The sequence below is a fragment of the Ammospiza nelsoni genome, chromosome 5 (genome assembly GCF_027579445.1).
Source record: "Ammospiza nelsoni isolate bAmmNel1 chromosome 5, bAmmNel1.pri, whole genome shotgun sequence".
Classification (NCBI taxonomy): Eukaryota; Metazoa; Chordata; class Aves; order Passeriformes; family Passerellidae; genus Ammospiza; species Ammospiza nelsoni.
The window spans coordinates 72,662,234-72,806,412 of NC_080637.1; the positions used below are offsets into that span (position 1 = coordinate 72,662,234).

The window sequence follows — 144,179 nt, forward strand, 5'->3', positions numbered from 1 at the left end:
CAGAGGTCATGACATTTTGATCATTTTTGCCTCATTAAAATCTTGTGCACCCCAAGGACCACAGCTGGGTCGTGTCTGTGAGAAGTGGGACTCTAAAGCCTTGCTTTGAGCCCTGCCTGTTTCACAGGAGTGCTTCCCATCCGTCCTCCCCAGGCTGGAGCACTGCAGTCATTTCACCTGCAGACAGGAATCCCTGACTCTCACAACATTTTCAGGCAATTAATCAGAGGCGGTGTGTGAATCCTAAGGTCTCTACAGCTCCAAACTCTGAAGGGGATGCCGGTGCTCGGGAGTGAATCCTCGTTCAAGCTTTAGCGCTGCAGACTCTCCAGCGATGAGAGAGTCTGAGTTTTGGATTCCCAAACTCTTGGGTGCTGTACCTGCACCTCTGAACGAAAAACCGGATTGCTGTGCGCTTTGCTTTTTTGTTCACAGGTAAATTACAAGTAACTGCAGCACAACAACTGCTGCAGGAGCTGTACATTTTCTGCTCTTTGTAGACGGTAGGTCCAGGCTGCCCAGCAGGCTGGGTTGGTGTTTTGGGAGGCGCTGCTGGCGATCAGTGTCCCTGCAGGAGGAGGCTTTCCCTCCCTGTCTCCTGCAGCTGGCCGAGGCTGCACAAACACCCTCGTTACCTGTTGGCCTGGGTGCAGGAGCTGCCGAGCTTCCTTGCAGTGCCCGCCCTGGGCACAGAGGCTGTGCTGGGAGGGGCAGCAGGGGATGAAGGGCACGGGTGTTTTCAGTGCAAGTTCAAGAGCTCGCCCAGAAGGAGCCCGGCAGAGCAAAGTTATCCCGGCTGCAGCTGCTGCTTCTTTCCCTCCCTTTCCCCCTCTGGCCGGCCCTTTGTGCTCTCGGCGTGGTTGCCATTGTGTGGGGGTTTCGGGGGATGAAAGCGAGCGCTCGCTGATGGGTGACATGATAGTGCTTTAAATGGGAATGCAGATTGCCCCGGTACCACGCGATGGAGCGGGGCGGACAAAGCCAGCGGCGGCGGCACAATGGGCTCGGGGTGATGGCCATGGCCACAAGTGACTGACAAAAGGAGCAAATACCGAGATGGGTTTAAAAAAAAAAAATCTCCAGGAGTGTCCGGAGATTTCTCAGCAACTCTGTAAGTGCAAGCTGCCCAGATGTGGCGGGCTGCAGCTGACCTGCCATCTCAGGAATATTTAGTGTCCCTCTTCCCATCTCAGGAATATTTAGTGTCCCTCTCCCTTCCTTCTGGGAATCTGGGTGCCGAGCACGCGCAGGAAATCGGGGATTACAAACTTGTCTGAACTTTTCACTGCCGGGCATTAACATGCGGATGCAGCAGCCCGTATGTAAATGATGTTATCTGAGCTGTTTTATGCATGTGTTTCCAGGATAAGAAAGGAGATTATTTCATTGTGTGAACTAATTACCTGTGAAGAAAAAAATTTAGAACCTTTTTAATGTTAATGCCAGGCTGTATTTTTATTAACCTTCCTACTCAATGATGCAGTGTTGTGTGTTTATTGTGCATTTTCAAATGTTAAGGACTTGATCCTTTAACCTAAATGAAAGAAGTTCTTGATAGGCCTTTGCATAAACAGGTTTCTTTGCAAGGTTGCAGCCACATCTCAGAGCCTTCCTTTACCCATAAAATGGGGTTGAGACAAAGTGACTTCTAAATACCGTGATGTTGCTGCTTAATGGTGCACGGCAACAATTAAAGATTAAAAAGGAACAATCGTATTACACTGAAATTGCAAGACAAATTACTGCAAAACAGAGAAAATGTGTTCTTGGCCTAAGCTGCAGTTGCACATAACCAGGGCAACAGAATTAGTGTTGATGCAGCAGATCTGGGCCCAGATGGGAACAGCCCTTTTGGTTTCAGGTGAACACATTGCATGATTTAAAGTTAAACATGCTCACACTGCAATCATTATGATACAGGAGAGAAATTGTGTGAGAATCTGATCTCTTGTGGTTCTTACATCCCAGATGAAATTCTGCATGTTGCTTATTAATAGAATAATTAGATCAGGGAGGAGGGGAGTAACTTTCAAATGCTTCATGTTTCAATATTTATATGGCATTTAAACCAGCATTTATTTTGTCATACTTTGTTAAGCGTGATATAAACTGAGTTGTTGAGGTTTTTCTGTAGAACATCAGCTGATGAGAATATGCTGCATGTAATGGAAAAGAATATGCATGCAGTGTGCCAAAAGGAGTAACCATAGTGCAGTGCAGGTGGTGGACTGAGATCACTTACTGCAATATAAGAAAGTCCCAAAATCTGACTGTATTCATATCCAAAAGACCTCCAAAATATTTACTGTTATAAAAAATCTGGTTCCTGGACATTGGTCCAGCACTTTATGTTTTATTAAGGATGGTAAGGAGAATGTTTGGGGTTTTTTTCTGTAAAGTCCCATTTTAAATTGGATGCTTTGCTTCCTCTCTACATGAAACTTGGCCTTGAGAAACTGGGATGTGAACGTGTCTGAGGCACTTTTGTGTAAGATCAGGTCCTCAAGATAGCAGGGAGAACAGAAACCATGGCCTGAAGTGGTGCCAAAGGATTTTCCTTGGAAGAAACAAGGCAGAAGTAGGTCATGGCTCTCTGCAGAGCTGATACCTTAATGCTTTCAGTGCCTGAGTTACACTTTAGAATACATCCCTCTTTGTTGTACCTCTTATGCACTAGCACAACCTAAATCAAATAGCTCCCTCAGTTTAAGAGAGCCCAGTTTTACGTAGGTATGGACTGTAAGATTCACCACATTTAAAATCAGCTCTTTTTCACCTTGCCCTGAAAAGTCTCCTTATTTTCCAGGCTCTAAATAGCCAAATCCACTTTTCACCAAGATGAAACAAATGCTTAGCACTGCCAAACCAGACAGAAATTCAACTGCAAAGATGATGGTTCTGATAAATTATCCAGTTCAATGCAATATAAAGCCAAGCTGCTGCTGACAGTATGCCTTTATAGCAACAGCTTGCCAAGAATATATAGTGCCCCCTTTCCTACTGTAACTTCAGTATCACCTGCCTAGAAAACAGGATAGTATTTGTTAGGATAGTATTTGTTTATTGAACACAGTTTGCATGTGTCATTGGGCAAAAATCATCAAGCACATAATGTTCACCTTGGCTCAAGGAGAAAAAAAAACAGTTTTAAAAGACTGACTAAACTCAAAAGCATTATGCCATTAAAAGTCACACCTGTTCCTGTTGAGACCATGTGTGGGTTTAACAGCAGCTTTAACTGGAGGGGTTCAAAAACAAACAACTGCACCTCAGAGCAGGGAAAGAGACTCTCTTAAGCATATCCTAACTATGCATAAATTTCTGCAGAACACCATGCTAAAATGCTTTGCCCACCCCTGTGCAGTCAGCTGTTTGGAGAATCTGGGAGCAGCTGAGCTGGGAATAGAGTTCAGGAGAGGGGAATCACTGCTTTGCCTATTAGAGGACATGCAGTGCATCCACAGGGCATTGAGCTAATTTAGGATCTACATCTCCCAGTTCTGCCACATATTCCAGGCTCTCCAAGAGAGTGGAATTCTGAACGATTGAAATTCTGAATACAGTGCAACTTAGGCTCTCCTGTGCAGTAGGGGCCAAGTTCCCAGCTCCTGGCAGCCATCAATAATATCAGGGTATCAGGATTTGCTGTGGGTTCCTCCAAACTCCTTAGCTGCCCAGCTCTCAGGCTGGGTTTGATAGTCTGGCCCCACTGAGGTCATTGTGAAATTTGCAATCAATACCAGAGATGCCAAAGTTTCAGACAAAGCCTGTAAAATTCCTCTGAGAGCACATCTATCTGAGCATTTTATTTGCAATAAAGGTGGCTGCTGCAAGATTGGGTGTAAAGCACTCAATCTCAGTTTTCATTCCATCAGTGATAACTAGTGGGGGCATAACACAATTTTCCAAATGTTCTCATTTCCCACTGCTTCAAATAAACAGCACCAGAACTCCATCAATATGTGCACAGCCAAAAAGACCTTACTTTCTCTTTCTTTGTCTAAATTATGAGGATCTTACCTGTGCAGCAACCATTTTTAGTCATTTCTGTGAAATAAAACTCCTCTGGGAATGGAATAGTCTCACGGTTCTCCCGAAACTGGTGCTAGTGGTGATTACAGTGAGCACAGCCAGCAGGCTGCCTAACTCTGTGTGGAAAGTGATATATCGACTTGGAGTGGCCAGAGCTGAGCAGGTAACATCCAGCCCTGCCAAGGGTATGACCCCAAGGAGCAGATCCTGCCACAGAAACCCTCAGCCCTGGCCCCAGAGCTGCCAGGTGAGCACACGGACACGCTGCCCCTCGCACTGAGGATGCAGGGGTGGCAGGCATTCCGTCGATGGAGCTGGACTGCAGAATGAGCTGCTGTTTGACTGGGTTTCTTACAGGCTACTGCTGCCTTCAGCATGGCATTTCTGTGGAGAAAGGGAGTGCAGGAAGGCTGGGTGCTGTCCTTGTTAAGGCAGAGAAACAGAAAGCGTGGGGAGTACTGAAGGGGAAGGAGGGGGGCAGGAGAGATCCATTCTTGCCAGATTGCAACTGCATTGCAGCCTCAGAGGCCAGGAGTGGGGAAGTTTGCAGAGTAGAGTCGGGGAGGTTTGACAAGCAGGCATTCCCCGGGCTCTGTTGTCAGCCTGCAGACAGGCAGCCCGGTTCCTTTGGCACAGCATTGCTGCAGTGAGCTGATGAAGATCTTTTCAGTCCCCGGGCTTCCCGGTGCTGTCATGACAACAGCTACTTTCTCGGTCCTGCTGAAACCCCTTTTCACATTCAGTGAATGCCACGCACAGAAAAGTAGGTTGTTCTCATCAGTCTCCCTCTCTCTCTCTCAGATTTGATTGATTGAGAATAGGGAGGGGTGCTGTACTTCTACAAGCTTGGCTTATTTTCCATGAACATGATGGATCCTTCTTCTTACAGGAAAGGTTTGAGGAGTTATGAATAGCAAACGGGGTTTTAATAGCTCAGAAGACAAATACACGATCTGTAATAAACATTTGTCATTAGTGGCAAACGACAATGAAGTCATCCTGCTGGTTTTGTAATTGTTAAATTAGTTTTGATTAATTTCAGTATGACTTCTCTGTTCAGTGAATGCCCAAATAATGGTAATTCACATCTTTGGATGCAACTCTGAACTTTTCTGAAATTCATGTGTTTGCTTGTGCTGAGGCCTACGAAATACTAAATTCTATTTAAATAAATTAATTCTGTATATATCTAGCTGTTTGACAAACTTCCCATGACATGAATTTTTCTTGTAGCATAAGCAGAGCAGTGGGGAGAGAAGATGAATTGTCCAGGTTGTTAAGGTTTTGGGAAATCTCCTCCAGGAGATTTTGGGAAATCTTCTCCAAGCAGTATCTTGGCCAAGGCTGGCCAGAGCGTGTGATAAATGCCTCTCTTAAGGATAACCTCTCTCCCTTAAGTCTCTAGCCTGCCAGGATCTGGCAATCATGGAAAACATGTAATCTCACTTGCTTGTCATTTCTTATCTCAGGGGATGTAGCAGGACCCTAAATTTGGCCAGCTTGGGAATTCTGAATGGAGCCATTCAGGCTGCATCCAGACCTGCCTGCAGGGACTCAGGGCTTGGTGCCAGTCACACAGCCCACCTCAGCTGTTGTGAATCCCACCAGGACTCCCTTCCCATCTTTACAAAGCACACTGCAAGGCAGGAGTGGTGTCAATTGTGATTTTCATCCCCACATGAGGCTGGGGCAAAGCCAGGGTATATGGTGATATTTGGGAACCCAGAAAAATACTGGCTTTGCATAAGTAGCAAAGCCTGTGTCTCTGTGTAACACAGGAATAATATCTCAACTTTACAGAATCACAGAAAAGGTAAGGTTGGAAGGCACCTCAGGAGATCACAGAGTCCAATCCCCCACTCCAAGCAGCAACAGCTGGAACAGGCTGCTCAGGACCATGTCCAGGTGTGGTTTGAATAACTTCACAAACAGCAATGCCACAACCTCTCCACTGCTTGAAAATGAAGAAGTTTCTTCTTACATTTAAATAGGATTAATGTTCTGCATCTCAGTTTGTGACCATTGACTCCTGCCCTTACCAGACACCACTAAGTCTGGCTCCATTTCTTTACTTCCCCTCTCAGATATTTATACCTCGATAAGATCCCCCAGAGCCTTCACTTTTTGGGGCTGGACAGTCCCAGCTCTCTCAGCTGCTCCTCATCTGACATGCTCCACTCCCTGCATTATCCTCAGGGCCCCTTGCAGGGCCCACAACAGCATGTTCTGGGAAGCTGAGAACTTTGTTTGGAAGGACATGTGTTCACAAGGGTTTGATCTTCGAAGGATAAGAGATTCTTTCAAAAAAGAAAAAGAAAAAGCACATAAACTTTATAACTAGATTTCTGCAAGGGGATTTTTGTTTAAATTTTATGAAACATTAATTTAAAGAAATCTAAAACCCTCCTATGGAAAACCCATATTCTGCTTACCACTACGAATTGAAGAAGGGGACTTACCACAAGCTGAAGAAGGGGAGTTTTAAAGTAATCCTAGAACAAGAAAAAGCTGTTGTAAACTTGTACTCCTTCCAAGCTGTGATTTGTATTTAATTAGCATCCAATTAATTATGCATTTCTGTTTGGTTGTAATGGTTACACACCGGTTTTGCAACATGCAAGATCTTGATTACTTTTATGGTTTTTGAAAAGAATTTCCATGTGTGCAAAAAAACCTCTGCTCCTGACTTCACACCCGTATTTTTAGGCAAAAAACCAGGATTTACTGTCTAAAGTGCTTGTGCAGAATTGTCCCTTCAGCTGGGATGGCCTGCCATGGTTTTACTGTGAGGATCTGCACCAAATTTATTTCTGCAGAAAATAAATGGACATCCTGGTGACAACCCTCTACATGTGCTCAGGCACACACCTTCATTTAAAGCTGGAATCCAGCTCTGTTTTGCATAAGAATGTTGAGAAAACCAATTCCCCAAATTAACAGCATGTAAAGACTCTGTAATCTGGAAGCAAATATTTTAATTATCTCTGGCTAAAATGAATCTAAATTACAGCATTTAAGGATGTTGATTCTTCTGAGACTTAAGAATTTTGGCTGCCTTTACTGAAAAAGAGCAAACTGTGCCAAAAAGAAAATGTACACAAGGAGGTTTAGCATACTTTGGGAGGAAAAGAAAGTATTTCTGATAATTTATGTAGATTTTTTAGTCATAAATAAAAATATTGACAATACTGATGACAGAGAAAAGATGGTTTATTTGCTTGTACAGTCCTGCATATATTACTGTTTTACTTGTTCATATGATATATTGCATCAGGTATTTAAATTTTCCACTTGAAAATCACTTTCCCAGTAGTTTCAAAGAAAAGCACAATGCACTTTTAGCATGTACTTATGCAAGTCCCTGGGAGTCACAAAAATTGAGAGACATGGGTGACAGGATTAATACTCAGCTACGACAGTGCAACTGTACTGAGAGTATCTTTTGTTTCTGAAGCAAATTCTGAGCTCATTCTCAGTGGTATCTATAATAACTAAGAGGATATCACAGCTGAATAGTACCTATTCAAAATTCTGTGCTTATATTTCAGGTTTTGCAGCAACCTGTAGAGCACATCAATGAACATATGACAAGGTCTCCTAATGCCTTGAACTCACTTTTTTATCTTTCACTTACAAGAAATTTTCAGGGTTTATTATTTTGCATTTTCTGTTTTCCTTCAATATGGAACAAATTGAGCATCAATTTGTGTGCATTTTAGAGGTTCATCTACTTGTAAGGTATCTGATTTCCTTCAAATTCATCGGAATATCTATGGAACGTGGCCTTCCTCTCACTGTTGGTGTTTATAGATGGCTTCAAGCAGAAATGCTCTCATCTCCACTGGGCCGGCTGGAGTTTACCACAAGTGCAAATAGAATGAATGTTAGGATGAGCTTTTGGATGAGCTCCAGAATGACAGAATGGGGTTTTCCATTCCTGAAGTAACCCGTGGTTCTTCATATCACCTTAGCAAGTTTTTAACGTTTTTGTTCCTCTTTTCCCCATCCCCAGAGAGTTACATTTGACTGAGTTGTCTGGAGCTTTCTGAAGCTTCATGAGCTAACAGGAACAGAATGCCATTTTATTTTTTTTCCTCCTAGTTACCACTAAAAGCAGTTCCCTGGTCTAGATCACGGCAGGAATTTCAGGGACAGCTGTGCTGGCACCAGAGAAGAGGCAGCAGATCAGCGTGACACAAAGCAGGGGCAGGGCAGAGCAGGAGGAAGGTCCCAAGCAGTATCAAGAATTCATTTTGCTGCAAAATGTTTTTCAAAGCCAGTTACAATCCCAGAGAGGGTTCAACACTCCTGGGGAGGGAAGGGGGACCCTTTCCCAACATGCATTCCCTGCAGCCTTCCTCTGGCTGGCCCAGCCTAAGCGTGGCTTGCAGTTTCTCAGAGTCATGGTTTCTAAGCAGACAGCGCAGACAAAGATTAAAGGCAGCTTTAAAAAAGACCAAAAGACCATGGAAGCTGAGTTTAAAGGGAGAATTAACTGGGTGCTGCAGGAGAGGGTGGGGTCAGAATTGCATCAGGAGGAGGCAATTTCAGCCCAGTCTGAAGGGAAGGGTGAGAACCCAGCGCTGCTCACTTGCAGCAATGACAGATGGCAGTCTCTTCCTCCAGCCCTCGAATTGGGATGGGGAAGGGAGGGTGGGGCAGAAAAAGGGAAGGTGCAGTTTCCAGAGGCTGCTGAGTCGGCAGAACGCTGAGCAAGGTGAGTCATGAGGTGCAGGCAGCAGGAATTTCCTGCACTGCTTGAGACGTGCACGGGGAGGCAGGGGTTGGAGAAGGGAGCAGATGCTGGGCTTTACAGAATCTCTCCTGGTATCCTAGCAAGTGTGAGACTGGATGTCACCTTTCCTGTACCTCAGGCCTGTTTAATTTTTTTTTCTCTCTTTATAGGCCTTTCTTGCTGTATTGAAGTGTTTTGTTTGTATACTGTATAACATAGTACTATAATGCTAATCAAAGTTAGGGAAAAAACCTCAAGAAACCTGCCTTACATACATCTTCTGGTGATCTCGCCTAAGTATCCTTCAAGAAAACCCCACAAAACAGCAAAATTGCTGTGAATCAAGAAAAGAAGAAACTACTTCTGTGGAGTGTGCTTGTTACTGCTCCTGCTGTCAGTGTGAATACCCTGCACCCTGGTGTTCTGAGGTAAGAGAATAAAATCTTCATTTCTTCTCCCTGCTCTGCTGTGTCTACAAGTTGTTTGTTCTTGAACTAATGGCCCTGCTTGGAATCTTTTGCCTGTGAACAGGCTTCTCCTGGTTTATCTACCGGCTTTTAAAAATGTATTTTATTATTTTATACTTTGTTGATTTCTCAACACAAATATCTGAGCTTTAAATCATCGTAGTTAGGTGATCATACCAAGCTAGACTGAGCACATCAGAAACTCTTTGTGTGAATAACAGAGTAACATCCACCCAAGTGAACGATGTGTTTTTTCTCCAAAGGATTTCCTAACAGGAGTCTCCTCCTTTGAGCTTTTACCACAGCATTCATATGTAAATGATTTAGGTGCTTTTGCAAGTTGTGGAATCACCTGTTCTCTGACAGATCTCTTTCAAGAGGTTTGAAAAGTCAAAAAACCTTGGAAAAAAAGGAAATCCAGCTTCGGTAAGCTGCGTGGGTTAGTACAGAGAAAGCTCAGTGAGCAATAATCACTGCTGCTTGCACTTGATTAGGACTTTATTACAGCACTCAAGGGCCGAGCCTGGACGCAGAATTTTGTGTGTTTGAAAACCCGAGAGCAGGACACCGAGAGATTACCACGGAGTTTCTCTTTGATGCCGGCCTGCCGCAGCAGTGACCCCGTTGGTACTGAGCGCTTGCTTAAACGCCAAGTGATTTCCATCGGGCCATAGAAAAGTCCCGAGGTTTCCTTCGCTGACCCTCTCTGAATACACAGATTACCTAACGAGCTGGCGTCTCTACCGCCCCGCTTAGGCGAGCGGAAAGTGGGAGGGCGCATCACCCTGCTCGCTTTCAGTGCCAAACACAAGGAAGGAGCCTTTGCGTGCACGCAGCACCTCGAGAAACACACAGAGACCTGGGGGAAAAATACATTTGAGCACACAGCGATCAGGACAACTGACATCGCGGTACAGAGCTCTTTGTGATGACTTTTCTCCCCTTTATCTCATGGCCATCGTTTGTGAACGGTGTTTTTTACCGAAGGTTTTCATGTATTTTTAGTTTCTCATGCCCCGATACCTCCCCGATTCTGTCCCTTGCTGCAGCACAGAAGGGCATCAGTGGGTAGTGGAGACCAGGAATAACAGGAATTATTTCAGCTACCGCCGTTTCTGGGCTGAATCAAAGCCTGGGGTGGTTTTGGAACGTCACACTTGGTGTTTGATTAGAGCAGTGACTGCAACACGCCCCCGGAGCCCCACGCCTTCCTCCGGGGAGCAAAGCACAGCGCACGCTGTTAGCATGAGGAGAGGCAGAACACGATACAGAAACTCAGGGTTTGGTGACTGTGTTGGTGGAGTTGGGAGACCTGCAATGCACATCTTGCACACAGGAGAAGCAGCATTGCAGCTGTTCTTGTCTTTTTTCCCCCCTCTGGATTTTTTTTAAAGCATTCTTAACATTTCTACTTTCTAGCCGAGGCTGGCTTCTAGAAGTCTGAGGAATTATCATCACTTTTTCATTGCTGTTGGTTTCCAAAATTTGCTTATGCTCCTCTGCAGGCTAAATGTGTTATTGGTTTGTTTTCAAAGGCTAATCCAGTGTTGAGTCCCCGACCCCCTGTTGCTGTTTCAGCGCTGTGGCTCTCTATTTTGGCTGCTACACCACAGCTTGTTCTTGTTGCTGCTCACAGCTACATCTGTTGATGGGCTGGGAGCCATCACCAGCCATGCAAATGCAGGTCTTCGGAGCACCTTCTCCAGATTTTAATCCTACGCAGTTAGCTTCCCCTGGAATCCAGGATCTCTGTGGACATGCCAGATCTGCCTGCTGAAACTTGAGTTTGTGAGGTTCTTCCTCATGCGCAGAAGGCACAAGGCTTTTCTGGACTGAGCTGTGGTTCTGTGTTTGTTTTTAAACTTCACTACTACGGCTTCATGATTTTTCTGCTAAATGTGGCAAGCCCTGTTAGCATTGGCTAAAGACTGACAGATGTAGGATATTTAAAATTCACAAAGAACAGCATTTTATTACGTCATTTTATTACCTTTGGTTTATTTACCTTTGATTGAATACCTTTCATTACCCTTCTCATCTCTCCAATAACTTGTCAAACTGATTATATCTCTGCATTCAGATTCTACCTTTCTGTTCTATTGCCAATCCCTATCCTATGTACTTTACTGTAAACTTTATCCCATTTTCCATGCTCATTAAATGACCTTAATTTTCAAACTCTGTTCTGAAGGCTTCTATGTGATTGACAGTCATGCTGCTGAGATTTCACTTTACCCCTTTTATACATCCATAGGTTTAGACTGGGTATTAGGGAGAAATTCTTCTCTGTGAGGGTGGTGATGCCCTGGCATGGGGTGCCCAGAGAAGCTGTGGCTGTCCCTGGATCCCTGGCAGTGTCCAAGGCCAGGTTGGATGGAGCTCTGAGCAACCTGGTCTGGTGGAAGGTGTCCGTGCCCAGGGCAGGGGTTTGGAATGAGATTATCTTTAAGGTTCCTTCCAATCCAAACCATCCTGTGATACTTCACAGTCCCCTTTGGTCACACAGCTTTTCCCAGGAGCCGGGAAGCCTCCTCCCTGCCTGGAGAGGTTTCGGGCCAGTTTGCTCTGGGGTTCATTCTCTCTCCTCCCTGCCCAGCGCGGCGTTTCTCACTCCTTTTCCAGCGGCCCTGGAGCCCTTTCCCCGTCTCCTTCCTGCCTCGGCCGAGCCGTGCTGCGGCACTTCTGCCCGGCTGGCTCCTCAGCGCCTGCAGCTCTCTCCGAGGAGCCTCGATTCTCCCGTTCCCTGCGCTTCTCCGTGTCCCCTTCCCCACCGCCATGCCCGTGAGGGAACGGCCCGCAATGCCCGTGAGGGGACCGGCCGTGCCCGCTGCCTCCGGAGCCCTGCCTGCCCCACCCTCCGCCGGGGCCACCCTGCTCCGGCTCTGCTCCATCTCAGCGCCAGCCGGGAATGTCCCTGCCCCGCTGTGGGACTCTGGTGCCATTCGGGATTTCTCCTGGAGCGAGGCGGGGCAACCGGGAGCGCTTCCTTCCCGGTTCGTCCCGCGGCACTCCCCGCTATCTATGGAGCCGGGGGCCGGGATCACGCCATTCCAGCGGCCCCGAACTGCGATTCCCGGGGGATTCCAGCTGGGGTCCCTGGGGGATTCACGCTGGGGTCCCCGGCAGACTCAGCCGCGATCCCGCCGCTCGCCCGCCACCGCCCTTCGCTCCGCCCTCCCCGCGTTGTTTGTCCCCCGGCGCGCTCCGTAGCGCGTGCGGCGGCGGCGGCACGAGCCGGGCCCCGCCCCTCCCCGGCGGTGCGGGTGCGCGAGGAGGGCGAAGGAAGAAGAGGGGGGCGCGCGCGGGCGGCGGCGGGAGCGCGCACCGGCCGCGCGGGCGCGCACGGGGCCGCGCGCGCACGCCCCCGCCGCGCGCACGCCCCCGCCGCGCGCACGCCCGCGGCCGGCCCCGCGCGCGCGGCAGCGACTCGCAGGCGCCATGGCGGCCGCTCGCTGCAGCGACATGGCGGAGCCCCAGCGGCGCCTTCCCGGGCAGGCGGCGCCCGCCGAGGAGGAGGAGGAGGCGGAGGTGGCGGCGGAGGTGGCGGCGGCCGCCGGTGGGGCCGGATCCTCCTCGTCGTCGTCGCCGCCGCCGCCGCCTTCGTCCTCGGCCGCGGCGGAGCCGGAGCCGCTGCTGCTGTTGAACGGCGAGGCGGAGAGCATGTCGGAGCCGAGCCCGGAGAGCGCCAGCCAGGCCGGGGACGGGGAGGACGAGGACGAGGAGGAGGAAGAGGAGGAGGAGGGCGGCGAGGAGGAGGAGAGCAGCCTGGTGGGCAGCAGCAGCAGCAGCACGAGCAGCGGCTGCTGCAGCGACGAGACCCGCTCGCCGAGCCCCGGCGGCGGCAGCGAGGCCGACGCCAAGGAGGAGCCCAAGGGCCCCCGGGGCAGCCAGGAGGACGGGCCGGGCCGCGGCGGCGGCGGGGGCGGCAGCAGCTCCAGCAGCGTGTCCAGCGGCGGCGACGAGGGATACGGCACCGGCCCCGGCACGGGCGGCGGCAGCAGCTGCGGCAGCGCCACGTCGGGCGGCCGGCGGGGCAGCCTGGAGATGTCCTCGGACGGGGAGCCCCTGAGCCGCATGGACTCGGAGGACAGGTCAGTGTCCGCCGCGCCCCGGGGTCCCCGCCTCGGCAGCCCCCGCCGCCCGGGCGCCGCCCCGCCACCGGCCGCGGGGCTGTCACGGCAGCCACAGGTTTCTGCGGCCAACTTGTGCCGGGCCCCCGCCCCGGCTGCTCGGGCCCCCGGCCGCCCGGCCCTGGCCGCGGAGGAGGGGGCGCTCCCCGAGCCGTGAGAGCCCCGAGCGGCCCCGCCGGGCGCTGCCGCCTCCTCCTCCTGCTCCTCCGGGGCCTCTTTCCTCGGAAGCTGCGGATTTTTCTCAGATGGTGCTTTCGGGGCTCTTCAGGGCTGTGTCTTGCGGCAAAGCGCAGGTGGGGTGTGCTGAAGCTTCGGGATGGGAAATGCATTTCTGGATGCGGTTTTACCTGCGCCCGCAACAGGGTCTCTGCTCTAGGGCGAGAAAACCGAGTGAAAGCCTCTTAAAACATGAGGGAGAAAAAAAATCGAGTTTGCTGAAATAAAAAGGAGACCAGCCCTTCCTGCGTTACGTGTGCACAAGTAATAATCGTGCACGGTGTGGAGTGAGGCTCAGAGTCATCTTTGAATGAGTTCTGTAATTGTGAATTTCAGAATCTGTAAGGATGAGTTAGTTCTTGAGCTTTTGTATGTTAAAGCTGCACATTTGATTTTACCAAGATTCGAGCTTGGTTCTGGTGAAAAGGCACAACCGAATTCTCACACATGGTTGAATTCGACCATTCAGGTTTTTTCAGCCTACTGACTCGAGCATTTCAAAGAACAACATCCAGCTCTCCTGGATGTTGTATGCAACAGTGTACTTGAAAAACTGAAAATACGGTGGAAAAAGGACGTAAAAACAGTGTGGAAGTGCTGTGTGTCCCTTGCTAATTAGTCCTTAAAAATAGTTTAAGAAACTCGTACGGTTTTTCTATACGTTTAGCAGAAAAAGTATCAGACTTCCCTGCTAGAGTTACAGTTAAGTAACAATTAGAATTTTATTTGTAGTTTCTTAAGATAGTTTCCCTGTTAAGTGTGGAGAATTACGTGGTTTGGTCCAGAAATGTTCTTTGAATATATGTTAGATCAAAAGCTTTGTAACTGTACAAGTACCCATATTTCAGAATGAAAAGGGGGCATGACTAGACCTAACCTCGAAGATTGAAACCAGCCCAGCAAACCCCTCGCGAGTCAGTTCCCCAAAACCATGTAATTGGCCTAAAAGTCTTAAGAAGACAGAAAAAAATTCAGGTCTTTGGTTTCCATCAGACTTTTGAGACTCCTAGAAATCACGTTTTCTTTCTTCTAAACTTATGCGAGTGCAGAGGGGGGGTGGATGTTGGGGTTTGTAGGTTTTGTTTGTTTTCTGTTTGTTTCAAAAGCTGAGATTTTACATGCAATTGACTAAGTATGGGAGTAGACTTCTGGAAAAACACCAGGTGCATGAAGGAGCTTTAAGATAACAGTTTCTTGTTTTCCACAGAGTGAAGGTCTAAATCTAATCCTGATCTTATCCAAGTGCGTGTCGGGGTTGAGGAAATAACAGAAATAACTTGCAGGGGTTTTCTGGAAGTAGCGTCATTGTGCCTTGCCCTGTGCCCTCCAGAGCTGGTTGCTACTTTCTTTCTCTGTCATTGTTCTTGTGGTCCTCTTGCTGTAAGTGGTTAAATCCACGTGTGTGGGTCCTTGCTCCTGCCCTTTACACCAGGAGTGGGACTCTTTGTGTTTAGTGGTTTAAATAAGGACTGTGCCTTGTTTTAAATCTTTGCGAAGTTTTGTCTTGACCTGCCAGGATGGAAACTTGGTGTGTTGAGAGTGTTTTGTGCTGTAATTCCAAGCATGCTGGTTGAGTTGGTGGGAGAAGAGCAATGCTACCCAGAGTGCCATTTGTTATTCCTGGGTTTGGAAAATTTCGTTTGGTGTGCACTCTTTGCTGCAGGGTGTTAGAATGCTTTATTATTTTTGTCACATGTAGTTCAGCAAGTTGCTGGCTTGACATTGTGATACAAATGATTGCTGCTGCTTGGAAGGCAGCCACAGCATAATCCTGTGCCTTTCAGATGATCACACAGACAAGCAGAGTGTTGCAAAAGGTAGGGATGTGCTGAAGAGTTAGAGTGTGTAAATTGGAATAGTGAAATACCAAGGAAGAGCTGGAAATAGTTTAGACTTAACGCAATGAAATCCTGAAAGAATAAATCATTCGTTGATTTGGTCTCCTCTGAATTAAAATGTAAGTTCTGTGGCTATTAGAGAACAATGTTTTGTCTGTTAAGTGTTGTTTTATATGGAGTAATTTCTTGTACAGTGCTTCATGACCTTTGCTGACTCCCCGTGTCTCCGAAGTCCTGAGGAACTCTGTGTCTGACTCTCAGTGTGCTGTAAAGTAAGATTCCCTGGGGAGGGAGAGGAGAGAAAAGGGAAGAGATGGAACTAACAGTTTTGACTTCTCAGACCCTGAGTTTAAGCCAGAGGAAGCTGGTAGGAGAGTGTACTGGGTAAAGACTCTCCTGCTGTCAGCAGGTTTGGTAACATTCAGATCATGCCCCTGGGCTTGGGATTTTTTTTCTTGCTTCCTCTTTAGAACATTTGAATGAATTAAAGGGTGTGGTAAGAGGGCCTGAATTCCGTGAGTGATCAAATTCCCATTTTCTTGTGCATGTTCTTTATCATTCTCCACGTTGTGTTATCTCTGATTTTTCCTGTAGTGATATCAAATACAAATGAAGCAGATGAAGAAGAAAATCTTGCATATGGTCAAAATAGAGCTACTGTTCAACAACTTCTATTTTTAACATTTTATTGTGTTTTGAGAGTATCTGCTGACAGAAAGAAATAACTTGTAGGAAATTGGTCAGTATTTATAATAACACAAGAAATAAATATAGAGGTGACTACTGATGCCCTGAAATTTAGGGTAAATTTTGATCCTCCATTTCCATGCCTGCAGTACAACGTGCTTATCTTCCCTCCCAGAAAACCCAGAAAGGAAAAAGCAAAGCCCAGACTGACACCTGGGATAAATAACCAAGGTGGCATTTTCAGCTCAGCCGGAGAGTTCAGAGCAGTAATGCTAGGACTGGCAGGTATCTCGTTGATCTGTAGCAGTTCCATTTCTTCCCTGGGAATTGTGCTAAGTTCCCACTGCTGTGCAGGAGTTGGTCTGTGACTTTTGTGAGCGAGCTCAGATCAGCTGGCTGAGTAATAATAGTCTGCATTCAAGCCTAGTGATCCTCTGGATTTACAGTTGGAACAAAGACCATTATCAGCACGTGAATGCTGCTCATTTTCTTGTGCCTTTCCCCAACTTGAGATCTGTGCTGAAAGGATGGATGTGTTCCTCCAGAGTCCTCTGGAGCTGCTAGTCTTGCTGCAATGCTGAGAAACATTGACAGGACTTGAAAAGAAAAAATAATGGTTCAGTTAACTATAAATACTGAAGCTGGACCTAAGCAAATGCATGGATTTGGGTATAAACCAGCTGAGCTGAGCGTGGTGGAGATGCATCTGCAGCTCCCTGCTGTTGTTACTGCTAAATTATGATATTTTCTTACAAACACTTAGTTTACTGAAATAATTTAAATATTGTTTACTGGAACACTTATTATGGAAATACATTTAAATCTGAAATAGTTTCATCATCAGATTTTGTTTGATTTAGAAAGCAGTGGTAGGTCTTGCAGTTTGAAGTTGTTGAGCAGAAATTCAAGTAGCAAATCTGGATGAAAAGCTTTTTTTTCTACTGTCACCTAGAAGTTACCCCTGGTTTACTATTCTTACATTATCTTTACCCCTCTTAGCAGTTTATCCTTTGCTCCCTCCTCGTCCTGGCTGGGCAAGGAGCATGCAAAAGGTGCATTTAAGCTGCAGGATCAGCTGTTCTGCTGCGTGAGCTGGGAGTGCTGACTGATGTGCTCCTAGGCCAAGTGTAACAGGTTGTCTTTGCACCTATGAAGCAATCTTTGCTTTAGGCTTAGCCCTAAATAATGTCCATCTCACAAGCAATTTTCATGGAACTTGTAAGGCTTCATTTTCTTCTTCTTTTTTCTTTTTGGGTTTGTTTTGGAACGAGGATAACCTTTCCATGTTTTTTGTTATTCACCATCGAGTCAGTTATTGTGAGGCCCTGACTCAAGGAGTATTCAGTAATACTCATTGACAATTTGTGTTCTTAACCACATAAGACTTGCAAAATACTTCTAGCAATGTTATTATTCTGTTCCTATTTAATAGATAAGCAGTTTGGAAAACACATTTCAGATAAGTTTTTCAGTAGTAAACTTTTCTGTGCTTCAGATTATGAAGTTTTTTCATTTTGCTGAGTGAAATGACAGTGTGGAACTAATGGGTTGAAAGATAAGAGGTTTACACATGAAAATTCCAGGCTCTAGTCTGAGTTTTTTAAATCTCGTGTAAAATGAAGGCTTTGTCAACTTTTAAGATGTTTGCTGATTTAAAAATGTTGGTTTTATTTCTAGTCTTTATTTTGTCTATCTTTTAAAATCTTGGAAGTGAAGAACTTTCAAGATTGACTTGGTAGTGGCACGCAAGTTGTATGAGTGACACTTATGAAGGCAGAACAGTAAATTTGAAATACAATCCTGAGGACATGTGGTACTAATAGGTGTGTTTCATGGATGCATGTGACCAGATTAAAAAGTGCTTCAGGCCTCTTTGCTGCATAGTCTCACTTGTTCCTATGCAGGAAGTGAAGAATCATTCATTAGCACTTAGGGCAAGGTGGTTAAGTCATTAAATTTTTTTTTAAATGTGTGTAATGTTGCCATGTCACAGTGAGCTATACAGAAGTTTACCCGAGTTTCAGAAATTCTGCTGAAAATTGTATTTGCAGTATTTCTAACTGCATTATTGTTGCTGTAGTTATTTGCTTTCAAATTGCAAAATAAACCCCTTGTTTCTGTAATGGTTATGTTCAGGCCTTTCTGGCACGGGAGAAAATAGCTTTTGATGGGTAGACAAAACAGCCCAGATATTTTGTATGGTGAGTATCTTTATTACTAAAGCTGTTGGTTGGTATAATTGAGTGGTTAACATGAGGTCTTTTTGTGAACTAGATGAAAGAGCTTGGTATAATGAGCTGTTATAGTTATTGTAGTAAGATGTAAATATACTTCATACAATTTGAGAAAAACATTTTCCTCTTCAGTGTAAGACAGAATTAGTTTTGCTTTTATGTAGGATTTGAACATCCATACCGGTCTGTGTGCATTTTGTGTTAACTTTGTGACATCATCAAGTCTGATAACTTCTAAATACAAGGTTTAATAGATGGGTTTTTTTAGGGAATTTCCTAGGCAGTAATGGAAAAAAACTGGTTTTTTGGGTTTTTTTTTCTTTTTTTTGCTTTCCCTGTTTCATTTCCAATGAAGTGAAGCAGAGTGTCACAGCCTGAACAGCCGTTTGGCAGCAATGTGACATCGCATTGCTGGAGCTGGTCACAGATAAAACCAACATGGAAATGTTCTACCATACCACTCGTGCTCAGATCTTTCCACAGCTTTCTAGTACCTTTCATATATTTACATATTTTTTAAAACGCCTGCCCAGTTGGAGAGGAACGGTGGGGGAATGAGCAGCACGGGGAGCTGGCATGGAAATGAGCAGTGTGGAAATCCACCTAGAACCAGAACCCCTTGCCTGGGGTGCTTGTAGAGCAGTCTGCTCTTGGCTGGGAAAGTGGTGCACGGCAGAGCAGGGAGATGAAAAGCAGATGGAGCTTTTGAGACAGGAATAGAGGTTTCTGGCAAGGGGATGATGTGAGATGCGCACAGAAAACTTCTGGGATGAGAGGGAATGAGATATGTCTAATAGCCTGAGGGGAAAAAGAGAACTTAACCCAAAGAAAGTGAAAAATTGGTCTCTGCTGTAAAGTAGCCAAGTAATTGCAGGGAGTCATTGAGACAGGTGGGAATGTAATCTCCAGTTAAGTTGAGCAAGAGAAAGGGCAGAAGAGGGTAAGGAACGTCTTTGTATATGAACAGTGAGTTTTATCCACTCTCCCTGTTGCTGTTAAACAACTACGATGTCATGACTTGCAGAAATACAAAGTGTCAATTTTGTAAGATTCCCTGAGGTAGAGATTTCTTTGGCTATCTATCTATGTAACTGATTCTTTTTTATAACTACAAAAAGCTTTCTGTCAGACAGCTTTCTGTCTGGGGTTGTTCGAAAAATATTTGTTTTAGAAAATGAAATATAAGTATTCCATGTTGTGCTTGCTGCTTATCATTGGTTTTGTGATACTCAGAGGTAATGATTACAGTGGTGGTTTTGCAGCATTCAAAACCAACAAAGAACTGGGGAAAATTTTTGAAGCCTTTTGAGATGCTGGAGTACTGTTTTCCCCCCTTAAGAATGGTAAAATGTAAAGCAAGAAAGACCTGGGATTTCTTTTCCCATATCTAATTTTCTTCTCTATACTAGAATTTACATTCTTAAATAAATTTCGCTGAACTTCTGTTGCTAATGTTTAATGAATACTTTCTTTATTTGATAGAGGTTACTTAAGGTATATGTCAAGATATTTGATAGAGAAAAGCAAAATATTTATGATTTTGAGAGTCCTGTTGTCATCCTGGTGCACCATAGAGAAGTGCTGTAATTCAAACAGCTTTTATAATGTCAGAGGGAGAAAACTGCACCTTGGTGGTTTGAGTTGAGACTTGTAAAAAACTTACTGTTGGCTCATACAGTGGTGTTATGATTTGTTAAATGTGCCTAAATAAGAACCGAGCATAAAGAATTTCCACTTACTATTAATATCATTCCATGTAACCTTTGTATAAATTACTAGCTCCCCTGTAAAATTGCAGTAAAGTCCTTATTTTGAGCATTTTAGTTTATTGTGCTGTAGTAATGATTAGGTTCCAAATGAAAAAAAAATCTTAAAAATGCAAAGAAAATATTTTCAATATGTGCAAACAAAGAAATGTAAATATTTGCTTTTCCTTTGAAACAAACTCCTTTTGGCATGTCTTTAAGTAGACTTCCTTAGGATGACTTGAATGTTAAGTTACAGCTTAGACAGTTGTACAAGTAGAAGTTAATTCAGTGTCCTGCAGAACAGGAGCCAAACCTTCATTTATGGCCTTTTTGTTATGCATTGAGCCAGTTAGTGGACTTGTACTTTGCTGGTTTCTTTGCTTTTGATATATGGTTAATACTTGAAGGAACAAGTATTCACTGAGATAGAAATAGACAAGGCTGCTACTTAGTACAACGCTATCCTATCTGTGTATTCTCTGTTTTAAGTTAATTTAACATGATGATAACTGAAACTTTTTAGATCTGCTCTGTGAGTTTGCATCTTTCTTTGGTCATTTTATGTTGCATTTGTTTCCTGTGTTTTGGGGTTGAGAGAATGGGAGGGTAATACCTACAGCAGATGAAATTGCCTTGACACCACACCTGAAGGCTGTTATCTTCCAGTGCTGATTACACAACTTCATAGTGATTATGGTTCTCAAAGTGGGAAGCACTGTTAAAAGAATAAATTGTTTCTGGTGGTTCTTTAGTGAGAGTTTTTCTTCTCTGCTTCTCCTAAGCTGTGCTACTAAACACACTCCTCTATCAGTAAAGACTGAAAATTGTGAGCCACTTGTTGCTGTTCTCTAACTTTTCAGGGAGATTATTGAGCTGAAGATAACATGGTTCCCAGAAATGGAAGGCAGTTTTATTTGTATCTTCAAGGCAGAATCGAGTACAGTTTCTTGATTTGTGTAATCCTTTTGCAGAATGTCATCTTTGTGCTGTCATATCACAAGGCCCATATGTTTAACCTGCTCTATTTTTGCACTGCTGCTCGGATATTTTGGCATTCCAAATTTCCTCCTTGTGTTTTCAGTTTCTCTGTATGCTACAAATCCTGTGATGCCCTGGTTTGTGTTATGCAAGTATTATGATCTCAAATATTCTAGGAATAACAATCTAAATAATCAAATTAAGTGATCCAGGAGAGTGGAAACAGCTCTAGATGTGGTGAATCATAACACACTTTCTCAGTCTTGTTTTGTTTCCTGTGCATGTTTTTTATTTTAAGTTCCTTAAATTTCTCTATCTCAAAGAGCTTTCCTGTCTTCCCTGGTTTTACATTATCAGGCTGAAGTGTTTGCAGTGTTCCCTTTTCTAGGTGTTTATGCCTTACCTAGATGCAGCTTTACTCTAAAATAAGCTGCTGCTTCAAAAAGAATTTAAAAACAAGTTTTTAATGTTGCCACTTGCCATGCCGTATAAATTTCTGTCCCTTGACTCTTTTATTTTCTGTAGCTTGCTTAGTAGTCATATAACAATACATATATTTAATACAGAATGTTGCAGTCTTGTTTTGAAGATTGATTTGTGAACACTTTTTGAGTCTGTTCATTTTGAGAAGGTTCTGTTAGAATAATCAGTGTAAAGCATAGATTTGATAGGTTTGATTTCCAGAAAAATGCTTATGTGATTCAGAAGCACAAGTGCTTCCAGGTGAGTGGGTGCTTTCTTCAGTCATGTAGCCCTGGAAGTGAAGGTCTTTTTTTCTTTATGTTGTCCTAATGTAGCTTTTACTTATTTTTGCCCATCCTGCTTTGCCTGCCTTGCCTGTGAAGGGCTGTGGAGTCAGTTCTGTCTGTCTGCCAGGGATCTTTGTGGGTGTCATGTGCCAAGAGAAGGTGCTGCCTTCAAAACTCAGTGGTGGACTTTCACTTCATGTAGTCCTGGCTTACTTTTTTGGTCCAGGTATTCTGATTTCTTGCTGCCACGTGAGTAATCTTTCTCTTTGGCAGCCATTTAGTGTTCTGCATTCTCTCTTTGCTCTGTTGGTTTTTTTTTACGTGGTGGTTTATCCACATACACTATATTTTTCTTACTGGTAGTAGGTTTTCCTGAACTCAGTTAATGATCAATATCAGTCATGAAATTATTTTGGATACGTTCTATTTAAAGATTTAAATTTAAATGGTTTTCTCAGCAAAATCAGCCAGAAAAACTCCTTAGATATGCAGGTAGCTGGAGCTGCTTTCTGTCTCCTTTGAAGATTCTCTCTGGGCTGGTTGCTGCTTCAATGAAAAGGAACTGTAAGAGCTCTAAAGCATAATGGTATTTTCATGCCACAATCAAACTACATCCATTAAAGTAAGACAAACTGTTTTGCTTGTGAAACATAAATATTTAGTTTAGGGAATTATATCGATAAATTACTGAAATTTAGTAGGAGGAGTTTATCTGTTACCAATCTAGATGCATCATAAAATATGAAATTTGCCAAAGATGGACAGAGGAACAAAAAAAGGTGAGATAAATCTCAAACTTTGCTGTCTCGTGCTGATTGCTCATGTTTTGGGAGCTCTGTTTTAATCTTACTTTTAAATTGGCATGATTATTTGGAGAACATACAGCCAAAAGATGAACTGAAATCTCCTTGGCCACCTGTGTGTAATTTCCTTGGGCATTTTATTGTGTACTGGTACCTCCATGCAGATGTTCTGACAGTAGCCTCATAAAGACATTGGCATTAAAGTTTGTTTGATACTCATTGAATGTCAGCAAAAATTAAATCTTACTACAGAAACGTAGGAATTTATTCTTCCTCTGCTTTTGTTTAGGAGACAAAAATCTAATGTTACTAATATAATCTGTTATTAATATTTGTATCTCTGGCTCCTCTGTTTGGAATTGATGGAAATATTTTAAAATGGGACAGGTGAAAGATCCTCCTCTCAATGATGGGAGCTGAGGGTTAATAATTAGATAATTTTGAGGTTCCGTGAGGATTTATCTTCACTGGATCTTTAATTGCATTAGGAAGTAGTGAGCACAAATTGCTTTGAATTTGGTGGTGTTGAAAAGCTGTTGTTTTTGTGGAACTTGTCCATTGGCCAGAGCTGTACACCACAATTTTCCACCTCTTATCTTGGAAAGTAATAGGAGTAGCAGGGAAAATTGTGAAGTTTTTGTTTTCACTCTCGAGTTTCCTTAGTGAAATAAAAATAATGAGCTGCTGGGGGATGTCACTAAGCATGTCATTATTATTTTCTTTCAATGTTTCTGTTTTGACTTGGTGTTTGTAATTGAATGATTGCAGTTGGTGCTGTTTGTTTTCTTTTGGGATTAGTACCTAGTTGTGATTTAGTCTTGCAGGTGGTAAAAGCTTTTCTGTTGATTTCTAGGTTTTAACCCTTGAAGTTGCTGTGAGATGTGACTGACTGTCATTCACACTATTCCCATTATTGTGAGGGTTTTTTTTACCTGACTGTAACAGGTCAGTTTTATTTCTTAAGCTTCCTTCATGGATTAAACCAATGTAGCTGCGGCTGTAAGGGGAAATGACAGAGTGTTTCTCTGACTAGTAAAAGAGAAAGAAACCAGCACGGTATTTATTTTTTTGGTTTGTTTGTTTTTTAATCCTTAACCTGTTTACTTATTTCCAGTAAGGTTTGTAGCATTTGGTTTCAGAGGCAATCCGCTGGTTTGATGTTTCATGGCCGGGTTATCAGTGTATTTCAGAAGAAACTGTTCTCAAAACTCGCAGTAGTGTGCAGTTCGATGTCTGCTCAGCAGCGTTGCTTTCAGCCGCCCTGCAGTGTGTGCTCGCTGCAATTGCTGTTCATTTTTAATTCGATGCTTTCCAAGGCGAGGTTTTTCCATAGAGGATCTGTCAGGATCGTTTGGTGTCAGCCGAATTCAGCTGGGTGCTTCGGTCACCTCGTGCACGGAGCGTGTGGGGCTGGGAGCAGGCTCGGGTGGAGGTGCTGTGCCCCAAATGAGCTCCTGTTGATCGGGCTGAAGCGCTGCTGCTTGACCCTCGGGGGCACGGTGTAAGGCCCATCTGTTAGGGCTGCATTTCGCCTCAGGGAAGCTTACTTCAGTTAAGGTCTACGGGGACTATGTTTAGCAGACATTAAAAGTATAATAGCAAATTGATTGGGCTTTTGTGCATGTGTTCGGTGCCTGGCTCTGCTCTCCCTTCAAGTGGATGGTTGCTAATGGGACTTGGTGCAAACTAAAAATGAAATTATTTTGCTGTTCTTTCAGGTTTTTTGATGTTAATCCTCCTCCTCTCTGTTTTTCTGGAAGATTAAGAAAATCAGGGAAAGAATAAATTTTGGACATTTCATTCGTTAAATTCAATAGGAGGAATTACTTGGAATAGTGAGGAAACTCTCCTTGGAGAGCCATATGTGTGTCAGCAGTGATGTGCAGTATACCATTTTATGTAATGCATTACATCATAGTCTCATTATATTTTTATTCACATTTAAATGTACACAAGAATTAGGGCCCAGGTGTAGAATATGTGGTTTAAAATCTGTACATTTTAAATTGGGAATAATTTGGATTTCGTTTTTTTCTCTATAGAAAATATCCACATTAAAAGAACTCGGTCAGTGGCTTGATTTTTTTCAGATCCTTAAAGGAACAGAATAATCCAGAATTTAAAGTGCTTGAAAAATGCTTTTTGTTTTCTGTGAAAATGACTAGCAGCATCTTACAAGTTTTTAGGTATTATTTTTCGTTTCAGGGTTGTTTTAAATAGAGTTTGAACTGAAGTAACCAGCTAGACGCATTTAATTGTGTAAGCACTAACCTTTTAACATGAAAGTGCTACTAAAAATACCTTAATGTTCTTGATAATGAAGACTGCATTATTTCTAGCCACAGGTAAAATAAGTACAGGTAAAAATAAGACCTGAAACGATGCCTTTGAGGTAATGATTCCTCTATTTAAGCTTGCATGGTTTTGCTTAATGAACACATTTTAAATGTCACTATTGTTTCTAAGCTGTTGATCTCTTGGTAGAGGGAAAATTTGTAGGAGGAGAGAAAAATGTCTGACCCCTCTGAGAAGACTTTGTTTTCAGTTCTACCTTGCTGCATTTGGCAGATGCTGCCAGTGTTTGCAGACTTGGTGAAATGAAGTGTGGGTTTAGTAAGGCATTTCAGAAAGGCATTCAGTTCTTGCCTCTAGACCTGTGATTTTTACATCAAGTCGATTCAGGTGCTCGATTAGGTTGAAAATAGGGACAACATAAGCTCCAAGATCATGTTGTGCTTGCTGTAACAGTGCTAAATTTTAGTAATTAGTCAGCCTTTTGAATGGAGCTTCTTAAAAACTGCTATTGTGTATGCAGGCTCTCTCCAGCAGTGACTGTTTTTGATGCTCTATTGTTTGGGATGACCCCTGAGCTGAACTCTGAAACTCAAATGTCTAATGTTCTTCATCAGGCCATGGTCTATAGATCCATTACAATGGAGCTGGAGCCTGCCTACAGCTTGGGAGCAAACCCAGACCTGTCTGTCACTGGCAGGAGGGGAATGCCACAAGCGCCTCTGTTCTGCTCGTGTCATTCTGCTTTGATAGTGGCAGGCAGGCTTCAAACAGATCCCCTGCCTGCGAGAAAGGGACTTAGCAATGGGCAGAGAGACTTGCTTGAACTTAGCTAAAATCTGTTTCAGTGTCTCTGTTCTATTACCAGGATGTCTGTGTTTTTCTTACTTTGTTTTCTCCTCTTATGCACATTATTATTTTCCCACTTGTAGGCTTTATGGATTTGGGGTGAGAAAGAAGGGTGTAATTTCCATTACTACCTTCCCTTTGTAAAGGAACCTTTCCCTCTGTTAGATCATCCCAAGCAGATACAAAGTTGTATTGGATTGAAAAGCCCCAGTCATGGACTGAAAGGTGCACACTCTTTTTCTGTAGTCCCAGCCCATCTTGGGCTGAGTATCTGTGCACACATCTTATTTTCTTGTGTCCTGCCCTCAGCCCCTTAGTGAAATTCTGAGAAACAAAAAAGTGGGTGAATTGGCAAGCTCTAACAGACACAGTGTTGCAGTTAAGTCTTCAGAGACTTAGTAGCAGCCACAGCTCTGACTGTAAAACTTATCTTTCTGCTTCATCTCGAAATGGGCAGGTCAAGAGACCGCCCAAGTCAGTGTCTTTGATGTTACATACACTGCAGACTATTCTCTGAAAAGCTTCCTGATATTTTCTCAGTGTAAGAAAGAGAAAACTACACACACTTGAGCTGTGCTGGGCACTGGTCTTTCACAGATTCTCTTTGCAGCCTTTGCCTCTTTAGTGAGGGACAGAACTTGCTTAGTGAGGCAGAATCTAATTCTAGATTTCTTAGTACTGGGAGGCACCTGATCACCTGAAATACACTGGTTCTGGAGGCACAGAAGAGGAAACAAAAACAATGTGTGCTGCATTTTTATTTAACAGGTACTAGAGAAGAAATGGCTAGGGCAGTGAGTTCCTGCAAGGAAGGAGGGCATTTTAAGCTGTTTTTGCTCAACTGGATTAGAGTTATATTTTTTCCCATTTTTAGACAGGATTTTGAAGAGCTTATAGAATCATAGTTCAGTGTAGCACTTCATTCTCAGTTTTCAAATTCTATATTCTTCTACTTGGTTTGAGTGCTGTGGGCAGCCTTTTTTATTCCAGTTCCTCTGATACAAAATTTTGATACCGTGTTAATCTGTTAGCCCTTAGCAAACACTTAGGCTATTAAACCTGAACCCAGCAAACATTTAAACAGTAATAACTAAATTAGCTTGTTACTGGTTTCTTATGTCATTAATAACCCCACTTGTCATGACAGCTTTTGCTGGGATCAGTTGATTTTTACATGTTTTTCTCCAGAAGAAGGTAGATAGCTTATAAAAAACCACAAAGCCTAAGCATTTGCATTCCTTAGGCTGTAAAATTGGAGACCTGTGATTTTGTGTCAAGGTATGTTTCACTGCACTGGCAATGTGAACTAAACTGTCATGGTTTTGGTTGATAATTTTCAGGGTTTTTTTATCTCCTCTTAGAGGAATTAAGTGGATTTCATGCCTGTGGAATGGGAAACCACACACCTGTGCGAGCGTGCAATTTTCCCCTGCCCCAAAATGCTTTCACAGAACTTGTTCAGGGTTATGTTTTCTCATTGCTTTCCCACTTGAGACCAGACTGTAAACCCAGGGAGCTGTTAAATACTCTCATACTCTGCCTGTGGTCAGCAGCACAACATATCCTCTCAGTCAGAAATCTGCTTGCAGTGTTTGTGGGGTGTGTGAGAGCAGCCCTAATGCTGGCTGTGGGTGTAGAAACTCTTACTGACTGGAAATAGCTTTGAAGCTCGAACTCCTCCTTGCAAGTGTTTGGAAGCAGTTTCCTTTGGTACCTTTCAGCTGTGGGAAAGGCAGGGTTATTTATGGAGCTGAGCTGGTGTGAGGCAGGTGTTGCACGAGTGCTGTGTGTGCAGTGCTTTGCCATCCTTGGCTGAGCAGCTTCCTGTCGGGACCCCTGATCCGTGTAACAGCTCTGTCTGTGGCAGAAGTGGTTGGGCTCTGTGCCATTCTGTGTGTCCAAACCTACTTCCAAGTGTGGTTTTGAGAAAGCTGCATTTGGATAGCTTAAACGGAGAGGGAGGTGAGGTGGTGGCACAATTAACTGTAATTAATTGTTCAGTTTTTCTGACATTATGGGTAAATTTTGCTTTCACAGTACAGTTTTACAGGCTTTATTTTTGGGATCATTTTTTGGCCTAGGCATCAGTTGAGGAAGGAGAAGATGTCAGTCTCATAATTGCATCTATTGTGAGCCTGGCACAGTGGAAAAATTAGGATTACTTGCAACAGGTTTTGCTGATAAAGCTTCTGACAATTTCCTCCAGGGATCCTAAAATGCTGTTACAGTGCCTGTAGTTAGTGGCTCTTAATGCTCATGGGGCTGGGAGCTTCAGCTTGGGGCCAGTGGAATACTTTTTTACTTGCTAGTGACAGATTGGAAGACTGATTGTATGTCATAAAAGGAATCAATATTACTGGGGAAGGAAGTGAGACATGGGGAGGGAGCATGGGAAGCTTTGTGTATTCAGGGTGTAGAAAGGGGAAGAAAGTAAAGATAGTGGACACATGGAAATTGGCTGTGTAGCAGCAAATAGCCTGTATGGATTCCATGGGTAGGAGCTATGCCTTCTAAATTATTACACCTTGTTTGAAATTGGGAGGGGGGTCGAAGAAAGGCATATGGTGTTGGTGTAGCATTTAGGAACTCTGTATTTGATATACCTTTGTTAAAGCAAAAAGGTGTTTAAAAGGTATCTTTCTTTTTAATTTGGAAGACAAAGGCCTGAAATAGTTGGTCAGTTTTAATAGCAGATGGAACTGGAGGATGATTTTTAAGGATTCTGTGGTTGGGATTTGTTATATTGCTGGTATCTCTTGAGATAAGTGTTGGTTCATGAAACCAAATTACCCACGGTAGTTAAAACTAAAACTTGTAACTGGGAGCATTGCTAAAGGGAATCTGTTGTTTAAACTAAGGCAAGTCACTTTTTATTGATAAAAGCACTGGAATCTACATGGTGGGTGAGAATGGGAAATCTAAACAAAGCAAATATCTGTGATTATTTTAAAATCTGTCACAGAAAAAAACCTGCTAGCATTGTAGTGATTCAGAAAGATACAGATAATGTGAGAAGTCAGTAGTAGAGACTCTTACAGCAGAGGAGCAAACATGTTAATGGTATCTTCAGATTTTGACTAATGGTGGTTTTTCTGTCATTTATCTCAGTGTGTTATAGAACAGTACTGGGCATGTAAACAGTGATGGTCAAAATAAGGAGCAGCACCTGTTCCTTAAAAAGCAGAATAGTTGAACACATCCCAGTTGTACTGGGAGGATGTGGTAGAGGCTCTCCAAAGTGGTTGGAGTGCTGAAGCAAATCCTGAGCATGGAGAGGCTGAGTGCATGTGTTCAGTTTTGGGAGGAGGAGGGCAGGGTTTTTCTGTCTTCTGTGATCTGATGGGGAGGGTTAAAATGGAGGAGGCAGAGTCATCTCAGCCCTGCAGCTGCCAAGGATGAGAGACAAGAGACAGAAGTTGCAGCACTGGAAATTCTGATGAGATGTTGGGAAACTTCCTCCCTCCCCCAGAACAAGGTTAGTCAACCATTGAGAAAATTGTTCAGAAATAGCAGAAATGCCAGCCTTTGAACACACCCGTTGACAACTCCACTGGACAACAACACAGGCAAGCTGATCTCATTCGTTCCTGTTTGAGCAAATTTCACTACCCGGTCTTGGAGGTTCTGTCAAAAATGAGCTGTTCTGTGATGCTGTGGCTTCGTGGACGAGAAAAACTTAAAGGCCCTCATGGCAACTGAGCAGGTTAACAAGATAAAAAAAGGTGTATCAGTAGGTATTTACTGAGGAGGAACATCCATCTCCATAGTTTATGCTTATACAGGGAAAGAGCATGATCTCTGCAAGTTTTTTCTGATCCATTTGATGCTTGTCTCTATCTACTGAGGTACAGAGCAGAAAGGCTGATGGAAGGGACCCCTGCTGGCCACAGATTTCCTCTGTCGATTCTGGCCTCTGGAAACGTTTTGCAAAACCAAAACAAACAGTTTAGACCATGCACACGAGGGAAACTATGCTGGGTCCATGTGGAAGTGCTTTAAACCCTGAGTAGAACTGAAGTGCTGTATTCTTCTTAAGGCTCTAGTGTTGGCAGGGGATGCTGGACTCAATATATGCAGGATTTTCCATTCCTCCCTTTTGTTCCCAGTGAGCAGAAGCAGTTACACTGTTGATAATAGTAGCTGTTTCCTAACTGTGCATTTATTAATGAAGCAATGAACCATATATATTATAAATAATAAATTTGAATTTGTGCAAGGTTTTCTTTCCAACCTGTCTAAATAGATCTGAAACAAAAGAGCTACAATTTGGATTTGCTCTGTTAACATGCAACAAATACAAACTTTGATTTCATTTTTGGTTTTTTTTGTCTTGCAGCATAAGCAGCACTATCATGGATGTAGGCAGCACAAAAGAGCTGCAGTTCGGATTTGTTCTGTTAACATCCAACAAACACAAACTTTGATTTTGTTTTTTGGGTTTTTTTGTTTTGCAGCATTAGCACCACTATCACTCTGTTAACATGCAACAAATACAAACTTTGATTTCATTTTTGTTTTTTTTTTTTTGTCTTGCAGCATTAGCAGCACTATCATGGACGTAGACAGCACAATTTCCAGCGGGCGTTCCACGCCGGTGATGATGAACGGGCAGGGAGTTGCTGCCTCCTCTGCCAAGAGCATTGCCTATACCTGCTGCTGGGATCACTGCCACGCCTGCTTCAGCTCCAGCCCGGACCTGGCCGACCACATTCGCTCCATACACGTGGATGGGCAGCGAGGAGGGGTTGGTGTTACCTTTGGGTTTCCCTTCTTGCATATTTGCCAATATTTTGCTCTTGAATGACAGCACCAACTTTTGTTTCAAAATTCCTTTTTTCTAGCTAGTGGCAGGAAAGTTAGTGGCCTAACTTTAAAAATATAGTCAGTTATTTTCAGTAAATTGAGATTTCCAGGGTTTTGATAGTGTGTTGATTTCAATATGCCTGAAGTGCTTACACTTGGAATTCATTTTCTTCAAACTCTTACTGTACGTGTTCCTGCATGTGAACTCAGGTGAAGTCACATCTTAATTACTGTTACCAAAGGAGTTTCACTACAGGTAAAATCCATCCCGAATGTCCAGAAGGGAAGATGTAAGACTGACTCAAGAGTACAAAGTCTTAACAAAACAGCTCTGTGTGTAATACTGATGGCAAGTTTGCCTTCTATATAATTGCATCTAATTTTTTTTTAAATTGAGTTGTGTATATAAACATGTAAATTCCAGTCTAATCCCTGGTCAGGTGATAATTGGTCTCAATTTTAATGTTTAAAAACATCTTCAAGTAGAGTAATTTCAACTTTGTACTTAACTACCTCCCATCTTCAAGCTCCCAAATTACCTCTGATGTCTGGAATATATCATGTAAACTACCTTTACATCCAGCACAAGCAATCTGCCTGCTTTAGGCACTGTGTGTTGCAGCTCTTCAATTTCTGGGAGAGATAATATCAGTTCTCAAAGTAGAATAGTTGTTATCTTTTGACTTTTTGCCCTGTCAGTTCTTCAGAAGGAAAATGTTAAGCTGTTGCACTTTATCTTCAGTGAATAAGAAACTTAAATAAAATGCTAATTTGCATTACTTTAAATAATTTATTATGTAAATATGTCACTGAGACAGCTGTGACTCTGACTGTATTTAGATAATATTTTTGGCATGATTGAACTTTTCAGTTTCATATTTGATGGCTTTTGTCAGTCCAGTATCTGAGCAGAATCATCCATCCAGTGTAGTGGCTTTTTAGCCACCCATGAGATGATTCCTGAGTTCTGTCCACAGGTGTATAAAGGTGTTACATGAAACCTGCATGAAACAGTGAAATGAATAAGGTGTGTTTGGATCTTCGTTATCCTATCCTTTACATTTCTTAAAAAGGGGCTGGAAGATTTTGCAGATTTTGGTTTGGGTTTTTTTGCCTGTATTTTTTTTCTTGTCACTTAACATTTCATGTGACATGATTTGTGGATATTTTTATTTAGAAAATATTGGACTATATTTGTATATTTGAAAGAGGAGGTTGTTGGAAGCACAAAGTGTCTAATAAGTGTTGCATTGAGTTCGCACTTTTGAATGCCCCTACTGGAGTTAATTTTTTGGCAAGTTCCAAGGCAGGGCTTTGGAAGGGAGATGTGTCCTGATGGGTTTGTTACAGGGATTTGTCTGCCACCTGCCGGTGAGGTGTTCAAGTGTGTTGGAAATTGTCTTCTGCTTTTCATGGGATTTCAGACCTTACTTAATTGCAATGGCTCTACATTTGAAGAAAAGTGGGGGTTAAGTAATTGCTTATTGAGAATGGAAAGGAATAGGATAAACATCTTTGCATGGTAAAATGTACTTTTTCCAGCTAATACCAGGGTCATGTCTTCAGTCCAAACCAGATACATCCACGATGAGCCTGGGAAGCTTTTTGACAAAACAGTTTTGCTTTTGAAAGATGTTATTTCAGAAATATTTTGGGATCAGCTTCTTGGGTTCCCAAGCTGCCTTGTGTAGACTTCTGGCCCGTGGTTGCAAAGCCAGGTCCTTGTGTTTCCCCCATCTGTAAGTTCCAGTAACACCTTTGCCAAGTGCCCTGCAGTCTGCAGTTGCTGCTGGAAATGCCAGCACACTTATGGAGCTGCTGCAGAGCCAGAAATCTCAGAAATCCCAGTTCTGTGGTTTTGAGGGGATCTCAAAACTGAGGAGTGACAGACCCCAGAGGTTCAGGGACTTGGGCCTTGTGTCAGTGGGTGTGGATCAGTCCCAGCCACTGAGGGGTTTCCAGCTTTGTCTGAGTAAAGCTGGTTATGGATCTATTGTACAGCAAGAACGCAGAACTCCTGTGGCTGTTTTTTCATTTGGAAAATAACATCTTTTGAAGGGTGAGGGGGTTTTATTCTTCAAAAGAGAACAAGAAACTGAAATCCAATTAGTTTCCTGCATTTCTGAAAACCTGTGTTATGAACAGTGCTGTTCCTGGGAACTTTCTTTTGCTGTGACAAATTAGGGCTTTACCTCCCTTCACCCACAGACCTGTTGAGGAAATTCTAATGAAAGGCAAGTTCATTGAGCTTTTTTATTCCCTCAGTTACAGATAAACACAATGAGAGAGAGAAAAGCAGCATGAGTGAGTTCTGCTCCCCTTAATGCACTATTGTGCACGTGATTGTTCTGTACACTGGAATCACAAAACAGCCATAGATTTTGAATCCTATGAGAATTGGTAGCTTCCTTCATCAGGAATTGAATGTAAGGCCCTAACTAGAAGTATCTGGTATTCCAGAATACAAAACTCCAGTAGATAGATGGCATTGCAATTAAGAGGTTTTACTTTTTCATGCTCAAGAAATAACTTAATTGCTTAGGAGAGCAAATAATTATATTTCTGTAACTACTACCATGAAAATGCAAATTTTTCATTTAAAAAATGTTCTGATTCCACATCTGGTGGATACAGATACTGAGTGCAAACACAAATACAGCAGACCCTGTTGCTCTTGATTGTGTTAATCTGCAGGAGCATCTGTCTGTTGGTATTTTCTTCCAGTGACCTGTTCTTACTGAATACTTGGGGTTGTAATTATTTTTTCCTGGGTGAGATATGAGAAGTGTGTTTGAAAATAAATGGTTATTGTTCAAAATTCTTTGAAGTGTTGTGAGATATTGTAAAAACAGCCTTCTTTGCTAATGTGCTTTTTATTTACTGTTCTCTCTGACTTGTGTAAACTTACCATGTTTTTGCTCTATTAGGTGTTTGTTTGCTTGTGGAAAGGTTGCAAAGTATATAATACACCTTCAACAAGTCAAAGTTGGTTGCAGAGGCATATGCTGACACACAGTGGGGACAAACCTTTCAAGGTAAGGTTCACTGTAACATACGTTCTCTCATTTTTAGAAAAATTCTCTTTATTTTTCCTAATACAGTATGTTAATTCAAAAATACTATCACTGGAGTGAGCTGAAGAAAAGTGAGCTGAGCTTTCTTCCTTGCAGTAATAGTACCCAAAAGTCCTGTTCTTCTACAAAAGCAGGTGAAAAACTCTTATTGCTTCTCTGTCCCTGTTTCTTTTAATCTATAAATGGCAGGGAGTGTAAGAGTAAATAGTGCTGAAGTTCAGGGGGTTTGTGCATTTTGAGGTTGAGCTGCTTGCACTGTAACAGTGAGGTATTTTCTCTCATAATTTACACTTGCACATTGAGTTTTGGATCGTGGCTGATGGTGACATTCCTGCTTGAGTAAGAGCTGCTTTTGTTAAATTCAGTGGAAACACTGGCAGTGACTATGGTTCATTCTGTGAACAGAATAAGGAAGTCAGAAATGCAGGACCAGTGACCTGAGTGTATTTCCTGCACAGTATTTTCTAACTTTCTCTTTCTTTCTCCCCTTAATCTGTACCTGCAATTCTAGGTATAGTAGTGTTTATCATTCCCATATCCACCAATCCGTTATTAATGAGCTGCTTCATCCTCTTATGGATACAGTTGGGGCAGTTCATAGCTGTCAGTCCTGGATCACTTGATGGTAAGTCCCACCCACACTACTTCAGACTGAAGTTCTGCCATGTAGGATATGAAAATGAAATAGGATTTGGGGTTTCTTTTGAGTTTAGGTAGCAATTTATGCCTCCTGTTCTCCCATGCCTAACCTCACCAAGTTTTGGTCCCTGTCTTCCCTCTCTTCTCTTTCTCCTCAGGTAAAATCTTCCACTTTGTAAAAAATACATTTTAAGGCAGCTTTATAACTAAAAGTACTTTTCTGTTACAGGAGTTTCTTTCTGTAGTTACATTTTCTATATAGGTTTTAATAATAGTTATGACAGAAAACAAAACTAAATTAAACTCAAAACCAAAAGAGTAAAAATAGTGCATTGCATGTGAAAAAGACTTTTTTACCAAACAGATTTTTTTCCCATACTGAACTGTGCAGTTTAGACTGAAAATCTCTGACTCAAAGTAACCACAGGAAAATGAGTTTTGAGGTTATCGTAGCCTGTGTTTGAAGGAATCAGTTTCTTGGAAGGATAGCATAAGGATCATATATCCCTGCAAGTTTGCAGATATGGTTGTGCCAGGAACTGATCTAATCTTAAATCCTAATCTCTGATTATTAATATTATAATTATTAATAATAGTGGTAATAGTAGCAGTAGTAGTAGTAAAGAAAGCAACCACGAGTTACCAGAGGAAACTTGTACCTTAGGTTTTCTCTATTTTGGAATTAAATATTTTGTCTAACTCAAAGTATAATGGCAAGCTTTGTTCTTGGATAAAAGTCCTTTAATAGCTCAATCTGTGTTCTTATTTGGTCTAGATGAAAGGAACTCAATTGTAGAGACACTGCGTTGAAGAGGTGGCCATAGCTCAGAAACCAGTACTATTTCTGAGTGTCGGCCTTACCTAGCAAAACTGAGTTTTTTGGCTAGGCTGGTTACAGCTAGAGCCCTAAAATTGTCCACTGATAATAATAATCTTGTGTTCAATATCTGTTGTTTCACCAGCTGATTTTCTGTCCTTTTTGGTGCTACTGAGGGAAAGAACAAAACATTGGAGGGTTGCAGTAGTTAATCATCCTGGCTCAATGTGTGTCACTGCAGCATTTTTTCATACTGTTGTCTGGAGTCCCTCTGTTTGTTTTTTATCCCTGTATTTCTCAATCTGTTCCTGGGAGCTTTGAATGGAGGATAATTGTGGTCTGAGTAGAATTTTGTAACATCTTTTGTTCCCCTGTCATTTATGCTGAAATAAGCTTCAGGGCTCACATGAGGTAGCCAAGTATGTGAGTGTCTGTGATGGCAATCTATTAATTAGCTGGCTCCTTTCCTTCATTTGCTGCTTCTTTTTTTTTAATGCTAACTTTAGAAATCTACTCTGAGACAAAAAACACTTGAAGTGTTGGATATTAGTCTTGACCAGTCCAAGAACAGACTTTTATTAATTGTTTTGTGGCAGCCAGTCAAAAATGGAGCCAATGTGTCCATTTTGTGCATTTAGCTTGTCTCATAAATCTTAATTGCTCACCTTTCAGGGAAAGCCAGATTTTTTAAAGTCAGAGTTGATTTAAAGACCTGTTCTTGATAATTACTGCAGACAAAATATCTCCCAAAACCTAAATTGCAAATAAAACTTCATGAGGGTATACTGAAATCCTAACATAAAAGGAAGGAATCTTTCATTTTGGAAAACTTGCAGGAAGTAATCATTCAGTGTTTCAGTTGAAAAATAATGTTGGGATTTTTGAGGAAAGCTGTAAGAAGTGGTAATGGAAATAGTACAGGTCTGTGCTGTTGTCTGAAGAACTGCTATTTAGAATGTTTTAAAGAAAAACAAAGAATCTTAGCTAGGAAAATGACAACTAGAAAATTGGAAATCTTACTTTTGGAAAGGTAAATTAAACAGTGACCAGAAGAGAGTAATAAGTATATCACAGATTGATATATTCTTACATTTCTAGTGAAAAGAAGAGAGAAATGTAGTTTCTTAAATTGAGAAGCATTGGAGACCATCTCAAACATAACTCCCTTTGGCACAGAAGGATATATCCCTGTCCAGCTCCCCTTTTGCTTGCAAATGGGCTCATTTTATGTAGTTGCACATTTTGGGTTTAATTATCTCTTTTTGTGATACACATGGAGTTGTCCTTTGACTAAAAGCTCCATTCAGCTCTAAATGAGCTGTTCTGCTTTCCTATTGGAAGGTCTTTGTGGGTTTTACCTGCCCTTTCCATTCATTCCTATCAGCCATGTGACTGTGCAGTTCATTTGTCACAGAAATGAAATTGCAAAGGCAAAATGGTTCATATCTTTATGAATTTTTCCTTTTTTCCCTGATTGTGTGGCTTAGTATGTCCCTCTCATCATGAATATTGCACAGAATATGCACTGAGAAGGTAAATTTCCTTATGGATACCTATTTTTGAGACTGTTGTCATGCTAGCTCCTTTTTTCTTTGGAGCAATATTTTGGTAGTGTACATCCAGCTCCTCTCTAAATAATTTCCTTCACAGTCTGATTTTAGCCAGTCTTTTTCATATTTTTTGTCATTGTAGACGTTCATTGAATATAGGTATTCTTTCCAAAGACATTTAGTATGCTCATATTGTACATGATTTTACTGAGAGTTGAGAGAGTAAACCCTCAACATTATTCTTTTTTAGATCTCTTACTGCACAATTTTGCAGCATTTTAGAAACCAGTGGAATACTGTGGATTATCATCAGCATACAGGGCTGGTCCTGTTGAGGGTTCAGGAACTCGGCTCTCAGACCTTATAGACAGGATGTAAAGGAATAATCTGCTGAGTCAGAAAACATCCTGGTTTCAACAAACTGCCCTTGGCAAGTTGAAAAGAAGTGAATATTAAGATATTCCATCTTTCTTGTCCTTAACTTGGCTGCTACAAGTATTGGAATAGTTAAGGGAGTTGTGACAACCTGTGTTTTCCAGCATGGTTTCTGGTGTAGGGGCAAAATTAAATTAATCAAGTATTACTTGGCACTGAAGGTTACTTGAAGACACATCAAATGAGCTCTTAGATGTTGAGCGCAATGAAAGGACAAATGGCAAATGAGCACAAAATAGTGGGAGATTTTATGCAGAATAATTGCATAAAATAAAAATAAAGTAAAAATTTAGGTAATAATACTTGCATGTAGCATTAGGATTGGGGTTGATGATCTCAAAGGTCTCTTCCAACCTAAATGAATCTATGAGGATGCACGTGGGAGTGCTAGCAGCTGCTTCCACCCATGGATTCCAGTGGATGTGCTCTTCAAGAGCAGTCATGCAAGGTTTGCTCCTGTGGGGTAAATGTTGCTAGTGATAACAAATGGTAGTGCACAGGTTCATTGCAGGCTTCTCCTTAAAATGGGGGAAGAAAGTAGTGTTAAAAATGAAGTTGGGTGCTCCCTGTAACTTCCAGAATTCATGAAGGGGTGACTGCATTTGATACAACCCTCAGTGTAATGCTTGGTGAAATGTAGAAAACACAGGCGAGCAGCTCCAGTCTTCATTGGCAATTCATGTCTGTTACTCTCTTGGCAGAATATTTTTCTGTCCGTCAGAGCATTGCAGATGTAAAATATAAAGGCACTCTGCCCAAACACTCAGATGTAGAGACAATAAGGAAGTTTATCCAGATGTCTAAACTATTTCTGCTAGATTTACTCGAAAAAATTACACATTGAATAACACAAATAGGAGATTTGGTTATTTTGAATTTAGAGCAAAAAGCTGCATTGCTAGATACTTTTGTATCCTGTTTGTTAAAGTCACCGGTCATTACTGCCCATTAATAATGGTGGGTATGGGTACACTGGAGAAATTAAACTTCTTACATGTTTACTTCCTTTCTCTTGAAGTAACATATCCACCAATCCGGACCCAATCTGTTGTATTTCAAATTCAATGCAAAATTTTGAGATTTAGGTTTTGGGGGAAAAATGACAAGATTGGTTCAAAGTTGTGCATAATAGTTGAGTTTGATTTATTAGAAGGCCTCTAGAGATATATAATTATCTGGTGGGAAGCTGATTTGGTGTGACTTACCGTCCAGAGATCCTGAAGTGACAGCCTGAACTGCTCCTTTATCTTTGGAGAGAAGAGACTTTACCCATTAGTAACGGATTGCTGGATATATTATTTTAGAGAAAAAAAAGAACAAACAGGTAAGATTTTTTCATTCTCCTCTTCTACTATTTCCTATCTACTGCAAAGGCATTCTCTGTCATCTTTGATCTATCAGCTGTTGATTATTTGAAGACATTATCAGGTAGTCTCAAAGTACACAGAATCTGAATGTAATAATTTCTGCAAATATTTTGTACTGTGGCTGTAGACTATTAATACACTTTCTGGAAAAAGACAATTTCTAGTTGCAAGTAACAGATATTGAGGATCTGAGGATGTTGGTTTAGGGATTTTGAAAGTAAAACTTGGGTAGAGCAAGAAAAGTTAGCAGTAGCTTCTGTAGGTAATCCATATAGAATATTTGGGATTGTTTGCTCTGTACATGACAAGAAAAAAGTTATGACATCATGAGCAAACCTGCAGTTTGTCATAAAACAGTGTTTCCCATCTGACAAGAAGTCCAGTTATGGTTTGAAAAGTTTTAGAAAAGTGCCTGACACATAGTTTATGCTTTTTTCCCAAAGATGTTCCCTTTTTGATACCATATTTAACTTGGAATATGATAATGCATGCACTGTACCAAGGCTTTAGGTTATTTTGGACCTATAGCAGGCATTGTTAAAACTAAAATTTTAATTTCTCAGTGTGACTGAATTTCAAGATCTAGGCTGGTTTCCAGCTATTTTTTTTCCTGATGGTGTTTGTGTGATCAAGAGCTGGAATCTGAAGTCAGGAGCACATTAGTGAAAGTTAATCCTAAATTTCGATTTTGTGGCTTACTTTCATGCAGCTGCCTTTATGGGCAAGACAGCTATTTCAAGGACAACAAAAAGGAGAGGAGAAAATGTTTAAACTGATGCACACATGCATTGTAGACTTATCTGTCGATTGGGAGTTGAACAATCTTTCATAAAAACAAGTGGTTTGGGTTCAAGGTCAGCTTGAGGGGTTTAGCAATCTAATTTAGTGGATGGTGGCCTTACCCACAGCAGGGTCTTGGAACTGAATGACTTTTAAAGGACCCTTCCCACCCAAACCACCCTGTGATTCTGCAAGTGCAGATTTTAAAGAAAGGAAAATAGTGTTTGTGTTAGTGTAGTGTAATGAGATCAGCATCCAGAGTGTGCTGGGACTCACAGGTGTGCTGGGATTTCTTCCACTCTAAGTCACTAGAATCTAAGTAGACAGTATTGCTGTTGTTTGAACATGGGAAATCTTAGGGCAAGGTAAAAAGGCATAGGGGGGGGATTTTGATAGAAATCTTCACATTTCTTAAGGTGCTTATTAGTGGGGGAGACAGGGAGGAACAAATACAGTGTGAGGGTTCCTCAAGCTTTTTGTCAGGGAATTCTACATTTGAGTTAGTTCATTACATAGAGAACTTTCTCTAACTCTCTCTAAGAATTTTTCCCTTTTAAAAAACACAACAAACACACCAAAAAAAAAGTGAAGAACTTTCATTTTTTGCCTGTTGTTTTCTTGAAATCTGTGTACACGTTTTTAGTCCTATAGCAAATATTAAGCACAGTTTTTCTCATTGTGGACACTGTATTTTACTACTGATCATGGAAAACCAATTGCTAAGTCTGAGGCAGAAATAGAATTCTCAGTTCTGCCAGCACTGTTAAAAAACAGCACAGTTGGGATTTAGGGGCCAAAAGTGGGACATGTGGAGTTCTAAAGCTGTTTTTTTGTCTTCCAATCAAGAAGAAAAATCAATCATATGCATACACAACTAATTGCAGCCAGTGATGAAATGCATGTTCTAAAATTACTTTTCTATTACCCATGTAAGCTCAGAGAACAATAGAAAAGGGTTGTGCTTCCCTCTCCAGTGGTATAATTTAAGTATTTCTTTTGCAAATAAAATAATTGCAAATATGAATCAGATACTTATAAAAGTACCAATAATTGTAGCCAGTACCAGCTTAGTTGCTGCTGTCATTGTATGTTTCTACTTGATTGTTGTTGGATCTTATTTTTCTGTTGAGAGAGGACATTTCCTTTAAATGAGAACTACCATAAATGCTCCTGAAGTAATAGCAGCATCCCAAAATGAATGTATAAATAATTGTTACTACAACTTGACTGAAGGTAGTTTTAGACAGAACTGTAAGGCAGCTGTGCATTGAATTTTATAGCGTTTACACAGAGCATTGAGCTGTTTCAAATTTCACGTGGGTAAGGATGTATTTGTTACTTCTTCCTTGTCACAAGAAAGGAGGATGTTAGAGGATGTTACTGTTACCAGATGGAGAGCATTGGAGAGGTGTTGAAACAGTAACAGTGTTTAGAAAGGCAAGGGAATGTTGGTCTATGAAGAGGGAAGTTTGCTAGTGCATTGTTTGAGATTATTTTTATGCTATACAATAAATATAGTATGGCATAAAAAATATTGTATAATGAAATAATTTTTGAGAGTTAAAAATTTCAAACATATTTCAGAATACTTTTTTTGTTTTTCTTTTTAAGAATTGCATGGTCATTAAGAATTTGGTTTTGCTTTAGTGTGTTGGAAGTTGAGGCAGAAAAGTCACAGCAGGCTGTCGAAGCTCCTGTGCCACACAGGCACTGATGCAGTTGTTGTGTTTTTTCTCACTAGTGTGTAGTTGGTGGGTGCAATGCCAGCTTTGCATCTCAGGGAGGACTTGCCCGTCATGTGCCCACACACTTCAGCCAGCAGAACTCTTCTAAAGTTGCCAGCCAGCCAAAGGCCAAAGAGGAATCTCCATCTAAAGCTGGAATGAATAAAAGAAGAAAATTGAAGAACAAGAGAAGACGATCACTACGTAAGTGTTCCGCAGAAGTTCTTGAAAGGTTTGTCTTGAAGTGAAAGTTCCTCTTCACCCTGGTGGTTTCTCTGCAGATTTGAATCTGGTAGGGTTGGCATTCCTTGTGATGGGAAGAAAACAATTCCAGATTCTCTTTGTGTTTCTATTCAGGGTAAATCTCTGTGTGTCAAGGAAAAAAGATCAGTTTTCTGTGAGCAACAATTGGAGTTGCCAATTGAAAGAAGCTTTTCATTTCAGAGTTGCTTTTTGTTTACTGACTGTATTACTGTTGGAAAGGGTTCTGTTTAGTGCTAATGAGATCTGAAGTTCAGACAGAGATTGCAGATTCATATAAATTAGAGATAAATGCATGTTATATAAGCTCTTTTTTGAGCACAACATTTTGTTATGTTAATGACAGTTTTATGAGCATAACCAAGATCTAATTTTGGGCAGAATTGACTTGCTATGTTTTTTTAATCTGTCTCCACATAGTTGCTGTTCATTAATTTTATATGAACCAGTGTGCTGAGAGGTGTGATTTGCCATTTAAATTGAGAACTGCTTCCTCTAGCAAGAAATCATCACTTACCCGGTACCTCGTCTAGTCCATTTGGACCTGTAGTTTGATTCCTGAGTTGTCCTAGAATTAGACTAATAAAACATCAAATTTCTATAGAGATTCTAATCTACAGAAATAGTTAGGAAAGATTAGGCAACTGTTGTAATATTTCACTTTGGGCTGTAATTGCTTTGGATGCAACTCTCCAGTACCAAACTGACCATTTGCTAATATTAAAGTATTATTCTGCCACCTGCATTTTAGAAGAGACATTAAAAAACCCTTTAGATTTTTTTTCTGCTGGTATGTCAACAGCTGAAGAAAAAAATACATGTATTTTTACTTGTGGTGCAAAATCCATTTTACAGTATTGGAAAGTAGACAAGATACCTTTTCATAAGTTTTATTCCACAGTTTTATCTCTCCAAAACTCTTCTGTAGCAGAACATATAACTTTATCCATCCTTCTCTCCCTGTGAGGAAATACAGTTTCCAGTTATTCAAGTAGTACTGCAATGATGGATTAACATACTAGTGGTCTTAGGTGATTACTCATTATCACACAATTGTGATTTATTCTTAATACCTCACTTGTGTTTTAAGGAAGTTTATGGAAATTTATGAAGCAGTGGTCATGTATCTGCCTTGCATGCAGACCAGCATGTCCTGCGAAGTTACATTATCTTTTGGAATTCTGAAAAGTTTCCTTAAAAATTCTTATTATTCTTAAAATATATATGAGCAAATTGTATTGTGAAACACATCTTAAAAGTAGAGATTTCAAGAATTCCTCTGGTTTTGGTTCAACATTTAAAGAAATCAGAAAACTGTTCCTGTCCTTTTCAGAATTTGATTTTCAAAGAGCTTTCCCTTTCGCTGTGGAAGTCTGGGTAAATGAGAAGGGAAGGCTGATCAGTGAAGGGTTATGGGCTCACTTTGCAGTATCTTTTTGCATCTTAGATGTAATGAGAGAGACATCTTGAGATAATTGCAGCTTCCTAAAGGATCATCATGATTTGTTGACTGTTACTCCAAATATAGAATTCTGAGGCTGGTCACTTGAAAATTCTCATTTTCAGGAGTTCCTGAGTTGCATGTTACCTTGCTTCTCCACATTGATTTTGTTAGGTGGCTGATTTGATGCATCTTAATTAATTTTCACCCCCCTATATGCAGAAGTAGTTTTTCAGGTTGGCATTTTATTAGCAATTGATAAACATCATATTATATTATTTGACTTACAAATTTCATAGCAGAGCTTCATAATTAAAACTTCAAATCACCTATTAATATGCTTTAGTTGTAATAAGAATTTGCTGCAGAAGTTATGAATGAGTTTATGGCCAAAAAATGGAAATAATAAATATTGTGTGAATGTTAAAGACCAGACTGCAGTATTTGAATGGTCTGCTGTCTTGATCAAGTGTTGCACAGGAGGAAAAATGACAGCTGCTTGAGCAATTTCTTATCTTCTTGCCTCTTGAGACAAATGCAATGCTGGCTGTAGACTTTTGCCTTGGGGCAGAAATCATCTCTAACTGAATTGGGAACTGACTACTGTAATCTATTTCTCCAGAGGGTATGTGACCCAGAAATGTATCCGAAGTTGATGGCATTTTCTGCAAATGCTGAGTATTGGCAGCTTTCCTTTCAAACTTTGGGTGGATTATTGTTGGTGAACTGAAGGTGACAAGGGGCTGATACAATCTTGCTTGTCTTTGTTTCTTAGCTTCGTTTTAGTTAAAGAGTGAAGTGTGCAAGTTTGTGTGTTTTGTCTTTACAAGAAGAATGGGGGCAGGCAAAACCTTTATCTAGGAAGCCAAAATAACACAATTTAACATCATTAAATATTTTCAGTTAAGAGTATATAAGGCTAAATACCTAAGAAAGATTTATATGTAGATATTTTAAGTGCCCAAAAGGAGAGATGTTTAACACATGTAACCAGGTTCTCTGCAAGTTCTCCTCTCTTACAAGGACTTAATGATATGGATGTAAACAAAATGCCATTTAATAGTGGACAATCTGTTTAAATCACTTGCAGATAATAATTTGACAAAAGCTGGCAGTTTTTCAGCACAAAACAATTTGTCTCTGAAACAAAAAAAATGTTGTATGTTCTTTCTGCCTCGTGGCTTTATTAGACCTTGGCTTTTTTTTAAAGGTGTAAAAGGATTACTAAATATTTATTGACAATTAATGGCTGATACATGCTGTTACTGAAGCACCCTCATGTATAAATTCTTAATAGTTTTAAGTACAGCAAATTTATACATTTGCTTCCTGTTTTATATCTGAAGGTAGCACCTTTTTTTAGAGAATGTATAACGGAAAATGAGACTTTACTGTGGCTGTACGTGATGAGACTGCAGTCTTCTAACTGATACTTTTTAAAGAAAATTTCTACTGTTACTTAATTGTTTTTTTTAAGATCTTGCCATTTTAAAGTGTTTTATTTTTCTTTTGTCCTGTCTTGTGTTTTTATGTGTTTCTAAGTTTGAAAATCAGCCTTTTATTATAAAAGCTTGTTTTACTGGTGGCACCCTTTTGACTGGTCACATTCATGGTGCTATAGAGATCTTATTTGTCTTAGAAATTTTGATGCAGAATAATTCAGGATTAGTGTCTGTGGCTTGCTTTCGTTTCTGGGTGGCCTTTTTTCATGTTCTCTCACTCATGCAGAGGGGTTTTTAGAACCAAATATATTGCAAGTGTGCACCTCTAAAATAGGTCACAGTATTGCTGTTCTGAAGCTGTCTTGATTGCAATATTGTCACTTGCTTTTTCATTGCAAAGATGACACTGTAGTTATTAGCATGCATGATAATCAAGTTCACAGGAGGAATATAAGAGAGGTAAGGAAGCTTTCTGTCCATGAAATGTTCAATGAGACTCTATTACTTATGTAGAGCTTGGTTTTCATTTGGTGGGTTACTGATGTGATGATGTAATTTATTTGACTTAAGGAACCGATGTGTACTTGGAACTTGCATTATTAAGCACGAAGTAAGATACTTACATCCATTTTCTCAAAATCATTTTGGGGTAAAGAAGTATAGAAAATACTAACACTTAAGAATAATGTAAATAATTCACACACTTTTGAAAAATTGTACCCTTTCTTCTCAGTCTGCTGAATGTTTTCCACTGCAAATCCTGGAGAAATTTGCTGCATAAACCTGAAAGCAAAAATTTGTTGGTTTTTCTCCCTTCTTTCCATCCTCCCTCCTTTCCTCCCTCAGAAATATTTATAAAATATTTATATGCTTGCATCACTGAGCACCTGCAGCACGAATTGGGGTCCTGCATTGGCACTTAGAGTGAGAGCTCATTGCAGTGAGATGATTGCCTAATTGGCAGTGTCCAGCTGAGATGGAGCAGGGACAGAACACAATGTACAGATGAATGCTTACCAACAATCAGCCCCAGGAGTGCAGCAAGTGCTAGCTCCAAGTGCAATTTGTAGTTCATTTGGAAGTCATGGATACAGGAATAGAGAATGCTGCTGCTTTAAATGAAGGCAGCAGAAGTTTGAATCAATGTTTGTGCAGATTTTGGAGTAATACATAGTTGATAACCAGTTTCTATTCTTAGTTTTAATTTCAGTGTGTTATTTAATAAATTGCTGCTCTCAAGTAAGGCTTAAAAATGTGAATATTTTAATTCTGACTTTTCAGCTAATGTAATGTATTTGCAGTTTTATATGGTATATTTTAAAACTTTTCTGTGAAATACTTCTAATACCATGCAAATATGTTCTTAATAGCAATTATTTTTTAGTGCAATTACTTTTAGTGTAGAATTGATGGACTTTATTTTACACCTTAAATCACAATTCAAAAATTTTTTTATTGTTCAAGAAACACTTCACTATAAAAATCCTTTTCTAATAGGAAAAGGCCTTTATAATGCCTGCTGGTTTTATACTGGTTGTAAAATCTCAGATGGGTGTTAGCTGTGCTTTACTCATTATAAATTGAAGGTTAATATGTGCTGCATGAAGCTTGTGCTTCTTGGGTAGAAAATGTTTACTAATAGTCCAAGAACATGGAATGGCAACTTTTACATGGAAAGGAATTTGTAATGGCGTGCAGTTTTTCAACTGTCCAGCATTATTGAAACTGAAATGAGTGGATGTGGTTGCAGTTTTGGAAATAGCTGTTTAATTCACAGGGAGTGTGTTTTGAGCAACCTTGAATTGTGCTTCTCTAGGAATAATTTCTCCCTCTCAGTAAAAATGATGTTTGCAGTTCTCTGACAAGGTAGTGCTGCTGACAGAAGGATAAATGTTTTACTAATGACACTTCAGACCTATTTACATGCTTGAATGTGTTTGAATGCTTTCACTGTGTTGAACACTAAGGATCTCTTTTCCTTTTTTCCAGCAAGACCTCATGACTTCTTTGATGCACAAACACTGGACGCTATAAGACATCGAGCCATCTGCTTTAACCTCTCAGCACATATAGAAAGTTTAGGAAAAGGCCACAGTGTTGTATTTCATAGTACTGTAAGTATTTATATGATGAATTCTGTTTGTTTACCTTTGTGTCTAAAAAATCCAATCTTTCAGAAAGATTTCTGTTTTCTTCTTACTGCTGTAGACATTTAATCAGAAATAAGCAATAGTGGCTCTTTGGTATTGTTGAGCTGTCCACTGCGGTTAGTAAATGAACTTTTAAGAGGTATTGGTGGTAGTTGTTCTAGCTCACAGATTGAGTGGATTGCAACATTTCCTGATCCATTTGGGGAATGTCTAACAGCAGCTTTGTGTTGCAGAAGAAAATTGGTTCTATCTTCTAAATATGAACACAGTTCAGATGGCATTTCCATGGTCATGAGTGGCAGTGGTCATTTATCACAAGAAATGTTTTTGGTGTATAATTGAATATGTAAAGATGCTGATCTCAAATATGTGTTTATTCCCTTTGTTCCTCCAGTTTAAAAGATATAATCCTGAATAAATTTATTTATTTATTGCTGGAAGGAGGCAAGAACCAAGTGGGGAACTTGAGTTTGGATAGGAAAGACATCAGTATTATTTTAGAAGAGTTCAAAGCAGGGATAAAATACTGAATTGGGGTAGAAGGATCAGAAGTTTAAAAAGTTGAATAACCTCAGATTTTCTTAAGCTTGTTGGGAGATGAGGGCATGTAAAAGGTGAAGACTTGACTGAAGAAAAGAAGTAAGAGATGGGACAAAATGGGGAGGGATGGTTTTAAATTGGTAGAATAGTCCAGACAAGGAGTGCTGGCTGACATGTCTTCAGCTACAGCTTAATCTTGGTATGGGATTCATACTCTTGAACTACCAGTCTCTTTCCATAAATAAAAGATTTTGTGTGCATGAAGCTTATTTCACCTCGTTCTGCAAGGCTGAATACCTGTAGCCTCTATTGAAGATCTTTTCCAAATTATTTCTGCTGAACTAAGGAATAGATATTACAGTGATGGAAAATGTAATTTATAGGTTACCCTGTCATTCCACTCCCAACTTTTGAAGTGGCTTGACTTATTTCTCTAAAACATTTAAACACTGAACTGTTCTCTGGTTTTAGCATTTTCAGGTATTTCAGTTCAGTGGCCACATTTTTAACTACTATTTTAACTAGTTACATAGTTTCAATATATTGAAACCTTGTAAGGCAGTAAATTAATCCAGTGAGATGCCTGCGATGCACACAGTTTACAGTGTGAAATTGTTTTCTTTTTCCAGAAGAGGTCAGCAGAACTCCATGTCTGATTTGAGGCCACTGATGCACGTTTGCTTGGAATTTCCATTTTGTTTCTGGGACAGTGCAGGAAATGTAGAGAGTGTAATAAGAGTATTTCCAAATAAAGCTGGATTAAGTGGACATCTTCTGGCTGAATTGTGGTTTTCACTTAAAAACCTAAATGGACTTAAGTTCTTTGCAAAAAAATTTTAAGTCTTCAGAGCATATTTATTGCAGACACACAACTTTCAACTAGTATAAAAGTTTGCTTTCTATGAATATCTAGTAGGACATGAAGAACAACAATTTTTGAGAAAAAAATCTGTAATTTCGTTTTAATTATGATTTTGTATTTATTATAGGTAATAGCTAAAAGAAAAGAAGATTCTGGCAAAATAAAACTCTTGCTTCATTGGACACCAGAGGACATGTGAGTATATTGCTAGTGACACATTTTAAGTGGGGAAAAATTTACAGTGGGATCAGTGAACTGGTACTAAATTATTTTGTGCCTGTGAATATTTGACTTAAAGTTGATATTTTAAAAATGCTTTTCAAAAAGTAATTTAGATGTTTAGAAATTATTAAACAATGAGTTTATTGATTTTTGCTTTCACTTTCAAGTCTTTGGACTCTAATACCAGTTCAGTTAAATTTCCACCTGTATTTTTAATGCGTTTTGTCACAAGTTTCAATTCATCGTGAAAGACAGTAGCTAAAATGTCCTTGTAAAATAGGCAGTTTTTAGGGCTGCCATTTAGGGCTGATGGTAGTATTATATCTAACAGAATGCTGAAAATTTTCTTTCTAATGAATACAGATGATATTATTTTACAGATAAAGGCAGCTAATTTTATTTTAAGATAAGCATTAAGAAGTATGCAACACTGGGAACATGAAAAATAAATAAAAGAGAAATTTTTTTTTTTAATACAGAGTTGAATGAATTTTTTGCTCATGAGGTGAATTCAGTATTAGAATCTCTGCATTGGAGAGAGGTTGTTCAGACATGTTAAGACATTCCCAAGGAAGTTTAGATTTGGTTGGTCAGGTCAGAGGAAAAATGTGTTTTATATTGCTGTTTGCTGCATCTTGGTTGGGTTAGATGGGTTAGATAGAGTGGGTATTTCAGGCACTGAATGATGTAGTTTTGAATTACTGGGTATTTACTTCATCTTGATTATTCCATGTAAGCAGAGGAGATGCCCAGGCATCCTGGCACACACCATCAGTCTGTTACCCTGTCAGGGCACTCACACTTCAGACAGTGAAATGCACTCAGGGTGGTTCCTTTCCACTCGCCTGAGCTGCTCATCAGCCTTCCCCATGGAGCTGGCAGTAGTGATTTAACTTCTACACTGAGTGCTCTTGAGAAACTGCACAGGTTCTCCAGGATGTCCATATGTTTAGGGTTTTGGTCAGGAAAAGTAAATACAAGTTTTTAAGTTGTTTCCTCTATAAGAGGGAAATAAATTCTAGTGGGCTGGGAGGGTCGGGGTTGTTTTGTTGGTTTTGGTTTTTGTTAAGAGCAGTAATTTGTCTTTAAAAATCAGCTTACTGACATGTTGTCTTTCTGTATATTTCAAATCTCTGCATGTGAAAAGTTTTCTTTTTTGCTGTTTGTATCTTGAGCATGTTGCTCACTGAAAATGTCTTCCCAGTGTTGGTTGTCCAAAACCTGATTTTTGGCTTTATTTAAAAAAACTTCTATGATGTTTTTCCACCTTTCAAGATCCATGAGACTTAGTGAATAAATGGATTGCCTGCTGGGTTGTTCTCCCTCCCCCTCTGCCCTGTTGTTTTTAAAATTTTCTTCCTCATTCATCTGAAAGGTTTAATTGGAGAAACTCCTTTTCCTGCTGCGTTAGAGGTTCTGGGTTTTATTTCATGTTTTGAATAGCTTACCCTAAAAATTGAATTTGAGTTGCAGCTAACTTTCATGCAAAGTGAAATAATTTGCAAAAGTCTGTGAAGTTTGGCTTTGCAGAAAAAGAGCCACTACATTTAGTTTTAACTGTTGGGCTTCTCAATTCGAAACCTGTTTTAAAGACTTAGACACCTTAATTGCAAACTCCTTCCCCAACCTGAAGTTAATCTGGCTTCTAGGACATGTAGAAAATTTTTAAAACCCCACCAAAAACCCAAAGAGGATAATCAAACAATTAAATTCAGCAGAGTTGGACCATTTTGTCTTTGAAACCTTCGAGCTTGGAGCAAGGAAATGAGAGTAAATCAAAACTCAGTGCCTGCAGTGTGTCCTGTCCTTTAACTGAACAGAATCAAAGAATTTCTGCCAGTGAAATAAATTATTTTTAAAGGTCTGGTTGTTTTTTCTGTTACCCATTTTGACATTAAATTGTTACAGTGGAGAATGTAGTGCCATTATCATTGTACACTCAGAATATATTTCTGGAATGATCTAAATTCTCTTCAGTGTCTTGTCAAACCGAGAACCTGAAAAACTTCAAAGTATAATGTGTAACGATTGGCTGCCTATCCTCACTCTGGTGAAGATGCTTTTTAACCAGGGAAATGGGAAATTTTCTTCATATGTACTAGTTTACCACATAATGTTATGGTAAGAAAACCAGTTGATATTTTTTGAATATTTTTATTTTATTTATTTATTCATAGTCTGCCTGATGTGTGGGTAAATGAAAGTGAGCGACATCAGTTAAAAACTAAAGTAGTTCATTTATCAAAACTACCAAAAGATACTGCCTTGCTTCTGGACCCAAACATTTACAGGTAACACCTTCATTTTGCAACTTTCTTTACTTGAATGTAATCTTAAGCCTCACTTAACTTTTTGACGTTGGAAAATCAGGATTGCTAATACATTATACACCAGATCAGGGAGCCTTGGTACTGTACACGTCCAGGAGTTAAGTTCTGAGGTCTTAAGTTATTTCAGAATTACTTCTTGAACTAAACTCTAGTGACTGAGAAACGGGGAATGTGTGTATTTACCAAGTGTATTTTACTTTTTTGTGCTTGGTGTACAGAAATTCTAGTAAAGGAAGTACATACAGTGGAATCCTGAAAGATCACTTCTGTTAAGATCACATACTGGTTTGTATACCAATTTTTTTAAAGTCCAAATTTATCTTTCCATTTTATATTCAACTGTAATACATGCAGTATTACCTTGAAACTTGTACTTGTGTTCAAGTACTGTTATTTTTTATTACAAGATTCTTTATAGGGGGACAAAAGGGAACAATTCATGTTACTTGTCTTTAAGCTACTTTCACATTTCTGTTTTTAGGCCCTCAGATTGGCTTCTAATCCATCTGGTTTCTAATAATTTCCTGATTCTCCCCCCCACCCCTTTATTACTGCTCTCCCATGATTGTCAGTACCCACAGTTCTGTGTGTACAGTTTTTAAAGGTAATCTGAAATGCTTAATTCATTCTGAAATTTTGAGCATCCATAGATCCATATGTGATTATATTAAAAATCCATGAAAATGGCTTTTGGAAAGAAAGCTTATCATAACAGAAGTTCAGTGTTCCGATGTTTCTTCCTTAACATCCAGTGACCAAGTGTCTCAAGGAGTAAATAAAACACTAATCTGAGGTCTTTCAATGCAATAAGCCTTTCAGTTCACCTTTAATACTCAGTGTATTTCACTAATCAAATTAATGAAAACTTGCTTTATGATATGAAAACCAATCCTACTGTATTTGCTATCTTTATAAATGCGTTTTAAGTACTTACCTTAGCCTATGAATCATTGCTATTAATGGTAAAATCATAAAAATGTTATGTTGAGATTGGATTGTGTGTTTTAAAACTTCTTAACAGAGTGACTTTGATAATCTAATTGAGGCGTTAATAATTTTATATTGATTACCTTCGCTGAGCTTGATAGATTAATTTGCTTTGAAAAGAAAAAAATAGCCTTTTAAAATAAAAATTTAATGATCTCTGGATTAAGCCCTTGGAGAAAAATTAGCAGACCTTTCTATCTCTCCCAAATAAAATTAAGGTCCCCACATGTAATGTTGTGCTCTATTTTTAGCAGTATGGATCAGTCTGTGATTGAAATGAGCTTTTGGGACCAGCTGAGGGAGCTTAATGATGTAAATTTTAAAACCAAAACTTCAAAACAAATTTTAAAAACTAAAATCTCTTTTCAAGAGGAAAGGGTAGTTTTAGAAATTCAGTGGCAGCTATTAATGTCATGCTTTAATAGAAAGTCTGAAATAATTATCTGAAATGTACACTTTAGTGAGATCATCTGAAATGGCTCTTGGTTTTAATCAAATGAAAGTAGACTTTGTGTAGTCGTGATTTCATAGTGCATTCAGCTGACCAATGTATACATCACAGGGTCTTAACGTAAAGCTGTACCATCTTCTTTTACAGAACGATGCCCCAGAAGAGGTTGAAGAGGTAAAAACCAAGCAAGTGGGGACACCTGCAGTCTTAGTCACTGACAATGGATTTAGAAATAAAGTTGCACATTAGTCAAATCCCATCTTTTTTTTTTTTTTGTTTTTTTTTTTTGTTTTTTTCTTTTGTTTTTTTTTTCTTTTGTTTTTTCTTTTTTTTAGAGAAATATTTATGCTTAGTGTAAACATTCTGTGAATGAAGTTGATGCTTCTGTGGAATATATTAATATATTACTGTATATCCACATTTTCATGGAATGGTACAGTGGGAGACTGAGCAAACACTCTTCTGGCAACTTAGTGGAACAACTAAAAGGCTTTGCATGCTTGCTTCTTTAAGCTGCTTTTTTCTTTAGTGAATACAGTAGTCTATATTTGATGAAAAGAAAAAGTAACCATCACCATTTCCTCCCGATTCCCAGGAGAACTGTTAAACAAGCTATTGGGCTTCCTGTCAGTGTTAACTAAACCTAACACATGCCAGACAATAGAACAGCTACCAAGGGATGATCCTGTTGCCCTTTGAGTATGGTGGATAGTAATCATTCGTCATTTGTGATCTTGTGTCCTTTTGAAGCTCCCTAAAATATGTTGGATTATGGTGTTGAATCAAATGTTGATGGAATGCTTGTCTTTTCCAGTCAACTCTGAATGCATATAGTAAGGTGGCAGGATGTTCAGAGTGTTGCAGTCTGTCTGACCCCTTTGCAGGAGTAGTGTGGTGCGTTCATCAGGTCTGCTTTGGTGTGATCCGTATCAATGGACAGGTTTGGGAAACCGCAGTGTAAGCAGTCAGTGTTACTGGTGATTTATTTTGCTTTTTTGACCCTCTAGGATCCCCACTCACTTGTAAAGTATACTTTATTTGGCCTAATGTTTTCTAGATGTAAAGAAAATGGTATTTTTTAAAAAAAAATAATCTAGAAATTCAATCCTTTATGCACCAAAGTTGGCTTTGAAAAGGAAAGTAAAATCATTTTCTTGCTTAATAAGCAAGGAGCCGTGGATTTTTTTTAACTGACAAATAGAGATGCGTCTAACCTGTTAGTCTTTGTATGGAGACAAAAATGTTGCATATAGATAATAGGACATTGCTTGTAAATATTTCAGCAGATTTGTAATATATTTTTATATTATGAAATGTACTGTAGATGTTTTTCTAGAGGCATGAAAGTTAAATGTATATATTACGGTAGAAATAATATTGAAGGATATTGTAATTCACTAGTGCTGCCAGAAGAATTGTTTAAAAAAAGCACCTTCCTTAACAGTAAAAAACCTTCTTTTACATACCTAAGGGACTATATACTACTGTTAGTATCTGTTGTAAGAACAAAATTACATTGAACATCCTTCCCAGAAATCTTAGAGGGATGAATAGTACCCATAATTAATTCATGGCACTCCTTTCTAATAGTGAACACAGAATTAGTTTTTTCCTTACTGTTGGAAGGAACTAATATGTAAAATTTGTATGGATATATGCAGTCAAACTGCAGAGTTAGTCCTCCTTATTGGGGAGGAATTTACTACAGTGAAACTAATAACCAGCAGTTTTTACACTAAATTTTTATTAAATAGATTAAGACTTAAAGTAACCCTTTGGTTGCAGAAGTGAGCATATCCTAATGTAATACAAATGCGTTCTGCATTGGTACTGACATAAGTCTTGCTTAGCTCCAGTGGGTTAAAAATGTTACTTATATACACAAAAAAATAATCTTATCAAGGATATGAAGTGCAGATTAAAAGCACCACTAATATAAGATGTTCTGGAATGGTTGTTTAATAAGGGTATTATTCATAAAATCTGTAGTGACGTGACTTTATTTTTGGAAGAAATGCAGTGTTTTGGTTTTTTATTTGTTTTTGCTTGAGCACTTCACCTACTGCTTTTTCTGTACCTATAAAGTAATCCGTAATCTTTGTTTCTTTTTTTTGAATTTGTTATAAAATTGCCAAATAGAAGTGTTTCAGATATAGTTTGTATTTGTATTTTTTTAATTTTATTGCTTCATGAGTTTCTTGTAAGTCATTTATAATTGACAGATGATTGTAGACCTTGCCTGAGTATTTTTTCTAATAAAACAAAGCAAACAAACCTCATATGCTTCACAATTGTACAGTTTCAATGGAGTTTTCAAAAACAAATATAAAAACGATGCTGTTTCCTCTGTAAGTTGTAACACACACCTTTACAGAAGGAGGAATTCATGGATTTAATGTGGTGTTCCTGTAAAATGTGACTTCTCCTGGGTTTGAGAAAACTATTACCTGGTGTTCTCATGGCAGAGTTTCTGCTTTGGAAGGAAAAATCAGTTTAAATAACAAACATCTGTGAAGAAACGGATACACTGGAGTTAGTTAAACTTTCCATAATATTCAAAAGGTAAGTGGACATTTGGCTGGTGTTTACCTTTTAGTTATGGAAGTGAATTGCTAAAACTATTTATGCTTAAAAGTTATTTGCATTCTGCAAATTTTGGAATTACTTGGTGGTGTTTTGTTTCAAATGCCAGTCTGTTCTCTAAAGCCCTGCCGCATTTTTTTGTGTGCCCCTGGGTAGATTTCACTTTTGTCAGAATACCAGGTAGGTGGAACTGCCACTGTGTACTGGAGGGCACTGATCATGTTTTTGTTCGGAAAATAATCTTACTCTTACTCTTGAAAAGTGTTTCTGAAATAGTTGGCCTCTCCCCTTTTAAATGATTCCATGTGCTTTGTTTTGAGATGTTTGGGATGTAACATTTAAAGGTTTCTCCCTGTCTTTCTCAAGAACATTTTCCAGACATCTACAGATTGCATTCCCTCCCAGCTTGAGTGTTTATTTTCTTTGTAGAGAAATGTCAGCTCCTTGAAAGTCACACTTTTCAGAAGTTGCAGTGCACACAAATAACTATGTTCAAACTCCCATTCTTTTGGAATGTGTTGGCTTGAATTGTACAGTTTGCTAAAATGGAATAACAGGATTTTTGAGTGAGGGATTGTGTCTTGGGCTTGAACACCAGCTCTGCCTGTTAAGTGGATGGAAATTCGTGTCTAGGAAAACTAGCTGGCATTTGTGCATAGCACAGCTGATTGTTTGATGCTAGATCTTACTCTGTTTGCTAATGCACGTAATAATTTGTTTATTAAAGACAGAGTAGAAACAAATTGGTATTTTTCTTACACTTACTTTGAGTATAATTTTCTCAAGTTACTGTGGGTCTTTCAGATTTTTGCCAAAATCTGCAATAGGTTGCATTATATTTTTCCTCTATAGTCCATGAAGTAATTATATAAAATTGAATTTCAAATTGAATTTACATTAATTCTGGACTGGCTTCACTTGGAACAAACAGGTGAATTGTGTTCAAACATGCATTGTTTCTAATAATTGAAATTCAAGTGGCTGATTTCTGTGCCCTTCAGCTTTTCAGTACTGTGTATGAATTAATTAGTGCAAAAGACTGGTCTTGTTTAATACTAAAGCCTGAAATTGATGGTTTACTCTCACTTAATGCTTTCCTGCCTTGACATTTTAAATTTGCGAGTAAACCTATTTTAAGTATTCCTCTTGTCATATTAATGTGTGACAAGTACAACAGAAAAAAATTCCTGTAATAGGAAAGCTGGCATTTAAAAAAAGCAGCTGAATGTATGGCTTCTTTCAGCCATTGGTGTTTATTTATTCCAAGCAAAGAATATTCTGGTAAACTTTGTTGAATCAACTTTTATTAAAAATTCTGTATTGTGTTTTGTGGGAGGGGGAGATAAGCACCACCTGCACTACTGCTGTGAGCAACACAAAACCTGAAAGTTGTTTAATTTGTAATTTCTGAAGTTACCTAAAAGTAGGTACCAGTTCAGATACACAGCAGCTTGTTGTCCTTTCAGGGGTGATGGCAGGACTGGGAGTTACTTGTTATTCCCAGGGTTCCTGGTGCTGAGCTGTCCTCATGGAGTGACCGGCCCAGGAGTCAGTGTTATCCTGGGTGCAAACCTGGATAAAGAAGGGAAGAAGGAGATGCTGCTGTGAGTTTGGTGGCTGTTGGAAGGGTGAGAATTCATGCTACTGTGCTCAGCTCTTGTGGAGGGATAGAAGGTAAGAGAATAGTGCAGAAGGCAGTCTCACACCTGAGGAGCTGCAGCTGCACTAATCACCAAGATTAGGAACACGCCTGCCCTTAACAGGCCACAGCTGTGCCCAATAAGGAGACAAGTGCTACAAAAGAGTGGGAGAGCTGGGCGAGGAGAGAGTTGGAGTTTGTTGGCTGTGCTGTGATGAAGAAGGAGTCAGTGCTGTGAGAAATCACTGACAAGGTATGGGAGCTTTGCAATAAGATGACAACAAGCTCTAGACTGGAATGAACTGTAGTCTAGAGATTTAAGGCTTATTTTCCCTTTTCTCCCACATACATCCACGAATTTATCTCTAACTGTTACCTAGAGGAGTTAAAATCAGGATATGTCTGATGTGGTAATGTAACTTACAGTGGAGTAAAGAAATGTAGTTCTAGGGGTAAAGAGAATAAAATGGTGTTGATTACATAGAAAAAGTGGGCTGTTGGTTGTCAGTCAGTTGTGGATAAATTCAAGTCCTGCAGTTGTTTGTGGAGATTAATATGCTGTGATTGATGCTACATTATTTTTTTTTTCTAATTTTAAAACTGGCCCTTTGAACTTTTGGAAATCCTCCTCAGTAGTAAAGCAACAAATATTAGTAATATGATAAATCTGTTTATTTCTTCCCAAATGAGAGATAATTGCTGATAACATCCCCTTGGCTTGGCTTGTGTGCAGGAGATTTGAGTCCTGTCTGTTGGATGCTGTTCAAAAGAATTGTCAGATTTTAATGTCCTTGGTGTTTTGCCTGTGTTTGTAGCCTCAGTGGAGGATGGGAGATCTCACAATGATTTACTGTGAAGAACTGCTTCTGGTTTGAGACAGTCAGTAGTTCTTCTGACTAGTCAAGGGCTACTGACTGCCTCAAAGGGTGAGACTTGGAGAAAAAGATAAACTTGGAGACCTTGTGAAATGATGAAGGAATGTGGTCAGCTGCCCTGGTTCTGTCATGGGCACCCCCAGCCCACTCCCTGGCAGGGCAGCATGAGAAGCTGACCTGTCCTTGACTGAGTGTAAGCTCTGCTCAGCAAAAAGTAAAAAATCAGTGTGATACCAGCACATTTCTCATTCTAAATCCAAAACAGCACTCTACCAGTTACTGGGAAGAAAATGAGCTCCATTCCAGCCATAACAAGGTATAGGACTAGAAATTGAATGCCCTATCCAGACTCTGAGATCTCCCTTTTCTCACTGTCATTGCTCAGTTGTGTTTTTTGGCTTCTTTTATCCATGAAACATCGTGTCTAAGCTCATGTGGGATTTACACAGGCATATGGAGTCTGACCAATGCCTCGTTGATTTTAGGAGGACATTGTTATGGATATTTGACTTGTCTGCCTCTGTTCAAATCTCCTGTCTGAAACCCAGATTGTGAAATCAGGGGGAATGGATGGATTACTGAAATCAGGGGAACATGATGTTGCTCGTGATTCATTTAAGCCAAAATGCTCAACATGAGCCACTTAAACGTGTCTAGGCACTGAAATATATGCTTGGATTTACATAATTTCAAGGCCAAAAAATTAGTAAATATATTGTTTTGGGAGCAAGGCCTTGGAATGTGAGATTCAAGACTGCCCCTAAGCAATAAAAGCATTTTAAACAGTTCTAATTTTAAACACTTTGCAGCTTTTACTTCCTAGTGAAAATGAGGTAGGGGCTTGGACCCTGCTTGCTTGTTCTTTCTTTTTGTCAGAAATATTCTCTCCTAGAGCATGGAAAATAAGTCAATTACACTTAAAACTGTTTATTGCAGAGCAGATGTGTGCATACAGCAACTGTAGCTGAAAGCCTAAGTATTTAATTAGCAGTTGCCTGTAGCTGGATTCTTTATTTTTAAACAAGTGAGGAGGTAGGAAAGCAGAAGAGGATGTCAGGAGACATTCTGCTGACAGTGACGAAGTTCATGTGTAATTACTTATTAAAAATTTCCCTCTGCCTCTGTCCTCAGAGCCATCATGTGGTGTTGCTGCCTTCTCATTGTGCTGTGCAGCCACGCATGAATTCTGTGTCCTCGCTGCCCAGACACCTGTGCTGCCTCAGTCAAGTAACATTTGATGGGGTTCTATGGCCTGAAGATAGATCTGAAGGTTTTCTAATAATCCTGTGCTCATCTGGTAGTTTTGTTGTGGCTGTTCCCTCTGCAGTTGAGAGTTTGCCATTGATGTGGAGACTAAAGATTTGTGTTTTGGTCAGAGCTCAGAGTGGGGACAGACTTTCCTCATGGGCAGAGCTGTGTATGTTGTAAAAATTTCAGAGAGCTGATTTGTGGATAAAATGTGGCCTCTGTCTTAAAATAAGCTGCATTTCTTTTTGTTCAGAAGTGAATTGCTGTGGAGGAAAGGTGCAAACAAAAGCTTACCTTGGCTGATGCCTCATCTGGCTAATTACTACAAGCTGTACGAACTGCTCACAGTAGTTACTGATGTACTTATCTCCTTGAACCTCCCTTTTTTTTCTTCTTGGCTAAGATGTTTGATAATTTTAATCTTAGAAGGTATTTCATAATTTAATAACTATTACATGGATTCCAGTGGGATCTGATTTCAGCAGTAGAGGATTCAAAGATATTTTGAGCTGGAAGACAGTAAATATCAAGTAAATACCAAGACATGCAGCCACACGCTGTGCAGTTTACAGAAAGTACAAATGATGGTCCTGTCCCACCCCACTGCTCTCCCAGGTGCTCAGATCCCACATGTCACAGTACATTTCCACTGTGTGTGTTTTAGGATCAAATCTAATTTCACAATGGTCTGTAACCAAAAGGTGGCAGCAGCCTACCACACTAAACTCTGCAGAAATTAATGTATCCCTTGGGCCTGAGACTGCTAGGTGTTTTTCTTTTCTAAACCAGCCTCCTTGTGTGCAGTTTGGTTTTCTGATACAGGATGCAGCTGTGTTAATCAACTACAGCTCTCCTCACTGCTTTTCAGGTTGGTCTGTGTCTCTCAGATATTGCAGAGGAGAAGAGATAACAGCCTTCTCTTTTCATAAAATTGACTCCCAAGACTGAAAATTCTTGCGAGAAGTTCTGTTATTACCCAAGTACTGAAAAGATTGAACATTATCACATTTTGTAAAATGTGTCTAGGTAATTATGGTGCTCGGGCACTTCCTTCTCTGATTACCTTTTCTTTGCCAGTGATGCCCAAGATTGCACATTTCACTGCCTGATTATTTTCCTTAAAGGGGCATGGCAGGCATTCAGTATTTTTTGTTCAAGTAGGTTGCATATCAAATGCAGTTGTTTAGGTAATCAGATTATTGGTGGTTGGGCTTTTTTCCCTCCCTAAATGAAACATTGGGCAATTTCAGCATGAGCTAAAAACAAACATGCTCAAACCAAACAACTTTAATGTTCCTGTAAATTGCAAAGCTTTTCAGATTACTATCTACTTTGTGAAAAATGCTGCTGGAATCAGAACCATGGTTTCTTCTGTATCTGAGTAATCCTTTCACAGGAAAGTGAATTTTTTGTCTGTAAGATGGGTAACCATGTACAAGGCAGGATTAAAGCAAACTTCCAAAACTCACAGCTGCAGTTGCCTTTAGAATTGTCTAGTAGTATTTGTAGAACTCTGAAAAAACCTGTTTTTACACAAAGTGGTGTTATTTGGTTTGCTTTCTGCTGTATTTCTTGATTGGTCTTAGGTCTCTATTGGCATCTGCTGTTTTGTAGCAATGACCTACATCACCTTTATCCTTTAGTGAGTGAGAGCTGCTGGGATGTGGTTCTGTTCCCAGTAAGGAAGGGAGTTGGTTTGCATTGCTGCATGAGTGGTGCAGGATGATGCAGTGAACACAGAGCTGCTGGCATGCCCGGGGAAGTGGGTGAGTCACCATCCCTGGAAGTGTTCAAAAAACACAGATATGTTACTGAGGGCATGGTTTAGTGATGAACAAGGCATCTCTGTGTTGACAATTGGATCTTAGAGATCTTTTCCTACCCTAACTATTCCATGTTTCTGTGATGTGCAGTGTCTCTCTTGCTTATGCTTAAAGCCTGAAATTCAAGCTGCCGCCTCAAAAACTGTCTTGCATGGCTGCAGGAGGAAGGACACAGCAGTGGATAAGCTGTGCCCCTCATCTAACCCAGGAACTGCAGACCCTGAGCCTCCTCTCATCCCAAACCCTCTGGCTGGTGCTCTCATTGTGTCATTGAGAAGTTGCCTGGAAGGTTGCCAGGTTTTCACCACCCTCTGTGGCTTTCCAGGGATTCCAGTAATGTCATTGCCAAGTTTCTGGTGCACTCCTGGTTAGTCTTGGGCTCTTTGACTTTTGAGGTAGGGCTCAGTACACTGTGTGCAGTGGAGTGATACTTTCCAGTTTCTGGACAACAGTGAAGGTTAAAAATACATGAGATCAATGGCAGGTAAGTGTGAAACACAGGCAACCCCTCAGTGTAGACTTAAATCTCACTATTGCTATGGCAAGGTCTTGCAAGGGAAAGGTGATAAGAGGAAGGTTTTTGCACAGCCTCTTTTCTCTGCCTGCAGGTGCAGTTCTTGATTTGATGGGGAGTGGACGTCTGTTTGTTGGGGGCTTGGTGGGGGAGGGTTGGCAGACTTCTCAGCTATGGAAGAATTTATTGAACAAAATTCAGTGCTGTTCAACTCAGTAGTTACCCAGAATGGGTGAAAAACACTGCCAAAGGAGAAGTAAAGAATTTATTTGCTTGTTCTGCCATCATGTGAAAGGCAGATCAAGGGATGATTATGAATCTAGAAATCATGGGATAGGGGTTAATGAGTCACAGTTGAAAACTGGACTGAGGTGTTCTGGGGGATTTTTTGCAGTGGTAGATTTTTTTTTTTCCCACATTTGTGCAAAGTAAGTTGTTTTCAAATGATCCATGTGATTTTGAGGGGTTTTTTGATATTGGCAAGGTGCTCAGCAGAAGTTGCAGAAGAAATCAGATTGTGTGTAATCTATAGTGCAAGTTGTTTTTTCTTTATCTACTAGCTTTCTAATCAGCATCTTTGTCTAAGTGGAGGGTGCACTTACTCTTCATGTGGATTTCCTCCCTGCCCCCAACAGCAGTGGCATCACCTCATAATCTTTAGGGTTTGAGTTCTGTAACTTGGGTAACTATTTCAGGTTCATCCCTGAAGTGCCTCCTGAATGTGAGTTCACAAATGTGTAACAAAGTCACAGAGTGCCTGTGTACCATAAAGCCAAAGGTCAGCTCATGTAAAGGGTGATTTGAGTCATAATAATGTGTGTTCCATCTCCTTTGTGCATTTCTGTCAACTTTATAGTGAGATGTGTTGTTTTGTGGTCTGCACAGCCAAAAGGAGCACGTTTTTCCTATTTTTTCTTTTCACAAACAAATCCACTGGTTGTCATGCTGTACACATGACAGTAATCTGGCAGGTGGTGGTGAGTATGTCACCAAGTTCTGGCTGCATACTTAGGAAAGGTTCAGGCTTTCATGGAGCTTAGGAAACTCTTGAAATTACAAGTCAGTTAGTGGTGTATCTTTTTTGTGCTTGGTCACCATTTGTTTTCAATTATGGATAACTTTTTCCAAAGCTGATTTCATTCCAAGCAGTGCCTAAGCATGAGATCAGTGAGGAGAAATGATTTCTTGGGCAGGTTTTATCTTTCCAGTGGTTAATTTATCACTTCTGTAAATAAAGAATAATCTGAACTCTGCATTCTTTTGTATTTCATTGTTATAATTGAGCCGTGCCAAAGAGTAGCGACAGGCAAGATACTTTGCAGTCCTATAAAGAAAAAAAATTGCCAAGTGATAATCCCATTTTTTATTCCAGATGGATGAGGTGAACCATTTTGTATCCACCATAATTACAGTTTATGAAGCAGCCAACTCAATACACAAGCTGCCATCTGCACTTCATCAGTTTCTTTTATAACAAGGGACAAAGTTTTAGCTGTCAGTGAGACAGATGATGTGCATTTTGAGTGATTGTGTATTTTAAAAGTATAAATCCAAAAGTCAACATATCCTTCTGTTCTCATGTACACTTTCTTCCTCTTTCCTCTTTTGAAAGTCAGTTGGCTTCAGTTTGGGAGCTTTTTTGTGGTCATACCACAAAAGAAGCTGAGCTGATTTGGTTTTGGTTTGGGGCTTTTTTGTTGATTGGTTTGGGGTTTTTTGGCAGGAAAGGAACAGATGGTTCACAGGGAAAAAGCATGAAAGGTACTCTGGCATTGCCAGTTTGCTTCTATTCTGACCTTTGTTAGATTTCCAGTGCTTAAACATCCTCCCTATCTGGAGGCTTTTCAGGACAAATCTGGGGTGGTGGTAGAACAGAAAAATCATTTCATGTGCACCCTCTGTTAGTGTCCAGCAATTTCTTCTATGTGGGTTGTCATGATTCAACATCCACTCCACAGTTTTCCATTTTTGCCCTGCAGCTGCAGTCCCCTGTGCTTCCTCTGCCTCCCTCCCTCTGGGGCCAGCTGTGCTGGAACTTCCCAGGACACCAGTGAGCACCGAGGGTTTGGAGGCAAAGCCCTGTGTTCTGTTACTGCAGGGTTTAATGAACTCCATGGCAGTGATGCCTTGTGCAGGCTGGACAGTGTTACAGAACAAAGCAGGGATTTATTCAAAGGATCTCCTCCATGGATGCACCTTGGGCAGCACCAGAGCCCAGCCAGGGTTGCACCCAAGATGAACCAAAACGGCCCCAAAATGCACGGCCGGGCACGGGCTCTGTCCCTGGGATCAGCTCTGCTCCATTTGCACCTTGCAGTTCGTTGTCCCATTCCAGCTTTAGCCCAGGCAGTCCCACCCTGCTTGTTTTTCTCTCTCCAGCCCACGGGGTTTGTGCTTCTGGGCTGAGATTTGGGTCATTTGTCCTTGGTGCCCAGCTGGAGCAGGAATTGTTTTGTCTCCCTGCTCTGTGCTCAGAGCTCACCATCCCATAATACAAAGCTCAGACCCACACACCTAAAACAGCACAGAATCTGAAACATATAAAAGCTAAACCTGAGGCATCAGCAGTAGGTTTGTACTTTTCCTGGTGCTGGCAATCACAGGGACACCTCACCTAAGCACAACATGTTTGCCAAAGCTGATGGAATTTGGTCCTGAGTTTAACGTCACCAACTGGGAATGGGGAAGAAGGAGGAGTGAAGAAATATGTTTCTTACCACCTCCTTCATAACTGCTTGAAACTTTAATTCTGCTGATCCACACTGAATATCAAAACGTGTTTTCAAGCTTCTGTTCCATAGCTGCACAAGTGTTACACTCTAACAAATCAGACTCCTTGCTGCTTTTAAAAATTGTTACAAAAAAGTAGCCACACACACTTAACGGGTGTTGAAATGCCACAGAAGTGTGATGTGGGGATTTGTGTGACTTGATGCACAATTGACTTCAGAAATCTATATAAAAAGTAAATTGAGACCCAACGCTTGGATATTGTTCTGATGGTCTACATCTGATCATTTTTATTTCTATTGATTAGCATACACAGCTTTCCCCCCTCTATTTCCTAAAACATTTTGATTAAAGAAAATCCATTTTATCTCAAGTCTTCTACAGGGGAAAGGGTATTTTTGCTTACTGTTCAGATGAGTTTTATCAAGAAGTGACTAGAGAAACTTAGGATTTTTTCCAAGACAGAGATATAAAGTCTGTCTGCTGTGTACATGAGACCATCTCTCTTTACTATTCAGCTTAACCTAATCCTACCTGAGAGAATTAATGTGTGATCATCTGCGTGCTCTGTGGTGGTTTTGTTGGACAGGTGGTTTCTGAAGATGGACTTCTTTTGTCAGTGCATCTAGGTCTAAAAGAGTGAATTTTCTCAAGGTCTTGCACTGATGCAAGATGTGAATTCCTGAGTATATTCCTGTGAACTCCTGTAATTTGATGTGCTGTTGATTTTCTGCAGCGACACCAGGGCTTTTCCTCAGCCAGGTGTATGTGAGAAAGGACATGATAGCAGACTGGGAGGTGGCTGGGATAAAGGTACAGATCCCTTTGTGCTTGTTATGCAGACAGGCTCTGTTTTTCTCAGAGTAAAATCAGCTTGTAGTTCTAATGTATTACATCAAACTGTATTGGATGTCCTGTTTGGATGCGTGGATTTTTTAAAAAAGAACACTTTTACAGTTAAAGGAGGAAACAATAAAGGTCCAAAGCTTAAAGCAATGTCTTCGATTTCTTCATCACTGAAGAAATTCCCCCTCACCATCACTGAGGGGAAAAAATGCCCACAAACCACATAGAAAAGGCAACTTGTCCTGCTTTTAATGCCTCGTTGTGCCCCTCGTTTGCCCTACTAGTCAGGGGACTCTTGGTTACCTCTGCATGAACTTCTGGGTTCTGGCATGATTGCTGGTTTTGCTGCATTCCTGGTCTGTTTAATACTGCTAGATAAACGACCCCAAATGACTCCAGTCCTCTGGACCTGTTCACTATTATTAGCAAGGTTCCATGAGAAATCCAGGGGCTGATGCATTAAGCAAGTCCTTCAGTAAACACAAGTTATCGGGAAGTCCTGTTTTAGCAGCAGAGAGTACAGCATGTCTAGGGCTGATGCTGGAGTTAGCTGTGCTAGAATTTCTAAATTAACAAAGTATTCACTGTGCTACGCCTGTTTTATCAGGCAGCTGCCTTTGAGATGATTACGTGAAAGGAAAAAATTCTGTAAGGTTTTTTTTTCAACTCGGGCTTTGTTTTGCAGCCCTGAGATAGTGATAGATTAACTAGGCTTAGCCTGGAGTGTGTGTGTAAATGAGAGACAGCAGGCTCTCATGCATGAGTAAGAGTACATGTAGTAATGGCCAGCAGGCTGCTCCTGCTTGTAACACAGCAATAAAACATGAGGCACTGGAAATTGCATCTGCCTGTAGTACACCAAACCACAAGGTCAAATAAGGTTTGAAGCCAGGCTGCAAAAGAGATGCTACACTCCAGCATGCTGCTGTGTGAGAAATGTCTGTCCCTTCCTTCCTCCCTGTGATTCCTGCCTTATTGATTGCTCTGAAGGCACAACACAGAGCTTTGCTTTGTGTCTAGGTTCTTAGAAGGAGGCACAGGGTGAGTGGGTTTGTGTGGAAACCCAGGGCACTGGGAATATTTCTGTGTCTACTCTGGGGTGCCCTGACTCCCAGTGGAACACTGGCTTTAACCCTCATTCATGGAGAAAGTTTCCTACACTTTAGGGTAGAGTGGAATCCACACAAGTGTGAAATAGATTATAGAGAGTAGTGTAGGTGCATCACTTGGTGAGAAATTGAGGTTTTTGGGATTTTTAGTATGTTGTGGATGGAAGCAAGATGGAGGGTACAGGATGTCATCTTGGGTTTCTTCTTCGTGCTGCTTCTTCCTCCTTCTTCCCCATGGGTTTGGGTGGCAGTTTGTAATTGGGCAGAAAATTCTGTATTGCAGCTCTGTGGTATCAGTTATTGCGTTAAAAGGGAAAATAATCCAGGTGTCAGCTCTTAATAGGATAGTTTAGCTTTAAAAGACCTGGTAATAAGAGATTGTTGGCCATTTTTGTGGTGCTTTTCCAGTGTGCTGAGCCTGGTGTGGACAGCATGCAAAACTCTGGATAAGACAACAATAAAAAAGAAGACCGAAAAAATCCAGTGGGTCTGTATTTCCTGACACAAAACCACTCCAGGAGGGTCTCCCCAGACAGGGGAGCCCCCAGGAGAGCCCAACCAGAGTCCCAGCAGTCAGGCAATCAGCAACAGGAACCCTGACAGGTCTGGGAGGTGCAGGCACTTTGATCCTGCTACAGAGAATTCAGGCATCCAGCTGGAATTTTATCACCTCACCTTGTGGCAAGCATCAAGCTCCAACTGCTCCTTTAACTGTAGGCAAAATATGAGGAGCTGGTGCAGAACAGTGCCTGAAAAGTGTGAGACTGGAGGTTGCTGGATGTCACATCAACATTCTTGAAATCAAGAGCTAAACTGAGGAGAGTGTTCTCAGGTAGCTGGGTTTCAACATCCCCCACAGTGAAGTGACACTATGTGTTATTTAACTGAATATCAGATGTGCTCTATACCACTGGGATTTCTAAAACAGCCATAAATCCTTAAAACTGCTAACAGTTAAAGGTATGAGTCTCTTTAGCTTCACTGTGTAATAGAATAGAGAACAGGATATTCTGTATTTATTTATGTGCAATATTAAACATATAGCCATTATCTATACAGAATACATATGCTGTGCTTATCAGTGTCTTTTCAGCACTTTGATGTATGGGCAAATTCAGAAAATCAATAAGAAATTTAAAAAAGCGGCTGCAAACTACATGCTGCAGGAGAGTCAGCTGTGCTACAAAGGAAAACCAAATTTTGTATGTTTGACTTTTCATAAGTCTTATTTATTTATTAATAATTCTTATTTATTAATTCTTCTTATTAAGAAGCTGTGGATTTGTTTGGGTTTTTTGGTCTGGTTTCTTTTGTTTTGGGTGGGGGCTTTTTTTGTTTGTTTTTTGGTTTTTTAAAATTTTTTTTTTGTTTGGGTTTTTTTTTAAGACTGTAGTTTAGCGTTGACATCTTACGTACTACTGGGTGCTGTTGCAACAGATCTCTTCCTAAATATGATCAAATTAAAGCTAACAGTGTAACACAGCTTTTTCAGCATTGGAAGTCCACAGCTGCCTTATTTGTTGTGAAGCCTCTTGCCATGAAAACCTCATTTACTGGAGTTTTCCTCTTTCCTGTGTCTGCTGAGCTGCTTTCAGAGAGCCACCAGCTGCAGTTGTGTGTCAGACTGCTCAGCCCCAGCCTAGCTGCAATCCTTACTGGTCAGAGTCCATATTTTTCCCCATTTCTCTGTTTTCCAAAGTGCAAAGCCCTTGTTCTGTAAAAAGGAGCAAGATTAATGCTTTTAAATTAAGGAGATGGCATGGTGTGATGTCTTGGAAAGAAAGTACTTATTTTTCTGGTGGAGTACCAGAAGTTGATTTCTATAATTTTTTTTCTGTGCGGTTCCATTAGTGATATTTTCTGTAAGCTTTTGAATGATGTAATGTTATTAGCTGCAGCTGATATAATTGTAACCAGGTGGGGTTTTTTTGGGGGGGATTTGTGTGGAGGAGAGGCTTTTCTCATAGGCACCTGAGACCTAATCTGCAATGAGGCTTTGGGACAGCAGGACCTTCACAGGATTGTGTGGCTGGGGGAGATGGAAATGAGATCCTCCAGAATTCTCTCTCTGATGGGTGATAAATTGAAGCAGCTGAAAGCAATTGTAATGACAAGTAGACAAGGTTTGTTCCAGAGCAGGGATGCAGCAGGAAAGGTGTAATTGGCAGCTCATGGCATTTAGTCTCACATGAGTTAATGTGAGAGATAAGCTCCATGTAACCCTAAGGGTTGCTCTTATAAATCCAGCTGAATTTGCAAGTCAAGGTCTGAACATTAAATCTGTTGTTCCTGTTTTATCTGAGTGACTTAATCCATCTTCTGCAATTCCTTGGGATTAAGTTTTCTTCTGTGGTGTTGCAGTTTTTAGCTGTGGTAGTGGGAGGTGAGCCTCTAGCCCTGCAGTGAGAAATGTGCTCCAGGGAGCTCTGTAAATAGACTCAAAAGAAGAACATTACGATTTTTATTCCTAAAGATTTATTAATTTTTAAATGTATCACCTGTTACACGTGGGGCATCAGCAGAGAACTGAGTGTTTAGGACCTGCCTGTGTTCTAGGCTTTGCCAAGAGTGTGGTTCAGATTCCAAAAGGAATTGCAAGGAACCATAGGCAGAGTTCTCTGGATGTCAGTGTTTGTTCTTACATGCCTTGGGGATGCTCTGATTTTGGGCTGTCCTGTCGTAGGTGTGGGTTGTTCCAGGGAGGGCTGCAAGCCCTTGTTCAAGCAATGGTGATAAAGAAATCATGATGAGCCCTGCCATGAGGAGCAGGATCAGCTTGAGGAGCAGCGTCACTGCAGCCTGTGGCACTGCCCTCAGCCACAGCCATTTTTCTGGAAATTTGTCAGCAGGAAATGTCTTTCTTTTACAGAGTGTGCCAGGTATTTGACACTTACAGATCTGCAGTAATTGTGATTCTCTAGTGGGGAGCAGGAGAATGTCCTGGCCAATATTATTGTAGGCTTGGATGTTTGAAAAAATAGAAGGGGAAAGTGCCAAAAAGAATCAAAATGCACTGGGGTATGCCCCTTTGCCCAGAGCAAATTTAAATTTAAATGTCGTCTTTCATTCAGCTCCGTCCTTCTTGAGTACTGCACGTGCTTTTCACTCTTGCTCATATTCTGTTTCTTTTTCCTATCTTTTTGGGAGCCATATCCAGTTTTCATGAGCATGATTTAGTGCTTTCTACTGTCATAAAAATGCGGCTGGTTTACAAATTGGGCCACCCAAGTGTGGCCTGTTATGTCAAATACAATGGTGTGGGAGGTCTGGGCTTGCTGCTTTTATTTATTTATTTGTTTATTTATTTATTTATTTATAGCTTTGGGGGTGAATGCAGTTCCCAGGAGATTACCAGAGCTCTGTGGAATGGGAAGTTTATTTCAATTCACCCCCAGCTATAGTGGATGCAAGCCCAGGAGCTTTAGTTGCTCTTGCTCCAACTGTGACTCCAGTTGTTTTTCTTTCAGTCTAGGAATTATTTTTTTTTTTAAAGCAGCTCCATGACAATGATACCTCTGTTTTATTCTAACAGGACATGCCAATAATTCCATTTTTCAGATGCACAAAAGAGGCTTTGCAAGAAAAACAGTTATTCAAGTAGAAATTAGTGTAGGTGTGCGGAACCCCCAACTGCAGTTGCGTTGTGGTCTTCTGAATATTGACCTCCTTTGGAGTGCATTTGTCTCCCTGTTCTTCTGGTCAGGATTTGTGACCTTTATTTTTCACCCCAGCAATCTTGACAACAAGCTGGAGAGTCTGAGTCTCTCCTCTGCTGCTCTTTGTTTCTTCCTTAAACTTCTTAATAATTTTTTTGGTTGGTTTTGCTGGGGTATTTTTTGGTTTTGTTTTGTTTCTTGTTTGTTTTTGGGGTTTGGGGTTTTTGTTTGTTTTGGTTTTGTTTTGGTTGTTTGTTTTTTAATTCCAATTACTCCAGAGAAGCAGGGGTACAGAGAGTGAGATACCAAACAAAGCACTGCATTCATTATGCACCATCTCCCAGGGTAGAGAGAAATTTGCACGTTCATTCCCTGCTCCAAAACCAGACTCACGTGTTCCTGTTTGTGTGTCTAGAGAAAAGGTAAATATTTGTAAAAAAGCTAAAATGAATAATGACTCCAACTGTGGCTATAGAAGACATCTGGGGAGCAACCACCTACCTAAATATTGCCATTTTCTTGTCTTTAGGTTATTTGCTAAAGGCAATGCAGATTCTCTAGGAGACTTTGCTCCTTCTGTGACAATGGCTGAAACCCACTCCTGGAATTCCAGTGCCTGGAATTTCATGGCACCTGAGCTTTGTCACCAAAACTATTCCCTGATAACATCTAGGGTTGCAGGTGTGAAGGGTTGTGAAGGAATAAGACAGCTGAGGGTGGAGGAACACTCTCCTAGGAGCAGAGGGAACCTTCCTCTGGGAACCTCAGTGCTGAGATGGATGAGGTGCTTCCCTTGTTTCCCTGTTCTCCTTCCCAGGGCAAGAAGATGTAGTATTTGTACCCAACTACTGTTTTTCCATGCTGTGGAAGAGTCTGGTTCCTTTCTCTCTGCTTTTTAATGTTTTCCTCAAAACTGGCTGTTTTTCTTCATTTCAGAGGGAGATTCCACAGGAGGAGTTTATATACATACTGAACATCTATATTTAAATTTATTCATGTGTATATCTGGCTGAAGATACAGGTACAGGGGTGATTTCATGTCACATATCCTCAGGAATGTTTTTTATATCTGAGGTTCCAGGAAATTCATATATTTTGACACAGCTACAATTTATCAGAGAGCAAAATTATTATAAAAATTTTCTCTCTGCAGCTACAAGAGCAGGTGGTTGGCAGCATATTACAGTGTGAAACTAAATAAGATGAATTTGTGTTCTCACCTGCTTGTGGCTCAGGTGCTGTGTAAATTGAGAAGACAATTCGCTCACCTGTCACAGCTCCTCCTCTGTTCATTCACCAGATATATTTCAGAAAGAAAACCAGTGAGTGGGGAGGAAATGATTCACACTCAGACCTTGACTCTCCAGGAGTCTGTAGGAATTTGTCCAGACCTGAGCAAAAGGAACCACCCTGCTTATCCCATGGTTTGGAAATGTCCCCAGGAATCTGCAATAGGCTGGTATTTGTTCTGTGGTGTGAGGGAACTGCACAATAGGAACCAGAAGAAAATCAGCTAATGATGGTTTATTCCCATTACAACCATTATCTAAATTAGTGCTACCAGCTGTGACTGTAACAATCTGGGTTTTCCTTACTAATCCATCTGCTTCTCAGACTTCAGGATTTGTGAATAGCAGTAGAGCTTGGACTTGGTCTGGTTCTTCTCTCCCAAAACTGTCTTGTTATAGAAACACAACCTGGTGTTTTTCCTGGTGGCACTGAATGTGACACCTCAGCGTTGCTGATGTCCAGAGTGGGGTTGGCTTTTGTGACCATGGAGTGCTTCAGAATATTATGGGGCACCAACTGGAGACCTTGTGCAAGCTATTGAGCACTTCTGTGGTCTTCTATGTACCACAGCTGAAGTACAGTTCCTCAGCCAGTTCTGGTGTGCAGCCTCTGAAACCGTGGACACTGGACACTGCCCAAATGTTTTGGGAACTCAGTATTCAAGGTGGTTTGTGCAACTCTCTCCATCAGACTTGGGTGGTGCTTTTGGTGTATTTCTGTGAAGGGCTGGTATCAGATGTGTAGAATGATGTGTTGTGCATCTCTGTGGATGAAGCAATCTGTGCTGCTGGATCAGAAAATCCGTCCACGACTGCATCTTCCATCTGCATTTAACTCTGCAAGGTTCCCCTGACTCTGAGGGGTCTGTGCCCCTTCTGTTACCTTGTAGTAAATGGTGATGATTTGAGAATTTTCTGCCAAAAGCCAGAACCTGCCTCTGCTCCTGCACTTCCAAGCACAGTGAAGCTTAATAAAAGAAGAGTCATGCTGCACCCTTGGTGCCTCTTTGGTGGGAGGAGGAGATAGAGGAGGACATGAGTTTTCCACGTGATGGACAAGAGTTCTCCACAGATTCTGGGCTTTCCCAAGGTGAGACACAAATATCGGTGGTGAGATCTGTGCTGGCTGGGCTCTCAGTGTCATTGCTGCTAAGCTGAGTGACCTTTCTTTACTCTGCAAACACTTGGGGCACTGTGTATTTTGATTTCAGACTACTGGAGTTCAGAGAAAACAGCATCTTTTATGGGGTCCACAGGATTCACTTACATTGTTGCAACTGGCCTGCAAAGCTGCTGTTATCCTATTTCTCAGATGTTTCTGGGATCACTGTCTAAGCTTTAAGTGCAGTCACCAGCTGAGTTAGAAATTGGTAACACCTGAGTACACACAAGGCAGAGAAATGCTGACATGGAAGAAAATGTCTCAGGCCTGATGCTGCTTGGTCTGGGATGTAAGCCAGTTCCAGTGAGGGGTGAAATGCTTGTAGGATCAGGTCCTGAGCTGTCCAAGAGCCTGTGCATAGCTCTGAAGGGGCACTGGTTTGGCTGTTCTGTTCCAGAATGGGTTTGTGCTGTGGGGTTGTGCTCCAGGCACTGCTGCGAGTGAGGATCACGGGGAAAAACTGCCTGCAGAACTGTGGGTGTAGCTGGGCCTGCAGGGTGTGAGGCTGAGCAAACACCCCCTTGGTCCAAGCAAAACATGTCAATCCATTTGAACTTTTAATTTTTTTTTAGATAAACTCTCCCTTTTCTTCACCTACACCTGTGCACAGGAGCTCGGGGCAGCAATACTGGCTGGAGACCTTATGGCTGCACAGGGGCCAACCATAAAGCAGGGGAAGCAGTAAGTAAAGCTTTGTCAGGACTATAAATCCAAACCCTGTGGATGAGTCCCATCCCTGGAGTGTCTGACAGGTGCTGTGGGCTGGGGGGTGCCATCAGCACCCTTTGCTGATGTCCTCAGGGTGCTGCCCGAGGAGATGGGTGCTGGCCACAGCCCTGGCAGGACATTCCTGCTCCCAGCCTTCCCTCTGGGCTTGGCCCAGCTCTGTGCTCTTGTTTCAGGTCTCTCTGCAGGGCCCCAAGTACCTGAGCCCACAAAGAGTTCATTTGTTAAAGCCCTGAGAGCCTCAGTCCAATTCTGCTTTCTGATCTTTTGGCAATTGTAGAATAACAGGAAATTTTGAAGTAGAGCTGCTCTTCTCCTGGCAAACAGGAGTGCAGGCAGTTGAGTTAGATCAGTGTCATTTCCTCGGTTTCCCTGCATCCAAAAGGACAGCAGGCAGATCCCTTTTGTCAGGTTGGGGAATTAACCTCATTGTGCCAAGCTCAGAGCTGACATGTCTCTTGTCTGTGTCTTAAGGAACTTGACAGTGCCCTGCCTTAGCAGGACAAAGCCCTTGCTTTTTGACTTGTATTGAGGGAAAAACAGGGCCCCACTTCAGGCCAGTGGAGATGGTAATTGTTCATCATCATGTGCTTTATTTGAGTGGTCTCTCCTCTGGCTCAGACCCTCCTGGAGCCCAGATGAGGAGCACCTGCTGTGTCTGTAGGTGCCAGAAGGGCTCTTTGGGCTGAAATGAATTTCACCTTTTGATCTGTGTATCCTCTGGCAATAGACCCCCCAGTTAATCAGTCTTTTCCTCACCCTGTTCTGCAGTGGGTGGATGTTTGGCAGCAGGCTGTGCTTTACACACCCCTGAATTTCAGCCCTGACCCTGGAAGTTGATGGGAGCTGCAGCACTTTGGGATTGAGTTGTTATTGTCTAACTGGCCACGTTGATTGGTTTTTCTTGGACTCTTAATCAGCTGCAGTGTTTGATGTGTAGATGACTTCAGTTTGCTTTGAAAAAATAGATGTTTTGAATTACCTATTATCTTGCACAAAGTGAAACTATTTGCCCAACCCCGTGGTTGCCTTAGAGACTTGCTGCAAACAACAGATAGAAGCATGAGCTGAATATGAGGAATGTCCAAAGGACAAGAATGTGAGTGTTGAAACCAGAAAAATGAAACAACATGATTGCAACATCTGTCAAAGGGTAGGAGACTTTGAAATATTTCAGTTTTATTGATGCTGGTTACAGGCTTTTGGAACCTTAGGTCAGCACCTGGCATTTGTGTTTCTTCCTGAAGGACCTTAAGTGTTTCAGTCAACATTTAATCCATCTCTTCTCCTCTGAGCCCTCGGCCTGCCTTGTTTGGAGGCAGGAAAATTCTGCTTGTTTCAGACAACATGGGGGAAAAATTAGTTCTTAGCATCTGGGAAATAGAAACCCAAACCCTGGAGTTCAGTCTTGGATTTCATTTGAAATCATGGTTTCTGAAACTATGATAATTTTAGTAGTTTTATTATTTGCATGTAAAAATTAAAGATCAGAGATGATGTTAAGCTTTCATTTAAAAAACAGTTAAAAGTGGTGATCTAGCATATCCTGCAAGTTTATAGAAACACAGTTTGTTATATAGGCTTGTAAGCCAATTATTAAAACATCTGTGAACCATTTGATACTACATGTTGCAAACAGAATATTAATGGCTTCAACAGTGTGTGGGCAACTTAGGCTCCCACTCCTTTAATAAACTTTGCCCAGATGGAACTTTTGTGTTCATGTATTTCCCTACATCTCAATCGCTTCTAGAGAATTCCCCAAAGAATCTAGCATCTTCTGGCAAAAATCTATTGAAGTAGAGCCTTAGGTGTTGGGTTTTAAAAAAAAATTTCTTTTATAGGTACCAGAAGGGAGATGGGTTCCTTTTTCTGAGCCATAACATGGATAATACATAACCTTCTGTTTATCTGTCTGTGTGTACAGAAGTTGTATCCTTCTGCTGGGTTCCATGCTTAAAACAGCTTTAGTAGCTGTTACTCTCCACCTAATGAGAATTTTGGGGTTTTCAATCCAAGTTAATTCTGCAGGCTCTTCCTCCTCTGTCCCCACTGATCTCAATGCCCTAATTTCATGTTGGGTGCTTTGTTTTCCTGCATTTCATTCCATTTTAGGTTTAGGTTACTTCTCATCAATGTCAGGACAAAAAGTTTCTGGGCTTCACTGGGGGAGGAAATCACTGGTTCAGCTTGTATCTCTGATTGATACCTGTGGAATAATTTCACAGAGACTGATGAATATTATGGGTTTTGAGCTTAAAGGCTTTCCAGAGTAATTTACATGGTGAATAATTGGTGCCAAACAACAGAAATGGGATTTTTCTTCTGAGCAATTTTGTTTTCTGTGTATTAGGGGGAGTGATCTGGTTATTGTTATATCACATGCTGAACCTTCAAAAGGAAATAAAGGTTTGTTGTGTTGTCAAGGCATCCAGTCAGTAGTTAGGAAAGAAACCAAACCAAATCAAGTTCTAGAGAAGGAAGTTTTTGTTACTGTAGAGCCTATCTATGCTTGAGGGTCTGTCCTGTGCAAAGCCAAATTGCTTTTTATTTCATCAGTGCTGCTGCAAAATTCTGTCCTATTGGCACACAAATTATTCATGTTTTCAAACTAAATTTCGTCTGCCCTCTGTAAATCATGGCTGTGCCCTTGCAGATGAGAACAGAGAGATCTGACTTTCCCTGCTCTGACCCACTTGATTTCCAATGGTATTTCACAGATTGTGTGTCCTGGAACAGCCACCATCAGGGCTTGGAACTGCTGCAGGGCAGGGCCAGCACCTCCAAAAGTGCACACAGGGTCTGAAAGGAGCTCGGGTCTGTGGAGTCACTTCCCTGCAGGTGGAATTCCTGCACGTTCTGCCGGGTGTGGAGCCCTCCCTGCTCTGCCAGCGTTCAGACTGGGAGGCTGTGTGCCCCCTGTGTGAGGTTTCGTGCCCAGCTCTGCTCAGAGCTGCTCTCTGGGATCCCTCAGCCTTGTTTTTACAGCAATGCCCCTGATCAGTGCTTCCCCACTGAGTTATCTCTGGGGCAAATGGCCCTGAGGCATCCTGTGGAACATCCTGTATTTTATCAATACACTGTGTCAGGTTATTCTTATTTATGTGCAGGGTTTGGAATGGTTTGGGTTTGAGGGGACCCTGGAGCTCACCCAGTTCCAGCCCCCTGCCAGGGGCAGGGACACCTTCCTGCAGCCCCATCCCACAGTGGATTTCTGTTTTAATGAGCACCATTCCATCCAGCCCTTCCCTGATGACAAGTTAGAATTCAGTGAGTTGCTGCACAGATGCAGAGCTCTTGTTTTGAGAGTCAAAGTAATCAGACAAACGCATAGCTGCTGCACTGGAAAATAATAATAATAGTAATAATAATAGTAATAATAATAACAATATATTATATATAATATAATAATATAGTAATAAAACAACAACAACAAGAAACCAAACAGATGTTTGGTCTGTTCTATTTCCTGCTGCTTCCCAGCTGCAATGTTTTCCTATAGGATACTCACCTTGGAAATCTTTGACATCTGCACACCTATTTATTTTTTTCCATAAGGAGTGAGCATGTGAGCTAATTCCTTACATAAAAAAAACCTAAACAACCAACTTCACTATAATTTATGTGAGACAATTTTGTATGCACATGTGCCTTGTTTCTTGAGAGAGGAAAAATAAGACCACCTGGTAGCAAACATTTTAAAACATTGATTTCAAACATCTCTGGATGTGTGTGGTCATAGATAATATCCTTTAAAAGCTCCAGAGGCCTCTGTATGTATATATTTAAATAAGAAACAAACTGACATTCAGGTCAGGAAAACTTCCTAAATCCAAGAGTGGTGTTAACCTGCCACACTCTGTGTTTTGTGACTATGCACTTCAAACCATAAGCAGGAGTCTGCTATGATGTGGAAAGCAACTGAAAGGCAGCACCATGCTGTGATAAAATCTTACATTTGTCCAGTCAGCAATGGAGATTTTTTGTTTTTAGTCTTAATTTTAGTCTTAAACTCACTGAATTACAGAATGTTCATGGGAATAAAACCAGCACAACTCATGGTAAATCTGTAACCCATCTACTCCTAGCAGGAGAGCTGGAAACCTGTGTCTAGCAGAGAGGATCCCAAAGAGAGAGCTGGAGAGAGCACGGGCAGTGCAGCATGGCCAGCACAAAGGCACCACTCAGGGAACTTCAATTTCCTGCCCAAACCCAGGCATGGCCCAGCCAGGCAGCCTGGAACTGGGGATTCTGCCTGTGGTGCTTTCCTTGGTGAGTGCTGTGGCATTCACATTCTCTGAAAAAATCAAAATTCCTTTGCCCAGGAGTTTTCTCCTGGGAAGCTGAGAAGCCTCAGAGGAAAGGGGAACAATTCATATCTCATTTGCTTCTCCTCTGTTTTGCTAATCTGGAATGTGTTTGGAGATTGTTTACCCACAGGTGATTGTTTCATTGGATTCTGGTGTGAGTTGTTTTCACTCTCTGGCCAATCAGTGCCAAGCTGTGTCAGGACTCTGGAGAGAGTCACAAGTTTTCATTATTATCTTTTCAGCCTTCTGTAAGTATCCTTTCGGTATTCTTTAGTATAGTATAGTATTCTTTAATATAATATAGTATCATAAAGTAATAAATCAGCCTTCTGAGAACATGGAGTCAGATCCATCATTCCTGCCTTCATTGGGACATTTCCCAGCAAATACAACAGAGTTAGAGGATGGCAGCCCCCACGCTGGAGGCTTTTCTGAAATGCTGTTTCTGAGGGAGCCAGGGCTGAAGGGCTGTCTCTACATCCCTTCAGAGACCCAAGGCCAGCTCTGTGCCAGGCTCACTGTTGGAGCTGTGTATCCACAAATGTTATGTATTTTCTGCACCCCCATGAGTGCAGAGTGCATGAATGGATTGCAGCCACCATTCATATACAGTACAAATTCATAAATGGGAGAGAAGCTGGGGAAAAAAAAAAAAGAGAGGGAGAAACATGAATGGCTCAAAGAGCTAAATACTGCATTAAAAAGAAAAAAAAGAAAGTTGATTCAACCTCAGGGAAGAAGGGAGCAATGAGCTGTGGGTTTTGCACGGTTCCTTGGTTTGCTGTGCACTGAGCATTGCATGGCTGCCCCAGCAAATGCCACATCAGAGGAATTATCTGTGCTCTACATGACATCTCCCCCAGCACAGCACACGTGCAGGGCCCAGTCACGGGGCTTGGCTCCCTCACATGTGTGTGCTGCTGGCCCCGCTGCAAGAAGCACAGCATTGATATCAATTTTTATGGGGTTTAAAGCTGTACAACAGCTTCCTGTGTGCACACTTTTTTTTTTTTTTTTTTTTTTTTTTTTTTTTTGCATAAGGAGAGAGCATGTGAGCTAATTCTTTACATAGAAAAAACCCCAGCCTACTTCACTGTAATTTATGTGAGACAATTTTGTAAGTACATGTGCCTTGTTTTACTTTAAGTAAAGTAATATTTACTTTAATTTTACTACTATGCCTCTGGTCTTTTGTGTTTAAGGAGAATTACTCACTCACTGTATTTTCTTTCTCCTACTGCTCTCTGTTTCTCTGCCCTGTTTTCTCCAGCATCCATTCTTCCAGCATCTCTGTTTGGTTAACAAATTGTGAAAGCCTCAGAGTGCTCAGATGTTTCTATTCATACCTAGTGACCTTTTCATTCATCTCTTTCACTCCCCTGATCAAGCAAGTCCCTCTTGGTGCCCTGCTCCATAATGTGTTTTATTGCCCACTGGGCACAGGGCTGCTGTTATTTCCACATTTACAAAGGGATAATTGTCCCCATCCTAAAATTTATATATCTTTCTGCTTTCAGATTTTATGGCCTATATCTTGCGTGTAAATGTGTCATTACAGTTTGGGATTTTTTTTATTTTATTTAGACCTTTCAATATCATCCAATTCATTTAGAGTGTCTTGTGGCCCTCCAGGGTTGTGCTGGAGCTTTTGGAATCCCAGTTTGCTCCTGAGTGAGCTCTTACAAAGTGCTTTCTTCTGCTGGATTCTTCCCACCCCTGCTTAGAGGCATGGCAGTAGCAGAAGGTTTCTGCCCCAGCCTTGAGGATCTGTAGATATGAAAATAAGAATTTCCATAGCTGCCCATTCCTTTCCCCCCATATCAGTAATCCCCCTTCTCCAGGGACCCTGCTCCTGCCCTTGGAAACAGGGATGTGCAGTGGAGAGCTGTGCAGAATTAGAAATGGGATTACAGTGCTTGACTTTTCCTGTTGTACTTTATTAGGTGTAACCCTGACTGGCTTGATGATGGAGGAATCACCACAGAGAAAGTGGAATTTCAGACTTTCGTCCTGTGCTCTTTGTGTCAGCACCCAGCATCTTCCATGGGCTGCTTTTGTTTCTCTTTGTGGCAAAGGATCATGTTGAGCAAGCACCACCTGAAAATGGTGAGCCAAAGTTGCTCCTGACTCTCTTGCATCTTAAAGCACGCTGCAGGGGCTGTCCTGGAAACCAGTTCACCAAATTGTGTTTAAAGCAGTGAAGTAGAGACAATATATTCCATCTATGCCATAATTCAGTATATCAGCAGGGAAAAGTGAGTACAAAGTGTGCAGAGTGATATTTACTTTAATTTCACTACCCTTGCTTGGCATTTAATGCAAAAATGGTAATAGAACCGTGGATGAGGGGTGGGGTTTTTTCCCATATAGAGATTTGACAGTAAATTTTTGCTGTATCTCTTCACTGGCTTTTCCCATAAAACTGTCTCAGGTTTATTCCTCAAACGTGAGCTGCCACTCTGATGCATGTGAGATGGAGCTCCCTGACTCCTCAAACCTGAATCAATGGAGACATTTTGCATCAGCAGCACTTGTTAAACACTGCTAAGGGGCTACTTCAACTGCCAGCTCATAAATCAAGCTATTTTTGGTACAGCTCCCTCAATGGTGCAGCTCACAATTAAATGAATTCAGGCAAATCTTTTATATTTTTCAGCTGAGAGGGTGGTGATGATGCACAGATCAGGAATAGGTTAGCAGTGGGCAGTGAATGCAGAACAAGTAATAGAAAGAAAGAAAGGGGTGTCACAGTGAGAGAGGAGGCTGTGCACTCCTGGGTAAAGGAAAATAAAAATGCACACTTCTGCTTTTTCTGATGACTGTAAATATTCACCCTAAGATTCTGAATCAAAGTGTGAGGCAGCAGCAATGGTAATTCAGAATGCCAGGTGTAAGGGCAAGGTAAAGAGGTGCAAAGCACAATGGCTTTGGTGCCACTTGGCTTCCTGGTGTTGGGCTGTAACAGCAGCAGGGATGACAAGGGCACTGAGAATTTACTGTAGCACTGAGAATGTGCTGTAGTGCCTGGAAAAACCTCACTGATCAGTGAGCTCCATAATAGAATGATCATGGAATAAGCAAGAGAAAAATAAAAATAAAGCCAAAATTCCAGGCAGCCCAAGAGCAGAGAAATTTAGAAACAATGCACAGAATGTGTGTCAAACCTGACAGGCCAGGCCAAGTCACAAAAACCCTGATAAGCCCTGGCTGTGAATTCTGTCTCCTGGGCCACATAAGAGCAAAGAGGAACTCTGGTCTCTCTTGTGGGAGCTGCTTTAACCAGTCCTGTTCACAGAAATTGTTTGAACACCATATGAACCTGCTGAAGATGAACCTGGGCAATATTTCCCTCTGCTCTTCTCTTCCCCTAGAACTACACTGGCAGAAGGACTCCTGGGTGCTGACCCAATGTCTGCTCCTTTTCTTGGACTGTGGAAAACAACAGGTTCTGGGGTAAGTGTGATGCCCTTCCCATCCTTTCACCACAGAAAAATACCCTGACTGTGGGAGCTGACCAGAAAAATCCTTAGGAATGGGGAGTAAGGACTGGGGAGTAAGACAGTAGGATTAGCAAAATGAATTTTTTGAGTGCAGCCTGGAAAGCTTTAGAGATCCCAGCAGCCCTTTGGAAAACAAGGAATGGACCTGAATGCTCTGCCCCTGCCTGACCTCATCCCAGAGGCTTGTTCAGCATCCCTGTGCCTGGCAGCTGTCCCTGCCGTGTGGGCTCTGCTAGTGGTCTGGGCTGATGCTCTCCAAGCAGTCATTCCTTGAAATTAAGCTTTCTCTCACCTCTGCCAATGTCCTGCCACTCCCTGACCCAGCCTTACCCAATTTCTCAGCAGAAAGCTATTCAAATCAACAACAGGGCTTTCATTGCTCGTAGGTCCAGTGGAGGAGACTTAAATGTTGGCTGGAGTGATTCTCAGCTGGTTGTCTCCTTCCAAGCACGTGAAATGCACAACCAGGGCATCAGAGCTGACAGATGTTGTCAAACCACAGCCAGTTTTCAGCAGAAACAGCATCTCTCAACTCACCATGGAGGTTAAAATGCAGAGTGGATGTAATAATTACAATGACATTCATAAAGAAATGAGCAATTAAAATTTGACACAGGTAAAACGCTTGTCTGGCACGAAAGGTGTTGAGCACAGGAGCAATGCAAATGTGCCTGAGCTATTGAGGTGGGTAAGAACTGCTGTCTCTGAATGCTCCAGACATCTCTGAAAACAGGCTTAGCTTTCCACGTCACTTCTGTGCTCTGAAAATGTGCTGTGCTTTTTAAAAGAGCTTTTGGAGAAGTCATAGCTGAGTATTGCACAAGCTACTTTAAGATGCAAACTCTTGGGAAGCTCAGATATTCTGTCTAAGATAAGGAAAATACCAGATGTGTTAGTTTTCCATGAGACTTACAAGGGATAAAATTAATATACTGTAAAGATAAAAATATTGATAATTTGCTTATTTTCATAATACAGCAGTGTAAGCAGGTTGTTGGCAGATATCTTAAAGTTTTACAGGTAGGAAATATTAAAGTTCAATGTACATATTTTATCAATACACTGTTTAGCTTTCCAAATTACTTGTGAGACTCTGGATAATTTTATCCAGTCAACTTCAGTGAAAATAGCATTAGAAAATTCTCTTTCCTTAACAGAAAGGAAAATCCTTGATAGAGCATGGATCTTAAAGAGAAGAGAGGAGGGGGAAAAATGCTTTCCTCTTGGAGAGTAGGAAAAAACTACAAAAGGAACGGTAGTATTTGAGGTTTCTTTGAGGGAGGTGGATTCCAAGGAGATGACCTGGAGCTCAGGTGCCTCAGGAGAGCTGTCCAAGCCTTGTAGGCGCCTGCCCTGCCCGTGGGCATAAAATCAGAATTGAAAAAAATCAATCCATTAAAATCAAACCCCCTCTGAGCTGCTCTTACAGGCTGCTGCTGTGAGGCAAAGTCCCTGGCTGGGTCTCTGGTGGGCTGTGCTGTGCCAGTGACGTGGCTGTGAGGATGGGAGATGAGCTGGGAGGAAGCACAAGGATAGACCAGCTCTGAAGGTGAACCTGCTGCTGGTGGGGACAGTGATATTTCCGATATTTCTGCCTTGCCTCTGGAAAAATCCCCTCTGTGGAGGCTGTGGGAGCTGGAGGGCTCACCAGGGGTGAGCAAGGAAAGGTTTGGATGAGGGGAGGAGTGTCAAAGCCTTCAGGTGGTGCTGCCTGTGAGTTTTTTCTGCAGGACAATGACAAAGGAAGTGGGAAGAGTCCAACAGCAGAAGAGAAAGAGAAATCATGCATGTGAGAAAGCTGTGGCTGAAGACCAGGCTGCTGTGAAAGGCAGTAGCATATGAAGACAAAATGTGTGATAAAATCACTGACTTAGGAGAAGCCAGGGACCAGGAGGGGCCTGTGGTCAAAGAGATGTTACCAAAACGTACCAAAGTGAGCTATGGCAAAGACTCATGTGGCATTGCACAACCTTCCAAAGAAGAACTGACCAAAGTTTCAGCCTGGCAGAGCACAAATTGCATAAATTGCTCCTGTAAGAATCCCTGCACAGGCATCAGAGCAGCCATCAAGCAGAAAGGAAAGGAAACCACTTGTGGGTTTTCTTCAGAAACTTCTTTAGAAACCATAATCTGCTGAGGAACATGGTGCAGTGTCATGTGCCAAGAAAAAAGCACAAAGGTCTGAGGCTACTCCTAATTATCTGCTTTAACAACTGCTCCATTGTCAGCATCCAGATGAAATGCATTCTCTCTCCTCCAGTAAATGGCATTGTTACTGACTTCATGGTGAGGAAACTCACAGATATACCGAGTCATTAGGTGGTTTGATAAGGAGATACTGGAATAATTGCATGTGGTTGGGGAATATCTTTGACGTGACAGCTCAGTCAGGAACAAGTAAACACAAGGGAACCATCTAAAACAAGAGGGAGTTGGTCATCTTGATTTTTTCTTCTTTTTTTTTTTTTTCCCCAGAGGAGAGTCCTACAAATAAATTCAGTGAGAAATCAGAATCTGAACTCTAGAAGACAAAGACAGAATAAAATGACTCAATTTCCATATCTTGGCAGTCACATCCTCATGAAAACGTCAGGGGCTGGCTAAGGCAGGGCTGGATTTGGCAGCTTAAGATTTGTTTTTGGGAAATCTGCACTTTAAAGTGAATCACTGAGTCGTCAGTATTCAGTTCTAATAAATGCATTTGAAAGTTTTAGGACTTTTAAAAGAGCAGAAGGAGATCTAAAAACTGTGAATTGCTACAATAAATTTCTAAGAAATGCAGAGATTCAGCAACTGTCAGCAGCCCCTTAGGCTGGAAGGAATGTTTAAGAGAAGAGGTTGGAAAACTGTTGAGAAAGAGTGTCTACTTTTAAAGTCTTAAGTAATTGAGTAATGGCCAAATAATGCAAGAGAGACCAAGGAACCTAGAAGGTATCCAGAGGTACTAATCAGAAAGTGGAAGAAATGTTCTCAGGGACACTAGAAAAAAGGCTCAATATGGAGAAACTTGGTGAACACTTCTTTATGAACAGTGATATCTAATACACTGAATTTTAAAGTTGGCAAACACACAGTTATCTACATTTACAGAGATCCTTGCTATGTCTTTTAAAATATATCCACAATGAGAACTAAATTCTATTCCAGGCATCTCTGATATCCTGGGAACTGAAGATTAAATGTGTAAGTAGAAGCTTTTTTTCTCTGTGGTTTAAATAAACCACCTGTTTCATGTATAGAACAATGCTGCTCAGCTGTAAACATTCTCAGTGCCCTGCTGAGAGACAAGGATGAAATTTTGCTACAAAATTTGGTGGATCCTGAAGAGAACCTTTAAAATAACTTCAGTTTGCTGGTTAAGGATCCTCACTTTAACCAGTGAGGTCCCAGTTCTCTTTAGCTGATTGATGAGCACAGGCAAATGATGTTCATCTTCCATCTCTGACAATGACAGCTTAAAAAATTGTGTATTAAAGATGTGGGTGGCTTCTGCCAGGTATGGGAAGAGACTGAAAGGTCATTGCAAGAACAGGCTCATTTCCTGCTGCAAGGAATGAGCTCTGGTCTGGCTGGTACACAGACAGCACCTTCCTTCCTGTGGCACTTTCCTCTAGAGCAAATCAATCTCAAGGCTGCTCCAGAGCTCTGGGGTTTTAGTTTTTATTTGGATTGTTTGCCTCTACATCTATTTTTGTATATGTTTTTTTTGGCAGAATATGAGGTACAAAGAACTCCCAAACAAGTGCAAGGTGTCTGGGAAATAGAGCCAGCTGTGAAGGTTGGACTGGATGTTACTCCTGAGATCTGCCACCAAACCTGGACCAAGAAGGATAAGGAATGCTGAATTTAATACCTTGCACTTCATTTATGTGTCTGGAGATGCCCAGAAATAAACCAGCAAGGCAGTGCAGAACTGGGACAGAAGGGCTTTAGGACTGTGGAGAGCTGACCTCAGGCTGGTGGTCCCAGCACATCACAAAAATAATTATGGCTCTCCTGCTTGCGAATGCACCTTTTGGCTTTCCATTTGCCTGAATTTTCTCTCCCAGCAGCCCAGCTTCCAGAAAAGAGCCCAGAGGTTGCAGCAAGAGCAGCACAGGAGCTCATCCCATATTTACTCATTGCAGCTTCTTGTGTTTCTGGTCCTGGCTGAGCTTCCATCACCTCTCACAGCTCCAAAGCCAGCTATGCCCACTGCCTCCAGAGAGAACAGCTCTTCCCTTTCAAAGGGTGCATTAAATCTCCCCACACAGCTCTGTTTCTCCAGCCCCAGCTATCTGACAGAATGGAGAAAACCCTCAAACTCCAGCAGAACAACATCCAGCCCCAGCTGCAGCGTTCTAATCTTCTCCTGGCTTCTACAGGGAAGTTTAAAATTTTCCAGAATTTAATGAAATACACGGCAGAAATCTTAGGCATTCTCTAGAAGGTTGTCCAAGAAAAACAAGAAAACTCTTGGAAATATTGTGCTTGTCAACACAAGCAGTGTAGCCATGCCCATCTGGCATACACCTGTATAGACCTTGGCCATGTCCAAGAAAAGCAGAAGGAAGACATCAAGCTCCTGCAAAAGCTTTCTTTAACATGTTTTTTTGCTCCTGTGCCTGACTGTAGGGCTTGAGGGAACCAAATAGGTCCACCCTTGATGCTCTCTGTGGGGGAAAGACATCCTTGAGGCATTTGGTATCAGAGTGCTCATCCTGCACTTTAAAAAATGTTGGAGGTCAATGAGGTGATAATGTTTTCATTAGAAAATTTACCTGTGTAGCTCCTGGAAGGCTGCTGAACTCCCTACAACTCCAACAAATCATCTCCCTGCCTTGTTTGTCTCTGGGTTACACTAAACACAGCTGGCACTCCAGCACAGGCAATGCCTTTTCACGATGCCATCCTGAGTTTAGCATTTAGGAATCCTCTGAGTGATCAATGTAACAATTGAGGACATCTGTCTGAGGCTGTTTTATCAGTGATGTGTGTGATGCCTTCTGCATCATAACATGCTCTCAGGCAAGTTCTGCAGGGCTTCTGTGTCAGGATTCCTCAGAAACCAAACCAGAACAACAGGAAACTTGTGACAAGGAGCATATTTTAGTGTGGTGCTAAACACATCACCAGCCACCAAGACTCACAGATTTAACGTGGCAGAAGCACAAAAGACACCCTGTGCTTGGGATGAGGCTTCCCACAGGTAGCAGGCTTTGCTGACAGCACCAGGATAGTTTTGCACTATTTTTCCATTCCACTGTGCTTGAGATCTGAGGAAGATTTCACCTTTGTTTTTGTGAAGTTCTGTCAGGCCTATTGATCTTTGCTTTTATAAAGGTCAGATAAATCCACACAGCTTAGTCCTGCGAGCCCTTCAGCTGTTTTCCCTCTCTCTTTTTCTGCTTTCTATTTAAGATTCTCTTCACAGGAGGAAGTTAGTCATCATCTGTGCTTGGGCCTTTGATGGAGGCTCTTTTAAAGTGCAGAGGTTTGCCTTTCATCCCTGGTACCTCCAAAGGAGCCCAGGGACTGCAGCCACACCCACGGCTGCCAGCGTTTGACGCCGCTTGTGCTCTCACATTTTGGGTGATGATGTCAGTCCCGTTCTTCACATCCCACCCTCGTGTACCTGAGAGATGTGAAATGCCTGCCTTGCTGTTCCAACCCCATCAGCTCACCTCCTTCAGTGACTCAGAGCTCGAGAGGCAAAGCTCATCTGAACAGCCTTCTAATTCAGGATCCCTGAGCCACTCACAGAGCCTTGCTCACACACAAGTGTCTCTCAAAAACCTGAACCCTTCCTTGGCTGCTCCGTGGAGTTTTCTTCTCCCTTCCTCATGGATTAATTAGTCATGCAGGTGGATAATAGCATATAAATGCAAATAGCTAATAAACAAGAACTGAGACGACAGCCCTTCGCTGTGCCTGAGTCCCCTTACATTCTGCCCCGAGATATCTCTGTACCTCTGCATGTTTCTTTTAATTGGCAGGAATTTTTCAGGCACTCTTAAAGACTGAGTCATCAAGGATCTTTGAGGATTCCCTGTAACAGAGCCACTTGAAATAGAAGAGATGTGACCCCATGTGCTGTGTGGGAGATGGCTTCCTTTTCTTTTGTACATCATAATTGTTGTACAGATTGAATTCTGAGAATCCTGAGGAGGTAAGGCTGGAATTTCTCTATTATGAGACAGATAGTTCTGGTATTTTGCTCTGCTGGCAATTACAAACTAATTGGTGGCTTCACATACCTTACCAAATGATGTTTTCCAGAACAATGAGAAAATCTTGTACCTGGTCTCTTGGCTCTCATTTTATAGCAAATTAGTTGTTGCTGGACTGGAGGGCTGATAAGAGCTCTGTACTGTTCCAGAATTATGGAATGAATCACAGAATCACAGAATGGTTTGGGATGAAAAGGACCTTGAAGATCACTCAGTTCTTCTTCATGGCAGGGGATGCCCTGCCATGGCAGGGACACCTTCCAGTGTCCAGTGTCCAACCTAGCCTTGGACATTTCCAGGGATCCAGGGGCAGTCATAGCTGCTCTGTGCACTTGTGCCAGGGCCTCACAGGGAGGAATTTCTCCCTCATATCCAATCTAAACCTACTCCCTGTCGGTTTAAACCATTCCCCCTTGTCCCACCACTACATGTCCTGGCAAAAACTCCCTCCCATCTTGCTCACTCCTGCTGGAGAGCACCATGCAAGAGTGCAAATATAATCATGATTGGCATTCTCTATCAATACAGAAGTAATGATAATATCTGGGGAAATAATTGAAACAATTCATGGATTTAAAAGGGATGAGATTAAGGGTTTCCATCCTTCATGAAGAACGTGCCTTGATTGCTGTTACCAGTTACTGAGCTAAGGTAAGTGGTTTAGAGACCTTAATTTTATATATCTCTGACAGTTTTGAAGAAAGGAGACACAGGGACCTTGTATGGCCAATTCACAAAAGGTAGATTTCTAGAGAAAAAGGAAACTATAGTGGAAGACACAAAAATTTGAGTATCTCAAAAGGATAAAATACATGGGTTTCATCAATGGCAAAAATTAAACACAAAGGGAGGATTGGGCAAATTACTTAGAACTGGGAAATCTCTAGGACAGAGGCTGTTTTTATTCTTTTCTGTGTCTATTAGAGCAGCTCTTCAGTTCTCCCATATTGCAAATAAAATAATAGTAGCTGCAAACAAAAAGAGCTCTGGCAGACTGTTACTGCAGATAAGAGCACGTAGGGATAATGTAATCACAGTGGTCAAATAGGTAAATATCAAAACTAATTTACTGTAAGCAATGCAGGCACGGAGTTTGGGTTTGGAACAAATGATTTGCTACTTGAAGGCAGAGAGTGAAGTCCTCTGTGTTGGTGGGATGTGGGTGGGCAGGTTGATTCAGAGGATTGGTTTTCCTCTCTTGGTGTTGAGAGTAAGTGGGAGGGGTTTGATGGGCAAGTAAAGTAATTTTCTGTAAGAATCTTATAGCTGCAGTAGATGCAAGATGTCATGGAGGAAAATATACCTCCCATCCTGTAGAGAAATTCCTGCTTGAGGGGATTTTTTAGCTGTCCTCATAATTTTTGCCCTTTCACACTTGAGCTGTTCCCTCAGTGTGTGTTGGTGCTGAAAGTCAGGGCTGCACTATATGGTACACCCCAGTATGAGCAAGGTGGGTTTGCACTGAAAAAAATTAACCTGCTTTGCACATAAATATGCTAATCTGTTAATGGCATAAAGATTCAGGAACAAGGAAAAGGCAACAGTAGTTAATGTTCCAATTAATTCAAGAAACTGAGTTTTGGTAGATCCACACAATCTGGGGCAGGGTCAATTTTTAAAGCTCATCTTCGAAAAGTGGAAAATTGAAGCACTTGCTGGGCATCCAATTGTTCTCTTTATGGGTTCCTCTGCAAGTGCTTCACTGTGTGAATGGTTTCCATCATCAGCCTCAGAAATAACCTTGTCACTCCTTGCTGCCCTGGCAGCCCTGGCTAGGAAGGACTGGGGCTGTGACAGGCAGCAGTGCCAGTGCTTGAGTGCTGATTAGCAGAAAAGCTCAAGAGGTAAAAGAGATTATTTGTTAGAGATGGTTTTGCTTTTCATTTTAGGGGCATCCACAGCTTTGAGCAGGAGTTGTTGGAGTGCCAGACTCCTTGGGAATGCTCCAACCAGGAGTGCTGCTGTCTGCAGAACGTGAGGGGCTTGCCCCTGATTTGGAGACAGCAGAGAAGCAGCAGGAGTTGTGACCAGTGCTTTCTTTTCCTTGGCTCCTGCTGGGCCCAGTGAAGTTATTAGTACTTTCTTCAGAGGAATGAGACTCCTGCAAGGTTCCCTCCATGCCCTGCTTTCAGTCCCCAGCCCTGGCCTGGGATTAGTGGTTTGCTTTCACACTGCTTGCACACTGGAGTTGTTACAGCTGTGAGCAATTGCTGTTGGCCCTGGCAGCCAGGGCAGAGCTATTCTTCACAGCTGAAATGAGCAGAGATCCTTTAAAAAACCTGGGAGAGATCTCTGAGGTCAGCTCTGAGTAGTTGTTTGTCCTGACTGTGAAAATAACTCGATTGTAAAAAAACATTTATGACACTTTCAACTCTATCAACCAGTGTGTGTTGTCAAGATTATTTTGAAACATAGAGGATAGACTGGGGATAGAAATGTGCTTATTTTTTAAACAAGCTGAGATTAGAGCAAGCATTTACAGTTTTGCAAATCAAAGGAGCCTGGGACTAGCATCTTTGGAGACCCTGAAGGGCAGCTCTGTCAGCCAGAGAGGAGATTTGCTGGATCAGACAGCACAGCCCCACTCTGAATCCTCATCCTGTGGTGACAGGATCCTGCTGTGCTGAGCTGCCTTAGGTGAGTGCCATGGATTGCTGTCCCTGGGAGAAGCACACCCTTCCTGCCTGTCCCTGTGCAGGACACGGCCCTGCCTGTGCCCCTTGGATGGAGCTCTGCACAGCCACTGCTTGCAGCTGCTTGTCTTGGGTTTATTATGAAATGGCAGCTCTATTTCCTCCTGTGCCCCTCATTCCCCCCTTTTTGCCTTTGGAAAGTGGGGTTTTTTTTGAAATGACAGCTCTATTTCCTCCTGTGCCCCTCATCCCCCCTTTTTGCCTTTGGAAGATGGACTCACAGACTGAGTCACAGCGTTACTGCAGACTTTGACCAGCACAGCCTTGACCAGACCCTTTTTTAGGGAAGGAAGAGGAGGAAAAAAAACCAACCATCAACAACCGCTTTGTTGATTCTGGCTTTGATAGTGTAAATACCACTGTGCTGCAAAATGAAAAACTAAACATGAAGCCTAGATAGCTGACTTTGAAATGTGTGCTGGTGGTAATTGAGTTTATGGGAGGTTTTTTTTTCTATTTCCTTTTTTTCCCCCCCTTTGAATGTGATTCTATTAAAGAACAGTTTTGACCAAATTTGGAGAGAACTGGGTTAAGGCTTTTGAAGAATGCCTTTCTGCTCCAGCTCTCAGTGAAATCCATCCAAACACACGAAACAGAAAGGTTGTTGATATAGTTTCTTTGGAAGCTGGGCTGTATTTTCTCCCCAGTTCAGGCTGTCTCCTTGAAACTTGATTTCTGCTTGTTGCTCTTCTCACTGAACCTGAATCCAGAATAACAAATAATATTAAAAAAAAGAGAAGAATTTCAGAGTCTGTTTTCAGTTCCCTTCTGCGGCTCCCAGAAAAGCGCTCTGCCAAGATTTCCAGTGAGCACTGTGTGCCTGGACAGCTGCAGAGCAGGCTGGGGCAGGAGAGTCCTGTTACAGAACTGTTCAGGAGCCTTCTGTGGGCTCAGGAACTGTGGAAATGGATCCCAGCTTGGCTGTGCCAAGCTCCAAATCCCTCAACAAGCTGCAGGATTTCCTTCCAAAGTTAATATCGAGTTTAAACAACTATTCCTCAGGTTCTGCCTTATTTTTTTGCCGCTTTGGCTTAGAAGTTTGTCACTCCTTTTCATGTCTTTGGTGGCAACACCATCCCATTCTCTTATACCTCTTTCTGCCTTTTATGGAAAAATCCTTCAGCTGCAGTAAGCTGGGCCTTTTTCCTTTCCTCTTGCTATTCTTGTAAGCCTCTTCTGAGACATTTCAGGCATCAGTGCTAAAAAGTTCAATAAACCAGAACAATAGTGGCCGTCCTTCTGTGCCTCCCTCTTGCCAGTTGTACTCGGGGCTGCCAAGATGAGTCTTTAAAGCCAGCCCTGAAACTCACCAATCTCTCCATCTGACATTTTGTTCCAGACAGTGTGTTGTGGTTTGGGACCATATATTGTGTGTCTCCTTGACTTCGTGGCTAATTGCATGTCATAAACGTTATTAGTAGAAGAGTTTTGACAGCATTCCATGAGAACACTCTGCTGGCTCCCCATTATGGCTTCACATAACATAAGAAATTATTTGCTAGAGATAACTGATCTGGATACTCTTAAAATTTTTGTTCTGTGCTTCTTCACTTATTTTTTTTATTAATTCAATTGTTTTAGAGATTAGCAAAGTTTAGACTCAGTAAATTTTTTTAACACTGAAGGATTCCCTATGTTCTTTCTCCTTTTGCCTTGTCTTCAGTGTGGTATCTTCTGCCTGATCTGCATTTCTATTTCAAGGGTTCTTTGGATTATTTTTTCTTCCCCAGTTCAGATATAATTTATCTTAAACTTGGCTTTCTAAACTTACAAGAGTGTGGTTGGGTTTTTGGAGAGTTGGATTTTTTTCATTGGATCTGTTGTAGGTGTATGATCCCCATGCAGAGCAGTAGAGGAGTTTTTCACATTATCAAGTCTGTTCCTGGGGAACAACCATCTCCTCATGATGATAAATCCCAGTCTAATAAAAAACCATTACCCTGTTAGAGCACCTCTTTAAGCATCCTTGGCTGCTGTGGGAGTCCTCAGGTTAGGATTTGCAGGTGAAATGTGGATTAGGTTGTTTCCAGTGTAGTCTAGAATGAATTAGAGCAATAAAATATAGATTTGCTTCCTTGCCAACAGTTCAAATTCTAAATCAATTTATTTTCCATCCACTCATGCTGAATAGAAGTTGTGAAACAGCAAAGCAAAGGACTTTTAAGAGCTGTTAGTAAAAGGCTAAAGAGCCTTTGTCTGAGCACAAAAACCTTAATAAACTCACTGCAGGGAGCAGAAATGACTTTGTGCTTGTGTCAAAAGCACAAAATATTGCCAGCATCCCTCTTTCAACCTTTCAACCCCAGACAAAATCTGGTACTCTGAGAAAGTAACTGAATTTCTTTCAGTAGCACCTGGATTCATTTTTAGGTGAATAAATGGTGTTGGATTTTCCAAAGTTTTGTATTAATGTCCAGATACAGATAGTTGTGTCTAATCATCCAGGTTCAAAGCTGCTAATTGTAGTTGCTGAGCCATATGTGACTTTTTTTTGCCTGTAAAATCACAGTTATGTGTTCTATCCCCAAAAATTTCTCTTGAGTAACTTCGGAGGGTAACCTGGGTGGGATAAAATCTATAAGGTGCCTAACAGGACGGAGCCCTAACATTTGCTGGCATCTCTAAACAGCTGATACTTTATTTATAGTATAAAATATATGTTTAGGGTTTTTTAAACCTTGGCACTGTCAGAATGCAACATCAGAAAAATTAGTTATTGCTACAGTTTATTTTCAGTGATTGTTGTGATGTTATAAAATGATGTAGCTCCTATAGCCACTATCACGAGAGGGTTACTTTGGGCTGGATCACACTGAATTTATTTTAAGTCATGCTCAGCCTTATCTGGTTGTGCCAAAAAGCTTTAAAACTTTATATCCTTCCATGCATAAGAAACAAAAAGCTGTTCTTGTGCTTCATTTTTTGCTGTCTGCTGCAATGGGAAGAGGTAGGAAACTAAAAAAAAAAAAAAAAAAGGTGTTCTAATAAAACTACTGTTCATTTATACCAGCATAATATTTTTGAGAATGAGAGGGAAAATCTTTAGAGATGGGTTAACATTTATTCAGTGTTGTTAAAGGGGGTTTGGGTTTTGTTTATCAAGGCTGAGTTCTCCAAAGCCTTTATTTGTGGGAAGTGAAATGTATTCAGAGAAAAAAGCTCTGCTGAAAAAACACAGGGCTGTTTGAATGAAGGAGAGTGTGAGGCTGTCAGCAGCCTTGTTACTGCTCCTGGCATGGCTGCCTGCTGTGATTCTGCACTGAAAAGCACATCCTCTGGAATTTTAGGTGGCATCTGCAGAAAATGCCCCAAGGCATAACGGATGAGATGCCCAGAACTAATTATCTGCCACGCAGGGGGAAGTTTGCAGCAGTTCCATTTTGAGTGAGTAATTCCAATTACTTGGGGACGTTTTTAAAGCACTGGCACATTTGATAGAAGGAGGGGGGGAGAACCCAAGCACAGCTTGTCAATGGAATCTGTTGATGCTGGCATTCAGTGGTGTAGATATTAACAGTGGGATAATACTTGTAATTCATTTAGCTTGAAAAACAAAAGCAGCCAGAGTAAGGCCAAGGTTTACAAAAAATGAGTCCCCAAAGATAAGTTGATATTTATTTACTTAATAAGGACAATTGCTTTTTAAAAGTATCAAGTACTCAGCAGCTGTTATTATTACCAGCAGAACTGGTAGCAAAGGAAATAACTGAGAATGGTGCCATAATCATTAGGCTGGTTTTGTTCAAGGTAATCTGTGCCTGTGGTCAGAAGCGAGCCAAGTATTCAGGCTGTGGGTTCTGGCCCAAATGAGCCTGCTCTCTGATCTAAAATAACACAAAACCCCAGAACTGTGTGTTACAGACAGGAGGGGAACATGGGCAGGAGGAAAAAGAGGAGTCAGCTTGAGGAGGTGACATTTCTCTGATGGATTGGTGTTGCAGACATCTTTTATGGAAAATCCTTTCCTTAGGATTTTTCCTCCTGAGAAGCTGAGAGGCCTCAGGAACAAAATGCAAACAATGGTTATCTGCTGCTGTGGGATGCAACAGGTGCATCTGGGATTGGTCTCATGGGGTTGTTTTTAATTAATGGCCAATCACAGTCAGCTGGCTTGGACAGAGAGTCCGAGGCACAACCTTTGTTATCATTCCTAACCATTCTATTCTTAGCTGGCCTTCTGAGGAAATCCTTTCTTTTATTCTTTCAGTATAGTTTTAATGTAATATATATAATAAAATAATAAATCAGCCTTCTGAAACGTGGAGTCAGATCCTCGTCTCTTCCCTCGACCTGAGATCCCTGTGAACACCATCACAGGATGAGGGGTTGTACCTGAACTGTCCCCATCCCACAGGCAGCAGGGACAGCAAACCTGGCTGGGGAAGGTCACCTGGCAGGAGGGGTGGCACAGGAGGTGACCCTGAGGCTCCCCTGAGCCTTGGGAGGAGGTGTGGAGATGCTCACAGGGGTCCCAGGATGAGGCAAGAGATGAGAATGCTGGCTCCATGTTTCAGAAGGCTGATTTATTATTTTATGATATATATTGTATTAAAATAAAATGATATATTATAGCTATACTAAAAGAAAGGATTTCATCAGAAGGCTAGCAAAGAAAAGAAAAAGAATGATAATAAAATCTTGTGACTGACCAGCGAGTCTGAGCCAGCTGACTGTGATTGGCTATTAATTAAAAACAGCCACATGAGGCCAATCAAAGACGCACCTGTTGCATTCCACAGCAGCAGATAATTATTGTTTTTCTTTTCCTCTGAGGCTTCTCAGCTTCTTAGAAGAAAAATCCTAGCAAAAGTATTTTTCAGCAAATCTGTCCATGACAGAGGAGGAGGCAGGAGATGGGGACAGCTTGGACACCCATGGCCAGTTTGGTGTGAGCTCAAAGGGCAGGCTTGCTGTGAGGGGCCTGAATTAGTTTCAGATGACATCATACTCGATGAGTGATTATATTTAGAGTGTGTGGTAATATGTTCTGAGACCTTCCATATGTTAATTATGCATGCTTCAATATATGGCCACAGGAAGCTTGTGAAATCAAAGCCACATTGCAGGTAGGGAAAATATTTTCTCTAGGTGAACTTTAAACACAGTTCTGCAAAAAGGTTTTACATGCCACAACCAAATTTATTTTTATTTTAAAGTTGGTTGTTTTTAATGGATGAAAGACTTGCATCTTTAAGATCTAAATATTCAGGCTTAGTTGATATTTTGGGACAAGAAAGTATTTGGCCCATATTTATCAAAAGTAGTAGTTTTGTTGAAACGTAGAGAGCTAACATTTCTAATGTATTAAATTATGGAATGAGTTTAAAGACTCAGAGAGCTCTGTGGAGTTTGTCAGCCAATGTTGGAAATATTGCCTCTGAAATACCACAGCAGCTTAGTAGATGTGGATGAGCTATTAAAAAAATCACAAACAGCCCTGCCCCTCCCAAACAACAAAAAACCCTTTTGTAAACTTGCATTTTCAGTGTAAGTAGCTTCCTATCCTTCTGCCCATATCAGCTCCATAACACCAAATACTTGAAATTATGAATGTTCGTTGTGATAAGCAGCTTTGTGTAGATGATTGGCTTGGACCCTTGAACTTAGGCAAAGGGAAGATTAAATTAATTAAAAGCACATTATTAACTTAGGCTGGGCTGGGACTGGGGTAGATACCTTTAGGACTTTGCTTTAAAAATCTTTGTGAGTTTAATTCACATGGATTTCAGCTGAGCATCTGTGGGACAAACTAATCTGCAAATCCTTTTTTTTTTTTTGCTTTAATTGAAAGCCATTGTCTTTTACAGAAGGTAAGGTGAAAAACTGTCTTTTCTGAAAAAATTGAACAGGTTTGCCTGTGGACTAAATAATTTGTTTTGAAAACAGTGCAGAAAGAAACTGTTGGAAGTTGTAGATCAGTTTTCTTTTGTTCCCAGTCTGCCTGGACAGATTTCATAATAAAAATTGCGAAATTTTTGCATAGTTAGATATAATCTGTTTGAGGAGCCCAGTTCAGACAGTGTGAACAACAGTAAGGTCCTGAACTACAACGTGTTATCAAAAGAGATTTCCAATTTGGGATGCAATATGTATTTTTCTGCAGCAAGTCTACACTTCTTTCTCTACTGCTCCCCAGCATTTATTGGAAAGTTGAAACTTCAGCAGAAAAAGTCTTTTAGCAGAAAATACTTGACTGAATAACTTAACACTTTTTGTTTGAGAAAAATGGTTTCTACAAATCTGTTTAAAACTGTGATTAAGTGCTGCTCACATGGCAACGTGCCAGGGCTGAAAGATGTTTTGGGGAAGAATTTCTCTTTTTTGGATCTTGATTAAGCATGTCCTGTCCCCCAAATAATTTCTGTGTATATGTGACACTGCACTACTCCTCTGGCTGCACACAAGAGTACCAATTCTCCCTGGAAATATTTTATTGAAGTTGTTTTTGCAGTAAAATCCAGTGTGGCAGTGTCCCACCATTTGTGTTTGAAATGTGAAGCTGCACCTTTACATTTCACCCCCAACACTGCCTTCTTTTCATCTTTCAAATATCTGTCAATATCTGACTCTCAAATATCTGCCATTTATTTCACTGCCATGGTGATACAAAAGCCCCGTGGCAGCCCTTGCTGGCATTGGAAGATTTGGGACTGTTTGTTCTGAGATGGCAAATGAAGAAATGCAAGAAAACAATTCCATCAATGTCACATTTTTGTGCTCTGCTAGTTTTGAAAAAGAGAAATTTTTTTTCTTTGTTCCCCATGGATAACACACAGAACAAAACCTTTCCATAACTTTTCTAAACCAGATCACAGAGTGGGCTCTTTCTAAACCAGACCAGAGCGGGCTCTGTTCAGGCAGGAGGGTTTGTTGTTAGTTTGTTGAATGTCCCTCCAAGTCCTCTTTGGTATGAAACAGTGGAAAAGGCTGAATAAAAACATCAAGGAGGTGAGAGACCCAAAGAGAAATTTATGCTGGTAGTAGGAAAAGTGAAAAGGGGCAATGCACACAGTAAAGAGCAAAGACTTTGACTCAAATAGATGTGAGGGTGTTTGGCCTTCAGTTAAGGCAGGTGGTTTTGCACCAGGTGCTGGTAACAAAATCTGCAAAACAAGAAGGGAGAATCAGTTGGGATAATGCTGGAATAACCTCAGCTGGACACCATCATTGGGGCTGACTCTCAGAGAGCAGCAGCTGGGAATTGTTATGTGAAATTCAGCTTCCCACATTAAAGAGAGAGTGGTGCAGAGCCCAACAAAAACCAATGCAATTAATGATGGTTTAAGTTTAGTTTTGGTGGGGTATTGAAGGCCCAGAAAAAAAACCAGGCATAGAAATCAACTTTGAAAAATACCTTGGGACAAAATGATTGAGCATAAATGCTAGAATTATCCTAAAACACATTTTCCTTCATTTTTATGACTGCATTGTTGTAGTGCCTGGATAGATTACTTACTTTACCAATATCACATTTCTTCTCTGCCTGTTTTTGTCAGAGTTCTTCAAGAGTTTGCCCAGAACTCTGCTTCCCCAGGGCTGCAGTGTGAACTCTTGCTCTGCTTTGAACTCTCCAGGGGAGTTCAGTGCTGCGCCTCTGTGCTCAGGTTTGCTTCTGTGTGAAAATAATGTGCCCAGAGCTGTAGAGATTTGTATACCCTGTAACACTGCTGCAGCTCTGCTGTTTGAGGTGCTGGAAGCTGATTCCTTGCCCTGGGCAAAAGTCTCTTGTTTCTCAGGAGACAGCTTGGGAAGGTTTGATGCTTTCATTTTTTAACCTTGTTTTTGTCATCTTACAAAGAAAGGAGCAGTGTTTTATAATTTTGTCAGTCTGAATAAATAGAAAAGCCAAGAGATGACACCTTGGGCACCTGTAGAAACACAAAAGCTCTTAAAAATTGATATGTCTCCTGCTACAGGGCTATCCAATGCTTGTCTCTAATAATTTTCTTGTCCAGATGACAACACCTTTGAGCACCTCATGTAATGCAATATATGACTTATCTAACTTATAAAAATAAGGTATATACACACAAATAAAAGAAAATAAATAATTTATATACAATATATATGTCATGTGGGATAATGAGCTGAAACAGACTCAAAAAATCCTTTCTCCTGTTAGAGAGAGGAACAAGATTCCCTTGATGTCTGTGTACAGTGCAGAGGGGAACTTAATTCCCCATTGCTAGTTAACTGCATGACATTTAAAATCAGTATAATGATACCAAAATCAGCATTCAATTCTATATAACAGTGACCTTTTCTTTGCTTCAGAACTATTTTAAATATTCATGGCCAGGATCTTACTGAGAGGAAGCTCTGCAGAGGATGGGGCTCTTCCTTCATTGCTGTTTGCTGGACAGTGAGTTTCTCCAAAGAAGGAGAAAAAACTGGTGCCCCCCAGAGAGCCACAAAACCTCACTGCAGTGCTCACCTGAGAGGAGAAGAGAATCAAGCAGTGCAATCTGTCACCACCTGCCTGTTATCTGCAATTAGAACTGGATATTTTCAGGAGGAGAAATGGTGGCTGAGAGAGTTTAATTCAATTTCCTTCCCTCTTGTAGTGCTGGGATAGTTTTTACTTTTAGCTTACAAAGCCAAATGGTCTGACTCACTGGTGAGGCACTGAAAAATGACCAAAACTTGGTCATTTCTGCTTAGGCCCCCAAATGTAGATAATAGCACCAAGGTGCTTTGAGGATTTGGGAAGAAACTTGGCTTTGCTGCTAGGACAGTGGAGACAACAGAAGAAGCAGCACATAATGGGTTCTGATAAAGATGGAAATCTTTATCAGATTATCTGAGATCAGTCTTTATCTGATAAAGATGGAAGAACATCTATGACAAAGGCAGCAGGGAGGACCCTCAGAGCTGCTGCAGTTGTTCTGCCTTTGGACTGAAGGGAAAACTCCTGCATTCACTGAACATCCTGGCACTCAAAGGTAAGGACTTTTCCTGCAAACAGCATAGGTGCAGTCCCAGCCAGGTAATAAAAATGTCCCCCCAGACCCTGAGTCTAAAAAATGACACAGCTCTGATGCATTGAGCCACTGGATTAGCTGGACATTGCTGTCTTCCTGTTTGTTTCACAGTGGACAGGAATTAAAGTTATTAATTAAATTAAAGTTATTAAAACAAATTAAACTGAATAATCCTAAACACATTTTTAATGCCCCTCTAAGATCTGTTTGGTTGGTTCTGCCTGGAGGAGCTGCTGTCTTGTCATTCTTGTGTGATCAGAGCCCTTTGTCTGTGTGCCTCAAATTGTGCGTCTGATGCACACTGAGCAAATAGGATTGTCCCATGGCAATGCTTGGTGTTATTTTGGGTTTGAAACTCATGTTATTTGGGGTTTTAGAAAACTTGAAACTCTCCACTTTGGGCTGGCTTTGTGTTGCTTGGTGTTGATGTTCAGTTTCAAAAAGAGGTTTGGCTAAAGGAGACAGTGCATAGCTGAGTGCAGAGTCACAGATGTGCACAGTTGGGCACAATCTGAGGCTTTCCCAAATGTGCTTTCATTCCTTTCCCCAGTTCATGTGTCCAAATGCTTCTCAAGAGAAGTCTAGCACCAAACATAAGGGGAAATATTTTCCCCTTTCAAGTTTGAGTCTCTAAATGTTACTGCTCTCCCTGAGGTCAGCACAAGGTTTTTATTTCCCTGTTCTAGGCAGGATAGAAAATTGCCAGTATCCTTTTTTCCCCTCCTCATCTTCACAGGATTTATCTATGTGCAATCACTGCTGATTGGATTCTCCCTTTTCAGGCACCCAGCTGTGCTGCCTGAATGCTCACCCCAGCCTGCTTGCCAATATTAAATGCTTTACAGGGTCATGTTTTTATCCAAGCCAATCTGAATTGCACATCACTTCAAATGTTCCACTTCAAAACAGCAACAACAAAAAAAACCCACAAAAAACCCACACCATAAAAATCCCCCAAAATGTAAATCCACCCTGTTCCCCAAGCTGTCAATCTCTGGGATATCCCCCTGTAGAATGACATGTCTGTCATGAGGAGAGATGCAGCTGAACAGGGATCAAATTTGGCCTCTCCTAAGGATTTCAGGTGTTGGGTTGCACTTTTTCCCAGGAATATCTCCCCTTTTCTGACATGGCAGAACTCTTTTTTTCAGTCTTCCCTTTTGGAAGCTGAAGATGCCTTATGGTAACAAATTTCTTCCAACCACCTTTTGCAGAAAATATAAAAAAAAATGTTTTGGCATAATATGAGAAAAGTTGCAGAATTCTTTGCCATGTTGAATGCCCCCTTATTCTGCACAGAAGCTTCTTCTGTATTTATATTTTTTCTCAATTGAGTTAAAAGCTGAGGTACTTTCATGAGCCAATCCTTTATGAGCTTGGGGGAATCAAAGTGAATTTTGTGGCTCAAGAGGAGACCCAAGGTATCCACAGGCTGTTGGCTACAAACCGGGGAAACTGCAGCAGTCTTAATTCTAATTGCTGTGGCTCAAGTTGCCACATCTCTCTCTTGCAAAATTATCTTCAAAGTTTTTCTCCCTTTACTGTGTTTGAGTGATGTGTTCTGATTAGGCTACTGAGGCTGCAAGATAACAAATGTATGTTTGCATGAGTTGTCATTGTTGGGTTGGTTTTCCCTTTTGTCTGAAGGCATGTGACATTTTTGTCAAAATCAACTCTTAAACAGCCTCTGTTAAGAAGGCTTTAGGGTTCATCAAATAATAAAACTGATCTTTGAATAATAACATATGTAAACTTCAATTCAAAGGCTTGCTGGAATGCTGACAAAAAGTTGTCATGGAAACCACTAACACCTAGATATGGGAAAAAGAAGCTTTCATTCAGAGACCACAATTATTTGCAAAAGAATCTGTAAGTTTCTGAAACATTTTTTCTGCTTAGTTGTGATGGTAGGGCTGCTTTTAATTTTCATAAATGTATGTGTGGATTCATAGACACAGATAAGGAACGTTGTGCTTTGTGAATAAAAAAAGTTCTGGAACATGAAATTGCTGAGAATCAATGAGAGATTAAGGGGAGGATTTTGTTGGCCTCTTGTGTTTGATTATAGCTTATCCATTTTTGATAAAATGTGTTTAATTCTTGTTAAACTGAGCACAAGAGAAAAATGTGCATATGAAATGAATTTATGGGCAAGATGCGGAAATGAGAGAAAGTACCTGACAAGCCTGGCTAATCAGGAAATAAAATGGCAATAGAAATTAAGAAGAAAGGAAGGATGAGTTTATAGCCTGTATTTTAGATGGTCTTCTTTTGAGTTTGTCTTATTGAAGTAACTCAGCAGTTAATTTAAATGTGCAGTACATATCTAAATATGGTTTTATGCAACTTTTTTTTTAAAATTCAGATTTTTCAGTTATCCAAAGACTGTGCTGGACAATGATAGCTCTGTGTCATTTGGGTAGGCTTTTAATAATGTCACATTCTCTGTCTTTACAGATCTCGTTCTGATGCCTTGAGAAGGCTGCCCTAGAGCAGAGGCTGGGCAGAGTTACAGAATAAAGCAGGGATTTATCCAAAGGATCTCCTCCATGGATGCACCTTGGGCAGCACCAGAGCCCAGCCAGGGCTGCACCCAAGATGAACCAAAACGGCCCCAAAATGCACGGCCGGGCACGGGCTCTGTCCCTGGGATCAGCTCTGCTCCATTTGCACCTTGCAGTTCATTGTCCCATTCCAGCTTTAGCCCAGGCAGTCCCACCCTGCTTGTTTTTCTCTCTGCAGCCCACGGGGTTTGTGCTCCTGGGCTGAGATTTGGGTCATTTGTCCTTGGTGCCCAGCTGGAGCAGGAATTGTTTTGTCTCCCTGCTCTGTGCACAGACCTCACCATCCTCTCATGTGAAGCTCAGACCCACACACTAAAGCAGCACAGAATCTGAAAAATATAAAAGCTGAAACCTGAGGCATCATTTCAAGGCAGATATTTAAGTGTTACAATATTTTTTGGAACACACCAAACTGACATTTCTGCACAGAAGAGTCACACTGCTCTCAAAGGCCTGTTACTGCCAATGTCCCTGTCCAGTGCAGAGTTTTTAAATGATGCTGTGCTACTTTTCTCACTTATACTGAGCACTTCCAGTGAGAATTGTTTACTGTTCCATGCTTGCTCTTGGCTAGGGATCGTGATGCCACAACCTTGTGTCTTAATTAAGCAGAATTCACAGTGCAGAGTTTAGGTTGACACTCTGCTTTCATGTCAGTGCTGTGTGACTCAGTAAAAATCCCAACCCAACAGTGAAAAATCCTAATTGGCAAGATGATCACTCTTGGTTTAGCATGACAGGCCCTGGAGACAGGGCTAATGAATAAAGATGCAGACCCTTAGGTACATGGTGAGAGCTGATGTTGACTCATCTTGGTGATTACATGGAAAAGTAGGGTTCCTTCTGCATTCTGAGTTTCCCAGTGAAACTTCAGATTAAGAATGACATAACTGGGCCAGACCCACCCAGGGCTGTGTGTTTTCTGATGGAGACAGCAGTGGCAATAAAAGACAGCAGAGAAGAACCAGGCAAAGTCAAAGGTGGTGCCCTGGGGGTGGAAAAGCTTTGTGCAGCCTGGACAGCAACTCTTTGCTCTTCTTGGCCCTAGGGGATTTTCAGTCCCTGAAAAGTGATGCCCACCTTCACCTGGACACGAGTCAAATGCAATTCCTTGTCCCCTGAAACCTGGATTCTGTCTTTTCCTTGAAATGCTAAGAGCCTGTGTTAAGCCTGTGGTATAAATCAGTCTTACTTGACCACTCTGCCTTGTTCTGTTGATGCTGGATAAAACAAAAAAAAAGTTTAGTAAGGATTTCAGATAGTCCCCACTATTCTTTTAACATTAATGATTATACTCATGTCTATTTTTCTATTCATTGCCTTGCCCTTTGGTGCAATTGCTAACTGAAAACTAATTCATTCCTATTTTTATTAAAGCAAGTGGTGCTGTAGTGACCAGCAACAGACTAAATCCATGGGGGAAGAGAATTACAGCTGGAGCCAGAGGGGTTTAGGAGATCAACATAACATTTTTGGTGGAAGAGAATGGTAGTTTAATAAAATATGAAGCAGGATTAATGCTATAGGTGACCTTAAAATACTGACTAGCAAAGAGTGGCAATTGCACATACATGTGTAGCAGAAATGTGCTTGTGTTTAACAGAGATGATCAAAATGTTATAAAAGACCCTAAATATGGATTGCTTGAGTTCATATAGTTTAAGGTGAATGTCAGCTTACCCCAGAAGCAAACAAAACTAAGCTATTTCTCCAATTCTGTGAAAAATAAATGAATTGTTTTTGAGAATTGGAATTTGTGATAGCAAATGTCACAGTGTGTAACCGTGGTGCTGTAACAGACTCAGCAGCCTCTTGGGGTGGTGTCATGTTCTTGGAGACTCTCAGCCATGGACTGGTGCTGGGAAATGCAGTTTGCCTCCAGCAGATTTTTCCAGACCTGTGGGGGCAATAAATGACATTTTTCTCCAAGACCTCACTCGTTAACTTTATAAATTCTCATTTTTTTTAAAATTAACTCCAGCAATCATTTCTCATTTGGTCCAACTGAGATGTGTAACAGGTCCTTGCCATGGCTTTTTGTGCTAACATGTTCAATTAATTCACAGCAACACTGAACAAAACGAATCAGGTAATGCTGAGATGTGCTTGCATCACCCAGTGCCAACAGCATGGCATTGTAAGGATGGTGTGAGACTGAATTTCCACTCACCTTTTCTTGTTGTTGAGCCCTAGGCTACGTGCACTGAAATCTCACTTCCATGAGTCTCGATAGATTTAAAGAAATGCTATTTAATGCATTTTTAATAACATGGTGGTGTATTTTATGATGGTGTTGGTTTAGTTTTGTTAGAAATAAATAAATTTTTATTCGACATTTTAACACCAGTGGTACCTAGACTTGTGCTATCAGGTATTTTATAATAGCTATGTTTTAGTCCTGTAAATGTTTTTATTTCTTGTAGGCATATTGAGTAATCATATGCCCACAGGCAATTAGGCTTTGTTGTGCTTTAATCCCAAAATGTTTTCCCTAAGTACAGTTTTTTGGTGCTAAACTTGCAGTGCAAGGACAGAAGCCTTTGGTGCTCACTTTGAATGCAGGTTGGGATCTGGTAAGACTTCTCTTACTTTCTGTGAGAGATTTTTAACCATCCCTCCAGAAAACTCAGCATCCTGCACAGCTGAACTTTGCCTCTACACGAGGAAAATATCAATTTTCTTTATAAGGATATAAATGATAAATATCCATTTTCTTTATAAAGAAATAAATAATAAATATCCATTTTCTTTATAAAGAAACAAATAATAAATATCCATTTTCTTTATAAAGAAATAAACAATAAATATCCACTTTCTTTATCTCTTGATGAAGAGACTGGAGGTTAAGGACCTGCTGCAGCAGTGCACTGAAGGACTTGTTCAAGTTTCAGCTGACAGCAATCCTTTTGAAATCTGAAGATTAAACCAGTGGGGTGAGTACCAGACTCCCATTGACTTCAGTGAGCCAGGATTTAATCTAATTTCCTAATTAAATGGTCCTGTTCTTCAGCAAAAGCATTAGAAAGATAAATGCTCTGTAATTGCTTTGAGTATTTCCAGTGAAATCTATTTGCTTAGGATAATACATTTCACATTTCAGTGTAATAACTACTTTTGTGGTTTCAAACTGTGCAAGAGATGAATATGAAGGTGAGGTAGTACATTTGTGGACTTTTCTCTCAAGGTAATGATTTTGGACTCCCTTGTTGGGGTGCATAATTTCCTTCATTGGCTCTCTTTCCTGTCTCAGACTGTTGAAATCAAAGGTGGCAAAAGGTATTAAAAATACTTCTGCAAAGTCAGCTCTTAAACTAACATTTTAGTCTTTTATATTCAGGCTTAAATATAATTATTTAGAAGATAAAAGCCTGAGGAAGAAAGATCTGTCTGTTGTGAACCATTTTGTTATTATTCCTTTTGATCTAATTGGCCCATAGCAAAAGTCCCCTGTATTTTCCATTAAGTGGAAGAAAAAGGACTTTATTTTTCTGCTTCAGGGAGGAAAAAAACATATTATTTGGCAGCCTCTATTCAAATAAAAAGTTGTATTTATTTGCAGAAAGTATTTCTACTTTCACACTAGAGAAATTATTTTAGGTTTGAAAAATTAATCCTAAAGCCTTGAACAGGTTTTCTGAACAGGACGAATTGTGTGTTTTAAATAGATAACGAGAATACAAAAACCAAAACCAGGAGTTGCCTGAACAAGTCCCACTGCCACAAAAGAAAGAGCACATTGTCACTGGGATGTGGGTCATAGCAGGATATGCTTCATCTATTTAATTGAATCTTTTTATGAATGGCACACTTTCATGCATTTCTTATGAAAGGAAACGTAGTGTTTTCATTTATCAGGAGCCAGGAGCAAGGTTATATTAAACAGATTCAAGGTGTGATTTATTCAGCACCAGCTGCCAGTGCTGCTGACCTGTGAGATGATACCTTGTGTGAGGGATTTCTGAGGGCAGAGAGCTGGGGTTCATCTCGTGTCCTGAGGGAACATCTGCTCCAAGGACACGCTCTCCTGCTCCTCAGACATCTCCAGCCCAAGGCCAGCTCAGGGGTGGCAGAGCCATTTGAGCCCCATTTGAGGGGTTTCTCCTTTTCTACGTCCACACAAAGCAAGGGAGTGCAGCCCAGAGATGTGGGTGTTATAATCACATATCCCCTGAACAGAGAGACATGGTTCTCCCAGGAAAATCCTGGGAAGGCTGTGTAAAAACTGTAGGAAACTTGGAAGAAAAGAATTCAAACAATTATTATCTCTCTTTCTGTAAGTATTGTTTTTAGATATGGCTCTCCAGAGTGTGCTGTTCATAGTTCACCAACGGTGTGAGAGAAGATTCCTAAAAACCAATCAGGTCTTAAGTCCACCATTGCTTCTATAAGAACTGTGAGTTTGTGTGGAAACCCAGGGCACACAGGGAATATTTCTGTGTCTGCTCTGGGGTGCCCTGATCCCAGGGCAGCACTGACTCTGACCCTCATCCATGGAGAAAGCTTCCCAGACTTCAAGATAGACTGGAACCCACAAAAGTGTGCAATAGATTATAGAGAGTAGTGTAGGTGCATCACTTGGTGAGAAATTTAGGTTTTTGGGATTTTTAGTATGTTGCGGATGGGAGCAAGATGGAAGGCACAGGCACAGGATGTTGTCCTGGGTTTCTTCTCCATGGGTTTGGGTGGCATTTGGTAATTGGGCAGAAAAGTCTGGATTGTGTGCTCTTTGGGATCAGTTATTGGGTTAAAAGGGGAAGTAATCCGGGTGTCAGCTCTTAATTGGACAGTTTAGTCTGAAAAGACCTTGGAACAAGAGATTGTTGGCCATTTTTGTGGTGCTTTTCCAGTGTGCTGAGCCTGGTGTGGAAAGCGTGCAAAACTTTAGATGAGATAATAATAAACAAGAGCCTGAAGACCGAAAAGATCCAGTGGGTCTCTCTTTCCTGACACAAAACTGCTCCAGGAGGGTCTCCCCAGATAGAGGAGTCCCCTGGGAGGGCCCAGCTTGAGACCCAGAAGTCAAGGGATCAGCAACAGGTACCCCGACAGGTTTCTAACAATAAAGTGCTTATCATGCCTTCTGATGATGGAACCCGTGTACCCCCTTTGGGTGTCCCCAGTTCCCCTACAGCCATACCTGGGGCTCAGGTGGGTGCCCCATCCAGAATTCCCTGTCCCAGCAGAGGTGCAGGCTGTGAGCAGCTCCCACAGGGCATCTCTGCCCCACACTGCAGTGCCTTCCCATTGGGAACTCAGTGGGGTTTTACACATCCCTGGGGCCCAGAGGGAAGGCAAGGCTCCAGCAAGACTGGCAAAGATGCAAAAGCAGTGCCCTGATGCTTTTCACCACTACAGGGGTGGGGTAGGATGTGTGCTGCTGTCTGTACTGACACACAGTTGTGCAGGCATGTTTTCACTTGACTTAGATGTATTCCCTCTGGTGGTAGGACAACTTCCTAAAAGGAAATAGCATCTGATTTGGACAGATGTCTGTCATTGTAATTAGAAGGTTTCAAGTGGTTAATGACAGCAGAAATGGTCAGAATCAAAATATTTAGGCTGCCTCCCATGTGTGCTCTAAATCAGGCTGAGCCCTTGCACAGAAATGTGAAATAAATAAGCAAACCCTCCCTGGGGGCTCAGGCACACACAGATAGGAAACCATTCTTATTAGGGGAAAGTAAACTGTGTTTGGTAAATCCAGAAACTGAATCCATACAAAATTAAAGCAGAAAATGCATGTATCCCCCTTTGTAACATTAGCATGAGTCCACTATTTCTTCCCCAGTAACATCCAGAATTGGGCCAGTTTCCACCCTGCACTCCTGATTTGAAACAACAACAACAATAACCACAGAAGGGTTTTACAAAGTTAAGGTGTTTAGTTTTAAGATCTCAGCTCTGCTGCTGTCTTGTTTTATCCCTCTCCACCAGGACCTCAGGTGCTGCCATTTCTTATCATGGAATAATGTCTTGTGTGTCTTGCAGGGGCAGCACAATCTCTCTTGTCTCTGTTAGCCAGGTCTCCAGCAGGAAGAGGGAAGAACATATTTCTGGAGGCTCTGGAGCAGATTCATTGATTCTGGAGTATTTTCTTCTCCCCAGACATCATTCCAGGTAAGGACTTTTCCCTCTCCAAGCCCCTGTAATTACCCAGGATTCCCTTTCAATACTAGATTTGTATTAGTCAGGGTTTATGCAGCTCTCTAAGTGCTACAAGAGAAGGGAGAATTCTTTGCCAGCTATAAATCTGGGATGTGGACACACATGATGGTAATAGCCCATCACATGAGCTAATTAGTAGGTGATTACTTTAACCTGGAAGGAAAACATACTACAAAAACTTCTTTGTATTCCACTTGTTCTCATCATGCATTAAACCTGACCTAGGTTTCTTCCATTTATTTTTTTTTCTTTTTTGCTCTGAGATTTTAGGAGGATTTTATCCTGGATTTGCTAAGTCTGCTTTATTGTTTTTCCATATCTTATTTCAAAAGGTGACCTGACACAGGATTCAGTTCATCGGTTAATGATTAAAAACCAGGCTTCTCTCCAATCAAAAATACATAAGTTCTGTAAATGAGGTTTATTCTGATCTCTTTTATAGGAGAGTTGTTTATGCAAGCTCCTCTAGCCTTAATACTGAATTCAGATTGCCTGGAATTACCTGCAAAGTTTGAAATAACACAATAGAAACCTTTTCACCTAACAAATGAATTTTTTTTTGAGTTCAGGGTTACTCCTCAGCTACGCTTACAGAAGGCTGAACAATTTTGGTGTTTTATGTCTTTATTTCTCATAATATCTTCTTCAAAGCTCGAGCAGCACTGGCTCTCATGCTGCCAGAGAGGATTTGGGCAGGCTGGTCATCAGGTCACTGATGAAAATCCAGAACTGCTGAGCCATGAGCAGGCAAATTGCTTTTGTCCCACATGCCATGCTCTGACTTCACACCTCTCTTCTTGTCATGGCTGAAATGTGGCCTGAACAGGTAACAAATCTCCCCATGGGGGAGATTTATGGGGTTTCTACAAGAAAAGTTATTTCCTGTGTACTCATCCCTTGAAAATCTGGTATCTCCATGTTTGTGACAGAGCAAGGGGCTTGGGTTTCTTTTTTTCCTGTTGGAGTTGAGCAATGGAATTTTCTGTTTTGATGAAAATGCAGAGGTTTTGAAGCTGCACCTGCATTCAGCTAAGGTTTCTGTCTGTTTTTGAGGAGTTCATCCTGCAGCCAACCCCCAGCCAGCTCTGGTTCCTGTTTCATTCAGGACTTGAACTCTCCAGTCCTAATTCTTCAGTTCCTTAAATTTCATCCAGGCATTTACACCTGTGGGAAGTGGGTTTAACAGGCTTTGCAGCTCTGGTTTTATGTCTTTCTTTGTACTTCTTTTCCCAATATAAATATTACTAGAACACTAAAAGCAATGGAATAAATGCCTAGGAGAGATGGATGCAAAAGGAAACCAAGAAGTGATTAATTTTTTAAAATCAAGATCTATTCAGTCTGGTTTCTAGGTTCTATTCACTTGGTAAGGGAATAGAATAGACTAAAAGATTTTTGAAAATCCATTCCAGAGAGGAAAAGCAAGGACTGTACCTGCTGACAGGGGGTTTGGTTTGCAGACACCCATGGTGTGTGCCATGTGCCAGGAGTTGTGGTGAGTTTGGTCAAAGTTTGGATGTCAGGAGGGAATGGCAGGACAGCCTGAGTTCTGCAGTCAGCTGAACTCAGCTCTCAGGCTGGTGCAGGAGAGCATTTATCCTTCCCTCTCTGCCCTCAGGTGCTCTGAAATCTAAGCAAGGTTTTCTGCCATCTTAGGGAGCTCATGCTCTGTTTCTCCATAGTGTAAAAGTTGAACAGAACACGTAAAGTTAGAATAATTGGAGACTTCTTAGCAGCAAGCTGCAGCTCTTGGCATCAGTATTATTGGAGAATATGTGCCCATACTGCTCCCATGACACATTTCCAGAGCTGCTCCTGGGGCTTAGGCAGTTGGCACACTCTTAAAACAAGTTATTTGTGATAGGGACTTGTCTGGGCAGTCATTTCTCCCCCTGGTTCTCACACTCTCAGTGCAGCTGAAGTGATATAATTAGCATTTTAAATAAGACTGTGCTTCAACAAAATTATTTTGGTTAAGATGACCCTGTGGAGGGAGATCAGTTTATGCTTTATGCACTCATGGCAGCCTGCCTCACATGAAAGGCTGATGTCTGCAGTTGTGAAGGCTTCTGGTGGACTTCAGGGACCTCTTCAATCAGAAGTGGGCTATGGCAATCTCATCTTGAAATTAATAACATTTGAATAAGCAGTGTCAAGGACTGCCCTGCTCAGGGGAAAGGTGCACTCTCCAGGTCATCCTAACACAGCAGAAATAATTCAGTACCACAACCGGCAGCCAGAAGTGGAGCAGCAGTGATAAGGTATTGATCAAGATAAATCTCTGATTTAGGAAGCTGATGGGAGTGCCCAGAACCCAGCCCTGTATAAAGCAGAGTTCTGCAAGAACAAATTGTTTATTTCCTCAGTGGAAGCTGACAGAACTCCTGTCTGCCTTTGTCCAGGCCTGCTGGAGCACACAGCCATGCCCCAGCCCCATCTGTGTGCTCTGAGGATGGAGTTTGTAGCATCCACAGTAGGACCATGCTGAGATAAAACTTTACCAAGGTAATCTAGCTCTGAGTTGAGCTGGGAAGAGCTGAGGTATTCCTGCACTGCTTTAGTGGAGATCTGAGCCAAAGGGGTGTACTTGGGGTCTTGCCATGTGTCCTAAAAGTCAGACACTTTTAGGGGGGACATTGTGACATGAACACCACCTTCTTCTTGACTCCAAAGCAAGTTGAGCAGCCAGGTGAAAGTCCTGAAGTGTCTGAACGTACCACTTGGTCAATGGATGAGTGGCTGTTGAAGATGAGACCTGTTCATGCCTAATTAGAGCCCTGCCAGCTGTGCCTGCCTGGCTGAGGCCTTGTGAGACCTGAGAACATCTGGTGCTCATCAAGCTGGGAGCTTTTGGCTGATGAGGACCATGCACTGCTCGTGTGTCTGTGAGGCAGATGGCAAGAAGTGATGGTAGCAAAGCTCCTCTGGGAGCCCCTCTGGGTTAAGGGAAGTGTGTCAGAGTTGGATTCTGAGCACTGCAGGCCATGTTAGCTGCAGGAACTTTCTGCCCAGTAAAATGTTTCCTGAGGCAAACTGTGTCTGAACAAAATAGACTTTTGAGATAGCTTGCCTTGGTCCTGCCTCGATGAGATGGCTGGCATGGATATCCACAGAAATGGCTCTGATGTAATTTTCTGCAAGGGACTGAAACACTGGAGCAGGGAACCTTAGCCTTTTCTCCAGCATGTTCAAGAGAGTGGTTGTGATTAAAATAATGAATGAAGGAGAAAGAGTTTGGACTTCCATTGTAGTAATGTTCTGTATTTCACCAGACCCATTAATGCATTGAGCTCCAGATCTGTTGCTGCTGAAGTGCAAACAGCAGACCTTTCACTAGCTGCAGGCAGTCCTGGCTCCCTGGAGCTTTGATAAGCAGAGAGGAAAGACTCAAAGTTCAGCATCTGGGGAAAGAAGCCCAGATTCCTTTTCTGGTGAAAGATAGCAGTGAAGCAGCATCGTTCCTGTGTTTGCACCGGCTCGTGGAAGTCACACAATATTCCCCTTGCACAGCATCATTTTGTCTGTGTGTCCTCTCAACCTGACTCTTGCAGCTGCCTGGCCCAAGTCCCAGCCCTTCAGCAGGAGCAGAATGCTGCGGTCTGCCCTTGTCTGTGTGTCAGGAAACGTGAGCATCAGCCTTGTTCTCTAACAATTGTGTTGGCTCCCATCTGCTTTAGAATCCAGCTCCCCTGCTCTATTTAAAAACTCCATTTGACAATCTGGATATTAGCACAAAGATGCTGCTCAGCCTGCTCTCAAAAACAAAATGCAAAGAGAGGAAAGAATTTTGTTGAAATATATTAGTGATTATTACAAGCTGGAACTTGTTTCAGCCACTGTGTTCTCCATGCATCTGACAAAAACAGTGCCTGGCTTATCTATTACACAAAACCTCTGTGATCAAAATGTATTTCAGCTGCTGGAAACCATTGTAATTTTCCTACTGCTCACTATTTACACCAGGAGAATGAATCCTAATTAATTTTTGTTATGTACTTACTGTGATTGCTCAGCTTTCTCAGGGGAATATCAAGGTCAAGAATCAGAGTTTGTGGAAGGATTTGCTTTTCTTGAGCTGCTTTCCAAAGGTTTTCATTGCACCTGGAATTTGTCAGCCATATCCTCTTGGGCTGTGTGGAGAGAGCATTATGCATGAACTTTTGGAGCTAGTGAAAGAGGATGCTCCAGGATTAGTTTTAAGCAGTCCCCCAGGCTTTTCTTGTTCCCTTTTCCCTTCAGACCCCTCCCAGGTCTGACCTGCATTTCTGTGGCAGAGATGTTGGTTTGGAGATAGGTAATGACAAGTTTGTGTAGTTGAAATGTGAGTATCTTCCAAGATAAAATTCACAGCTTTGCCCTGATCAGGTGAGATTAAAACTCTACAGCTCAACTAAACTTAAAAATATTTATAGCTTTCTCCTTTTGGCCCAGAGACCATCTTATTTAAAACAGATGGGAGCTTATCCTTGTCTTTACATTTTGTTCTTCCTAAATTTGATGCTGGTAAACGAGCTATCAGAATTTAATGAAATTAACTCCTTTTTAATAATGGAATCTATCCTGCAGAATAGTAAGAAATGAAAATTCCCATTAGTCTTAGTTAATGAATAGATAAGCAGAAACTCTTCTAACACATTGAAGTGAGTTTAAAGAAGTGGAGGTTTTGGTTATGATCTTTGGTTTTTTCTTTATTTTATTTTCTTTTCTTTTCAATAACATTGGAGTATTTAAATCTTGGACTCCTTAGAAAACAGAAGTTTTACTTCTTATTTGGCATAGAATTCAAACAGGGGGTAACACTGTCAGAGTCTGAAGGTGGATAAAACATTTCCCAGATTTTATAGAGAGCTTGAACTTGGGCTTCTGATTTCACTCATTCCAAGGAAAGAAGCCAGACAAGAAGTTATATGCATAGAAATATTGAAGATGTATTAAAATATTTGTATGGCTCTCATCACTAGTTTCTGAGTGAATAGGTTTGGACCTGAATTTCAGCTGCAGTCAAGAGTCTGGATCAAGGCTTCAATTTAGGGCCATTTTTCATTCTAAATGTCTTCTGTGGGTTTATGACCCTGCTTGTTTTTTTGTTTTTATTTTGTTTTTTTTTTTTTCATGAAACTCAATACATTTCAGACACTTCGGGCAGCACAATGATTTAAATTGGCAAAATATAGCAGAGTTGTTTGCAGATAATGAACCTGTGGGTATCATGGGGAGCTGACACCTGTGATTGTCAGCCTTGACCTCCAACCATTTTTGCTTTAAGTAAAATCTCTGTCAAAGCTTTGCCTAGTCAAAGATCTCCAAGGAAAGACCAAAACATAAGTATATTATTAGTGAATGCACCATGAAAGCTTAAAAAAAAATTATTTCTAATTATAAAAAAAGGAAATATATATACATGCCATTTTAAGCTTCAGGATAAATTGCCTGGGGTTATGGGAAAATCTGAAAAGGCAAAAAGTTCTGTGTTGCTTCCTGACATTTGAGCAAACAGGTTTTTGCAGCTGTGTGTAATTACAAGAAGTTAGAGGACTGTTTATTTAACAATGATATATTTATACATTTACTAGGAAATACGGCATTAGTCAGAGAGGCATTAAAATATCTGTTAAGCTATCCATTATAATATCTACAAACTGAGCCCTTAAGAAATAGCATTCTTCCGTAGTATTCTTCCACACAGTCATTTTTCAGTTTCCTGTAAACACAGCTAGAAATGCATAATCCAAGGGGGAAGTTCATGGAGGTTCACACAGTAACAGAGATATGCACCTCTAAAGTTTATTTCTCTCTCTGATATAAATGTAACACCTGTTTGCATGTCAGGACTTCAGGATTTTGGTGTGTTTGTGTCATTTATGTTGGGAAATTGTAGTATCTCCATTCCCCATGGGGAAAACTGAGCTCTGGCCTGATAAATTCAAAAGGCAGAGGGGAGATTTAGATGCCCAGGCCCAAGACTGGCCTGCACTTTTAGTCCTGCAGCCACATTTGCAAGTGAGGATTTTTTGTTCATGTGGAGTGATGCATGTCTCGAGTGACCTGTGCTGTGCTATGGAAGACGAATTTGCTGTTGTGCATTCCCTCTGTGGCCTGGCTCCCCCCAGCACTCAGCCAGGGTTTATCTGTTGGAATCAGCTCCATGTGGAGTGCAGTGACAGCCTCAGCATTCGTGAGAAAATGTGTGGAGAAGGAGGGGATGGTGACACGACTCCGGTTTGCACAACAGTCCCGTGCTGCAGAGCCTTTGATGGTGATGTGATGCAGTCCCTTCCCCAGGGGACCATAACCCATGTGCTGTAGATGTGCCTTTCCTGAAAAAGCTGCCCCAGCTCAAAGTTGATGTATTGAAAATTTCCATCCCTCCTTTAAAAGTTGAGTTCTGTTAGGTTAAAGAGCCCAGGGAAACACTGGCCCTGCAGCCAGTGTTTCAAAGTCACAGGCTAGCATCCTATGCCTTCATATTGAAACCAGAAGATGGAATTTACTTTTAATATTTTTCTTGGGTGATCTATCTTCTTTCTTCATCTTCTTGAATTAATTTAGTGGTGCTGAAAAGTTCTGAAATTATTTCCTGGACTAGATTAATTATTTAAGACAATGGGAGTTGTTTAGTTGACTTCACTGTGAATTAGAACAAGTCATTTATTTAAAGGCAAGATGCAGCATGAACAAGCAGTGAAGTCAACTCTCCATTCTCTTGTTCCTCCTACAAGACACACTTGTAAGCTCAGCTTTGACCTCTAATCATAAAAACAGATTGTTCTCCAGACCTCTTCATTTTATGGTGATTTGAGCAGAGGTTACTGGTGATGATATGCACACCTCCTTCCAACTGAAAACTGCATTAATACCATGAATTCTTCTCCATAAGTTCTATCAAATGAATACCAGAGTGAATCATGGAGTATTTAGAATAGTTTTCTTTTTTTTTTTTTCTGATTTAAAGGAGTTATATGATGTGATGTTCATAATCGCAGAAAACTAGAATAATTTAGGTTGCAAAAGACCCTTTAGATCATCAAGTCCCCCCAGCACTGCCAAGCTCACCACTCTAATAATGTTTAAATTGCTTCCTTTTGGGCAGGCCTGTGCTGTAGATTTTAGAGGTGGGGAGCAAAACAGAGGCTGTGATTGAAAATGGAGAACAGTGGGGGTGAATTTGTTATACAGCAGCATTTTGTTCTCAGTCCTGCAGTGCATCTAGCCCCTCCATCAGTAACACATTTTGTGTGGGTGGAGAAGGCAGCACTTCACCTGACATACAGCTAATAATACACAGTAATAACCTTATTTCTGATTTCTTTTGATGCCAGCAGTTGTGGTTAGAAAACCAGCACTGAACAATGCTGTGACACCAGAGGGGAGAAAACCCAAACCCCTGACTTTTTCTTTTGCTCTTATTTTTTTAAGATTTGCTAAGGAGGGATAAAACAAATTGGATTCAATTTTATGGAGTGTCTTTACAAATATGCCTTAAGGCTTTTGCCTCTTTCTGCTGCGGCAAATGTTATTGGGAGGGGACACTGTTCTCTACTAGAACAGTCCTAACTTCCCAGTGACCTCAAGTTTCATCTTATTCACTTTGTGCTTCACCTTATTCATTTATTCACAGTGTCTTGTGCAAGCATGCTTGAATTCAGTCAAAGTGGTTATTTAAATGGCCTGTTCTGCCTTAAAACTGTCTGCTTATTCTCCTTAATTACCAACATTAGGATGCCTCATTCAATGACTACTCTTGCCCTGCAAATCAACCTGAATCCAATTTTGAACTCTCCAGCAATTTTAATATTATTGGTAATTTTAATTTTTAAAAATAATATGTTAATTTGGATTGGACTTGATGATCTTGAAGGTCTTTTCCAACCTAGTCATTCTGTGAATTCTGTCAATTTTCATAGTGTTAAGAATCTTTTGATCTCACTCTGCCTCAGGAGATGATTTTCATCATTGTTCTAGTCCTTCTCCCACTGAAGTTAAGAAAAGGCTTCCATTAAATTCAAGAGGAGACAGAATTTAATCCTTTTCAAATCAGCACCTGCTCCATAGACAGGCATGCTGCCTGGACCCTCAGATGGGAAATTACAATTGAGATTTTAGTTTGCTAATAAACCTCTCTGGCTACATTAACCCAGAGGACAGTTTGCATCTCAATCTAAATGGTAAGGGGGAGGGGGGGTTCAGCTCCCTACTTGTCTGATGCTTAAATCTTCTGCAAAATGAATTTTTTGTCACTTTTAAAAGCAAGAATGCAGTTTTGTAACTTTTCTCTTTATTGCTCCCATCTCTGCATTCAGTGCAGAAAAATACTTCTGTATAATGACTCGTCTTCTCATAGTAGTCCTAAATTGACTTTTTATTATTTCTCTGTGTTTTCCTGGCTGTATACAGAAAATGGGAATGTTGTGAGGTTACCCTGCTGACAGCAATATTTCCCTAAAGATGTATTTTTACAATACATTTTCTGGATCCACACCCCAAATTCACAAGGAGGGCATATTAAACTGACTCTTCCTGTAGATTCCAATCATCTTTAAAATCATGGGCAATCTTAACTTTTCAATCCTCTTTGGTACCCCGTGCTCCTGCACCTTTTACAAACAGTTAACATTATTATTGCTTGATCTTGCTGCTTCTTTCTGGCTATTTTAATTCTGAGATCAGTCATATGTGCTCCACAACTTCCCTGTAAGGACAGGGGATGAGTTTTGCAATTGGCATGTTGTGATGAGACCATTTGGGACCCTAATGAATATATTCAACAGGCTGGGGGAGATGAGAACTGTTTTGGATTTGTCTGAAGACATCTTTGGAGCCATTCAATGAAAACAAAACAAAATAAGAAGGAAAAAAAAATTGTTTTCAGCGCTTCAGTTGCGACATTGTTTGCTTCAAAATGAAATGCTTCAGTTTTAGGTGACTTAAACTTCAGGCTCAGTTCCAAAGAGAAACATCTTGATTTAGGAAAGAATATTTTAGCAAAACCTTTTCATTTTTTTGATGCACTGTTCCTTTTTTGTGCCTTTTTCCCTTCTGTGTGTCAAAGTTGTGGCACTGCGGCTGTAGGCTGATCTTTCCTGTTGGCCACTGCATTTTTTGCATGGTTCAGATTGCACTGTCCTCACATCACACCAAAGTGGAAGAAAGCAGAGCATGGACAGTTTCCCTCAGTGCCTTCACAGACCTTGAGTCCCATTTGAAGCCACCTCCAAATGAAATTAAGATAAAGGCTAACAGAAATTGCATCCAAGAAAATCGTCCTGGAAGAGATTTAGAAATTCTTGGCTTGAGAATGTAGCCTAACTCTTGGAGATGAAGGGGTTAAAACTCTTCTGTGCTCATTTTTTGGTTTCTGATTCTGCCTCTGCGCAGGTCACTGAAGGCAGTAGGAACACTTAACTGGATAGAACAGTGGTTCCAGCTGCTGCAGCCCCTTCTAAAATCACCCCTCTGCAGCAGGATGGTTATAATTAACTGTCCTTTCTGGTCTTTGGGAAGATGCTCAAATAAAACCCCCAGCACCACACAAGAACAAAGGGCTATCAGTGGGGAATGCTGATGAATGCAATTGCTGGTTCAACGGGCACTTGTGGGAATTTGCCCAGGATTAATTTTGATTTCCCAGCACATTTGCAGGTGAAACACATTCTGAAGTGAAATAAGAGGTTAATCATGAGAAGGCAGCTGACTGCTCTAAGCAGCAGCCTTTTTCATCAATGCCTCTGCTGCAAATAAAAACCCCAAACAGCCCTAAAACTAAATATAGCATGAAAGTCCTCAAAAGCCAGTCAATAAATAGTAATTATCTCTCACAGCTGGAAGCATGTTTTGCTTTGAGTGCAACCAACAAACTGTGCTTGACTGTGTGCTGATTATTTCAATCAGGTTATAAAGGAGAATGCTATTTTGGAGCCCCTCACTTGGAAGGTGTTCTATTTCCAAACCCTTCCCTTCCTGCCCAAACTGCTGCAGACCTGGATGAGTGGCAAAGCCTGATTTGATCCCAAAGCTGGTTTGGGATTCAGACATTGCTGAGGGGCAGAACCCCCCAAATCTCCTCCCTGAGCTTCCACTTGCTGCTCCTGGGCAGTAAAAGCCAGGCCTGCCGTGTGTCATGGAACAGTGATTTTTATTTTAATTTTTTTTTCAGACACCTCACTGGCCCTTGAGAGTGGCTTAAACTGTGAGATCCTGACAAACTGATCCTCAGGACTGGCTCTCTAAAGTGGTCAAACTGAAGGACAAGTTTGGATTAGCTCTCAAAATTAACATGTCAACAATCAGGTCAGGAAACTGAAATTTGTAATGTACCTGTGATGCAATGTCCTCATTCCAGGCAGTGAAATTGTGTTACCCTACCAAACATCCCAGAGTATGTATTGCACTACCATCCTATCCCTGGGCTGCAATGGATAACTCCCATTTCAGTAAGAGCCACATTTTTCAGTATCATCTTGCATTTCTTGGGACCTGTTTTAGAAACTACATTATCTTTGAGGCTTTGTTTTTGCCTGCTAGAATGATGGTTGTCCTCTGGAAAATAACATCTATTCTGATGTTCAGTCTCCATTTCTGACAGCATCTACATAGCCAATAGTTTTCTCAGTGCATAAATAAAATATTGCCAGGCTCTTGTAGATGGATGTGCAGTGCATGTCTATACTTCAAACTGTTACAGACCTCCCTGTGTGCAGTGTGCTGAGTTTTGAAAAAATACAATTTGAGATGCTGCTGCAGCTTTTAGATGGACATTTCACATATTCTCATCTTCCTTCTTCCTAAATGGGCTGGTTGAAATTCTCACATTGGTTTTGGTATTGCTGGTAAATTAGAGAAAGCAAAGAGGCTGCCAATTGTTTTAGTTATTAATTAAGCAGATCTCTCTTTTACTAGAACAACAGGCACAAGGAAGAAATTTTGAAGTCCCAGCAGGGATATTTTATGTTGTATGTTTTTTTTCAAACAATGGACTCTTTTTTTGGAAGCTATTTACATTTCCAGAACTAACATTTTAGGATGCCAAATGTAGCTTTTCAAGTAAAAGGCTATCATTAAAAGGACTATGAGGTGGTGCCACTTACAGTGTGCACCTGAATTATCCTTGAGAACCATAAAAATTGCTCTATTTAAGTGGTTTTTCCTTTTCCTTTTCCTTTTCCTTTTCCTTTTCCTTTTCCTTTTCCTTTTCCTTTTCCTTTTCCTTTTCCTTTTCCTTTTCCTTTTCCTTTTCCTTTCCCTTTCCCTTTCCCTTTCCCTTTCCCTTTCCTTTTCCTTCTTCCTTTTCCTTCTTCCTTTTCCTTCTTCCTTTTCCTTCCCCCCTTCCTTTCCTTTTCCCCCTTTTCCTTCCCCCCTTCCTTTCCTTTTTCTCCCTTTTTCCTTCTCCCCTTCCTTTCCTTTTCTCCCTTTTTCCTTTCCTTTTCCCTCCTTTTCTTTCCTTCCCCCCCCCCCCCCTTTCCTTTGTTTTATTTCTCATGATTCATATAAGGAGTAGAATTTTGCCTCATCAAGGCTCCAGAGGAATGGGATAGATAGAATTGGATGGTCTCAGGTTTAGGTAGCCCTAAACATCGCAGAATTGTGATAAAGTTTGGAACAATGCAGAAATTCATCCCAATCCAACGAGGTTCTTCCGAGATCAGTGTGCAACAACACATCTCGGTGTCATTCAGATGCTCTCTCGAGGCTGCATTCTTGGCAGCTGCACACTTTGGCTGTTTTTTTTGTTTTTCCAACTGTATATGAACTTCTTTTGTTTCAAATTAATCTCTTGATTGGCTGCAGATGAACGTCCTTTGTTTCAGTGTACATTTTCAAGTGACTAATGATTAGCGCTGGTTGGAAACTTTTCCCTTGCAATGATTTGACAGACGTTTGTGGTTGCAGCAAAATTGATATTTTCTGTGGAAATAAATGCATCACTTTTGCCAAGGAGAAAAAAAACCAAAAAACTTTTTTTTTTTTTGGTCAAGTCATCCTGAAATCCATGGTTTATTTTAGGTCAGCTGGTTAAACAGCTCAAAGCTGTTGATTGTTTCAGGGCACTACTTAAGACTTGTTTTTTACGACTGCTTATATTTGTCGCTCCAGGCTCCATTAATCAGCCTTCATCCATCAGTATTTCTGGTTGGAGATGGCAGGAGAGCAATCTGGGAGCTCTGATGCCTTCAGAGACAAAAAACATCCCACAGAAAATTATGGATAAGAGCACAACTCCTGTGGGGGAAGTGCAAGAGCACCAAGTTTGCAGTTACAGCCTGGGAGGGGCTGGGGGGCTTTGTGTGCAAAATGGAGTTGTGAGAAACACAATTTCCTTTGGAAAGCATTTATATCCAGTTCATAATTGATAATTATTAATAATTTGATATTACGTAGAATGAAAATTTTATTAATGAGTCTCCTGTTATCACGTGTATTTTTTAGCGCTTCATTTCTTTTTGCAGAGGTGCTTTTGTGTTCAGCTTTAAGGCTTAAAAAAACCCAAACCCACAATAATAATAAATGATTTTGCCTCTTTTAATTTGAATTTTGAGGGTATTTTTATACAGCCTTTAAAGTTCCCTCAGGTCTCATTTTTCAATCCCCTGCCTACAAGTACAACGGCTTGAAACCTAACCTTGCACTAAGCAAATACAACATCATTAAGTAATTGCTTGTTTTCAGGAACTATGATTTTAAGGAAATAAAACCATTACAAGACTTTCACTGGTATATTGTTAAATAAGAGATAACAATAGTGGAACTCTGATTTTTGAGCATGACCATAAGCCATTAAATGTTCACAAAAGTGAATAATAAGCTGCCTAATGTTGTATTTCCCCAATATTTAAATAAAATCCTGATAAACATCATAGACATCCTCCCAGCTTCTTAAACATCTGTCCCAGCATCATGCAATTGGAGCATGGAGGAAACAGAAGGGATACACTAACCAAATGTAATTCTGTTGAAACTGGGACCTAGGGAGATGGGCTTGATTACTGAGCACATCCAGGATTTAATGTTATCTGAGTGCCCAGCCCATGCTTCTGCAGGCACTAATAACCTCACTTAATTTCTACAGTATCGCTCATTTGTGGGGGAATTAGAAAAACCTCTCCTTTGCACCCAATAGTGCGCACACACAGGGGCTCTCACTTACTATAGCCAATTTTACAATTAGAGAACACCCAGAATCTGTGAATTAGCCCCATAATGACAGGAGCAGATGTCCCTTGCTGTTGAATGAGCAGCACAAAGCATCAGGGCTGTGCTGTGCGATGCTGCCTCACGCTTTCTGACAGCCAGCTCCACCTCCCTGAAGCCAGCCTGCTCCTTAAAAACCTTTTCCCAGTGTTTGTCTGGCAGAGGCAGATTGCAGTGGTGACAGAAGGCAGCCCCATGCAAATCCTACCCCTTCCACCCCCTGTCCCCAGGCTGCCAGAAACCCTGGGCAGGCCCTGCTCATTGTAGTCATTCCCCTCCAGGGATGTGTCAAACACAGAATCAGAGTTAATTCTCCTGCGGCTGCTCTTGGACCAAGCCACATACAGACCTAATCCTAATTACATCATTTGCTCTTGTCAAACATCATTTTGCTGGGGCAAGATGTTTATTTATGTCTCACAAGAATGGGATTTTTAATAAGCACTAGGTGAATTTAAGGCAGGATTGTGGAAGGACTCTTGTTCCCACAACTGTGATGACATAAAAATCATATAAAGGTTTGTACAGGAAGGGTGAAAGGTCTGTTTTACTGTGATTCCAAAGAGAAAAGTGGAAACATGAAAGTGAAAAAAGGGGGAACAGTCTACAGGTTCTAGGCAGATATTGCTGCTGCTTTGGTGCTGGGAACCATCCTGTGGCTTTTGTGAATTTAATTAATGAGCAAGATAGGCTTGGGAGGGTTGAAATGTGATGTATAATATGGGCATGCACTGTTGGCTACACATCACTAAAAATGTGCAAAGGGTGAGTTGATAGCTGGGAAAGTATCTGGGATAACCTGGTGGAAAATCAGCCCTGCAATTCAGGTTCTTCAGCATCCTCAACACCCCTGGAATGCTGCTGCAAAAGGATATTTCCATTTTTTTCCGTTCCTCACAGCTTCACAGCAGGAAGTGTACAGGAAAATTACCCCCAAATATCATGTGACAGTTTGGTTCTGGGCAGCTTTTAACTGAGAGGTGTTGGGGTGTGAGAGATTTCAAGAGATGGAACTGCCATTCCCAATCTGTTCACACAATTACGTGGATATGGGTAGGCTCATAATCCAGATCTATCTTTTGTGAGCAGGCCAGGGTCAAATTGCTTCCTTGATGACCTGAAAAAGGCAGTAATATTTTTTTCAGAGTAAATTTTTTTTTGCAGCACTATGACATGTGATGGGAGGTGCTTGAGGTTTGCTGGCCACACAGACCCTGTCCCCCTTCTTGCTGGGTTCAGTTCAAGTGATTTTGTGAGGAAATAATTAAATCAAGTGAAAGCATCGTGTTCGCCAAAGGAACAGCAGAAAGCCAGCACACTATTTGCAAACCATATACTCTTGCTGAGCCTCCAGCTTGTTCAGAAGGCTTTTCTGCTCTAATTCATCTGATGTGCTTTGGTGAAATCAAGCAATTCTGTGCCTTAACAAGTGTTCCTATGGACACAGACAGGGTGGCCTTGGATCACATGTGAGTTAAGACACTGAGTTTTGAGAAACAATAGATTAAGACAGAAGCATTCTGAACCTGTCCATTGAGCTTCAAGCTTTGTGATTGGCAGTCATAATTCATAGTCACTGTCTCCTCATTTCTTATTTGGAAAGCCCAGTTTCCCCTGCAGATCCTCAGTGCTGAATGGCTGGAACAAATCTTTTGAATCCAAGGGAAATGTGCAGGGATTTAGCCTGCCCAGGGTTAGGTTTTTTGCTGAGGCATGTCACTATAGGGACACTTGCAGCACACCTGTCCTTATCCCTGTTGCTGGGGGAAGAAAACTCAAATTTTCCTGCTGTCACATGGGTGTGCTTGGTGGGTGCACATATAAGATCCTGGCTACTTACAAACTGATTTATTCTGGGGACACTGCATCCTTGCAGCACACCTGTGCTTATCCTTGCTGCTGGGGGAAGAAAACTCAAATTTTCCTGGTGGCACACGGGTGTGAGCACACATAAGATCGTGGTTGTTTTCAAGCTGATTTACTTTATAATATATAGCATACACAGTTTGCGTTCTAGCGTTGGGAATACACATGAGCCTCCAACCTGCTGACACTGCTACCAAACCAGGTTCTGCATTTAATTTTACTGAAGCCACTCTGGTCCCTCAGCATCGCTCGCTGCGAGCTCCGGCGGGCGGGATAAACGCGGCCCTTTTGGAGCGCTATTTTTGCACACCTTCAGGACAAACACCGAGCAATCCCCCGCGTTTTGCTCGCAGTTTCATGGGGTTTTCCACAGTCGCGGTGCCGTGTTCCAGGCGGCCCCACGAGAGGGCAGCCGGGTCCCGCCGCTCCCGGCGCTCCGCTCCTTGTCCCGGCTCGCTCCGAGGGACTGACCGGCTCCAGCTGCTCCATCCCATCCCGGGGAACGTCCCATCCTTCCTCTCGGGGCTCTAGCTGCTCACAGTGACCCCGAGATGTGTCACAAAGGCTCTTTTCCCAGCCCGGCTGTCGAAGAAGGAATCAGAGCTCTTCATTTCTCGGTCTCAAGGTTGTTTATTGTTCCTTATCTATAAAATTCTTTCTCCTGCCCTGCCGAGGTCCGCTCAGCAAGACAGTCAGAGCACTCTGTCTGCCCCCAGGGCAGTGTTATCTTTTATACTAAAAACTACATGTACAATATTCACAATTTCTTTCCAATACCTATCATCTATGTTAGACAGTGAGCTTCTGCTCTAAACCAATCCAAAAGTGCCAACATCACAGCAGAAGATGGAGGCCAAGAAGAAGAAGGAGAAAGGCTGGACACACCCAGATCCCTCCATCTTGCCCCCTGAACCCCCATTCTAAAAAAACCCCAAAAATCTATTTTTCACCCCGTGACAAACTAATTATTATTCTACTTAGACTTCCGTGGCTTGCAGATCCTCATACGAGGTTGGTAATTTGCTCCATGGCTCATAATCAAAATCACAGGTGTCTTGGGCTCTGTGCCAGGGTCTCTGAGCCCCTGTCAGGGGTTCTGGCAATCCAGGACAGCCAGAGGGATGTCCTGAATTCCAGCACTTCCCCAGGTGAGGAAGCATTGTTTGCATACCCACCTGCATCTCTGGCAGCTAAAATCCACCGCTGGTTGGTAGGAGACCAAAACTGGACAGGCTGCCCTACAGCAGCAACTTGTTCTTGTGTGTGCCACAGCCCAAGGGCAGCAGCTCTCCTGTAAGGCCCAGAGGAATATTCCAGCTTGCTAAAGGCTAAAATTGGAAAAAAAGCTGAGTTCCTTTTGAATTTCTAAGTTTAAATTATGTTTATTCTTAATTCATCAGGCAAAGTTAAAATATTTACCTGGTGGTTCTGTCATACATGCTGATGGTTATAGCAGTTGCTCTGTTACTTTGAGTTCAGCTAATACAATTTCAAAATATACATACAAATTATTGATCCATACATCTCTCATGAGAAGCCGTATATCAAATGGTTCCAGTCCTCTACTTTTGGTTTGCTGTTTGTTTTTTTTTCCCTCCTCTATCTGTGGTTGAAAAGCACAACTGCTGGAAGCAGAAAGAAGTCAGAAAGATTCACCAGATTGGAATATGCAAGATCCCTGAAATTTCTTGGGAAGGGATTGATGATACCTCAGAGGAGCTGCCTAAAGGCCACAATCCTCATTAGCCATCAATCTGCTGTCAAAGTGTCACAGGAATAAATGCCTGGATGAGGAGTCATAGAATGGTTTGGGTTGAAAGATATCTCCCCTCTCCCTCTCCCTCTCACCGTCTTCCCAGGACTGATGCTCCAGCCCTCTGATCCTCCTTTCTGCCTTGGAATAGTAGTTTACAACAGGAAGAATTGCTTCTTTAATATTCTTACTGGTTTGGGAATTTTTCATGGGTTTTTGTTGTTTTTCCTGTTGTGCTTTTTTGTTTCATTGGTTTGGGTTCGATTTTTCTTTTTTTCCCCACAGGGGATGTTTTTTAGATGGCCTACCTGGCCAAGATGAATGTCAAACCTGAGCACTGTAATGTGTTAGCAACGAGGAGAATCTAAGATGCTTTTTGTCTCAACAAAGAAACAAGTCATAAATCATAAGTAAGACACCTGCTGTTGCTTTTTCTGATCTTTTTTTTTCTTTTGCTTGAAGTTTTTGAAAAACCTGACAGTGACTTTAAAGCTTGGGGGGACTTTGCAACTTCAGAAAGAGGAAGGTAAACTTTGAGGTTATGATAAGGCTGCAGAAACACAGCAGAGAGTTAAAACAGTGAATATATTCACTGAAGGCAGGATTACACTAAATCTTCTATGTTTTTCCTGTGAGTTCCCTGGGCAAAGCCTGTCTTTATTTGTGCTCTGTAGTGATTTGGGCAACACCAGAGGAAACCCAGCAGGGCTGGGACTGTTTGTGATCCTGTAATAAGCAAAATAAATAGGAAAAAACAGGATATTTCCAAAACTGGCATCTCCTCCTTCCCCTGACCATGTTCTTTTCTTCTGTTTGTTTCTTCAGGGAAATTTCTAAGCCCATGTTTTTGCCATGGCATGCTGTCACTGTGGAAATTGCTGTGATTCCATATACCTGAAGATTATGGCTTTGGATAAAGAGGAAATATTCTGTTTGCCAAGCAAACAGAACCTTTTGTGTTGGTAACAGATGAGTGCAACGTGAGCTGAGGTCGCAGAATCTGATTTGTGGTGGGAATTTTCCCAGCACTGGAAAGGCAGGAACTCAGGATATGGTCTCCAGGTCTGTTCCTGACCCAGTCCTAAGGATGATGGATATGGCAGGCCATGCCACAGTCATCTATTGTCTGCAAGTTTATTTAGAGGGAAAGAAGGAAGTGAAAGAGATATTAGTGATATCTGACATTTTCCTTTGAAAATGAAAAATATTTGAGATTACTGAGATTTGATTTCTTGTTTGAATTGCTGTTTTGCCTTCTATATTCTCCTTTTGTCTTTTTTTCCCCACCTTCCTAGCTGAAAGTCTCTAGCAATTTTGTCAGAAGAAAAACTTTGAAAAAAATTACAGAAGTGTTCACATCTACATGCAAATGAAGGTGGTGAGAGTCAGTTGGCATGGAAATGAAGAAAACATCATCTGGAATAAATGCAAATATCTGTTTTAAATGCCAGCATTAACTATTTTGCCGCTGATCAAAAAATGAAAGAAAACTCAGATGCTCAGTGGAGGAAGGAGGAAAATTTGTGTTGGCTCTTATCTTTGTGAAGCCAGTGAGAAATATGTGAGTGGATAGCTTCCCTGAGTTTTATTTATGTTTTCTTATGGAGAATGGAGAAAGAGGAAGGAAAAAGGCTAGAGGAGAATGGTGTATCCTTTGGACTGAATAATCAGTGGTTGACACCGAGAATCTGAACAGAGCATCCAAGCTCAACAGAGAAGCCAAATCCCTGACACTCCTAAATTCTGCTGAGAGTTAAGGGTACAGAAAATACACCTTTCTTCCAGCTGATTTTGAATACCAGAACTCAAAAAGAAAAATCACATATTTAGCTGCAGCAGCACCTTAAGTGTGTGCATTGAAGGAAAAAATGGACTTGAACGATAAAAACTCTTTAACAAGCTGGGAAGACAAAGTGTGTTGTGTTTCTTCTAAGACATTCTCTAATATCTTAGAAGATATTCAAGTTACCATTGCCTGGACAAGATGCTGGGGTAAAAAGTTTGGAGATGAGAAGATCTCAGCCATGATTCATGCTTTGTAGTACAGTGAAAGAATTAAAATAATTATGGTTTCTAAAAAAAAAAAAGCTCAAATGATGTTTTGAATGCCCTTATTAAGCTTTGTTTTTAGGATATACCTCTCTACAATGGTTTTGGTTGCCTCCTGCGTTGCTATTTTGTTAATTAATCATAGTTTAGTTGGTTTTTGCTGTTGTTATTATTATTATTATTGTGGTTGCAAAACTTTGAAATATAACACAGTGAAGACTAATGAGCTGTTGTGAATAAGGTATGAAGGTTACTTGGTTTAAATCATATTTGGAAGAGTGAGTTTGGTTCATGAGCTGCTATGACCTGGATTTTCACTAGATAGGGTTCATTTTAAGGTAGCATGAAAACTAAATGTTTTCTTTAATGCTGGCGAGATACTTGGTTTAATTTGCAAGAACCACCTCATTGCACTCAAGAGAAAACTTTCTTCATTATGATCAAGTTGTTTTTATTTTTAAAATTTATATATATGCAATACCCACGTGTGTTTATGTGAATTTAGAAGTTAAAATGTTATTTCTATTGTGAAAATTTGATTTGTTAAAACCCAAAAAAGTTCTAGTAGGCCATGAAAAAACAGTGCCCAGTAAAGAGCATCAAATACCCATGAAGGACATGTTCTTGGATGGACTTTTAATGTGCTGCTCGTTGATCTTATGTTGTGAAAAGTTCTGACAATTTGTGAAGCAGAGAACAGATGAGTTTCCTGTAGTCCTATGAGATGTCATGGACCACAGCATTTCCTCTAATTGCAGCTGAACATGTTGGTGCCTTGTGGTCAATGTGACTTAAAAAGGAGAAAATAGAGATGCCAGGTCTTTGTGCACAGTCATTAGGCTGTTGTGTGAAGAGAGAATTATTTATGAGAACATGCTGCATCACTGAAGTTATCAGAGGTCTTTGTTAGGAGTTGGGTTTGGTTTGTTTGTCTTTTTTTTTAATTCCTTTTTTTCCCTAAAGTGCTGCCAGGAAAAGAGATGTTCTGGTACATGGATAATGAGGCATTGCATCAAAATTATTTCTTAAGCATAAGTAGTTACAATGAATATTGCCAAGAGTGGTGAGTTATCTGGAACACTCGATTTTTAAAACAACACCTTTTCCCACACACCCCCAGAGTTGTACTCAAGAAAAATGCTGTGGTCCCACTTGTCTGTTTTACAAAAAACCCAGAATGCTGCCCTGAGTTTCCCTTACTTCAGATTAGGATTTAGGAGCTTGCACAGCCTGCACTGCAAAGAAACAAGATAAATAAGTGAAACCTGCAGCTGCCTGTTCCAGCCAGCACTTTGTTTGTCTTTCCTGACCAGTGAGTAAAGTGCAAACTTCTGAGTTTTGTGAGAATGTATAAAGAGCATGCATGCTGCAATAAAAACAGTTTGAAGCCCTCTGAAAATGGAGTGTGGCTTTGTATTGTCTCCATATCAACTCTGACAATCAGAATCTGGGGAGAGAGGGGCAGCAGAATCAGGTCAGTCACTGGCATTTTTAGCAGTGGAGCCTAAAGGGCTTTTGAGGCACAATTCCCTCTTTTTGGATCTGCAGCTGGCTTGGCTTGGTCTCAGCTGGAAAATATAGGGATGGATCTCATGTTAGGACTTGTCCTTGCAGGAAATGATTTTAAAAATCAGTCACGGTATGATCACAGTTCAGAATCATTATTTTGTAATAAATTTCATATAGATGCTGACATTTTATCTCATGCTAGTTTTGGATATAGATTAAATTAAATAGTGTGGGGGCAGGTTTGCTGTGCAGTAAGGATGTCCGTATGCTGAGTACAGCCAAGCTATTACTTACAGCCATTTCCTAATGTTAGACAAACTCTTCCAGACTTTCTCTCCTGAGAATGGCAAAGCACACAGATCACCAGAGCTGTCCATGAGCCCCTTTCATTACTAATTTCTGGTGCTATTAAAAATGTTTTATTTTTGATCACGAATTGAATGTGATGAGCTGAAAGCCGCGATGAAACACATGGTCTGAAGCTTCAAGCTGCTCACACACCCACTGAGGAGGAAGAATTCCTTTTACTGCAACCTGTGTGGGTAACAGTCATCCTGAAAATGGCACAGCAGAAGTTCAGGTAGATGAAGAACTTGTTTATACTGTAGGTCTAAAACACATGAGGAATCGAAGGTTATAATGTAATCACAGGCAACTGCAGCTGATGGGAAAATCATTTACTCTTAAATGGCAGCCCAGAGTGCCTATCAGAGAAAAAGATTGTGGTCTTTTTCCCATCAGAAATATTGAAACACATCAAAACAAACATTTTGTGTTGTTCCTAAACACCTTCAAAAATGATTTTGAAGAGTGAGATGGGAGAGAGGAAATCTCTTTCTGTTTCTCTTCTCAAGGAAAAAAAATGCTTAAAGATAAAATAATTTTTCATTTTCTATTTCCCTATTAATTTCTGTTTCAGACTTTTGCTTTTTCAACCTTTCCTTTAAAAAAGAAGGACAAGTGAGTGGAAAGGAATAAAATATCATAAATATAATGTGAAAAATTGTAGGGTTTTCTTTCTGCAAAATGTGTTTGAAGGACATTTTCAGAGGAAATGCAGTGGTATCATTTTCTTTTGACCTGTGGTCTCAACTGAATTTAAAATGTTGAATTCTTTGTTCATAAAATCAGAAGAATTAATCAAAATAGCTTTGCCTCATGCAACATGAAGAAGTCACACATTTCATCCTGTTGATTTTTCAGTTCTTCTAGCAGCTTGCATCGTGAGGCTTTGTGTATATACAAAATTTCCTAATTGGTACCTGTAGGTCAAGTGTGTGTAGTGGTTTTTGTGTGCTTTTGTACAATTATAAAAGTGTCCAATCTGCATATCAAAATGAAATTCTTCTTGCTTTTAGTACTGAAAATATCCTGAGCTGATCCAATGTACAGGAACCATTTACCTGTGAATCCTGGAAATTGGCAATGGAGTGATTATCTGTTATTTTCTGTCACACTCACCTTTTTTCTTTTAGGATAACAGCTTTACTGGCAAACGTTTTCTGAGCAGAGGCTCCATAAAAGTGAACAACTCCCAGTTTCAGGAAGGTCTTTGGTTCTTATTTGCTGAACCTTGCAGTTTGAGGTTACATCAAGGCAAATTCAACACCAAAATTAGTTTTGTTGTTGTAGATACAGCTGCTTTTGGCTGCAAGGACAAAATTCTTTAGGATCTCAAATAGGATTTAGCTGTCCAGAAACCTTTGCATAACTTGGTCTTTAGAAACTGGAATTCATACCAATTCTACACATTAGTCTCTGGTTCAATCTAAAGTGCCTTGAGATCCTCTTGATCCTTAAAAAGTTGACATGCGTATAGCAGAAAGATTGAGGATGGAAATAAACTCACAAGAAGTAAAATAATTGATACTACAGCAGGAGAGAGGTGAAGTTTCTGGCTGTATGGAAAGATGGGTTTTGATAAGGGAGCTCAAGAATGTCCTAGGGAGGGTATTTTACATGCTGAAAATAGCAACTAAAGACCTATATTTAGGAGCCCAACAGATTCCTGAGCTGTAGCTCAGTAATTATTTTGCATGTTATTGCATGGTCAGAGCCTTAGAAATGCATCTGATATTGGATGCTAGAAATGCCAGCTGTCACGCTGCAATAATAACTGTAATTAATTAATTGTCAGTGCTGTTTCTCTATTGACCTCAGAGCACTTTGTGAAGATCACCAGTGTTGCTGTCCCAAGTGGGAAAATGTCCTTTTTTAAGGGAATCCAGGTTCTGCAGCTTTTTGCTGTAGTTCTTAACCTGCACAGTTTGATTTCAGCTTCTTGTTGTGCTGCAGAACTTTTCCTGCCCATCTCTCCTTACCCTTTCATGAATGAATTCAGCCCTTTTTGACCCTCAGTGCCATTTTACCTGCTTCTCAAATCTGTGATTAGGATACTTTTACAGTATCCAGGCTTAAGGAATGCAAAGTCTGATGCCTGTGGTCAGACAAGTAATGTTCAGGCCTGGGTAAATATCCTGGCACAGATGGGAGTGCTTTCCTAATTTCCATCTGAGAGCATTAAATGGAATGAAAAGAGAAGATTCAGTGAAGTTAACTGAGGAGAGTGACACGTCTCTCTGATGTTGAAATGTTGAATTCTTTGTTCATAAATTTGGAAGAATTAATCAAAATAGCTTTGCTTCCTGTAATATGTGGAAGTCACACGTTTCATCCTGTCAGTTATTCAGTTCTTCTAGGAGCTTGCTGTGTGAGGCTTTGTGTATGTGTAAAATTTCAGAACCTACTGTAATTTTTATCAGCTGGTGAGTGTTTAAAATGAAAAAAGAGAACGATTATCTATAGAATCAGAACCATGAGAAGTGAAGCATTTAAGTGGATCTGTATAAAAATCATAAAATATTTATGTTGATATAATTTGCTCCTGTCAGAGTTTAATTTTTTTCTTTTATAATGATATGAAAATAATATAAATAATTTTCCTTCTGTCCAATGAAATTCAACACAGTCTAATTTTACAGGTGTTTTTTGGCCATTAAATACAGTTATATAGAATTTATGAGGATTTTCAAGAGGATTTCTTTCCCCCCGCTGTGATTTCTCAGCCTGAATGGACTAGTTAGTCTGTGGAAGTGTTCAGGAGTCTACCTGGAAGATCAAAACAATCAATCTTTTTATACTGCTTGGCATCCCAAAACTTCTTCCTCAGGGTAAGCTTTTCTTCAGTTATGATGGGAACTCTTCTGTTCCTCAATATCATATATTGAGGATTTATTGCAATCATTTTGTCTGTTATTTTTTGTTGTTAACAGTGTTTATAGCTACCTCAGCGCCCAGCTCTTTGCTCTCCAGAACAACCTACCCTTTCAATTCACTTTCCTGATACTGTAGAAGACTTTTCCAGTAGAATAACTGGCCTGTTGAGGACCCAGACAAAATTCATCATGATGTTTTTGCTCAAAGCAGGTGCTGGTTTTCAGTGCTACCTCTCCAGCTCAACACACACATCCTGTTAATTTACACAATTTAAATATTTGTACTGCACACTGTTAATTTTTTAAATTGATTAGGGACACAGGTGAGGTAAAAATGCTGTCAAAAATTTTCATTAATCCTCTTTTGTTTGGCACCACCTGTTCTTTTGGTGTGTTTAGCATTTCTGAAAAGTGTCAGATAAGTGGTGTGGAGTTTTCCAGATGCTCCCAAACCCTCCTGACAATGTTTTTCCCAGCTCTTATTGCAGAGTTTGCTTGCTGAATGGCTTGTTTATAGGGAAGAGGTTTAGGAGCAAGGCAAAAGGATATCTGGATTTTCTCAGCTGAGACTCCAGGTTAAGCTGAAGTGAATTCTAACAGAAATAATTATTACCATAATCTCCAAGTGTTTAATAGTGGTCTGAGAGAGATCTGTCTTCAAGCAAGCCATTGAATCCACCTTGAAAAACTAATAATTCTTACAACAATTTAGGAAAAAAAATTATCTCAGTTTTGTACTTTGAAGTGACAAATACGTCAGGAAACAGAATCTTATGAGGTTGTGTGACATAATATATTGATCCAACCTCAGAGGAATTTGTATTGGCCAGAAAGCAACAGCCAATTTGTCTGGGAAAAGAAGAACATTTACTAGGATTAGGAGAATACACAAATGGGGGGGAAATACTATATTTCTGGAGAAGATTTGATGCCATGTATTTATTCAGAGTTTTCTTAAAAATTTCAGAGCAACTATCAAATTAGTCCTCAATTCCAGTTTGGATGGCTGTTATCCTTGGTGGACAGCACAGTTTAGAAGCCATGATGTGCAGTGAAAGAGAATTTGTGATCAGTTTGCCCCAGTTCCTAGCAGCACTCTGGACACCCAAGATTTTATATAAAACCAGGTGAGGTTTAATCATCTCTTTGCAGATGTAACTGTCCTGGTTTGCTGTTCTAAAATCCCATTAATTTCTTGTCCAGAGGTCTATCAAATGACAACCTTTAAGCTTGTTTTGCCATAAAGCATATGCCCAATTCACTGGAGTAAATTCCATGTAGATTTTACCTACAATGTTTAGGCTTGTGGGTTGTAGGAACCTTTTTGTAACAAGTCCTTTTATTTTCAAGAAGTTGGTGCTTCACTTCAGTTAAAAAGAGAATAGTTAGCTGTAGCTTCAATTTATCAGGTATCACACATTTCACATCTGACTTCGTGGGGGAACTGTTAAAATATCTAAAATAATATTTTGGAAATAAACTTCACAATAGTAAAATTATTTTGGAAGTAATTTTGCTAATAATATTTGTAAATTTAGTTATTTTATGCAAAAACGAGTTTTATACTTTGAAGAAAGAACCTGCAGGTATTTTTCCAGGGGCACAAGCACAGGTTTGAATAAAGGCATTGCTTGAAGTTTGAACTTTAAAATCCTGTCCTTCCATGCATTTCTCCATGTCACAGAAATCCAAAAGCCCTGTTTTTCACGGGCCCTGTGTTGTGGTAACTGTTGTTAAAATTGACTTTTGAGTAACAACTGTTGTATGCCTGATTTTATGAAGTTCATGTTCTCATAGCTGGCAAAGAAAGTTACTAGACTAGACTTCTACAGCTAAAAATGAACTCCAGCTCTATCTGAGGTTTGTGTGGAGTGAATAAAGCCATATACTCATTAAATTTCCCTTACTTACATTGTAAATGGAATTATAGGGATCGACTGCAATGGTCAGAAAGCAACTAAAGAGAATATTTGTGGGAAGGAAATTTTAAGCTCATAGTGATGACTGTTTGTTCTGCAAAACTGATTCTGGAAAACTGATTGAATCCTGCTCATAGGAAAAAATGGAATGTGGGACCTATATGTAAGTGCAATGAGGGTGGTTATGAAAAATGGAATGCTACAACAGACTTAGAGCAGAATTTTGTGCTGAGAGTCGTGGAAGTACCTCTTGTTTGGGTGAAACATCTCTTTTTTTCTTTGTGTGTGTGAGGTGTTGCTTTTGCTTTGTTTGACTCAAAGTATAAAGCTGAAATAGGACTGCTTATGAAGAGATTGGCTGGAAAACTGTGCCCACAGTTATGCATCCCATGCTCCTGAAATCACACACTCCCTGCAGCCACTGCATCTGATTCTTGGGAATTATTTTCTTAGGAGGCTGGTCCCAGAAGCTCTAAATTTGTGTGCAGAAGTTCAGTAGATCACAAGTTACTCTAGAAATGATGACAGCATATGTAGTAAGTATTTTCAATCACAGTGTAGTAAGTATTTTCAATCAATGACAGCATATGTAATAAGTATTTTCAATCCAAGTACTGTCTAATTAGATTCCACCCTATTGCAATAAATGTCACATTATAACAACTAGATGCTCCCAGTTAGGAATGTGATTTTCCTGTACTGGGTGCTGTCACAAAATGCAACTCAAGATCCTTGCCAGAAGCATTTTAAAAACTTCCATCCTGGAGCTCTGTATTTTGTTTAAATGTTATTGAAGTTTCTGTATCCTTTCACTAAGTTCTACTTTTAGAATTTGAAGAAGCCTAACTGATACCTAAGCCTCATGTTTGTCTCTCACTGGCTTGCAAGAACACAGAGTTCTGGAAAATATATTGTAAATTCAGTCACTGCTTGCACTGTTCTGTTCCAGCCCTCAATGCTTCCTGTGATTTCCAAGCAGCAATTGGATTTTGTTTTCCAGAAGTACATGCAAATTAATTTTAAGTACCTATGGGAAATTAAAATAGCATTTCTGCAAAACTTGTATTTGCAAAGTTACTTGAACATTTGAAATTACTTGGTCTACTGAGGAAGATTCAGACCAACTGTTCAATTACGCAGCAGTGGGGTTTGTTCTGTCTGAGAACATCTCAGGGATGCTTTGCATGAGCTGTTTGCAGAACCTCACTGCTTCAGGGACTGCACCAGCACAAAAAGGCTGTGCTTGGTCATATGTTTACAGGAACACAGGGATTTTGTTTTTTCCCAGGACTAGAATCCTGCACTGTAACTGGCAATTCTCCTGGAGCCCTTGAGCTCGAGGTACAGGGAGATGAAATGCCTGTGTGCAATAAAATAAATGCTCACCTTGCTCTCAAATGCTGTGAATGTCTGTGGAAACCTCTCCCTGTGCTTACAGGCCAAGTTAGCCTCATAGGTGCTGTTCTCTTACGTCAAGAACTTGGTAGAAAATGGCAACTGCGAGAAAAGTGTTTGTTCATTCAGCACGGACACAAAATTTTGAGGGATACTTTGAAAGGAACACACCTTTTGGAATACCTAAATGCTCTCTGACAGCTGTCTTTTATGAATGCATGGCAAAAAGGAATGCAAATGGATAACTGTGTGGCTTTGCTTTTATAATAATTAAAAGTTTGAAAGGCTCTACTTTGCTCCATAGAGAATAGCCTGGTGGTATGACTTACCACAATAAATGCATCCATCCATCTTTCCACATACTATATATAGTCTTTATAAACTTGCAGCTACATAGTTATGTCTTAAAAACACAGCAAATTTTTCCCTTGTGTATTTGTCCTGGCCATGAATCTCAAAGTCACTACTTCCAAACCAGGACAATGCTGCCTGAGGCAGGCAGATGGAGTTTTCCTGCAGTGAAAGTTGTTGCTTTGCCTGGGGGATCCTTGTAATCCTCTCTCAGTGTGTGTTGGCTATCACCTGGTGATTTGGATACTAAAATGAGATTCTTCCTGCTTGTAGCACTGAAAATATCCTGAGCTGATCCAGTGGACAGGAACCATTTATCTGTGAGTCCTGGAAAATGGCAGTGATTATCTGTTGTTTCCTCTCACTTTCACCTTTTTTCTTTAAGGATAATAACTTTACTGGCAAACATCTTATGAGCAGAGGCTCCACAGAAGTGAACAGCTCCCATTTTCAGGAAGGTCTTTGATTCTTATCTGCTGAACCTGGCAGAATGAGGTTACATCAAGGCAAATTTAACTAAGTCTAAGCTTGGGAGGCAGAGGTTCTAACAACATATTTTATTCCAGTTTCCCCCCATGCACACTGAGAAAATGAAGGATTTAGCCTGCTTTGCTGTGTTGCAGGTGAATACCAACACCCTTTCAAGTCCCTCACTATGAGTGTGCATTTCCAGCAAAGAACAGATGACAGTTTGCAACTAAAATCCATATATTCAGATCCAGACCACGCTGGGGAGAGAATATGAGGCTTTCATTGGTTTGTCCATCTGTTTTCCTGTCAGACTTGCCTTCAGGAGGCTTTTTTCATTAGTTTTAACATATTTGCTGTTGATAACATCACTGGCACTTCCACTCCTGTCCTAAGAGGCTTTTAAAACTGCTCAGAGGAGCAGCAATCCAAAAGCTGAGTGCAAATCCCCTTTCAGCCTCTTGTACCTCTTAACCATCTACTTGTAGGGAGATTTCAGCCTCAGCAGATGGGGTGAGATGGAAATCAAGGATGAAACTTCATTTCCTTTACAGCATTATTGGAAGAATGGTGTACAGTCAGTCCTCTTAATGTCCAAATCAGTGGTCAAGTTCTGTGAAGAAATGTTCTGCCCTTCTTGTGCTCTACAAATCTGATTAGAAATGGAGCCCACATGTTACCTGAAAGGCTGACAGTTTCTCAAGCATCAGAGAAGTCTGATCTCACTCCTGCTGAAACTGCCAGGAAACCTTCCATTAATTTCTCTGTCTACCAAATCAGAAACTGTTTTCACCAGGTACTTTGATATTTAAAATATTGATGAATCTGGAGGGTGTTTTGAAACTTGGCATGACAGAAGAGGAAAAAACACAATGGTAACAGAAAAATCCCTGCCCTGAGCAATCCTGGAACAACTGGTGAGCAGTAATGGAAGCTTGAAAAGGCTCCTATTGGCAAAAGCAGAACTCAAAATATTTTACAATTCACCAGTAATGAAGAGCTGGTTTCTAGACCACAACATTTTAAGACTTATAAAAAGTGGGATTCTTGGCAAAGTGCAGCAGGATAAAGTTTGCTGTTCCTTTCAGCCTATCCCCAAAGGCACTGATTCTGAAACAGGATTAGTGGCACAGATACCTTTGGAATTCCATAGTTTTTCTCAAAATTAAATATATTCAGGGGTCTGAGTGTGTTTAGTCTCAAGGCTGAGACCTATTCTTATAAAACTGAGCTCCCACCTGAAGGAACAAGCATCAGCGTGGTAACCCATGAACAAAACATGAAAGAACAAAAGAAGAAAACATGTCACTGGACTCTGAGCAGGGAAAAAATGCTAAGACTGTTTACTAAGAATCAAAGGTCAATAGTACCTACCAGGAATGACTACTCACTTCTCTTTAAAAATATCAGCTCCCACATAACATGCCTAGGATAATATTATCAGAGGTGGTTTCTGGTGTAGTTTTGGTGACCATAACTTTGTACTTGTGGTTATTCTGTAACAATCACCCTCACTAGTGAGGAAAGTACTTCTCCTATCTCTCCCAGTTGAAATATATGGCAACATCTCTAAGAGCAGCACAGGACACAACACTCAAAGGCTATTTTAAACTATTTTTCTAGGCTTTGTTTTTTACTCAAGAACATACATGTTCTTTCTGCATCTTGGTTACAAAAAATGTGGAATGGAGAAATATTTCAGAGATATCCCAAGAAAAATGGTGTTGGTTGAGCCACCAGAGCTGATTGGTGATACTTCAGTGAAAGGAGAGCAATAAAATTTCCCTTTCAGTAAAGGACACCTGTGTGGAAAATGATTCTCACTTATTTGAGCATTTCACTACTTTCACACATCCAATTTCAAAGCCCTTACACCTGATTCTAGCAAGCTTCAGCTGAGCCCTACTGAGTAAATGTGGGAATTCCTTAACTGAAAATGGTTCTTTTTCCCACTGTGGGTATTTTTCCTGCCAGACAAGGATGTATGACTGACCATCTAACTATGAAACATTGTTGATACAGGTAAGTTGGAAGAGGTGTGAGAGTGATAGACACGGAGTAACACTGCTGATAACTTGCTCAAATATGATGTTTGTTTTACTTTGCCTTCGCTGGCCTGTGTGTTTGAGCATTGCAAAAGACTGAGCACGTGTGAGCAAAAAAACTTCTCCCTGTGATCTACGCTGCAAAGAGCCACTGTTGGTAAATGTTTGCATTCTGGTTTGCCAACATTGGAATGTTTCCTGATGCTCTAGTTCACACCTTTCCCTTGCTGCTGGAGGCAGGCACTGAGTCCAGCCTGAAGCTGAGATTCTTGCACAGACTCCAGCAGCTGGAGCCCCGACAGTTATCAAATCTTGTGAAATTTCACAATAACTTGCAGGAACAGTGGTTAACGGCTGTTCCTGTCTTTTATTGGGAATATTTTGTGAGGGCTTTGAGCTAGGAAGTTGTGCAATTTTTGGAAGTCCTTGTGGATGATGATTAGCATATTCTAGTTAAGCAGGACCAGGAAATTAGCAACATCCTTGCTGTGGCCCCCATGGACCCCCAGTGCCAGAGTGGAAGGAATGAAGTCACCTGAACCTTCCACTCTGGTGAAAGGCTGAGAAAATGAATACAAGGTCTCCACACTTTCCTAGAAGCAAAGGAGTCTGAGTGGCTGATTGCCAAGTGCACCATGCCAAGAGCTGTTGGGATCTCTGACACATTCCAGTGGGAATATTAACAGGTCTGGGTAAAGTCTCCCAAGCTTCCAAGAGCTCTGTGAATATCTGCTGTTTAATGTATGTATGGTTTGTGGTCCCCAGCTAGCCGGAAACTCTCAAAACTCTGCAAATACCTCCTGAAACTCTCACCCCCAGACTGCTCTCCAAACATTCCTTCTCCTCTCTTTGAGCATATGTGGTCTCAGAGCCCTGAACCCATCTGGAAGTATCAGCTATAGGCTTCCAATCATCACCTTGTAATAGGATTAGCACCCCATCAAGCCCACAGATGCTGGGCATCTGCTGAAATAGCTGTAATGCTTTGAAATAGAAAATATCATTAAAGGGGTGTGTGGGACCTGAACCAAAGCTCGCCAAAGTCAGTGAATTCTGCAGTTCCATGTGTCTCAGAGGGTTTGGGGTTAACCCATGGTCAATAACGATTTTGGATCCTCTGACTTTTTATCCCATCTGAATATACTCTGAAGCAGCTTTTAAAGACAAACTGAGACGTGTTTTGTCCCTTTATATTGTGTGAAAAGATTGAAGTAAAATAAAAGTGGCTACCAAAAGTCTGCTCCCGGACAGGACAAAGACAAACTGCAGAGAACCTCTGGAAGAGCCAGAATTCATGTTCTTAGGAAGGCAAGACAGGGGTGTATTAGTACAGACTGATTCCTGCAACAGGGTAGAGCTGAGGAAAGTTCTAACTTAGGTTTTGAGCTGTCTAAAATATGCTGCAGACAGAAATCCCATGAGCAAGAATGAGGATGTTTGAGACCTTCCTTCGGGCTCCATCCTGGGTGCTGTGCTCTGGTGATCTTGATGTGATTTGGGATTGGGCTGAGGGGTGAAGTGACAGACAGAGTTGTCTTTGCATATTATTCACATTAGCTCTAGTTTTGTAAATGTATTTACATTTCATGCGGACAAGGAGTTGTGCTTGCATTTTATCCACGGTATACCAATCTCACTGTTATTTTATTAACAATTGTAAAAGGATTATAACTTGGAATTATATAGCTGTATAATTATTGATATAGTTTAATTCTTGTATAATCATTAGTGGAATTGTATAGCTGTTGATTTTGTTCATATCCTGGTGTTTGGCCATTGGCTTATTCTTGTATGTTATTGATATTGTCAATAATCTATAAATGTAAATATAAAGATTTTAATGATATGTAAGTTTAGAGAGTGAATTAAGGTCAGTACACGGACACATTCCAGTGTTATTGGAACCTACAAAAGAGGTACTTTTACCATATTTGCTATTTCTTCTGCAAGGGCCCTACAGAGAAATAGGCACAGAGTCAGTGGTGATTGGGGTGGGCTGTGCCCCATCATCCCCAACTGGCCCCAGCTGTGCCCACAGGTGAGCAGCATTAACAGTAACAGCCATGCAGGGCACAGAGGGCACACAGGGGCAGGGCACCAGCAGCAGGGCATCAAAGGCTGGCCTGAGGGACAGGGCAGATGCTGCAGCCTGCTGCTGAGGTATGGTGTTACTGTGTGTGGGTTGAAGCTTTCTGATGTTGTGTGGTGACACAGTGTATCGTGGTCCTCTTGGCTGCAGTGAGAGCTGTGACCTCCGAGGAATGCGGTGAGGAAAAGTGCTCCTCGGTTTCTTGGCACCTGGTAAGCTCAGATTTGCTCTGTAATCTCATCTGAAGTTCATTTCTGACCTTAAAAATGGTATTTCAGTTGAAGATATGCCCTTTACTGTTTTGGATGATCTATCTCAGCCGTTTCTATAATAACTGACAAGAGTTACTTGTAGGTTCTTTGTCTCTATTTGATAGTTTTATAACTTTTTAAATAGTTTTATAATGGTTTTAGTGCTTCTTTTGTCTTCATTCTGTATTCCTTTTGGACATCCCATTAAGAAGTGTGGCCTGTGTTGAACAATCACTCCTTCTAGCAAACTATAAACTGCTTGGAAAATATCTAAGCTAGTGCCACTTGTGACCAGGAGCTGACAATGGCTCTGTCTTCCAAGAGCTGTAAGAAGTTGTCAGGTATTATTATTATTGTTTGTATTATTATTTGCCCTGCTGAGAAGTGTGCATGAATTCTAGCCCTTTGCTGTATCTGAAAAATACCACATAAATATATAGATGTTATGGGCTTGTTGGCTTGCAGGGTTTTTTGAAGCAACATGGAGTTTCTACTGGAAAAGAGAGATAAGTCAGCATCTAAATTTCTGTGAGAAACGGCAGGCATCTCTTTTGTTGATTTTGTCTGTTGTGTTTTTTTTCTTTCCCAAATTCATGTTTTCATTTCACCCATCAGCACAGCCACTCTAAAGATGTTTGTTTCCAGATCTGAAAATTATCTGAGAACATTTGAATTTCTGTGGACCCACCAGGCCTTTAAAGTGAGATTGAGAGCAGCAAAGTGCTGGAACTGAAAGTCACATAAGAAATTCTTCAAATGGGACAGCACTTGTCAGCTGACAGTAAAGGAATTTTAAGAGGCAAGCACCAGCTGCTGCACGAATGAAAGAAAGAATGAGCACATTTGACCTGGCAATTGTTTGGGGATTTTATTGCAGTAGAACAAAAGGAGAGCCTGAAAACTCTTATGACTGGGGGAGGGAGGGAGAGAAAGGGAAAAGAAAGCAGAGAATTACATGTGCCTTCAATTCTGCTTTATAAACTGGCCTGGTCCCGAATGAAAACACAGATGCAAATTGTTTTGTCTTCTCTCTTAGACTGCTTACAAAATGAAACTCACCTCAGTGTGCTCATATTGGGTCTCATTTTCTCATTCAGCTGTGTTTTCCTGGAGCTGTTGAAGCTGGTAAATACAGCTTGAGTGGTCACCTTCCCTTGGGGTTTTATGCCAAGGTAGACATATTTACATTTTTAATAGTACCTGTTCATGGGATGAATTTTATCTTTTCCCACCTCCACCTCATATGCCCACACAGCTTTTTGGCTGACACTCTTTCTTTGGGCCAAGCCCCAGCAGAGAAAGGTGATGGAGATGCCAGAAAAAAACAAGGTTCACATCCCTACACAGACTTTCCTGTTTTGTGGCAAATATCACTAAACTGAGGGTGTCAGAATTTAAGATTGGGATCCCTGAATGGCAGAGAGATCTTTTGCAAAGCTTGGATCAGATTTCTGGCATAAGTTAGCAATCATTTTAATCTGAGAGTTTTGTCTGTTTTTCTCTGTGGTAAGAATGAAGAAAAGGGATTTGAATGAAGTGAGAAAGAATTCAGTGTTCACACTCAAAATGTTCTGAAACAGAACACTTTCTATCTGCTTGAAACTTCTTTAATTTTGTATTATTTGAAAAAAAAAATGTTTTTCATCACTTTTTCCCTGGTTTGACAGTGAAAATTATCTTCCCTTGCAGCATATTTACTGCAGTAGTCTTGTTAGCCAGGAAATGCAGTCTTGTAATTGGTAAATAAATAGTTCCTGTGCTCACTTCATGTCTAGGCCAGCCATTTGTTATTGTTATTACTGGCAATTAATTTAATAACTTAGCAACTTGAAAAAATATAAAGCTATACATCCAGAATGAAAAAAAAACCCAAACAGGAAAACCACAACAGAATCAAAACATTAAAAAATACTGGAATAAGAAAAGTTGATAATGAAAGATAGCTTTGAAATTAAAAAGTTGAAAAATGCTTAGAAACGGTGACATTGGAACAATTCAGGTAGAAAATATTTGAGAATATTTGATAGATTATGAAATCCATCCTCTCAGCTTCATGTGATTTTATATCAAGCCCTACATGCCTGTGGATGTTTCCTAAAGTTCTTTTGCACATCTTGTGGCAAAATTAACTTTCCAAGGGTGCCTGGCATTGGGTTAAGACAAATAGTTTTAGAAAAGTGAGAAGCTGTGAAAGGGCTGCTGTTGTTTAAAGGAACTTAAAGAAAATAGCAATTCTCATGCTGGGTAAGACAGCAATTATTTCTCTGCAATAAGAAATGTGAAGAAAAAAAATAGGGTAAGTGAACACAGGAGATCAATAAAAGGATGCCATTAACATCATTTAGAGATCACTTTGTTTCAGAAAGAAAGGGTTGGTTTTTAAAGCCTATTAGGAATAGAAAAGCCACTTGTTTATTATTTCAGTGATTTATTTATAAGATGGACCAAATGTGTCTGGTAAACTGAAAAAAATCTGTTTAACATGCAGTGATCACTGGAGTAATGTGAACCTCTACTTTATTTATTTCTGTGGTGCAGCTCTTTTGTAACTCTTGTCCTTTTTCCTGACAGTAACACATTATTTGGGGCACACAGGCTACTAATTATATTGTACAAATACACAAGCAACCCGAAACTTCACAGTGCTTCAAAGGAGCTGCAGTTTATTTTCTTCTTTTGGTGTTTGTAGTTGTAATGATTCCAAGCCCAAGGAAGCTGTGGAGTGAAGCAGTGGTGAGTCTGGATATCGTTAAATAATGCAAGTATTAAAGAGAAGTGGTTGAGTTAGGTTCTGTCAAGCCATCGTGCTTCTCAGGTTACAACAGCTTGTAATAGGTGTGCATGTTTCACTTCTGTGAATGCCAGCAATGAAATTGTCCAATTATTCAGGTACTTGTTTGGATCAAATGGTGCAAAAAGCTGAAAAATATCCTAATAGACAGGGAATTGTTTGAGACTAGAAAGACAAGGGTAGCTAGTGAAGTGTGAAGACTGGGCTGAGGTTCTGAAATCAAAGGAGAAATCCCACTCAGTGAGGCCTGAAATAAGATTAACTAAGAGGGAGAGAAGAAAAATTGGTCTGTGTCTGATGAGGCAGGTTCCCAGTAGACTAAAGCCAAAATCCATTATTGGTCATTTCATTGTGGGGGAACATACAGCATCAGCAAAGAACTGAACTGGAGGAAGAGCATGCTCATTTAGTGTGTCAAAAATGTGTTTTTTCACAGCCATAACTGGATACACAGATGTATGGCAGGGACCAAGGAGGTAGCAATGCAAAGCTGGTTGTGACCCTTGTTCTCACTCCAGCTGGGGGGCAGCAGATTCTGGGGATCACACAGCAGTGCTCAGCTGTCCTGCTCCACAGGAGCAGGTAATTTGATGCTAAAAAGGGTTTAAAGCAGGCAGGTTTCCACCTCTCCATACCACGTTTGGGGATTCCGCAGGGTCAGGGAGTCTCCATCAGCCCCTGAGACTCAGACCAGGAGCAGAGGACAGAACTGGGGAGAGAGAAAGAATTGTTTTGTGGCAAACACATGTGTGTGTGTGAGGAGCAGCAGGAGTTAACCCATCATATGAAAGTATGTTTGTTACACTTTCTTCAACTATCTCAGTCTACCACTCATCCTCTGACTGATAATTTTAAGCAGGGCTGTTAGGCTGGTGCCTCTTTTGCCTGTGTTTTTTCCTCCCCAGTCTATCCCCTTTGCAGGCTTTTGCCTTTTCTGTACCACCACCTCTGCCTTGCTCTGAAGTGGTTTCCCCATTTGTTTCTGTCCATGAGGGAGAGTGAGAGGCAAGAATATGTCACAGATACTGTACGAATAATAGAGTGTTCCTGAACTAAAATAATCATGGGCTGACACATTGACCTTTTCCACAGCTCTGTCTGCCACTAACAGCCATCAGCTGCTTTGAAGGGCATTCCAGTGAGACTAATGAAATGGCAGCCCCACTGCACTCAGCTACTCTGCCTTTTTTTTATGCCAGTGATGATCTGCCTTAGCGTGACTCCCTTTGCTGCGCCTCAGCCAGCTTTCAGCCGATGGAGAAATCTCTTCTTTCTCTTGTCCCCACTGCTCGAGCTGTTTGCTGAAGCTGAGGCACGAGCCTGCAGTGAAGCTTGGGCAGTGTTTTGTGAGCCTCTGAGGAAATGCTCTCCCCCTGTGTGTGTACCCTGGCCGACATCCCCCATGAGAACCACGGCCAGCGAGAGAGACGTGAGCTCCTTTTCCTGCAGCCTGCTTGGCCATCATTAATCAAGCTGTTCAAATAGCTTGTTTTGTTATAAAATCAGCTTCAGCTAATGTGTGTGTAATTTCCTGCTGCCTCCCCAGGCTCTCTCAAACTGTGACATGATCTAGGGCCTTTTCTGGCTGCCCAGGCTGCTGGGGGATCTCATGTTATAAAAGCCGTGGGTAAAGGAGAGCAGGGTCTTGTTCTTCAGCCCTGTGTGAGGGGCAGGCTGCAGGGTGGTCAGGCTTTTCCAAGGGAAATAAAGTCTCTTGATTGCTGTGGGGATCCAGGATACTCTGCTCTTGCATGAACCAGCACTCTGTGAGGAGAAAACACTCCGTGTGTCACTGATCTGCCTCTGATCGCTCCCAGGGAAATTAGCACTGACTTCTCTGAAGTAACTAATGAGCTTGCCATTAGGATTATTGACATCAGGATCTCTTTTTCTGAGGGAAAGGACAAGAAATAATTAAATCATGAAGGAAAATGATGCACCTTTTCTACCTCTTGGAAATTAATCTTGGCAGGGAAAGAAACCTAGGGTAGCAACAGTTTTATCACTAACCTGGAGACAGAAGTACACAGTGCAGGGAGGAATCCCTGCACTTACAGCTTTAACTCATGGGGTGTCTGATTATTTTTTATTTTCTATTTGTGGTGGGTCATCCTGCTAGAGACATCCCTCTTTAATATGTTAATATCCCTCTTCATGTACTCACAGAGCGAGTCAATGGCAGAGCTTCCCTGCAAGAGGAAGCCAAGTGTATTCCATTTATGTATGTTCTCTTTCCACAACAAATATTTAAATAATTAGGCAAAGCAAAATTGTATTCTTAGGACAAGGAAAAATTGTGTTTTAGTTGCATTAAGTAATAATCTATGCTTAGATAAGAAAGTGAGAAGAGAGCATTCACAACTGATTAGGAAAACAGATCCATAAAGTTCAGGATCCTCTAGAACCTCTGTTCTGTGTGACAGCAAAGTAACCATGAGACCTTCAAATCCAGCTCTTGATTTGCTTTGATTTTCTTGGTCCTCAAAGAAGAAGCTTCTTATTCAACTGTATGGAATGTTTCATTTGACACAAACCAGATTTCTCTCTCTGTTTCTCCCCACCAGTTCTTCCCCACCCGACCCCTAAAGATATTCCAAGTGTTTTCTACACTTTCATCATGACTATGTTTTTCAAAATGCATTTTTGATTCAAATGCTGAACAAAAAACAATTTGTGCCACACTGCTTGATATAGTCAAAATATTACTTTGGGTTAAGCTGGTAGTTTAATAGGGGGTTGTATTGGTTTTTAGTTGAAGAACTGATTTTGTGGCTTTTGGGTGTTCTCTCTACATTTTACTATGCAGTAAAATGAGTTGTAATGAATTGTATTTAGTTCATTACTTGTCCCCTTCCACTTATAATAATCTTAGTGCTGCAATGAAAATTAGTCCTAGCATAATACATTGCCATTGTGACAATATTGACCAAATCAATCTCTCAAATGAGCTGTGAGATTGGTTTTTGTTTGGGGTTTTTTTTTTTATAAGACAAACTTAAAAGTGGGTTTCGTTTACAAAATGTTCCTACTACTTACTT

The 144,179-nt window shown here is 41.1% G+C and overlaps 1 protein-coding gene across 1 annotated transcript; it reads left to right on the plus strand.

The window, feature by feature from the left end:
• Positions 1–12,672: 12,672 nt before the first annotated feature.
• On the plus strand, positions 12,673–53,912 carry AEBP2 (AE binding protein 2). The gene is made up of 9 exons (XM_059472726.1): positions 12,673–13,325; positions 30,295–30,502; positions 33,489–33,596; positions 40,965–41,151; positions 46,081–46,205; positions 47,771–47,838; positions 50,043–50,156; positions 50,414–50,480; positions 51,781–53,912. The coding sequence occupies exons 1-8, from the start codon at positions 12,673–12,675 to the stop codon at positions 50,466–50,468; spliced, it is 1,518 nt and encodes a 505-aa protein (XP_059328709.1). The 3' UTR covers positions 50,469–50,480; positions 51,781–53,912.
• Positions 53,913–144,179: the final 90,267 nt, after the last annotated feature.

Coding starts and splice junctions, on each gene's coding strand:
- AEBP2 (XM_059472726.1), top strand. CDS start 12,673: ATGGCGGCCGCTCGCTGCAGCGACATGGCGGAGCCCCAGCGGCGCCTT. Junction 30,503..33,488: donor TGGATGGGCAGCGAGGAGGG/GTTGGTGTTACC, acceptor TTGCTCTATTAG/GTGTTTGTTTGCTTGTGGAA. Junction 50,157..50,413: donor CTGGACCCAAACATTTACAG/GTAACACCTTCA, acceptor CTTGGTGTACAG/AAATTCTAGTAAAGGAAGTA.